The 137,021-nt window shown below is 38.1% G+C and overlaps 1 protein-coding gene across 3 annotated transcripts; it reads right to left on the bottom strand.

Annotated features, from left to right (window-relative positions):
- Positions 1 to 41,977: 41,977 nt before the first annotated feature.
- EIF4E3 (eukaryotic translation initiation factor 4E family member 3) lies at positions 41,978 to 90,519 on the bottom strand. Of its 3 annotated transcripts, none has more exons than XM_072598670.1 (7): positions 90,215 to 90,519; positions 68,726 to 68,798; positions 59,241 to 59,335; positions 57,368 to 57,428; positions 52,295 to 52,361; positions 48,103 to 48,258; positions 41,978 to 43,596 (listed from the first exon to the last, which is right to left on the bottom strand). In XM_072598670.1, the coding sequence occupies exons 1-7, from the start codon at positions 90,373 to 90,375 to the stop codon at positions 43,550 to 43,552; spliced, it is 660 nt and encodes a 219-aa protein (XP_072454771.1). In that variant the 5' UTR covers positions 90,376 to 90,519; the 3' UTR covers positions 41,978 to 43,549. The 3 variants fall into 3 exon arrangements, with proteins under 3 accessions (XP_072454771.1, XP_072454768.1, XP_072454770.1); XM_072598667.1 differs by lacking the exon at positions 41,978 to 43,596 and adding an exon at positions 43,603 to 47,267 and having other exon boundaries at positions 90,215 to 90,500; XM_072598669.1 differs by lacking the exon at positions 41,978 to 43,596 and having other exon boundaries at positions 47,274 to 48,258; positions 90,215 to 90,500.
- Between the last annotated feature and the right edge of the window lie 46,502 nt (positions 90,520 to 137,021).

Here is a 137,021-nt window from a genome sequence, read left to right as displayed (position 1 = left end):
TCTATCAGTTTCTACATTAAGGGACTGAAGGGCTTGGAATGTGATATTCCAGAGGTCCAATGTGCTAGGATTAAAACCAAGAATTGTTTATCCAGCAAAACTGAGTATAATACTTCAGGGGGAAAATTGGTCATTCAATGAAATAGAGGACTTTCAAGCATTCTTGAGAATGCTTGAGAAGATGAAAAGACCAGAGCAGAATAGAAAATTTGTCTTTCAAACACAAGTATCAAGAGAAGCATGAAAAGGTAAACAGGAAAGAGAAATCATAAGGCACTTACAAAAGTTGAACTGTTTACTTTCCAACATGGAAAGATAATATTTGAAACTCTTGAGACTTTTCTCAGTATTATGGTAGTTGGAGAGATTTTGTATATACAGATAGAGCGCACAGTGTGAGTTGAATATGAAGGGATGGTATTTAAAATAATTAAGGGGTAAGAAATGAATATATTAGGAGAAGGAAAAAGAGAGAAATAGAATGGGACAAATTATCTCTCACATAAAAGACCCAAGAAAATTCTTTTCAATGGAGGGAAAGAGGAGATGAGAGGGAAAGAGTGAATTTTACTCTCATTGGATTTGGCTTAAGGAGGGAATAACATGCACACTCAGTTGGGTATGAAAATCTATCTTACACTACAGGAAAGCAGGGGAAGAGGTTAAGTGGGAAATTGGAGCGATGATAGAAGGGAAAGCAAAGGGAAGAAGTGGGTAATTAGAAGTAAACACTTTCAAGGAAGGACAGAGTCAAAAGAGAGAATAGAATAAAGGGGGTAGGATAGGATGGAGGGAAATATAGTTAGTCTTTCATAACATAACTGTTATGGAAATGTTTTACATGGCTACACATGTGTAACCTATATTGAATTGCTTGCCTTCTCAATGGGAGTGGGTGAGGAGGGAGGAAGGGAGAGAAACTGGAACTCAAAATTTTAAAAAAAGAATGTTAGAGAGAGCAGAGCCAAGATGGCAGAGTAGAAAGATGGGCTTGTAGAAGCTCCCCAACATAGCCCATAAAATATCTGCATAAAATGACTTTAAACAAATTCTAGAACAGCAGAAGCCACAAAACAACAGAGTGAAAGTTATTTCCAGCCCAAGACAGCCTGGAAGGCTGACAGGAAAGGTCTATCACACCAGTCACAGAGCAGAGCACTGCCCAGTGTGGGATACTCAGTGCAGCAGGGACAAGACCTAGAACAGGCTTCAGGGTGCCACCAGCAGCAGCAGTTCCCAGATTGTTCAACCCAGAAATGCCAAAGAGAGCTTCAAAGGTCAGTGAGAAAGGTCCTTCATCCAGGAGAAGGGAATGCAGTCTAGACCACCAACAGCAGCCACTGCAGCGGCAGAGTCTATTTTTGGAGTCCTTTGCCTAAATCCCCTGGGGGAATTGAGCCATTGATTTGAATCTCAGCCCCGAGTGGCAGCCCTCAGAGCTCTTCTCCTAAAGCCCGTGGGCAAATTGAGCCAGTGATCTGAATCTCAGCCTTGAGTGAGGCCCTGGGGTGAGGAGGATCACTGGTGTGGTGGAGCTGGAGAAGGTTATGGAGAAGGAATTCTACTTGCAGATTCTGGACAGAAAACTTTTTGGCTGCTCCCAGACTAGTGCGCAGCTCTCCCTTGATTGTGCCACCTGGGAGAAACTGAGAACTTACAAGTCACCAGAGTATACCCTGCTCTTGAAAAAGGACTCAAAAATCAAGTAACTGGCTGAGAAAATGCCCCCAAAAGGGAAAAAGTAAGACTATAGAAGGTTACTTTCTTGGTGAACAGGTATTTTCTTCCATCCTTTCAGATGAGGAAGAACAATGCATACCCATACTATCAGAGTAAATAAAGGCTTCTACATCCAAAACCTCCAAAATAAATATGGATTGGTCTCAGGTCATGGAAGAGCTCAAAAAAGATTTTGAAAATCAAGTAAGAGAGGTAGAGCAAAAATTGGGAAGAGAAATGAAAGTGATGCAAGAAAAGCATGAAAAACAATTCAATAGCTTGCTAAAGGAGACTCAAAAAATGCTGAAGAAAATAACACCTTTAAAAATAGGCTAACTCAATTGGCAAAAGAGGTCCAAAAAGTCGATGAGGAGAAGAATGCTTTAAAAATCAGAGTTAGCCAAATGTAAAAGGAGGTTTGAAAGCTCACTGAAGAAAATAGTTCTTTAAAAATTAGAATGGAGCAGATGGAAGTTAATGACTTTATGAGAAACCAAAAAATTATAAAACAAAAACTAAAATAATGAAAAAATAGAAGATAATGTGAAATATCTCATTGGAAAAACAACTGACCTGGAAAATAGATCCAGGAGAGACAATTAAAAATTATGGGACTACTTGAAAGCCACTATCAAAAAAAGCCTAGACATCATCTCTCATGAAATTATCAAGGAAAACTGCCCTGATATTCTAGAACCAGAGGGTAAAATCAATATTGAAAGAATCCACAGATCACCTCCTGAAAGAGATCCAAAAAGAGAAACTCCTAGGAACATTGTAGCCAAATTCCAGAGTTCCCAAGTCAAGGAGAAAATACTGCAAGCAGCTAGAAAAAAACAATTTGAGTATTGTGGAAATACAATCAGGATAACACAAGATCTAGCAGCTTCTACATTAAGGGATTGAAGGGTTTGGAATATGATATTCCAGAAGTCAAAGGAACTAGGATTAGAATCAAGAATTACCTACCCAGCAAAACTGAGTATAATACTTCAGGGGAAAAATTGGTCATTCAATGAAATAGAGGACTTTCAAGCATTCTTGATGAAAAAACCAGAACTGAATAGAAAATTTGACTTTCAAACACAAGAATCAAGAGAAGCATGAAAAGGTAAACAGGAAAGAAAAATCATAAGGGATTTTCTAAAGTTGAACTGTTTACATTCCTACATGGAAAGATAATATTTGTAACTCTTGAGACTTTTCTCAGTATTTGGGTAGTTGGAGGGATTATACACACACACACACACACACACACACACACACACATGTATATAGACAGAGAGCACAGGGTGAGTTGAATAAGAAGGGATGATATCTAAAAAATAAAATTAAGGGGTGAGAGAAGAATATATTTGGCAAAGAAAGAGAGAAATGGAAAGGGGCAAGTTATCTCTCACAAAAGAGGCAAGAAAAAACTTTTTCAATGGAGGAGAAAAGGGAGGAGGTGAGAGGGAAAATGTGAAACTTACTCTCTTCACATTTGACTTAAGGAGGAAATAACATGCTCACTCAATTTGGTATGAAAATCTATCTTACATTACAGGAAAGTAGGGGAGAAGGGGACAAGTGGGGTGGGGGGATGATAGAAGGGAAGGCAAATAGGAGGAGGGAGTAACTAGAAGTAAACATTTTTGGGGAGGTACAAGGTCAAAAGAGAGAATAGAATAAATGGGGGGCAGGATAGGATGGAGGGAAATATAGTTAGTCTTACACAACATGACTATTAGGGAAGTCATTTGCAAAATTACGCATATATAGTCTATACTGAATTTCTTGCCTTCTCAGTGGGGATAAGTGGGAGGGAGGGAGAGAGAGAAGTTGGAACTCAAAGTTTTAGGAATGAATGTTGAGAATTGTTTTTGTGTACAACTGGGAAATAAGAAATACAGGTAATGGGGTATAGAAATCTATCTTGCCTTACAAGAAAAGAGAGAAAATGGAGATAAAGGAAGGGACAGGTGTGATAGAAAGGAGGGCATATTGAGGAAAGGGGTAATCAGAATGCAAGGTATTATAGGCTGGGGAAAGGGGAGAGATGGGGAGAAAATTTGGAGCTCAAAATTTTGTGGAAATGAATGTTGAAAACTAAAAATAAATAAACATTATATTACTACTAAAATGTAAAAAAAATGAACGTTAAAAATTATTTTTACATGCAGCTGGGAAACAAGACATACAGGCAATGGTGTGTAGAAATCTATCTTGTCCTAGAAGAAAATAGAGAGGAAGGGGATAAGGGAAGGGAGAGGTGTGATAGAAGGGAGGGCAGATTCTTGAGGTAGGTGGAGGGGAGAGATGGGGAGAAAATTTGGAACTCAATCTGGTGGAAGTGAATGTTGAAAACTAAAATTAAATTAATTAATTAATTAATTAATTAATTAATAGTAATTAAAAAAAAGAAAAGGCTAGTTGACTGAGTGATGACTGACTACTTGCTTCTAACCCCTGAACGCTGCTTGAAATTCTACTATTAGAAATTGTCTTTTGGATCAAGTTCTTGTTCCTGCTAAAACTTAGATCATCATTTAATCAATAATCAATAAACTTTGCTGAAGTGCCTGCTATATACCAAGTACTATGATAAGTGCTGGGAATTAAAAAAGAAGAGACAAAAGACAGTCTCTACTCTCAAGGAACTTACAGTCTAATGGAGGAGACAATATGTTAACAAAAATATACAAAGGAAATTATATATAGGATAAATAGGAAATCATTAAAAGAGGCAAAAGAGTTGAAATTAGGAGGGATTAGGAAAGGCTTGCTGTATAAGGTGGAATTTTAGTAGGATTTAAAGGAAACCAAGGAAGTCAGTAGTTGGAATAGAGGAGGACTAGCACTCTAGGCACTGAGGTTAGCCAGAGAGAATGCCCAGAGCCAAGAGATAGAGTGTTTTGTCCTGTGGGACAGCCAGGAGGCCAATGTCACTAGATCAAAGAGGACATGTAGCTGTATAAGGCGTAAGAAGACTGAAGAGGTAGGAGGGGGCCTAACTATGTGTTATTGAAGGTAATAGGAGCCACTGGAATTTAGATAATATTGGAAAAGATTTCCTTTTAAATCATCATCATCATTTATTTTCGGGTTACTATGAATTAGTGTGACTCCTCAGATAGTTGATCATTTTTTATGAGAATAAGATACATAACAAGTAAGTTTTTTGAGTTTTAAGTAAATGTATTGTATGTAGCAAAGATCTACTGAGAGAATTACTGTAAAAACTATGCAAATAAATGATTATCATCACAACTACCAGTTCTCGTAAAAAGAATAATGGTACATTTCTGCCCTTTTTATAATCTGACATTTCTAAATGCTGCCATATTCACATCTAAATATGTCAGAATTGTAGATACCTTAATGGAAATGTCTATATTGACAGTAATATGACTTGGTTGTTCATTCATTTAAAAAAAAAGATTTCACAGAGGAGAGAATAAAGTGTGATCCAGAGATGAGGCCTGCTTGAGGAGAGCAGGACTGGCCACTTGAAGGGAGGCAGATTTAGGCTGTGCAGGCAAGGCCACGAACACTGTACACCTGGGTGCTTCTCCACAGATGGAGCCAGATCCAAAGGGGGAAGAAAGGAGCACAGAGAAAGGAGGAGATTTTTGCCCCTATCCTCATTTTGACAAGGGCTGACCTCACTTGCTCTTATAAGTCACCTCATCTCAATCAGCTGAAAGCAATCTGTTCTCTGGTGATAGCAGGATGTGAGTACAGTTGCATACAGCATGCTAGCCATCTGCATATGAAAAGGAAAGTTTAAAAAAAGGAAGGAAAAACAATTCAGATCTGTAGAATAGTTATGGAAGCTTAGCATTAGGCCAGGTGTTTAACCAGTAAAGCTCTCTTGAAGATCAAAGAAAATTCAGTTGTTTAAAAAAAAGGGAGCATTTTGCCCACCAAGCCTTATGAAGATAGGAAAGCAGCATTGACTAGACCAGATGTGAGTAGGGAAGGATTTTTTCTAGAGTTGAGTAAACACCACTTGGCAGATTTCAAATGGAGTATAAAAATCCCGTTCTAAGGGTACTGGGCACAGCACTCCTGAGTTGCAATCAGAAGCTCTGGAAGCAGATATAGGAGACTTCTCCAGGCATCTTGCTGAGGCAGGAAGAATCCTTTTCCAATGGTAAATGGACAGTAATTAATTATACGGTAGACCTCAAACCCCAAAATGTAAGTTCTCTTGTGCAGATTGCAAGTAAATCCAATTTTAGCAAATAGCAACGTGAGTGCTTCATGTTAACCAGCGTAACCTAGACAGGTGCTGCCTCTGCAGTCTTGCCACAGGATGAAAAGGTTATTTCTGTATAGAGGACTGTTTAGGGCTGTCTGTGAAGTTTGCACTCCCTTCCCCCTTCCCCCACCCCCACTAATTTAGGTCTGATGCCACAACAGCCTCAGTCAACAAGTTACTCCAAGCACTTTGGGATAAATGGGGAGCTATGGCAATTTCATCAGCTTGGGACTTTTCCACAAGTAGGAGCGAGTTTCCTCATAATTGCATTACATAGATTGACATAAATACATTTAAATGGAATAATTATTATTGTCATGTTACTTTGTTCTTATAGGGCACTTTTCTTTCAAGGTGCTCAAAGAGGTATCCCCGAATTATCCAATTAATCTTCATAGCATTCCTGTGAAGAAGGTGGGTGGCAGTTATTCTTTAATTTCCCAGAAGGGAGAGAAGCCTGTTTAGTAACAGGATCACAACAGAACTGGGCACTAAATAAGCTCCCAGAGGCTTCATTTCTGGACTCTATCGTCAGCTTTTAAGGATAGGATTCCCCATGTTCTCGTCATCAATCTCTCAGAGGGCAAGAACTAAGTTTCTGAATTATCTTTCAGTCTTTCCCAGCACTTTCCACACTATGGAAAGGAATAAACATTTAAGTGCCTACTATGTGCCAGGCACTACTCTAAGTGCTTTATAAATATCTCATCTGATCCTCGTATCTTATAGCTTTGATCCAGTAAATTGTTGTTCTGGGCTGAGCCTGACTGAGCTCATCCCTGATAGTTTATACTTGAGATTAGAATAAAATGAGACTCTTACATATTATTCAACAATGAACAAAAGGAAATTTATTTAGCCAAAGCAAAATAGTTGAAGAGGATATTCATGTTGGATACCTCAAGTTACTTTTGAGCAAAAAACTCCACTACCTGTGAATTACCCATTGTGGTCAATGAGTCAAGCATCAGAGCATTTCTGGAGTCTTTCATGGTTGCTTTGTACTTGGGCAATTAGTATGTTCTATCAACAGCCCACGTTTTTAGTCCCCTGAACCAACTGAGTCTTGAGGTTGGTGTCAATACTTTTTCAAGAAGAGTTAGCCCAACTTGCACAGGGGCAGCGGTTAATAAATTGCTCTTGCCACACATGTGCACAACAGATGATCAATAAATGTTGATGAATATACTTTTTTTTATAAAAACTTTGTACTAAAGCCCTATTTCAAAAGTGGTTTCTAAAATGTCCCCAAGCCACCTGAACTCAACCACTAAAGATCCCGAAAAATTGCATTGGAATACTTATGTTTCCTAAATCCAACTCATTGACCACCCTCCCCCCCCAACCGTAATAGCTTCCTACTTCATCTCCTCTCTGCTCTCAAAGGTATTTCATTGCATACTTTACATTGTTACTGGACTAATCCCATAAATACACTGCTCTCCTGGACAAAAGTCTTTAGTAGCTTCTTTTTTACTTCTGGATAAATTCCAGTCTAATCCTTAGATGGACTGTCAAGGTTGTGATCAGAATCCAACCTGCTTTTTCAATCCCATCTCACACCACTCTCCTTCTATTTTCCTATGTTCCAGCCAAACTGGATTATGCACCTTTCCCTGAACACCAATCCACCATTCCCTCCTCTGGGACCTTCCTCTTGGCAGACTCTGCTCCAGTTGCCTTTAATCACTGCTATCTCTACTTTAACCAACCTGTTAAAACCTTCCCCTTTCAAGGCCCAGTTCAAATACCACTTTCTCAAAAAGTCTTCCTTGATCCTCCTGACCAGAAGTGGTTTCTCCCTTCTTGAAACTGCTCCACACTTTGTCTTTTAAATCTTTTAGGATACTTACCACAAAAATGCTTTGTTCATGGTAATTATAGGTATTCATGTCCAATATGTTCTCCAAAATGCCAGTGAAGCATTATCAAAAGAGGACCAGAAGATCTGGAGTCAAGAAGAGTTGGGTTTGATTCCTGCCTTCAGAATTAGGGACTAGTCCCATAACTTCTCAGAGCTTCATTTTCCTCATCTATTAAATAGAATTACAATGAATAATGGATTTGTTCTAATTGACTTAGTTGCTCTGTCACAGGTTTATTACAAGAATTCATTGTAGGTAAAGAAAGCCAGATTTGCAGGATGAAAAAAATGACATAGAAGATATTAAAGAGGGATATGAATAGAAAAGTTTGGATTACTCATGTGTTAGAAATAAGACATAATGAATGGATTATGGGAAGAAACCAATTTTTGAAAAGAAGTAACTGTTATCTAGTTTAATTCATTGCCTTCTCCTCTCCATGAAGTAGTTGGGCTATTGACCCATCTAAGGGCCAATTTCGTCTTCATTATACCCTGATAAGATTAGCTCTGTGACCCACCTTTCTCCCTAGGATAGAAAGGAGGAAGTTGCTTTATTTACACCTACAGAACACTCAAGAGGAGAGGTCCAGGGGGACTGAGTAGCAGCAACTCTGGAGAATTGATTTCAAACTGTATTTTAACCTATGATTTTCCATGTTCAAGAGTCCTATAAATGGTACCTGCAGTCCTATTGGAGTAGAGACACATGATGAATGGCTTGAGAAACCATGCTATTTTGGAATCTCTCTAAGCAAGAAATGGCATGATTTTTAATGTTAAATTAAACAAAATTGTTTCTGGCAATACTTATAACTGACACAAAGTATGATATTAAAACATGTCTCCCCTCACCCCCTACACAGGAGCTACTGTAATCTTTTTTTTTTAAATAGTACATATTCTTATTCATCTGATCAGAATTGTGATGTCATTGGGATAAAGAATACCCAGTTAGTAAATACCCTCTACCAAAGGAGGTCAGAAATTACTTTACAATTTAGAACCTGACAGTTGCCTAGGGCAGCTATGTATGCACGAGTTTCTTTCTAGAAGCTGAGAAGCCCAGCCATGGCAGCAGTAGCAAATGACAATCTATGTTCTAGAGAGACGCAGCAAGAGGCAGCTTCAGTGAATCTAGAGTGCAACCCAGAGGGTTGCTGGGAGATTGAGTTAGCATCTTGGGAGGTGTTCCAGCTGAGAAACAACCCTGGGAACATGTGCTATCCTAGAGAATATTCCACTCCTCTCCTCATTCCCAATGATGTGGGAATCAATAGGAGAGCATAACGTTTATTTCATATGGGATGGCAAATAATTCCTCATTATTTACATTGCCATTCTGGTTTAATTAAATGTTTTTGCTTTAAATTCATGTCTGTCTTAGTCTGATATTTGAAATAATAAGGATTTGAAGAATCTGGGCTTAGTTAAAGAGAGGACCACATCCTAATGAATGAATGAATAAATGAATGATAGTTGTTTGATCAACTGTGAAACTTGGGTGAGGTTCTAAAGTCTGACACTTAATAACAATAGCTACCATTTAAATAGTGCCTACTGTGTGCCAGGCACTATGCTAAGCACTTTACAATGATTGTTTCATTTGATCCTCATAACAACCCTGGGAGGTAGGTGCTATTATTAAACCTATTTTACAAATTAGGAAACTGAGGCAAATAGATGTCAGTGATTTGGGCTACAAAGCTAGTAAGTGTCAGAGGCCAAATGTGAAGTTAGTTCTTCCTAATTCTAGGCTAAGAGCTCTGTCCACTGAACCACCTCATTAAGTAGACTAATTTTATAGGACTTTCATCTAATCATGAGGAATGTTGGCATTTCACAGGAGTAGAGGGGGTGATGCCAGAAAATTCTGCTTGAATTCAATATAAGGTCAGGTGACAGAGGGACAAAATCATCCTTCCCTCTACCCAGGCCAAATTTATCTATATGGCACACCATGCACAATATGTTGAACCATTGCCAAAATTGTGTTGGAGGCAAAGGCAGATTTGGATCACATGGTGTTTTTTTGAAAGAAGTATTGCTTCCCATATATGTGGAAGGCAGATTTGGGGGGTGGAGGTGGGGGAAGGGCCTTTTCCAAGGGTCTTGCAGTTAACAAAGTGATTGATTGCTACAACTTCAGGTTGGTTTTGAAAAGCACATTACCTTGAAGAATTTGGGAATGTGCCAAACAGAAGATCTGTTTCTTTCCATGTCTGGCATACAAAGGAGGAAATTAACCTCCTTTTTTGCTGGTTTCTAAGCAGTATACTGAAAGTGAGAAACACTATTAGCTTTTAAAATAAATAAGTTGAATTTCTTGGATAATTATGTAAGATTCGATGATGATTATATTACACAGGTTCAGGTGAAAATACATATCTGAAATTTTAAAATATGTGATCAATGGGATTTAGATTCCCTTCATTTGAATGGAAAAAGAGACTTCTCTTTTGAGGTGAGAAAAATTAAGATGCTCCCATTTCTGATGAATCCAGCACTTTTGTATTTGGTTTCCACCACCAGCTGCTTTAATATTTAAGAAAAACAATTTAAAGCCCCATAGGTGGATTTTCTCTGTAACTGCTGATTTCCTTTTTGCTGGATTTCCTGTGGATACTTCAAAGACTGGAGATGTTGCAGACGTCCCCATGCCTCCTTCGATTCTACTCCATATGGGAAATGTACTAAAAAAAATGTTAGTATCATGGAAGGGAGTTTGGCAGTGAGAAAGAAAAATTCTAATCACATGAATTTTTAGGCCCAATTAATAATATTAATGAGACTTTTGCAAAACTAAAATAAATCTGAACACCCAAAAGGTTTCAGCATAGCAACTTTCTTCCACAGCAAAATCCTACTATGACTTAGCAGATAAGATCGGAGAAGTTACCCAAGGCACAGAGAGGTCAAATTACTTGTGAAAGGTCGTATAGCTAGAAAAAGTCAGAGACATATTTGAATGCAGGTCTTCATGATTCTCAGCCTAACATTTTATCCACTACATCTCACTGCTTCTATAAAATCTTTTAAACTGATTGAAAAGATTAGGTCTTTGGGTGCTCAGGGAGTATAGAGCAAACAGCTTGTCCACAAAGAGAAGTCATTCTAATAGTCTCTTTCTAGAATGTGTCACCACTTGCTCTTTTCTTCTAAGCAATTTTTTTTTTACTAAATAAATAAGTGGATGAAAGAATGAATCTGACAATCTCTTTAATAAATTTAAAATTCTGTTACAAATTTTGAATTACTTAAAAATAGTTCTCTAATTTTGATTCTCGTGCCTTTCAAAGAATCATAACGTAGTTAGATCTAGCATGAGGGAAATTTCACTTTAGCTCTTTTGATATAGAGTTCCAAAGTACAATTGAACAACCCTTATATTATTATTTTAAAATTAGTTTTGTCTTAAGGAAGGATCTTCTTGGGATAAACTTTCTAAGATAGGTTCGTTTTCTATGTATCTGCAAATATACACAGATTAAAAGATAATGACATAACCCATGCTGTGAGTTAATATTCATGTTGTCCATCTCATGTGACAATGAGGGTGACTCTCTATCAATAGGAAATGGAGTTCCAGTCTTGTTCTGCTTCTTCCCCTCTCATAGAGAATGGAATTTATGCAGATCCAGCAACACTTGTTTGCTCCTTTCCCCCTTTTTTTTGCTACCAACAGCTTTCCTTTGCAACATGGCACTCGTCAAGTCTGCAAAATGGACATCTGCGAAGTTGTCTTAAATGTGACCCCATTGGTCCTAATTAGCCATAGGCAAAACTGTCCAATGTTCACAGAATCACTGAGTTTCAGTGGAAGGGCCTCTATAGCCATATAGTCCAGGCGATATTCCTGAAATTATCCTACCTACAATGTGCCAAACAACTGTTCATCTAATCTTTGCCAAGATTTCCAGTGAGGGGGGGATCCATTATTAGCTGGGATGACCCATTCCACTTTTTTATAGCTGCAATTGCTAAGAAGATTTTTTCCCCAAGATCGAATGTAGATTTGGCTCTTTTTACCTTCTGAATATTATATTTATTCCCAGCAGTTTCACTCTTTGTACTGAACTCCATTCTCCCCTCAACAAACCTCATCATCAGGAAACTCATCATCCTGGAATAAAACATGGGCTTTGGTCCTCACATCTGTACCCTCAATCCCCTTTGTCCCTTTGATGGGAGACCTAGAGAGAGGAGCAAAGAGCCCTCCCAAAGTCTTCATCTAAAGAGGGTTCCCAGGCCAGCCTTCTTTTCCTGCCAGTTGTACTCCTTTGGATTCAACTCCATCATAGCCCTGCTCCCAGAAACCCTCCTCCTCTCTTCCTTTTCAGTTTCCATTTCTGTCTTGTCTTCCCCGCTAGATAATAAACTCCTTGAGGTCAGGACAATCTTACTTTTTCATGTTTGTGTCCCTAGCACTCAGCACAGTGCTTGGAACATAATAGGCACTTAATAAATGTTTATCGACTGACTGACTACTCCTAGTACTGCCTTCTCAAACAAAGTGGAACAAATCAAACTCCTTTTCCATGTGTTAGTCTTTTAATCTTTATAGATGCTAATTACATTCCTAAACTGTGAGTGCTATTTAAGTGCTAGTTCTAATAATATTAATAGTAATAATTATAATTAAATTATTATTATCCAAGTTGTCTTCAAGTGGTTTGAAACCAATTCTTTCAACTGATCTTCATATGATATAGACTTAATGCCTTTCACTATCTTGGTTACTTTCCAGGTTATCAATGTTCTTCTTAAAATTGAGTGCCCTGAACTAAATTCAATACTGTAGTGGTAGGTTGTCGAAGGTAGGGGGACCCCTACAATATTATTCCTGGAAGCTACGCCTCTATTAATATAATTTAATATTAAAAAACTTTCTTGGCTGCACATCATGAACAGTTGGTGCTCAAACATCAAGATATTCTTCAACAAACACCTGTCCACCCCTGCCTTCTATATCTTTACTTATAAAGTTGATTTTTTTTGGAGAGGAGAAGGCAAAGCAATTCTACTCAATTTACAACCTAGCTGCCCCATAAAGTTGATTTTTTGAACCCAAGTGTGAGATTTTATATTTATTCCTGTTCAATTCCACCTTACTTTATCTGTAACATTACCTTGTAATATTGTAGATGCTCAAGTTCTCCTTGGATGCTGATTTTATCATCCATTATGTTAATTGTTCCTCCTAGCTTTGTATCATCTGCAAATTTGATGGGATTGCCATCTATGCCTTTAAGAAAGTCATCCTTAAAGATGGTAAATAGTCCAGGGCCAAGCACAGAGCTTTGTTCACTGCAGACCTCATCCAAGCTGACATCAAACTATTCATGAGTGACTCATTGATTTAATGACGATTCATTGGGTCCAGACACGTAAAGTCATCTTCGGTAGAAATGCCTCCCAGACTTCCTGCTCTGACTCAGAAGGCCACTCTGCTGACCTATTCCAAAAGATTCTTCCTAAATATAGTTGTACTTTATAGTGACATTATTTTATTTTGTACTTAAAGTGGTAAGCTATTGGAAGAGATTTACTATTTTTCTAAATCCTTAAATTTCATTCTAACAATTTAATTGAAGTGATTTAAAACATGCAACTAATAATATCTGCTCTGTAAAGAAAGGATGAGTTCAGGGAATATATTATTTAAACAATCCTGAAATGATGTCAATGCAGTGAAAAAGCAATGAGCTTGTAGTTGGGCTATGTTCTAGTTCTGGTTTTGTCACTAAGTACTTGAGAAGATGCTTGATCTCTGTGTAACCTTTCAGAATGAGGGTACAGAACTAGAAGAAGTCTAAGGTTCTTTCTGGATCAAAAATTCTTATACAATGTCCACTTTCTTCATTATGGTTTACTGGAGAGGGGAATGTTGGAGAGCATCTCTGAGGAATTTAAACTCTAATTTCAAAAAAAAATTCATTTGTTCACTATGCAAATTATAAATCTCTTATAATTATCTACACTAATGGAAGAAATAGTATGTTATTTAAAAGACCAAATAATCCAAAAATGTTTTGTATTTTGCTTGAGAACTCTAAGACATACAGTCAGATACATACACACAATTAGCACCTCTTTCATCCAGGGATCTTACTTTCTAGATGGTCGTATAATTGGTACAATGAGATTTACATAGGTAGAGAACATTTTTTTTTAAGGAAAATTAGGAGTTGACTGAATAACATACATTAGTTTAAAAGGCCTAATCCTAAAACTAAACCCCTCTCCCAAGGAGGCAAATATGCACCATTTTTAAATGGTTTTGTCTTCATTCCAAGAGAATCTATTCTTCCTTACTATCTTGTGAGACCTCACGGCAGCTAGGGCATAGCATTAAGCTTTCTCTTGCTTTTGGCTGTGTTTGACCTCATGGGTTTCTTGGATTTTTATTGATTCCCTCCACTCTAGTTCTGCCAATGACAGATGTTTGGGGAAATAGTAGTTAACACCTTAGCCTTCACCATCAGCCAAAGTTGTTCCACTTCAGAAAGGTTAATTTCATCAACTCTGAAATTCTCCTTTCTAGTAGCGTTGTCCTGATACTTCCACCTTCCCTACTGCCTAGCCACTTCTCTAAATTTCTTGTTTTGACTTGATCCTGAGGTCCTAAATCCCTCGTATTCAAAATCCATATTCTCTGTTCTAACCTTAATTCCCCTGAGCTCATCTAATTCAACAAACTTACTCCACTCCTATTCCTAAGCACATGAAGGTTGCTAGAGGAAAGATAAAGCCCTGTTGACTAGATTTGTCACAAATTCATTTTTTCTAACCTCAGCGAGGTTCTCATCATTCTGCAGCAACTCTTTCATTTATCTAATTGGCCCTTTTCATACTCCCCACAGCAGTTTTGCCAAACCCTCTCTCTTATCAAGTCCCCCCACCCAATACACCCTTGCCCTTCTGCCTCTCAACAGAGAGATGAGAGGAAGAAAAGAAAAATGAGACTACATGTTGGGACTTCCCTCATTGCTCCTCTGTACCTCTAAACTCATGTCTTCACCCATCTTCTTTGTTTCAGTGTCAGGAAATGAAGTAGTCCCATGATTTGAGAAGTCTAATCCCTCAGTTTGGACCTTTAATCCTAGCTTCTCTCCACTGTGCATCTCTCTCTCTCTCTCTCTCTCTCTCTCTCTCTCTGTCTCTCTGTCTCTCTCTCTCTGTCTCTCTGTCTCTGTCTCTCTCTCTCTCTCTCTGTCTCTCTGTCTCTCTCTCTGTCTCTCTCTCTCTCTGTCTCTCTCTCTCTCTCTCTCTCTCTCTCTGTCTTTCACTCTTTCTGCTTCTCTCTCCGTGTCTCTGTCTTTCTCTGTGTCTCTGTCTGTCTCTGTTTCTCTCTCTCTATGAAGATTGATAGGTACAGATATAGATCACTTTTTCCCTGAATGACCTCACCTGTTCCCGTGGATTCATGTTAATGTAAATGACTTGGTTATCTCTTCATCCAACCTAATCTCTCCCCTGAACTTCACACCCATGTTCAACTCCCTGCAAGACATCAATACCTGATTGTCCAGTGGCCCTTTAAACTTAAACCAAACTCAGTATTGCCCTTAAATCTACCTCTTTTTCCCTCTTTGCATATTTCTGTTGATGGCATGCCATCCACTCAATCATTCTTGCTTGGAACATTGTAGTCATTTAAGTCCTGCCAATTCTCCCTCCACAGTCTCTTTAACATCTGCCCCTCCTCTCTACTCACAGTGCCAGTATCCTAATTCAGATTCTAATCATCTATCAGTCAAATCAGCTCCTATCTGATATCTATACCTTCAGTCTGTCCTCTCTCGTCCATCTATCTATGAAAGCACTGCTAACAATGTCTTCCTGATGAACAGGAGAAGGTTGTTGGCTTCCTGTTCTTCAGAGCATAAACTATAAAATGACTAACCTGGCCTTTAAGACCATGTCCTCTCCCCCATGCCTGGAATTATTATCTTCTTAATTTCTGCTATTAAAATGCTTCTCCTGCTTTATGGCACAGCTTAGATGAGACCTTCGCCAGAAAGCCTTCTCTGGTTCTACCAGAAAAAAATTGTCCTTTTCCATCTCCATTTTTTTCTAGAGCATTTTGTGTCTCTCCTTTGCCTCTTCACCATTTTATCTTGGATTATATTGATCTGGCTACATGCCATACTTTTCCTAGTGGACTATAAGATCCTTAAGGGCAAGGAACATATAATAATGTATGTCAGCAACTCATCCATAACTTAAAGTCTTAGATAATTGTCTGAGGGCTGTGAGAACTTAAGTGACCTGGCAGGGCCACTTATGCAGTATGTATCAGGGACAAGTGTTCCTGATTCCGAGGTAGGCCCTCTACCCACCATGCCACTATGCTTCTCATCTTGCACCTTGCAGTAGGGAGGCATTTAATGAATGTTAATTGAAACAAACTGTTGGAATATAGGGGAAAACAACTTTTTCTAGATTTAGGTTTAATAAGCTTAGTCTCAATAATAAAGCAGTTAGGTGGTGCAGTGGATGAAGTGCTGGACCTGGAGTCACAAAGATCTGAGTTTGAATCTGTCCTTAGATACTTTCTAGTCATGTGACAAGTCACAACCATTGTCTCAGTTTCTTTGACTACAAAATGAAGCTAATGACAGCACCAACATCAGAGAGTTGTTATGAAAATTAAGTGAGATAATATGCAAGCGCTGCTACATGGTAGATACTTAACAATAGGAACTGTTCCATTTTTGTCTTTGTATTGTCAGTGCTTAGCATGGTGTCACACATCGGTCCTTACTAAATGTTTGACTTCATAAATTCAGGTGGCCAAGGAAGGCTGTTATATGGCAAGACTGGCAGCTTCATAGGCTCACCTGCCAAATTATTTTGGTAGGACTTCTACTCAGCTTGAAAAAGACTATACTAGCGAGTATGAGTATTGCACTGAATTGAGAACCCATCTTGGGTCAAGAAGACCCGGGTTCAGATCTTGCCTCTGACATATCCTGGCTATGTGACCCTGGGCTAGTGACTGAATCTCTCAGTACCCCAGACAACTCATTAAGACTCTAAAGAGGCAGAAAAAAATGCATTGGTGGAGGTAATTCCATCACTGGAAGTCCCAAACACACAGAGGAATCATAGGATATCCTCCCTGCTTCTCCACTAGGACATCATCTCTGAATTAAAAGAACTCAGAGATGCTTTTTCACAGACAGGGAATTAGCTTGTTTTCCTCTCACCTCCTAGCATAAGAACATGGTGAATAAAGAATATTTTGGGATTCTAATATTCCTGATGATGTCCTAGTAGGAATTTCACTGTGACCATTTTTTTGAGTGGGTTCCAAGGACAAGAAAAACACCTCAATGTTTAGCTAAACAAAGGAGGGCAAAGTGCTGATAATTAACGGCCATTTTAAAAACCCACTGAATATGAGAAATATGCAAACTCTAATAAAACTTCTCTTGTGGAAAATTGTTAACTGTGCACAATTATTCTCCCGATGACTGTAATCTGGTAATAAAATTTTGTTTAAGCTCCCTCATGGCAAACACACAAGACATAAACTGTTGTTGAGGACAGGAAGCAAAAAGGTCAAGGATCTAAAGTTACTAACTTCAACCTCATTTTGTTTGGCTTTTTTTTTTTTTCAAAGTCAGGAAACATTCACTGTGAAGATTTAATGAATGGTAGTTGAAAGCTGTTTGAGGATGTCTTCTGAATGAATTGTTCAAAAGAAGGCTTTTCAAGCTTTGTGATGAGAATGAAGGCCTACCATTTATATATGTCATTTTAAGGCTGGCAAAGCACCTTATATATGTTATCTGATGGGATCCTCACAGGTGCTATTATCATTCCCATTTATAGATCAGGCAACTGAAGCACAATGAGGTTAAATGACTTGCATAGGGTTATATAGCTAGAGAGTGAGGCAGGATTTGAACTTAGGGCTTCCCGATTTCAAGGTTAACAACTTTATCCATTGTATTTATTAAGTAGTTAGCAAATGCCAAACATTGTGCTTCATGAATGTTAGGGATAAAATTAGCAAAGCAAGACAGACTCTCATCTCAAAGACCTTCTAGGCCTCATGTAGCCATTGAGGAAGCTGGTGTCATATGAAGTTACTAGATCAAAATTCTCCTTGGGTTGCTTCCCTGGATGATGGTGATTGGGGCAGGGATGATAGGCAAGTGAGTATTGACACTCATGGATTCTTGGGCATGGGATCCTGGACAGCCACTTCTCTCATGACTTAAAGACCTTCAGGGAGGAGGGCCTCCTGATCATTTGCAACTTGGCCATGAATCCAAGAGTTATTCAGTCCTTGTCCTTTCTACTGCTTCTTGGGAAAGGGTAGACTCTTAAGAACCTTGAATTCTCTCTCCTCAGGCATTGGGACCAAATTCTCCAGAATTATCTCTCTTCTTTGCCATTCTTTCGCTGATCTGAATTCTTTCAGTTCAAGAATTCCTGTGTGACCAATAAGAATGATGAGGATACTGAACCATTAGCAGTTCCAGGATCTGTTCTTTGCTATTAGTTACTTAGCATGGTTTCTGGCATTGGTTCAGTGATTAATAAATGTTTGTTGACTAACTGGTCTCACGTTTAGGAATCCCTCTGGGTGGTTTGTCATACATAACCATGTAGGAGACATAGAATCATACAGCTGGAAGAGAGTCAAGGGGTTCAGTGAAAAGAACATGGGAGTTACAGCCAGGGGACCTGGGTCTTAGTTGTTTTTCTATTATTTAATTCTGGTGTGACCATGGACAGCTTAGTTGCTTAACTTCTCTATAAGATGAAAATGTTGCCCTAGATGGCCTCTGTACACCCACAAATACTGCCTAAGGGTGGTCCCAGCTCTAAGTCTAGAGCCATATGATCCATCTAGTCCAATTCATTGCTGTTCCAGAATTCCCTCTATAATATCCCCAAGACGTCTTTGTTTGAAGATTTGTTGCTTGTCCTTCATTCTCCAAGAGGACCATGACAATAGAGAGGTGATAGATACTATGGTTTGAGAGTGAATTGGATTTAAGTGAGGGAGGGCTGTGTAGTCACCAGCCTCACTTTTTCCTCCAGAGCCTTCTGGGTCCAGTGGCAAGATATAGATCAGGACAACTGGAGATGGCCATGTGCTTGAAAACTGCTGGTACGGGGAAATCCATTACCTTTCATGGCAGCCTGTTCATTCTACTTTCAGAAAGTTCTATTAGGAAGCTTTTTCTTACATGGAACCTAAATTGACTTTAGGCAGACTACATCCACTATTTCCAGGTTTGCCTTGTGGGCAAAAGTCTAATTAGAAGTCTAATTTCTCTTCCAGATACTTGTAGATAGTTATTTCCGTGTAAGCCTTCTGTTCTCCAGTTTGTATTCCCATTTCTTCAACCAATCATCTAGTGATCCTCATCACCTGCCCCGGGATGTGTTTCAGTTTGCCATTTTCAATTCCAAAATGTGGTACCCACAGCTGAACCGCTAACTCTGGATGTTATCTAACCAGGATGTACTGTGGAAGTACTGGTTTCTCATTTGTTCCACACTTCATGGCATGTTATAGGGACAGGAACTACACGTGTTAAGCTAGACACATATTTTATCCTGTACATAATTTGCTTCTTACGTAGTTGTGTACACATTGTCTCTTCCATTAGATTGCAAACTCCTTGAAGCAGGAGCTATATTTCGCCTTTTTTTTTTGTATTCCTCACACTTAGCACAGTTCTTGGCACTCAGTAGACACTATTTGATCTTTTGATTGATTGGAATGCAGCGACTACATGTTTTTAAGGAATATCTAAGATAGGAAGATGTCAGCTGCCATTCAGCAGGTTCTTAGTACTCGTTGCTGCTTTAGATTCCAATGGTGGCAATCATACCCATTATGTGGACCTCTTCTCCCAACCTCTCCTTTTTCTTGTCTTTCTATTCTCTTTCCTTTCTACTTTTTTCCCTGCTCTGGGGCACCACAGGAATTGTTTTGTCATAAGGAAACATTTAATTTCAATTTAGGATCTAATTTGAAAACTACTGGCAAAATAATCTGAGGGCAGGTATATGAAACCATAATGATTGAACCATAACTTCAGAATGGAGTAAGTATATACTCAGAAGGGAAGATGCCTGATCTACATGAACAATCTATCCTTAACATGAGGCCAAAACACTAACCATATCAAAAAATATGCTGAAGACAACTTTTGAAAGTCCAACACAGAGAGACATAGTGTATCCCAAAGGAATTGATGGGTAAGTTCAACTCAGATTTCCGATCTGGACTATCATTAATTGCAATAGAAAAAAATGAAGATACTATTAGAATCCTAGGCAAATAGGTGAAATTTACCATTTCCCCTTTCAATGTAGAGAACCTGCATTTCCTAATCCTGAGTATCTGATTTGGTCAATACTTTCTATACTGACAGTCATTTATTTTAAAATGTATTTCTTGGTTGCCTACTATATGCCAGAACTGTTTTCAGTTTTGTCAGAGCTATAAAGATGAATAAGGCATTGCTCCTATCCTGATGAAGGAATTTATCATTTAGTAAAGAATATAGAGGATCACAGAATTTTAGATTTGGGCATCTAGTCCAACTTATACATAAAGGATTCCCTACAACACCATACCATGTGATTGGATAGCGTTGACTTGAAGATCTTAAATGGGAAGGGAAACCTTTGCCTATCTCGGCAGCCTCTTCCACTTTTAGAAAGTCCTAATTGTTAGGAAATTTTATTCACAGTGAACCTAAATTTGTTCTTTGACCCATCTGCCTATGCACCTGGCTCTACCCACTATGACCAAATGGAACAAGCTTATGTGTCAGCCCTTCAAACATTCACTACATACTACAGCTATCACAAGTCTTCTCTTCTATAGCTATCTTGAGTCTTCTTTTGTCCAGCACAAATATGCCCAGTTCTTTCAACTGATTCTCTGGTGCCATAAAATTAAGGCCCTCCACCATGATTGCCCTTCTGTGGACACTGTCCAGGTCAATGATGACCTTCCTAAACAGCAACCCCCAAAACAGGACAAAATTCTCCACAAGGGATCTGATAAGGATAGAATACAGTGGGACTATTACCTTCCTATTCCTGAAAGCTATGCCCCTCTTAATGAAGTCAAGACTGGGTTAGCATTTTAGGCTTTCAGTGATATCACACTGCAGACTCATATTGAACTTGTGGTCTACTAAAACTCCCATATCTTTTTCAGAACAACTGCTATCCATCTATGCCCCTCTCTAAGTTATTATACTTGTGAACTTAATTTTTTTTGTACAAGATTTTACCTTTATTCCTTTGAATTTCATTTTATTAGATTAAGCCCCAAGCTATGGTCTATCAAGATCAATTTGGATTCTGAGTGTCATCTGGTGTGTTAGGTACCTCTTCAAGCTTTGTGTTTTGTGCAGTTTTGATGAACTTATAATCTATATTTTGTCATTAAGAATAATGGTAAATAGTACAGGACTAGGCAGACATCCCTGGAGACCTCCAGGCATGCTGATATGAAGCCATTAGCAACTATTCTTGGTGTCCAAACACCCAAATAACCCTGAATCCATCTGATTTTATTCTCTGCTTAGTATCTCTCCACCTTCTCCACTAGAATAGTATGAGTATGACTGGAGATGACCCAGGATGAGGCAATTGGGATTAAGTGACTTGCCCAAGGTCACACAGGTAGTGAGTGTCAAGTGTGTGAGGTGAGATTTGAACTCAGGTCCTCCTGACTCCTGCACTGCTGCTCTATCTACTGCACTACCTAGCTGCACCAAGAATATAAGAAAAGGCTTTTAAAAGGTGGTGACATTTGGGGGGCGGAGCCAAGATGGCGGAGTAGAAAGACGCACATACACATAGCTCTGAACACACAACCCATAGAATGGCTACAGGGAAGTAACTCACGGCGAATTCCGCACCCAGAGGCCACGGAACATTGGAGCGAGGGAGATTTCTGTTCCAGAGAGACCTGCAAACCTCTCCCTGGGGGGTCCTTCGCGCTGCGGACTGGGCGCCGGGACTGGGAGCTGAGTGCAGCCCTGCCGCGGCCGCGGCACCAAGAGGAAAAGATCCAAGCAGGCTTCACAGACAGGATCTCCAGCGGCCACACGGGTCCCTCCACCCACAGAGGGATCTGCAAACCTCTCGCAAAAGGTCCGTCGCGCTGCAGACACAAAGCCCAGCCCAGACCTGCTGCGGCCGCGGCCGCGGCACCGAGAGGAAAAGATCCGAGCAGGCTTCAGGGACAGGATCTCCAGAGGCCGCACAAGTCCCTCCACCCACAGGTGACAGGGGTGGGTGAGAGAGTCTATTTGGCGGGTCGAGAGGGGAGTGGGGTGCCCCCATAATTCAGGCCCCCCCCGGGAGGTAGAAGCTGAGAGGCGGCTGCAGACAGGGGCTCCCCAAGCGGGCGGGAGCCTGAATCCATTGCGGAAGGTCTGTGCATAAACCCCCTGAGGGAACTGAGCCTGAGAGGTGGCCCTGCCCCGACCTCAGCACCAGAACATAATCTCATACTGAATAGCAGCCCTGCCCCCGCCAAAAGCCCTGAGGCTGGAAGCAGCATTTGAATCTCAGACCACAAACACGGGCTGGGAGGATCAGGAGGTGAGGTGGGTGTGAGGAAAATATTCAGAGGTCAAGTCACTGGCTGGGAAAATGCCCAGAAAAGGGAAAAGAAATAAGACTATAGAAGGTTACTTTCTTGGTGAACAGGCATTTCCTCCCTTCCTTTCTGATGAGGAAGAACAATGCTTACCATCAGGCAAAGACACAGAAATCAAGGCTTCTGTGTCCCAGCCCACCCAATGGGCTCAGGCCATGGAAGAGCTCAAAAAGAATTTTGAAAATCAAGTTAGAGAGGTGGAGGAAAAGCTGGGAAGAGAAATGAGAGACATGAAGTCAAAGCATGAACAGCAGATCAGCTCCCTGCTAAGGGAGACCCAAAAAAATGTTGAAGAAATTAACACCTTGAAAACTAGCCTAACTCAATTGGCAAAAGAGGTTCAAAAAGCCAATGAGGAGAAGAATGCTTTCAAAATCCGAATTAGCCAGATGGAAAAGGAGATTCAAAAGCTCACTGAAGAAAATAGTTCTTTCAAAATTAGAATGACACAGATGGAGGCTAATGACTTTATGCAAAACCAAGAAATCACAGAACAAAGAGAGAAGAATGGAAAAATGGAAGATAATGTGAAATATCTCATTGGAAAAACAACAGACCTGGAAAATAGATCCAGGAGAGACAATTTAAAAATTATGGGACTACCTGAAAGCCATGATCAAAAGAAGAGCCTAGACATCATCTTTCATGAAATTATCAAGGAAAACTGCCCTGAGATTCTAGAACCAGAGGGCAAAATAAATATTCAAGGAATCCACAGAACACCGCCTGAAAGAGATCCAAAAAGAGAAACTCCTAGGAACATTGTGGCCAAATTCCAGAGTTCCCAGGTCAAGGAGAAAATACTGCAGGCAGCTAGAAAGAAACAATTCAAGTATTGTGGAAATACAATCAGGATAACACAAGATCTAGCAGCCTCTACATTAAGGGATCGAAGGGCATGGAACAGTATATTCCAGAAGTCAAAGGAACTAGGACTAAAACCAAGAATCACCTACCCAGCAAAACTGACTATAATACTTCAGGGGAAAAAATGGTCTTTCAATGAAATAGAGGATTTTCAAGTATTCTTGATGAAAAGACCAGAGCTGAAAAGAAAATTTGACTTTCAAACACAAGAATGAAGAGAACCATGAAAAGGTGAACAGCAAAGTGAAGTCATAAGGGACTTACTAAAGCTGAACTGTTTACATTCCTACATGGAAAGACAATATTTGTAACTCTTGAAACATTTCAGTATCTGGGTACTGGGTGGGATTACACATGCACACACGCTCACATACATAGAGACAGAGTGCACAGAGTGAATTGAATAGGATGGGATCATATCTTTAAAACAAAATGAAATCAAGCAGTGAGAGAGAAATATATTGGGAAGAGAAAGGGAGAAATTGAATGGGGCAAATTATCTCTCATAAAAGAGGCCATCAAAAGACTCATTAGTGGAGGGATAAAGAGGGGAGGTGAGAGAAAAACATGAAGTCTACTCTCATCACATTCCACTAAAGAAAAGAATAAAGTGCACACTCATTTTGGTAGGAAAACCTATCTCACAATACAGGAAAGTGGGGGATAAGGGGATAAGCAGGGTGGGGGGGATGATAGAAGGGAGGGCATGAGGAGGAGAGTGCAATTCGAGGTCGACACTCATGGGGAGGGATAGTATCAAAAGAGAATAGAAGTAATGGGGGACAGGATAGGATGGAGGGAAATATAGTTAGTCCTATACAACACAACTATTATGGAAGTCATTTGCAAAACTACACAGATATGGCCTATATTGAATTGCTTGCCTTCCAAAGGGAAGGGGTGGGGAGGGAGGGAGGAAGAGAAGTTGGAACTCAAAGTGTTAGGATCAACTGTCGAGTAATGTTCTTGCCACTAGGAAATAAGAAAAACAGGTAAAGGGGTATAGAAAGCTATCTGCCCCTACAGGACAAAAGAGAAGATGGAGACAAGGGCAGAGAGGGATGATAGAAGAGAGAGCAGATTGGTCATAGGGGCAATTAGAATGCTTGGTGTTTGGGCGGGGAGGGGATAAAAGGGGAGAAAATTTGTAACCCAAAATTTTGTGAAAATGAATGTTAAAAGTTAAATAAATAAATTTAATAAAAAAAAAAAAAAAGGTGGTGACATTTAAGCTCATCCTTAAAGAATGGAGGAACATAGGGGAAGAGTTTTACAGAAGGCATGGCCTGAGGGCTCAGTCAATATTCCTTCAGAGAATCACTGGATTGGGAGTCAGTTGTGAACTGGGTTCAGAACCCAAGTCCAACATTAACTAGCTGTGTAACCATTAACAAATTACTTAATCTTTCTGAGCCCATTTTCTCCTCTAAACTGTGATAATCTCATACCTCTAGTATCCACCTCCCAAAATGTTTGGGAGGATAGAATGAGATTCATATGTGTAAAGCACTTTGTAAGCCATAAAGTGCTATACAAATGCTAGCTATCATTCCCTTGAATGAACATTTATGCAGGGAGGTAGGAAAGTGCTTGATTGTATTGGAAAGAGCAAAATGTCTGTATTAACTATTTCTTGTTTGTTATTTTTGAGTAAGAAACAGAAGCATTGTTTATTGGAGATGATCACAAAAATGAGCCTCGAGTTGAAATGACCTTTCCCCTACTGCTGCCCATGTTTCTCACTGCGTTCCTCACAGTCTACTCTGGGGGCTCAGGGCCCATACCCAACATGGAGGTGAAAACTTATGCCATCAGGGCCATGGGGTAGTCCTCTCAATCAAATCTGGGCAGTGCTGCCCAGGGCACTTGTGATAGGGCAAATCCAGGGTGAAAGTGGATTTGAATCTAGGTCTCCTGATTGCAAGTCCAGCACTTTATCCACTCACTACACTACAATGGTTCTTCTGTGTTTTAGAGTTTACTCAAGCAGAAGTGAAGATGGCCTTCAAAAATCAACTATTTAAAATACTGGCTATCGAACTTCAGCTGTCGAATAAAAGAGGATGTGGGCTCAAATGTTACATCTGTATCTGTGTATTTGTTGTGCTTCCTTCCCACTCCCAAGAAGAATGTAAATTCCTTGGGGGCAGGCACTATATTATTTTTGTCTTTGATCCTTGGTACCTAGCCTCACACATAATTGAAGCTTAGTAGATTCTTATTAGATTTGGCTGGCTAGCAGGATGGTAAAATTGCCATTTCTCTGGTCAGACCAATGTCACTACATGAATACTCATAACCACACTCCATCTTAACCTTATCTCTCCTTCCTCCCCTCCACCCCCATCACTTAAAGCACAGCTCTAATGGAGTTCCATGGAACATTTGATGGTGAGAGATAAAGGCTGGAAATCTAGGCTTGTGCCAGATGGAGAGAGGTACAAAGCATAGCTTTTCTTATTCATTGCTAGACACACTACTTTAAATTGTTAAGGGGTCTGGCATGCCACAAATATTTTGAAACCTGCTTGACTGGTTGAGAAAGGCAGTCGGAGGAAAGATCTTCAAAACCAAGTGTCTATGAGAGATGAGCCTAGGCATTTGTACTACCAAACTGTTTGCCTGGAGAAAATATCTCTAATTTCTCTTTTGCAAATATTTATCAAGATTCTGTTGTTAAATTTAACCTGTGCTCTTTGAAATATGTGGGGGTTTTTTAATCATTCACTGGAGGCATGGAGGTAAAGTGAGAAATAGATGTTCCAAACTTATAAAAATATGAACCTAGAAAGTTTAGCTTTTGGATTCAGCTTTAATTAAATATTTGTAGGGAAATAATGTCAGGTACCTTGATAAAATATTACCATGTAAAAGGAGGAGCATTTAGCTGTTTAAAAAACTTTCACTGAAATATGTTGCCTTGTTCCAAAAGCATCATGCCACACTTCATCCGGGCCACCGAAAGAGTTCTAAATATAGACCCATGTAGGGATCACAAGAATGGAGCAAAATATACCCTGGGATGTTCTTATGCAAAAAAAGAAAAACAGATACATACAAAACTGTGCAGAAGGTCTTGTGCTATAATACCTCACATCCCCATAGAGTATTGTATACAATTTATTATACGCAACTTATTTGCTAGAGTAGATAGACAAAACTTTTACTCTATTGCTTCACCTTGCACTGGCTTGTCTTAAAAGGAATGCAAATTTTCTGGTCTCAGGGACTTTCTATTCCTCTATTTTTTTAAAACCAGTTGCAATAAAGCAGGCCTGTTTATCTAAACTTGAGATATCCCTAACTTTTTCCAGATACCCCAAGTCTACTTAGTTTTAAAATCATCCTCACAGAAGTAACATAAAAGGGAAGATCAATAAACAGTTCAGTTTCATAATAAACTACTTCCTCAACATCTCCTCAGAGGAAATTTTACACTTGAGAAAAGGTGAGCATCCACAGAAAAGTAATTGACTTTGTCAGGATATCTTCCCATTCACTTGGTTACAGCTGAAATGTGTTTTAATAAGCCCTTTCTCCTTTATAACCCCAGCCCTCTTTCTGCTTGATCCCCTAGCAGAAAGAGGAGGAAGATGGCTCTCAGATATTCCTTTGTTACACTAATCAGAGCCAGAAGAGCAGTATTGACTTTCAGCCCTTGGGGAGTTGTAGTTCTTTTGTATCTATCTCATCTAAGAAATCAAGTTTGATTAATTTGTCATCGAGGAAAATGTGTGATCTCCTCTGTGCCACTCTTTGAAGAAAATGTATGAACTTGAACTGAAAGAAGAGGTCAAGATCAACAGGTGAAACAGGAGGGTTTGAGAATTTAACAAACTCTCTCCTTTAAAAGCTGCCTCATTTCATTTAAAACAATTTGCCCTTTTCAGCCCAGTGATCTAGGGCTAGCTTTGTTTCTGCCCAATGACTTTTTACAAAGTTATCAGAAGTTTGAGGCATTAGGTAACACTCAGAAAAAAGTCACTAAAAGAAGTATGGGGGCAGAATTTTTTAACCTTATTCAGGTCTTAAAAGACCACAAAGTGAGTGGAAGAGCAGAGAGGGCTGAGTCTAATGTCATCATGTGTTTCTGGAATGAATAATCTGGGAAAGGGTCTCCAGATGGGTCACATCACAGATGCACGTTTGTCATGTATTGGACAGGATAACACACCCTTAGTTTGCTTCTTAAATTGCTTAAAACGGATAGTATTGCCCCCCCCCCCCAATTCTGTATATCCTATACTTAGTGCCATATTTCCCTCTGTTATATAATCTTTATAAAGAACTTAAATATATATAGACAACTTTTATAAATCTGACAGTGTAAGAATTCAACTATCCATGTATTTAACATGTTGGCAAGGAGAGCTTTTAATGACAGTTATTCCTTAGGGTATTTCTCTAAAGTTTTATGTGTGTGTGTATCTATGAATATCTATGTATGCATGTGTGTGTATGTGTATGTATATATACATATATGCATGTGTATTTTATTTATTTACTTGTGCACTGTTGTTTGCTCCAACAGCATGTAAATTCTTTGAGGGCAAGGTCTGTTTCGCTTTTCTGTATGTTTGAACTGCCTAATCCAGTGGTCTCTCTGGCTTGTAGAAGGTACTTAAGAAATGTTTGGGGAATAAAAGGTGGGGGAGAGGAAATAAGGATTTGTATAGCAGTATATATGTGTGCTCAGTACTGGGCTAGGTGCCTTTCAAATGTTACATCGTTCAATGAATGAATGGATGGATAGATGGATGGATGGTTGAATGAAGAGTATCTTTACTAAAGTCCCATCTCCAATGCCTCATATTAGTGTAGAGATAACCCGTCTAAGCCAAAGAACACTGGCACTGGCAGGTCTAACCGAGATGGCTTTTCAGTACAGATTGATGATGGACTGTATGTCTCAGTAGAGCAGAGTGTTTCAGCATGAGAAAATATGGACCACCATACGATGCATAACATGTTTCTTCTAAAAAAACAGCAATTCCTAAAATTCCTAAAAACTGTTTCTTTTCTTTTTCTTTTTTTTTGCATATACAGTGCCTATCTAGAACAGTGCTTGGCACATAGTAGGCATTGAATAAATTCTTGCTGATTAATATCTCTTTTCAGTCAGAGCAAGTCAACATATATAATTCAGTAAAGCATAGAGAGATCATGATCTGAATCAGGTGGAGGGTCTACCCTAATCAATGAAATTAAAGACCTTGCAGTATGGAAGGTAACCTCTTGCCCTCATGTAAATATAATAATACAATGAACTCCAGAGGCAATATGGAAGAGCTTGGTTTATGGTGATGTTTGAAAATCTACATCAAATTAACAAACATGTTTATTCCATAATCATATCCATCCTGAGAAGGAAAGAAAGATGTGCACATAATATTACATAGTCATTTTTCTTTTTGCTTATACATGGGTAGGGGACTGTTTCTTTTCTTTCTTTCTTTCTTTTTGATATTCCCAGAGCTACTTAATATTTGTTGAGTTTAGTTTAAGAATTTTCATGATGCAGAGTCACAGAGTTTTTATAGGTAAAGTTTCAGAATGATAATGGCCATTTCAGATATGTAGGCATGTATTGTGTATGTATATATGTATGTATATACACTCATATGTACTTGAAAAATTCAAGCACTTCATAAAATTGGCACTGTTGAGTTACCCACAGTAATGGGAAAGAAGCATGACTCTCAAAATGCTTACTCATGACCCTTTGGTCACTACTTATTGCTTATGTAGTGAGTTCTAAATTCTTAAGGATGGTCTCCCATGACTTCTACAATCTGGCTCCAATCTCCATTCTAATTTTATCTCAAAGTGTGCTTCAACCAAACCAAATTTCTCCTTACTACCTGTCCCTAAGTAGGTCTTTGTTTGTGCTATGGTTTCTACCAGGAATACCCTTCCTACTCATTTCTACCTGGCAAGGTCCAACTCCATCCTTCAAGGTCCAGATCATGTCATCTCTTCCATGAAGGCTTCAGATTGTGCATCACCTTCTACATAAAGACCTTCCTGATTCACACCCTTATCCCCATCCAACTAATAATGTCCTTATGCTCAAAATTACTTTGTAATTATTTTGTATATGTTCTTTACATTCTTGCATTTGTACAAATTATCTTGACTGGTAGAATGAAAATGCCTTCAGGGCAAGTCTTGTTTCATTCTCTGTATTCTCAGCACCTAGAACAGAACCTGGCATGCTGTAGACATTTCATGTTTATACAGTATTGACAATGTTGATTTCCTAATCTCACTCCTTGCTAGAAGCAATTTCTCCCTCCTCTGAATACCCATAGCAGATAACCTGTTGTATTTCTCTCCTCTCTTCTATCAGAATATAAGCACCTTGAAAAGCAGCAGCAATTAGGTTTTATTCATCTTTGTGGCCCCTACTGCAAGTAGGCATAGTGCCTTCCTCTTAGAAAGCACTCAGTGAATATTATTTTTTTGAGCAAGCAAATGATTGAATGGTGTGCCTATCACAATTCTGACTATTAGAAGAGTTTCAAAGAAAAATATTTTCATAGGGCAGATGGCAGGTAAAAAGTGGCTTTTAATATGGTACAGACTTATCAAACATCTAAAGGTGTGCATGAAGGCTACTCAAAGGAATCTGCAGTCTCATCAATGTGAATATTCTTTTTAATAATGCAGAAAACATCTTATTCATGCCAGCCTGCCCTGTGTGATTCTTGTCCTTGTCATTTGTGACCAAGTCTTGGTTATTCTGGCATTGATGGATTACCCTTAGAACAAGCATGTCACCTCAAACATGTTAACATACTGTAAAGAACACTGGAGCCCGTAATTCTAGATCTGATTTTTGCCAATAATCAGGGATACGACTTTGGACAAATCATTTGACTTCAGGTATTTCTAGGTTTCTTCATATATATAATAATGGGGTCTGATTAGATGATCTCTAATGTTTCAACTCTAAAATTCTTTATCAATTTATGTTGAAAATATTATAAACCCATCCTCCACACCCTTAAAATTTCTCAAGATTTTAAGTTTTCAGAGAACAGAAATTATCGTTGTATTTTTTTTTTAAAAGTTTTAAACTAGGTGGAGCCAAGATGGCAGAGTAACAGCATGCACTTTCTGGAGTGTTGCTCCCAAGCCCAGCCAAATATCTGTAAAAAAATAGTTCTAAACAAATTCTGGAGCTGCAGAACCCACAGAATGACAGAATGAAGCAAATCTCCATCCCAAGACAGCCTGGAAGGTCAATGGGAAGTGTCTATCATGCCATACAGGGGACAGGGGACAGGGCTCAGGGCACAGTCCAGTGTGGGCCATGCCAGACAGGCAGGAACTGAGCAGGCCTTGGGGAGACTGAATCTCTCCCAGTTTCCAGACCCAAAAGGCTGAGGACAAATGGGAAGGTCAGTGGAAAAAGCCTGTAGGACCAATGTGGGAGAGTGGAGTGGTCAGCCCCAGTACCAGGGCAGCAGAGGGGGAAGGGGGAGGAGGAACCCACAGCAGCCACGGCAGCAGCAGGGGTAGAGACAGTGACTGTTTCTGGATCTCTAGGCCCACATATTGTGGGGGAATCAAGGGGCTGACCATACACCCTCCAACCCCCACTGGAAGCAGAGATCTACCTTGACAAAGAGCTCAAAAGTGAAGTAAATAGGTGGGGAAATGAGCAAAAACCAAAAAAAGAATCAGACTGTAGAATCTTACTCTGGTGACAAGGAAGACGAAAACATGCAAACAGAAGACAACCAAGTCAAAGCTCCTCCATCCAAAGCCTCCAAGAAAAATATGAATTGATCTCAGGCCATGGAAGAGCTCCAAAAGGATTTTGAAAATCAAGTAAGAGAAGTAGAGCAAAAATTGGGAAGAGAAATGAGAATGATGCAAGAAAATCATGAAAAATGAGACTGCTTACTAAAGGAGACCCCCCCCCCCAAATGTTGAAGAAAATAACATGTAAAAAATAGACTAGCCAAAACAGGAAAAGAGATCCAAAATGCCAATGAAGAGAAGAATGTCCTGAAAAGCAGAATTGGCCAGATGGAAAAGGAGATCCAAAAGCTCACTGAAGAAAATAATTCCTTAAAGATTAGAATGGAGCAGAGGAAAGATAATGACTTTATGAAAAATCAAGAAATTATGAAACAAAACCACAGGAATGAAAAAAATAGCAGATAAAGTGAAATATCTTATTGGAAAAACAAGTGACCTGGAAAACAGATCCAGGAGAGACAATTTAAAAATTATGGGACTTCTTGAAAGCCTTGATCAAAAAAAGAGCCTAGACATCATCTTTCAAAAAGTTATCAAGGAAAACTGTCCTGATATTCAAGAACTAGAGGGTAAAATAAATATTGAAAGAATCCACTGATCACCTCCTGTAAGAGATCCTAAAAGGAAAACTCCTAGGAATATTGTAGCCAAATTCCAGAGCTCCTAGGTCAAGGAGAAAATATTGCAAGCAGCTAGAAAGAAACTATTCCAGTATTGTGGAAATACAATCAGGATGGCACAAGATCTAGTAGCTTCTATATTAAAGGACTGCAGGACTTGGAATATGATATTCCAGAAATGAAAGGAGCTAGGATTAAAACCAAGAATTACCTACTCAGCAAAACTGAGTATAATACTTCAGGGGGAAAAATGGTCATTCAATGTAATAGAGAACTTTCAAGCATTCTTGATGAAAAGACCAGGGTTGAATATAAAATTTGATTTTCAAACACAAGGATCAAGAGAAGCATGAAAAGGTAAACAGGAAAGAGAAATCATAAAGGACTTACTAAAGTCAAATTGTTTATATTCATACATGGAAAATATTAATTAATAACTCATGAGACTTTTCTCAGTACTAGAGTAGTTGGAAGGACTATATACATATAGACAGAGGACACAGGGTGAGTTGAATAGGGAGGGATGATATCTAAAAATTAAAATTGTGGGGTGAGAGGAATATATTAGGAGGAGAAAGGGAAAAATAGAATGGGGAAAATTATCTTTCATATAAAAGAGGCAAGAAAAAGCTTTTTCAATGGAAGGGAAGAGAGGGGAGGTGAGAGGAAAAAAGCGAATTTTACTCTCATCACATTTGGCTTAAGGAGGGAATAACATGCAAACTCAATTTATTATGAAAATTTATCTTATACCATAGGAAAGTAGGGGAGAAGGGGACAAATGGGGTCTGGGGAGGTGATAGAAGGGAGGGCAAATGGGAGGAGGGGGCAATTAGAAGTAAATACTTTTGAGGAGGGATAGGGTCAAAAGAGAGCATAGAATAAATGGTGGACAGAATAGGATGGAGAGAAATATAGTTAGTCTTTCACAACATTACTTTTGTGGAAGTCTTTTGTATAACTACACATGTATAACATATATTGAATTGCTTGCCTTCTCAGTGGGTATGAGTGAGGATGGAGGAAGGGAGAGAAGTTGGAACTCAAAGCTTTAAAAATGAATGTTAAAAATTATTTTTCCATGCAACTGGGAAATAAGATATATAGGCAATGGGGTATAGAAATCTATCTTGCCCTCCAGGAAAATAGAAGGGATAGGGATAAGAGAAGGGAGGCATGTGATAGAAGGGAGGGAAGATTGGGGGGAAGGAGTAATCAGAATGTATGCTGTCTTGGGCTGGGCAAAGGAAAGAGATGGTGGAGAAAATTTGGAACTCAAAATCTTGTGGAAATGAATGTTGAAAACTAAAAATAAATAAATAAATTAGAAAAAAATTTAAACTAATAAGCCATTTGAACTTTTCCATTATTCAAAATCCTTAGCTCTTAGGCATGGAGCTGGAAAAGACCTCATAGGTCATCTTTGGTTTTACAGATGAGGAAACAGAGGACAGAGGTAAGTAGTTATTTGCCCAGGCTCACACAGGGAGGGAATGGACTTGAAGCCAAGAACTCCAACTGTAAATCTAGCATCCTTTCCACAACATAACCTTGTTGGCAAAAGTTGAACATGCCATTTCATATTTTACTGCCCAAAGAATGAAACTTTTCTCTAGTGTCTTATTTTCTCAACAGTCTATTTATGTGGGGCAACAGGAAAGAGGGCAATGATCAGCTTTTGAGATGCAAACATAGCTTATGTGAAAAATTATCCACATCTTTATGGGTGGGAGCAACATGCATTTGGCCAAACCATCTGTATAAATGTTGCCAGATTCCATATACTTATTATTCTAAAGGCTTATGATTTATGATTACTATTTTAATATGCTTGTGATTCAAACTTATTTTTACTGGCATAAAATCAGCTAGTCAGCACAAAACTAAGTCTGGACAGTTATAGAAGGTACATACATATATGTATGTATATGTGCATGTGCATGCTTCTATTTAGATATAAGTAACTTGGTGTATTGTAAATGCTTTTTTTCCCTTAAAAATACTCATTTTTCTAAAATGCTCAAAAATCAATCAATCCTCATTTATTAAACATCTACTATGTGCCACATACTATACTAGTCCCTAGGGATAAAAATACTACGAATGAAACAATCCCTACCGTCAAGGAGCTAACATTTGAATGAGAGATACAAAGATATTTACAAGCATATAGAAAATGACCATAAAGGAGAATAAACACAAATAAATATAAAATAGTTAAGTAGAAGATGGTATAAAAGAAGAGGGCACTGACAGGTTTAGGGACCAAGAAAAGTTTCATGTAGAAGGTGTAGTATGAGCTGTCTGGAAGGGAGAGAGGGATTCTAGGAGTTGAAGATGACCTAGAGTGTACTGCAGACACCGGGTATGGCTGGTGCAAAGAGGTGAGAGATGGAGGGTCACGGATGAGAAATGGAGAGGCCAGTTTGGCTGGATTGCAGAGCGCGAAGAGGAATAATATTTCCATGAAGATAGAAAGATAAATTGAAGGCCAGGCTTGGAAGGGCTTTAAAAGGTAAATAGGAGAGTTTTATTTTATCCTAGAGTTGACTGAGCAGGGGAAAAAACATGGTCAGATTGGGACTTAAGGAAAAATCACTTTGACAGCAGTATGTAGGATGGACTGGAGTGGGGAGAGAATTGAGACAGGGAGAAGAATTTAGATACTGTTGCAATAATCTACTTGGTAAGGGATGAGGGCCTGAATGATTTAATAGTCAATATGTCTAAAACTCCAAAACAGTTATAGAGCTTATTAACTAGCACTTATTGGGCAGGGAATTATCAGGAATGGTGTGCTAGTGAAGGTAACAGAACAACTGGAGTCTGGAAACCCGGGGTTTGAATCTTGATCCTAACATTTAACTAGCTGTTGAACCATGAGTATTCTTTTTCTGTTCATCTGTAAGATGGGGATTCTAATACTTGGAGCAGCCTCATATCTTTGTCGGGAGGCTCAGATGAGAGGATACATATAATGGTAGTGTGGTACAGTGGATGGAGCACAGACTTTGGAGTCAGAGGGCCTGTATTTAGGTCTTACCTAGGATACTACCTGTGTAACTTTTGGCAAGTCACTTCACCTCTTCGGGCTTCAGTTTCTTTGTCTGTTATGTGAACAAATTAAATTAGATGACTTCTGAAATCCCTTCTGTCACTAGCTCTGTGAAGCTACGTGGGGGCTCTGGTGGCTGTGCAGGCTCCAGTTTGCTAAGATGGCATCATCCACACAAAGAATGCTATTTTAGCAAATTGATGGGGGTCTGTATATGTGCTAGATCTATATCACACTCCTATGAACTTAAAGTGCTAGATGTTAGTTTTAAGCATGAGGAAAGGATATCTACAAAGAGGCAAAGTTGCAGCCTGCAAGAAACTTGCAGCCTTGTTGGACAGACAAATATTGGGCCACTTTCCAAAGCATGTGCCAAAAGAGTAAAATAGAGTACCTAATTTCCAGGAGTACAACACTATTTGAGCATAGAAATAAAAACTTTAAAACTAAGAGAATGATGTAGAATTTTTAATGACTTCTTGAGTTTTATGTTTTATTCTACATTTTGAAGATATTTAACAAATTGAATATATTTATTAGCCCTGTCACATAAAAAACATTTCATTTCTAACAAAAGGTGTTGATGAGTACCCAAGGGAGGGTCAAAATGAAATGTGGTTGTATTAAAAAAAAAACCCAAACAGGAATAAATATGAAATAGGCAAAAGGTACTTATTTCATCTACAAAGCCAAAGAAAATGGGAGGCTGTGTCAGAGGTGAGGGAAGATGGCAGCTCAATGGAAACAACTTGACTATCAGGGGAAAAGAAGAAAAACCCCCCACAACAAACAATACAGAAAAATACAAGGTGATGACATATTTGAAAAGAGAGTTGGTTATTCTGAGCATGAATGCCCAGATACCTGTACTGATACTGAGGAACAAACAATATAATAAAGTTATTTATGTTTAAATACCAGGGAAGAAAAGAGTGTTGTTGGGTCAAGAAATGAACATGTACTGTCTAAGGGTTGGATGGGATGGAAGATCTGACAAGGGTCAAGAACTTCTATTTTCTAGGTTTTCTCATGCTTACCTCCCAGGGCTGCTGGGAGGATCAAATGAGCTAATGGTTATAAAGCACTTCGTAAACTTTAAGGAACTATATAAATGTCACTTTGGATTATTTTTCTTTACTGAATAACAAAGGCCATTAAAAATGCATTCAAATGGAAAAGTTGTAGACTGAGGCAGAAGAAGTTCAGTGCCTTTTGTTAGTTGTGAACTATTTAATGGGTTGGCTTCAGAAGAATTAGCTCTTTGGAGTGTTGTGCCTAAGGATGGGACAAAATCTCCATCACTTGTAAGGACTCAATTCTGTAGCAAGCATATACACTGACATTAGATTGTTTATATTAAAAAACAAAAGTCTAGTCTTGCTTTATTGTTGTAAAAATTCTGGAGCAAAAATTAGAAACATCAAACCCCCCACTTTTCACATGTATCTGAACATCAAACAAAACACACAATATAAAATCAAAACTAACTAGAACAGAAAAGTTTTAAGTCTGACCTTAAAAATATCGAGCAAATCACTAGTTGAAGTAAGATCAAAAGGAAGGGCATTACCTCAGCTTGCAGCCAGATGTGAAAAAACCCCAACTGCATGGAGCACAGATGGTATAAAGGGGGGTTAGGGGGAAAGCAGATCCAAAACATAAGGCAAATAAACCTGGTTCAACTTATACAAGTAAGATAGACAGTTCTAAAGAATGAATAATTTTGAATACAACTGATAAGATTTAAAATTTGGGACAAATGGTCCAAGATGTTCCCATCAAAAGTTGGTATGCCCATTTAAGCCCTGAAATTCCTTTCAATAATATTTTAATTACTACAATGAAATGCAAAATAATCAGTATGAGAAAGTTTGAAATGATGTTGATAAAAGAGGGAAAACAATATTTTTCTCAGTTAACCTTGAAGTTATTTCTTAATGTCATACAAAATATCAAGGGACAGGCAATTTCTACTTGCTCAGTTTTTTTTAAAAAAGAAAGGATGCATTATTCTTTTTGGAACAGGAATTCTATGACATAGTTATTATGCTATCCAAGGTCCATTAAATTGATTGTGAATGTTGAAAAATTTTATGTGTTTAAAGGTTTTGAATAGTTAAATTTAAGTTGGTTCATGTTCATTCCTTCTATCAAAATGATAATGAAGTTTTTATCTGCATGTTTATCATTTAATATGGAAAATTCTTCCCCAAACACATATTTGGCTTCATTCATATCTCTACATAAAGTTCCTAATTGTATAATCCAAAATATGTATGTATGTAAAGCAAAATTACAATAAAAATCATCAGGTTTCATTGTTGTGTTTGACAGTGATGTTTTGCATATATAGAGACACATACATATAGGCACTATATATGCATTATATATGTATGTATAATATATAAACATTAAAAATAGAACTTTTTAAAAAAATTAGGTATCAACCAAAAACACATTTGTCATAATAAATTTTCCAATCCTTAAGGTGCAGAAGCAGAAAATATACCAAACAGTATTTCACAAAGTAACCTAATGGCAAATTTCGGAAATATATGAAATATGGCTCTAAACTTCTCTGCCAATAATGAACAAAAATCTTGTTAACAAATTGACTTCCTGACATTTGCTGATCATTCATGCCATCTTGCTCATTCTTTGATTATTTGACAAGTTTCCCTTTTAATAATCCTTTTGATTTAGTAATGACTTTAGTCATTACATAATTTTAGTAAAAATTCTTCCATAGGCAACTTTGATAGTCATTTCAACAGTTCTGTGTTCTTTTACATGCACTTTTATAGCTCTATAACATTCATTTAATCTTGTTCAATGATGCTGAACCCCAGATGCCATATTATAGAAAAGCAGTTACTGCACATATGGAGTAACCACTTTTTCTGAACATTAATTTTCTCCTCTAAAAATACTAATATACAGAAAATAGGACCTACCACTTCATAGTAAAGATATAAATGACTTTATATTGTGGACCTGTAGAAATCTCCTAAATTATTTTTTATTGGAACCCCAGATATAAAGTTATTATTAATGAGTATTACCAGTGCATATCTAAGTAATGGCAGGTTTCCTCAATACTCACAACATCATTGCCAATATATATTTGAACTAAGTCATCTGATGTGGATTGAGGAGTTTCTCTGAAACAGCTCACAACTACAGGCAAACTGGAAATAATAGAAATAGTTGTAAAATAAAAGACTGTGGTTTTTTTCTTTGTTCTTGTAACATTTGAATATTCTTCTCATTCACTCATTCAACAAACACTTTGCTGTGTTTACTCTGATCAGAGCATTGAGTTAGTATTTAGACATCCTGATTGCTTTAGGACCCTCAAAGCAATAAGCACACATATAACGTGTGTGTATACATACACATACGCTACATACGTATAGTAACATATAGTAACATATATAGTAACATAGTCTCTACCCACATGGAACTTAAGGTCTACTAGACAAAACTGAAAACTTTTAAGATACAACAATGTAATGAAAATGCATGATGGAGTTGCAAGGAAACGTAAAAAGCTTTATGGAAAAAAGTCTTTAGGTTAGGTTTTGAAGGATGATGAAGAATTCAAAAGGCTACGAAGGCAAAGGAGGTCATTTCAAGCATAAGGAAAAGTGTAAAAATAACAAAAATAGCCTTTAATGTACAAAGTAACTTAGTTTAGACTTTAGGTGAATAAACATTTAAATTTTGGATGTGTCTCTAAGGAATTTTTTGTCCCAGTTCCACTAGGTTGACCTGACCATGGGAAACAAGGGAGGACAACCAGTCCAACCCTCTCACTTTACAGATGAAGAAACTGAGCCTCGGGGAGATTAAATTGCACTTCTAAAAGCTGCAATTGTCAGAACAGCTTTTGACTGACCTCATGTCATCTAAAGTGTCGGTTATAAATTATGTCTCCATCCAAGTTCCTTTCTGAATATTCCTTAGGAAAAAATGCCAATAAGTAAAGGTTTTGTTTTTTTCACAATTAACCTTTAGGTTTGTTTTATGTGAAAACATATTTTTTCTAGGAAGATTTCAATAATTAACTAAAAATCTTAAGTGTCAGGCCAGAGAGCAGATTTCTATAAATCCAAAGAGAAGGGAGATAGCATGTCATAAGGGTATAGATTTGACCTTACTCATAAGGACCTGGGTCCGGTTTCTCTCCTGACTGTGAGATACTGGCTAAGTCTCTTTCTGTACTCCAGACCATTTTTCAGGAACATACATTACAAGGAAGTTGCTGATTTGATCTTCATTTTTAAAGGGGAAACTGCATCCCTACGAGTTTCCTCTATCTGTGAAATGCCAGGAATGAGGGACTTCGAATCAGGAAGATCTGGGGGTTCAAGTCTCATCTCTGATACTAAGCAGCTGTATGATTCTGGGCAAGTCCTTTCTCTGGGTCTCAGTTTCCTCATCTAAAATGTAAAATGAAGACAGTGAACTAGTTGGGCACAGAGGTCCTTTCTAGCTCTACAGCAATGATCTTATGATTAATTAAGAGAGAGGCATGGGATGGTGTGACTGCAGGAATAATTCTTGTTGATCATTGAGATGTAGCTAGTGACACTGTTTAGGAGTCATGAGACAGATTCAAATCTAGCCTCACACATTTACTGGCTATGCATTCAAAGTCAAGTAAAAACCTTTTAGAACCTTAGTGTCTCCATCTGTAAAATGGGGCTACTAATACTTGCCTGGCTCATTTTAAAATAGCTTGCTAATGTATGCAAAGTACTTTTTTCCCTAACAACTCATGTACCTAGTCAATTCCCAGAATAAGCTCTCACTAATTCTTTCCATGTTTACCCTCATCCCAATTCCAGTTTACAAAATTCCCCTAAGGGACCATGTCCTTAATCCCAATTTTCGCCACTTTGTGATGTTCAATTGCTTAACAGATTTGCGACTGAATATAATATTCCATTTTTTAAAAAATCACACAGAAAACAGTACGTCCAATGACCACATAATTTGGTTGTCACTGAGGCATCTGGAATAATTAGAATATTAGGATAAAAAATGATTATTTTGGTCAAATCCAACCTATGAATCGATCATTTCATTGCTCTTCATGATAAAGAAATTGACCGTTATGGTAGCTCCTCTCCCCTTACCACCAAACAATGAACTCCCCTCCTCTCCAGAAGAAGACTAGGTTAACCTAGACCAACTACTTAATTTTAGAAATCAGGAAACAAAGAGTCAGAAAGATCAGTACCAGTCCTGAGTGAGCTCCTTGAGGGCAGCAGTTTTGGATATTTGCCTTTGTAGCTCCTACTCTCCAGGCACTCAATAGGCCCTTGATAAATGCTTGTTCAATTGACTAGAATAAAGCAGCAGTCAGGATTTGAATCCAGGTCCTTTGTTTCTAACAGCCTATTGCAGAAATGTCAGATTTGCAAAACTCCTTGGAGTTACCGGAACAAGATTAAATGTAATTGGGAAATATATAACAAAACAAATAAAAATTCAATGCAACATAATGTCAATTTGTGGCTTTCTAAGTCAATATGTGACCTTCAAGAATTCATTTCTATTTGAGTTAGACACCACTGGTCTACCATACCAGGCTCCCAACACATTCTAGGTTTATTCAATCAGTCAGTGTACTGTATTGACAAGAAGTAAAACTGAAGGGAAAAGTTTGCTTAACCCAATTTACTGTCTAACTTTAAAAGCAGCCCCAATCCTACTTGTAGGAGAAACATCCAAAATAGCAACAGTAACTGATCTTTATATTGCATTTTAAGGTTTAAAAAACCATATTTCTCACAATAATTTTGTGAGGTGCATAGTGCAAGTATTGCTTATATTTTACCAGTAAGTAACCCATGTGGGGCAGCAAGGTGGCACAGTGGATAGAATACTGGATTTGCAGTCAGGAAGACCTGGGCTCAAATCCTGCCTCTGACACTTACCCTGAGCAAGTCATTTATGCTTATTTGCCTCAGTTTCCTCATTTGTAAAATGAGTTAGAGAAGGAAGTGACAAATCATTCCAGCATCTTTGCCAAGAAAACCCCAAATGAGGTTATGAAGAGCTGAAAATGATTGAGCAACAACAAGCCCAACTGACCTACTCATAGTTATATAGCTAATAAGTGAAGTGAGATCCAAACCCAGGTCTGCCAAGTCCAAATTCATGTTTGTTTCAATGACATTAGTTTGGTGACCTGCCAATGTCTAATAGTTCAACTACATATTATACTTCTTTAGTTCAATAAAGGAGGTGATGGACCCAGGACCTAAAAGATTACTGGTGCAGAAGTACCTAGGGAAAATTGTAAGGAGTAAACAAATCTTGATTGCATTCATAGAGTCTTATTCTGTGAAAAGAAATGCAACTCATGAGCACATAGAGAGCCCAAGACAGCTTGAGCTCACTAGCAAAGCCATTCAGAGGAAGTGAATTTTAGTGCCTGAAGGGTTATGGATTTGGCACCTTCAGTGACTTGGCTACAAATATTAGAATTCTAATGAAAGTCACCATTTCAACTTGGTTGGAGATTAGTAAAATAGGCTGAAAAGAAAGGCAGAAACCACACAAAATGCTTCCTTGCATCTCTATATATCATTTCCTCCTTTAATCTAGGAAGTTAATGAGAGGTTTTAAAACTGATTAAATCAGCTTAGCTCATTCAAAGGATATTATGAACCAAATATTCAATTAAAACAATTTCCAAAGTAAAATTTAACAAAATCCTCTTCTAAGGTAATTAAGATGATAGGTTCTTAATATTACGTAAATTAAAGTCTTTTTAACAGCCACTAATTTAGAAAGGTGCTAAAACAATTGCTAAAGTTCATTTGGCCAAAATGTGCCAAAGTTATATTTTTTCTAACTTAAATGACAGAAACCAGCAAAAATTAAACTAAGTCTAATATTATTATTTTTACTTAGAAAACCTACATGTAATTTATTACACAGATACATACATTTGAAAGTAAAAATACTTAAGATTCGGTTTACTACCAAAGAAAATTATACTGAAGAGAAATTCCTTACTCTTTTGGGAAAAAGGAGTCATTTATAATTGCTTGATGAAAAATTAAGACACAAGTTGAATGTTAGTGAATTTAGAAAATAAGCAGGTCTTTGTCTTCATAAAAACAGATCTAGTAACACTTTATTTCATTGAAATGAATGAAGCAACTCAATTTTAGAAAGATTTTTATTGATAATGTAAATAAACTGCACAATTTATTATTTATAAATACAGCTGACATTCAAAAAATGTTAAATGGAAATCTCATTTATTTATAAACATATATTTCTGATGACTATCTTAAGTCATATCTTTGCTGTTCAACTTTGCAAAGAGGAGTTAGAAATATTGGGCAAAATGGTACTGAACACAAGATTTATAAACTTGCGTTACTTGCTAACAGTCCTGAAATAAAGCAACAAAAAGAAACAACTTAAATAAAAAACACACCAAAAAAATCTTATGCTTTTTCCAGGTAGGTGTAGGCAGAGACTTCCTAGAATAAAGATATGGATATCAGTGCAATATGAACAATTCCCAAGTGAAAATACTAATTTCATTCAGTGAGAGAGAAGGGGATGTACATTTGCTTCTACTCTGCAGTTTCTTATTTTTAAAAATTAAAAAAAAGCTGAAAAATCAATAGTTCTTTGGTAGTATAATAAAATATATCAACAATACCAATAATTAATATGGACAAAATCACTCAGAATTCAATTTTGCAAATATTCACATTCACACTGCAAACGAGAATTAACTTCCTGCTCCTAAATGAAAAAGAGAAGAAAAAACTACCTCCCTTAGAGTACTGTCAATAATGTGAAACTACACAGAACACAAGCTAGAAATGAGAATCCATTTAGCAAAATGCATTAGGATTGATTTGAAAAACCTTAAGTAGGTATGTACATCCCAAATTCAGAAGACAGCAAACTTAATTCTAAGCAATTCCATTATCACCTCCCTTTTAAATAGGAAGCCTCAGGTTTCCTATGAAGTGAAAACCTCCTCTTCCACTCTTAGGTAACGCTTTCAAAAAACCAAAGTGAAGTCCTGGTTAAAAATATTTCCAGAGTGGATCAATGTGAAAATGTGTTCATGGAATTTGTCAAAAATCATTTCTTGATCTTACCTTTTGTGTAAAAACAAACACCCCCCCCCCAACCCCAAAACCTCAACCCAACCTATGTGTGCATTTGTCAGTGCAAAATCAGACCACTTTGTATGGTAGAACGTGTAGTACAGTTTCCCTTTCTCCTGAAAAAAAAGACAATGAGCAAAAGCTTTATTAATAGGAATGTTTCATGACAAATAATTAAAATGCCTGGTTCCCCAAGCCAGTCTCCTCTAATGGACAACATGATCGGGAAAAGCAGCATTGTCAGGGCTTTCTCTACTCGCCCTTTCAAGAGAAACCAGAACCTTGTACCTCAAGGAGACAGGTCTATGTAAAACAATAATTAGACTGAAGAGAAATAAGAGGATGGAGGAAAAAACAACCAGAATGAAAAGAAAAGAGAATCTAAAAGGCCTGAAGCAACTAATATCAAGTTAGAAGTCAACACAAGTCCTCTGCCACCTCCAACTTGGGGAGTACTAATTGCCCAGTTGGAGAGGGTGAAAAACACATCTAAAATGGCCAACATCTTGCTTCAGCAAGTCTTCTCTCCATTTTCCCTCCTGCTTAGATCCTGTCCAAAACCAATCAGCAAAGGACAAAAAATTCTGTACAGAGTGCAATTAATGGTTTCCACGTCCACCTTCAAAAGCATAATGTTCTTCATGGGCTACAATGGCAGGAAAAAAGAAGAAAGGAAAAGAAAATTTTAAATAAAGAATGGGGCAATCTTCTTCTAAGCATCTTATTTTATTTTCTAAATGTCAGTAAAAATTCAAATACCATTTCCCCAGTAACTGTTCACTTGTTTCCTGGGATATGTAATTAAAATAAAAAACAAAGCACAAGGAAACAATACTGATGCTGTCTGATTCTTTTTGCTGTGTCCAAGAAACTAAAACTGGACAGGATGATGAAGAAAATATGTTGCTCCAAGTGAGACCCACAAATTAAAATGTGTCACACGGAACATATCAGAAAAATTACCCAGCTAAGACATGTTGTTTTAAAATACAAACAAAAAAATAACCTAAAAAACAACATGAGATAGTAACAATAGCTATGTTGCTTAGTCAGAATACAATAAAATGGTATTTTGTAAAGTTAATACATTTTCTCACTAAAGTTTTCTTCTACTTCAATCTCTACAGAGCCAAAAAAAATCTGTTGATAGTGGTAATCTTTAGACTTCCTCCTATTTATTAGTCCCAGTGCTGGATATGGGGGATGACTACAATTGTGTTCTACAATGTGAAAAGATGCTAGGCTTCACATTCTTAACTGAAAAAACTTAGAAGTCGAGTTTACAAAACATTTCCTCCTGGGCTAAATTCCTAGTTAGAAAATTTATGTCCAAGAGGATAGCTTCTAAACCCAAAGTCAAATGACAAGGTCAGACAACTAGATTTTTTATTATCTTTTGCACAAGTAGGTAATAACATTTCAGAACTGACTTTGGTTCTCTGGTTTCCACACTTTAAAGGGCCCCTGGAGACTTACAGAGTTGAGTCAAATCAATAGGAATTTATTAAGTGCTCGCAATGTGCCAGACAAGATGCCAAACACAGGGAATACAAAGAAATGCAGAAACAGTCCTTGCCCTCAAGGAGTTTACAATATAAAGAGAAAGTACACATGTAAATAATAATGAACATAAAAGGTATGTAAACTGGAGGTAATCTCAGAGGGAAAGCACCAGCAGTGATGCAGATAAGAAAGTCTCCTAAAGGAAGGTAGGCTTTGAGAGAATTGAAGGAAGCTAGGATTGGTGAGCTGCCAACTGGTCATTTAAAAACTAAAGGTACAGCATCTCATCAGCCCATACCTGTTACACTAGTGCCAAGGCAAAATGATGAGTCTGACCCTCCCCGTCCCACCTTACATATGATATACATTACATCTTCTCATGCCTCTTACTATTTTGACTTCTTTTTCCCTGGAAATTTATTTTAACCTTAAATTCAGTTTAACCATAAAAAACTAGTGTGGAAAAGGATGAGTTGTCCTAAGACCTGTATTCTCTTAAGGGTGACTTTAAGCCACAAAGACCCCGGATACAGAACTCCAACTTTGAACATTTCAATGGTCATATCTATGTACATTCAGTTAAATGACCTACTTTTCTTTTGGTCATTTTACTGAAACATTTTGCTTTGACCCAGCAATTACTCTGTAACAAACAATATCCTACTTTGTAAAGTACACTCTCCTAAATAATTTTTTCAATTAACTGCAAGGAAGGATATGCTCTTTAACTTTGATTATATGGCACAAATAGTGACATTTGTAATTGACTAGAGTTTTGTTGCTTCTATGTTGTCTTCATTACTTGTATTGGTTTTTTTGGTTCTGCATAATTTCTTGCAAATTTTCCCAGGTTTCTATTAACTGTTCATACTCAGCATTCTTTATGAATACTGTACTTAAAAACTGAGCATTTCTCACAGCTTTGTCTATTTAGCCATTTTTTCCCTTCTTTCCTTCCTTCCTTCCACTTTTCTTTAGACCTGTCAAGGCTTCTAATGAAATAGTTTTAACTGAGATCTATACTGTGATAAAAAATATCCTAACTGAAAATTATACATGAACAATACAGATAGTATGTCTAGTATAGAGTCTATCATGTAATAGGGACTTAATTAATGCTTGTTGATTGACTGAAATGTGAACTGCATGGAAAGATAGTACAAAAATGTTCCTCCTACTTTCTGTAGATTTCTCATTCCACTCTACAGAAGAGTTCAGTACAATCTATGATTTCTACCTAACATGAATTTCATGGCTAAAAAACAGATTTAGACCTGGAAATAAAAGTAGCATATTGTCCAAGTTAACAGTAAAGTATCTATCTATATCTATCTATCTATCTGTATGTATGTATGTATGTATCTATATCTATATTCTGACTGACTAGCTCACTTGATTATTAGGTCACTCCTCTGTGTGATTTTTTAACATGCCACCCAGAATCTGTCAATTATTGAGTTCTCGAACCCAGAACAAAAGTTATTAGCATTACAAAGTACATTCACCAAGTCAGCCACCTCTACTCAGTTCACCCTGAAGCTATTTGCCAATGTCAAATCACTCAGTGAACAAAATTTCTCGCAACTTCTTATGTTTCCAAAATAATTATACAGGACTCAAAATACAATCCTGTTGAGCAAAGACTGCCTGTTTTGGAGAGAGTCAGAAGAATTGTTGATGTTTTAATGAGCATTGGGACAATGATAATTTTATCTAAATTAAAATCTGGATAATTTGAAATATTTTAATTTTAATGTATGCCATTAAAATATGATTTTTCCTACTCAGAAATGACACCTGTCACTAATAATGATTTCTAGTAGCATCTACACTCGGTTTGGTCATCCAGCTTGACTAAATTGGCTAAAAATAAACTCAATTCTTCTTTTCCAGCAAGCACAACAATTAGTTGCTAAGCAGCAAATCACGCTGCCACATGGTCAATCTTATTAGTTCACTAATGTGGACCCAAAAATTAGTCTGACCAGTTTGTGATCCAATTATTTAATGAATGTGAACAATTTAAATTTCTCTGATTCTAGATCAACTCAGATTGACTAGAACACTCCAAACTACGGAACCATAGAATTTTAATATTGAAAAGAACCTTAGGGGTTATTTAATGCAACACTTTCCTTCTACAGGAAACTGAATGCCAAGGAAGTTAAATGACTTGTCTCCAGTCACACAGCAGAGCCTGGACTAATACTGAAGTCTCTTGACTCCCAGGCCAGGACTCTATCCCTTTAACTCACTTTACCTCTCTATACTACACTACCAATCTCTTCATATTGTCAAGTTCAATCAAAGTAGCAATATCCAAATGGATGAAAAAGAATAGTCTGCCCCTTCCCATCAAGAAAAACAAAACAACTCTGATCTTAAAAGTGTTATTATAGTAATTTGTCATGAATTTTTTAAAAAAATCCATATTGACAATAACATTTTAAAAAGTAAACTTTCAATTATTTCTCTTTCCTTTTTTTGAGAATGTAGTTTTATAGCATCCAAAGTACAAAATGGGCATGCACAGTTACCATCCCTGCACTCCAAGTCTAAGGAATACTATTTATATGGCTCCCCCCCACACTCCTTTTTGCTTCTCATTTTCATCTAAAGTGAAGAAACATAGCACATTGTATTTAACTGTAGCTAGGAGCTAATGTTACTCTTTAGAACCTGAACAGTTTGACTTTCATGTCTCTTATTTCCACAGAAGGCTCTGTTCAATATTTTCAATCACAGTCAGCCAATCTTGAAATAATAGATGATCCCTTCCCATCTTTAAGTCTCTCTCACCTTTTGTCAATGGTACTAGAAGAGCAGGAAAAAGGACATATTTGTTATGAAAGTTTGTGTATTTGAAACATTTCAAGTATTTCAAAAAACTTAAAATGGTTTGTGCCTTCTACATACTAGGCATTTATGGAATGCTCATTGGATACATAAGGGGCAGTTCCAGTCTCCAATTTTTCATTAAAACCATAACGCAGCATTTGCAGACACCTGCTTAGCAGGATGTAAAAAACTGTTTCCTGTGTAAGAGAGATAACTTTAAAATTACACGTAAGCAATAGATATAAATTAAAATGGAAATTCTGGGTCAATAAGTACATGTGTTATACTCTGGTTGCTAACATTTTACCACTGCAAATGCATAAATATATTTTCAGTTTGTATATTTATAATCATTGATAATGAGGAATGATTAGCATTTCAGTATAATATACAACCATCTTTACATTTAGAACTAGCCTCAGCTTATAATACAGATGTTATATCTTGTAAATTCTTTATAGGAAGAATGACTAAAGATCTACCCCCATCTGCTCTTATAAGAGTCTTTAAAATTTTTGTCTTGAATCCAATACAATCATTCCTGAGTAAGTTATTTATACATACATATATATATATACATACATAAAAGATTAGGCTTAATTTTTTAAAATAACAAATATTTTATCTCTCTTTTTTTTCTGACCCACATAGATAGGAAGGAATAAAATCTGGTCTGAATTATGCAGACTGTTTTTTAAACACATGGGAATTTCAAGTGATTCTGTTTTTCCCACTTTGAAATATATTTTCTATTTTTAAAAGTAAACTATAGATTGACCTAGAAGGGGATAATTGGAACCAAAGTACTTACGTTTATAAAATACTGCTTTGAAAGATATGTGTGGCAAGAGTTCGTAGATCTTTTCTAAGACTGTGGCTTCACTTGCTAAAGAGGCATTCACATTCCAGACTTGAACAACATCTTCTCGATCACGGACACTCACACTAACCCCTATTACATCATCATCTGCAAGGAGGATGGACAGGATCAAGGGGAAAATGAGTTAATTTTTTTGAATCAATCTGCAAGGAGCTTCAGAATGTAACATTTTGCCTCTAAATAATGGATAAGACTAAAAAAAAAGATGCTCTAAGGATTCATTTTATTTTAAGTTGGAAACAAGCAGGAAAAAGCTAGCAAACAAGCAATTTTATAGTAGTAGCACTGTCACGGACTTTGCTGCTCCAAATAACTGAAACGCGTTGTTTTAAGCATCAAAGCTTTAAAAAATATTATCACTAAATTCATTTTCCTGGAAATATTTCTCATATTCATTATATATTTTCCTGGCACCTTAAATGGAATTTGATGAAATGAATGACTTCTTGATGACTATAGATCATCATGGTAGAAAACAGTGGCTCTAATGAAGCTCTCATGAGCTACAGAGATGTGTATACATCTCCTTCACTATATACTATCTCTCTACAAGTTCTGAGTCCTGCTGTACATTTTTACGTTTTTCTGTCACCTTCTTTACTCTCAGGCTATCAACTGTCCCTTCTTACTGATGTCCTTGTGCTTGTTTGTAACCATTTCTACCTACTTCGCCATGTTTAACTTGAGATTTCTGTTGTATGTTGGGAAAACAGATAATCAAACTTGTTAGCATAGTGTCTAAAAAAAGGGTAAATACATTATTACTGTTAACACAAGGGGATTTGGGTTCAAATCTAAATGCCTTATGCTTACTATGTGACCTCAGCAGCCACCTAATCTCCCAGGAAAAATGGGAGTACAGAAATCCATTAGATGACCTTTCAAGTTCCTTCCTGATCTAGATCTATGATCCCATGACCTGTTGGGATATTTTTTGCTTAGTCTTCCCAGTCCTTGACAGTGTTATCGATGGTTGAGGGAGTTAATTCATTAACCACTGGATGAGGTGTTATTGTAATTATTATAATGTTCACTTGTTGCACAGTCGTAGATTCAAACAAAAAATGCTAGAGCTCAAAGGAATGTCTGAGGGTATCTATTCCCATGCAATGGTGGTGGTTTCAAATGATGTCTCTGGTTTCCTACTTTCATTACAGTAAGATAAATAGGATGTACTATAAACAGCATCATACAACTTGACATTCAGTTAGTAAAGTGAAATACACAAGCATCAACAAATTTAGAAAGTGAAGTCATACATTATCTAGCCTGATTTGTTTTGCAAATGTCAAATTTCAGTGAGTTTATCCTGCTTTCTTTTGGAAGTTAAATTCATTTGTATAATCAGATACAATTTAAATCACGATGAGTCTTGTTCTTAAATTTTCATTTTAAAACTCACTAATTGCTTTATTAAAAAAATATTTTGAGCCTAATAAAAGGTGCTTCACTTGTGGACATGAGCAGAATTGGTATAGCAGGAAGAAAGCTAAATTCATGACTAGAAAATTAGATCCTAGTTTTATCCCAGGCTTTTAGCTATATGACCTTGGGAAGGATGTAGGAAAAAAAGATTTACTAATATGCCAGGAAATGTATTAAGTGGCAAAAGCACTTCATTTCCCTGGCCTCAGTGTCTTCATTTGAAAAAAAAAATAAGGTGGTTGGGGTTCAAAAATCTCTAAGTTCCCTTCCAGATTGACTATTTTATTATATGTGTTGAGAATTTTGTAGAACTAGATCAGGCATTTTTAATGTGGAATAGATTTCAGGGTATTGTATTACTTACACAGACACACAGACACACACACATATAATTGGCATACTTTGTAATCATACATGTTTTATTTTACACATGTGAAAGCAATGAAGGGGTCCACAGACTTCACCAGAATGGCAAAGGTGATAGAAAAAAGGTGAAGAAGACTTAGCCTAAATTAGATAAATTCTAAGACCCTTCCAACTCTGAGATTCTGCTATTCTAACAACTTTTATTTAGAGAAATGATTTTTTTAAATCTTGTTTAATAATAAATCAACTCTTGCCTTAGGAAGACAACAATTCTCTTTTTGAGTAATTTGAATAATAAATTTCTTCACAATAGATGAAATTGTTTATGTAAACTGTTCTGATTTTGTTAAAAACGTAAACAATGAGCTGACAGTTTTTCATTTTGCAGTTAAATCTGATTGTCTGGAGAATACACATACACATGTATATATGTGTGTGTGTAGAGAGAAAGAGAGAGGAGAGGAGATGGCGGGAGGGAAGGAGGGAGGGAGAGAGAGACAGAGAATGTGTCTTACTTGCCCACCACATCACTTCCATGAATTTAAGATGTGGGCAACAAAAATTATACATTAAGTAGAAAGTAAATTATATGGAAGGGCACTTCTGGCTATCTAGCAAACCTACATTATATTCATACATGGAATTAGTCAGCATGAACATGACCCTAATAAAATGTGTTATTTCCAGAGACAGTTGTGTAACCATAGATATTATTTTCTCAAACTGGTCAGCTATTTTTACTTAGTTCATCTTTCCTAGTACCTGAAACAGAAATAATTCATACAGAAAACTGCCTCTCAAAGGGATTCACATGTTTGTAATTATGCATGAGTCATATTTTTAGCAACATTTAACCAAGTTACAATTTCCTGCTAATGCAGATTCTTTACTGTTAAAAAGATTCTTTACTGTTAAGCCAATTATTTAATTTTAGCCCAACTCATCTCTAAAGTAGCTAAGTTGAAGTGTAAAAGGTAATTGTACAAATAAAATTAAAAGACCTTAATCATTTATTTGGTTGTAGCTACAAACAGCTTTGACATGGGTGGTTTTGAAACCCCTTATTGAGGTAATGCTTTGCAAAACCCACAAGTTCTTTGCTCTATCAAAATAAATTTTCAAGAGAGTTGTGATTTATTTAAAGGTTAAATGGGGAAAACAGTTGTTGATTTACATTTACCCAGAATCTGTCTGAATGAGACACTTAAGGAAGAATTAAAATAAACTTAAATGCTCTCCTTTTTTTGTGTGTGCTTAGTTGAATAACGATCAGTCATTCTTCAGGACTTTGGGAAATCCATTGAACATTAAAAAAAAATAGACCAGCCCTGAGCTTATCACCGCCTATGGAACAATCAAGATTGGGCCAGATGGGATATGTGCAGAACAGTACACAGCGGGAAGTTGAAGGTAAGCCCTGCTCATTCTGCACCCTCAGTTGTGGCTTGGAAATGAGAGTTTTGTCCTACTGTTTTTCCAGGACAATACAAGAGGGCAAAGAATGTAGGAGACCTAACAGAATGGTCCTCCCTTCCCACACACTTCAGGAGATACCACTGACTCTTATTTTTCACTTACATGTTGAATAAAAGTTGAAACAAGGAAAATGAAAACAATTTTGTTCAGGTTAATAGTTCAGTGGATTTTAACTTCTCTTTCTGTTTTCAATTGATTATAGTCAAATTACCATGGCTGATTTAAAAAACAACAAACTAGGAAATAAATAAAATGAAGCAAATCATCAAGTTCTATATTTTATATTCTAAGAGAGATATTGATTATATAAATATGTACATGTACATATACATACATATATGTATTTTACCTGCCGGGTCTGTTATAGTTTGAAATTTGACAGAGTTTTTTCATATATGTGCATTGCTTACATTTCTGGTTACTTCCTAATTGTGCAGTATGAAAGATATTCATTACATTTTATGAAAAACTTGGATATTTAACCACTAATCTGATTAAAATCTTACTTAACTGTTCAACTGCTGAGGCATCAGACAGCTCATGGAAAGCAATGGGATATCTATGGGGAGTTCCAGAATTTGGACACATAAGAGTTAAAAGACTAAAAAAAAAAAATTCTCTCTTGCTTCTGACCTTTCAGTGGACTACAAAAACAGACAGTACTAAAAACCACTGGTTACATGCAAAACAAAAAAAGTCTAAGCCAACTACATAGTAAAATAAACAGCTTCTATACAGCATCATATTAAAAAGACCCCCACACACACATACAAACAATTTCTGCCAAAGAACAAACACAATAGCCAAGCACTAGGTACATACACATGCAGTTTGAGCCATGATGTTTTGTTTTTACCTGCTGTAGAACAATCTGTAAACTGTTCCCCGATAGTTGCTAACAACAACTCTTTCCAAACTGTGGGCTAACATGGAAGAGAAATACATACACACATTTTCAGATACTGAATTTTGGGACCTCAGGCAAGTTGCTCTTCTATAAGGAAACATTAGTTTTTTAAGCTCACTTGTAAAATTCAGACATCTCCAAATCAGATGGGCAAAAATCTTCAGTAATTTAACAATTCAACAAACATTTAGTAAGTCCCTTCCAATGCTGGGCAAGGGCACTAGGGATACAAAGATGAAGGAAGATACTTCCTACCCTTGGAAGCCAACAATAGACATGACAAAATAAGAGGAGATACATATATATATATATATATGCATAACCACAAGGTAAATTTGGGTTTAAGTGTGAAAGAAGAGTTGAGCAGCATAGTGCGAGAGATTCAAGGAAGGAGCATGTCTAGAAGGCGATACCAAAAAATGCTTCATGGAGCTGGACAATATCTGGACCAACCCTTCAAAAAAGAGCAGTATTTCAATGGGTAGAGATGTAGAGAAGGGTGGATTACAGGAATTAGGATGACAAGTGCAAAGGCATAAAGGAGAGAGAGCGCAAGAAAAGACCTGCAAACAATAAGTATGTTAAGCTACTCAAAGCAGAGGTTATTTGATTTTTGTCTTTATAAACCTATTGACTAGTACAGTGCCTGGCACATAGTAGGTGTTTTATACATGTTTTTCAATTGAGATTTATTTGAGTTCAAGAAGGAGTAGTGGGAGATAAAGGTTTTAGAAGCTTTGAATGCTAAGCTAAAGAGTTTTATTTTGTTCAGTAGGCAATGGGAAAAACAACACTGAATGTTTCTGAGCAGAGGAATCCTTTGATTAGATCTGTGCACTGGAGAGATTACTTTGGTACTTGTATGGAGAATTGTAGAGGGGAAAGCCTGGAGGAGGTTAGTGTATAACACAGGCAATTTTATAGCAGGGAAAATCATAATGAGTTGTGGTAAATTGAGGTAAAGAGATTTGAAGGCTAAAGAAAACACATTTCTAGTAAAGGCATTGGTGATGTTCAGAGTAACTAAAAAAAAAAAACCTTTTAAAGTCAGTGACACTCATAGGAGGAGAGACTAAGTTTCCCTTTTCATTAGCGAGAATGCGTATAGATGTATAAATATATGTGTATTTGTGTATACACATGCATATAAAATGCATACATGTACCCATGTGTACATGTGTGCATATATGTATATGCATATAAATGTATGTGTTAGAAATTTTTTCTATTCTTTCTTAAATAAAAGAACCTCCAAACATAATCTTTCATGTATATAAATAATTTCAGTGCTGGATTAATTTCAAAAGTATCAAAACATTGCTGTAAAAGAAACAAATTAGCTTGTACATTTAAGGTCTGTGAAACTATAAGGATTTTCTTGCAGTGGACAATTTTTAAAAAAATGTTAAATACATTTAAACTCCACAAAAGATCCCAAAAGAACAGAGGGTGTTATTTTAACTTTCTGTGTCTTTATCAAGACTGTCACAGTTTTGAAATATCACAGTAGTAAATAAGTTATTGCTGGGGAGGGGGGGGGAAGTTAAAATTTTTCTGTGAACTGGTAAACTTTGCATTGATTTGCAAAGCTAATCTGCTGGGCTTAATTCTCAGTAATGAAGATTCAGTCATTCAGACAGTCAGTTATAAAACGTTTACTAAGTACTTAACCATGTTTTAGGTGCTGTGCTAATGGTCCCTATTCTTAAGAAGTTCACATTCTAATGGTGGGGTGGTGGTGTCAACATGCAAATAACCATAACTCTAAGATGTATACAAAGTAAATGGAAAGTAATTTCTAAGAAAAAGTATCAGCTCAGGGCTGGGGGAAAGGGAAAAGAGGAAATAAGAAAGGCCTTCTACAGAAGATGAGACATGGTAAGAGGCTTTAAAAAAGCCAGAGAAACTAAGAGTTGGAGGTGAAGAGGGAGAGCATTCTGGGCAGGAGAAACAGCCAATGCAAATGCATGAAATATCTTGTAGGAAGAAAACCAAAAGACCAATGAAGCTGGATCAGAGTACATAGAAGGAAATAAGGTTTATGAAGACTGGGAAGGTAAAATTGGGCCAGTGCTTTAAATGCCAAACAGAGGATTTCATATCGCTTCATGAAACTGATAGGCAGTACCCTTTGAAATTTAAAACTAGAGTCCATTTGTAAATTATCACTGAACAGAAAGGCACCTTCACTATGTTTCTTGACACATGGGTGTTGTAGCATCATAACTGTGCCCCTTGTCCAGAAGACATTGAGGTCTTGGCATTTGTCTAGTAAATACAGTTGAATCTGAATCCCCGTGGAATGATATTATTGACAAATTTGTTTCCTTTTGTTCCTCCAGTTCCCCCCCATGTTTTCACTGTACCTTAAATACTTTTTTCCACCTTGTTCTCTCCCATTCTTGTTCTCCTTTATTTACTACCAAGGATTTTTTTTTCCTTGAAAGACCTTTTGCTCTTTCTAATTTGTCTCTTGGTACTGACTACACAGCACTGTTGATTAGGAAAGGAGAAGTTAAGATCAGTGAAAATTAATTATCCTTTTGATTTCATAGTTTCTGCTACACTTGCCTTCAAGGGAAACTGAGTGTAATGCCATAATCTGTTCATGAAGAATTGTGGAAGGTCTTGGCTACTTGGAGAAAAGGCACTGGTATAATTACAAAGCAAAAATCATTACTGTTGGTGACTGTTGCCAGCTGGGCCCTCTAAAAAGAAGCAACTTGGTGATTTTGGTATTAAGGGGTCAGCAGAATAAATGCGCATGTGAAGTCTGAGGACCAGGTTCAAATATGGGCTCATCTACCTGTTAACTAGGCGAAAGAAGTGAACTTAATGACTGAGTTGTCTTCTAACTCAAACTTTAATATGTAAAAGTCATTATGCACACTCTAAGAATGTTAATGAATGGGAGTTTGGGAGGAGAGAGAAGGAAAGCCATCCAAGTCCCACCCAAAAAAATCACAGCAAATTTGTATATAATAGCAAAAAATAAATGCAAATTATTTGAATGTAGGATGATTAGGTAATGGCAGAAAAAATGGACTATGACCATAACTGAATACTGTTATATCACAGGTAACTGCAAATATAAAGACTATAAGGAAATATGTGAAGATATATAAGAGATTGGGGTGAAGAAGAAAGCTAAATCAGAACAATTGATAAAGTAGCAACAACTGTGTAAACAATGTCAACGCAATTCTAAGAATCCACAGAAGTCAAAAGTCAAAAGGGGAACCAGTGGCAAACAGGACATTTGTTCATACTGTTAAAGTCGGTGAATGCTTTTCAAAAACAAATAATAAACAGTGGACTTCAGATTTTGTACATGATCTCTTAAATTTTTAGTATTTCAGGGTAAAGATAAGGAATGAATAGGAAATTCCTTTCAAATGAGGTTGACATCAGAGTTTCTTTTAAAATTCAATTACTAATAAGATTGAGCAAATAAAAACTGAAACTTGAAAAATAAAAAATAAAGATTTCTCCATTCCCCCATTCTCTCTCTCCTTCCTTCTTCCCCATCTTTCCCCATCTCCATCCCCACTTTCTCTCTCTGCTTACTAAGCCTTACATAGTTTGTTATTTGCTTCCCTAACATTTTTTTCTTTTTAATACATATGCCAAGTAACAGTCAAAACTTGGAAGAATATATCTTGACTAATAGTTTGCACCTTTAACAAATAAATCTGGTTCTACACATCTCAGACATATGGGTCCCTGGAGGGTTTTCAGTTCTTTTGAGCACACATACATGAAAGAAACAATGGAAAGGTGAGACTATGTAGTTTTATTTCTTTTATGCCTTATCAAGGGCTGTTTTTGGTTTGCTTGAGCCTTAAGGTAACATTTTAATGTTCGTTGTCATCCAATATAATGAATACAGTCCCATGTGGGCCTGCTTCTTTTTAACTTTCAAGAATCTATTGGAGACATCTATGGCCATACTTCTGAATGGCTCTACCACAGCAAACAACTGCACATCTCTTAGGTGTCACTTCTCCCTCATTGGATACAGGGATGGTCCTGGCCATCAGCAGCAAGGCCCAGCATCATGCTGGTGCCCCTAAATAGCAATATTTCATGACTTGTGTCCTATTAGCATTCTGAGGTGAGGCCCTTTTATCCTTCTGTAGGTAGCCTAGTGGCTGCTCAGTCTTGAAGGCTCAAATATTAACGACAGACTTCGTGCAGATACCTTGTCAACTTAGCCTACTGCAGCTAAGAAGTCCTGAACTCAAAGGAGACACCATCCAAGACTTCCCCATTAGGAGGCGATTACAGACATGTATGACCACACCAAGTAGAAACCAATTATACTCAAACACAGTTATCAAATTATTAACAAAAATTTTCACTGACCCAAGATTAAGAATCCCTTGACTTAAAGTGATCTGTCTAAGAAGACTGAGTGATGGAGCTGAGACCTGAACATTAATTTTCTGATGTTCAACTAAATCCAAATACAATTCTACTTTACAGGGACATGTGAAAATGTAATCACTATGTAAAAGAAGTGTTCTTTGGGGTTATTCCAAAGTGTTATTTGGAATTATTATTAGTCATTGGAGCTATCCTCCATTAAAAAAAAAGTAACTTGTTAGGGTCTTTAGGCTCCAGTGATATTGAGGATAGAATTTAGTATAATCCTGGTCAATCCAGGAGTAAATCCATCTTAATATTGCCAGTTAAATAAAATATGGAAACTTGAGAAAAGTGAGAGAAATAATTTTCTTAGCAATAATTCCTTTTTATGCCAGCCTGCCTAGCCTTGAGTTTTGCAGGCTGTTTCATAAGTAAGCATTGCTATTGCTGGTTTATAGAGGAAGAGAAATGATTTCCCAAGGTGGGAAAGTAAGGCAGAGAAAGGGCTAAGAGAATAACTCAAGGTTTTTCATCATTATGTCCTACTCAAAGTCAATGACGCTACCCTACTCTGGAAGGCACATATCTGTCTGCTAACACAATAAACAAAGGCCCAGCTGAGTCATTTCCAGAAAGGTTCTGGTACAGACATACTGTGCTTTCCTTGGGGACTTTCATTTTCCACACGCCACCCTTTGCGTTGCTTTCTTCTTCCCTAAGTTGGAGACAAAAAAAAAAAAAAAGGTTGAAATAGTGTATGCATGTAATTGTATGTCTAAGGTGTGCATGTGTGTGTTTGCACATATGTGCACATGCTTCATTACATCAAGCTATCTGTGATTTCTTCAGCATAGACACTCCTCTTATCTCTCTATTCCCTCCACTTGTGCTTATCGCATCCCTCCCTACCAATAGGAAACATCCAAGGAGGGTTTTTTTAAAATTTTCTTTTTTTAATTTTGAACTTTACAGTAATCAAACAAACACTGCAATTGTCAATGAACCACAAAAAAGACAGTATATGAAACCACAAATTTGTCATGTATGTTTTGTTTTTTAAAAGACTACTGGATTTATTTTATTTAAATTTGTATTTTAAGAGACTATGTTCTATATACTAAGGTAATTATTGACTATGACTTTAGTGGAGAGGACAAGACAAAGGCCAAAATAAACATAACAATGGATCTTAGTGGCCCTGGAAAAGAAAACAAAATAAAAGAATCTTCCCTTCAAATCTTTATTTCACTTTCTCCATGGGCAAGAGAAATTGATGGGAATAGTCCAGGGGTTCTCAACTTGGGACATATGAATTTTTTTCAGTAGCTTCACAAGTGAATTTAAAGTAAAACTGTTTTCTTTTGTAATCCTATGTATTTTATTTTATGCCCTTAAAAACATTATTCTGCAAGAAGACTTACAGACACAAAAAGAAGTTAATGACACTTGGAATAGATGGAAGGAAGAGAAAAGAAGAAGGTTCACAGACTCATTTTTTGCCTTCTAACACAGTGCTTGGAACATAGTAGATGCTTAATAAATACTTCCTGAATTGAGAGTGAGAAAAATTCTACTACCATTCAGGACAATGAGGCTGACAGGAAGTTTGGGTATATGATCCTAAAGGTGGCAATAGATGGAAAAAGACACTGAGCTGTGTGGGAGTCTGGTAGTGGATAAAAAGAAGAGGGCAGACACATTGGAAACTATCAGTTTTGGAATCTGAAGACCTGAGGTTGAGGTTTTATTGTGACATTTATTATCTGTGTGATCTCGAGCAACCTTTCTAGGTCTCCGTTTTCTTATCTCTAAAATGGCAGAAGGGTGGGAGAGGACATTTGATGATCTCTGAGGTCCTTCTCAGATCTAAATCTATGATGCTTAATTTTTCCTTTTCTTGGATAACATTAATAATCCTGCAGATATTTACATCATTCTATATTATAAGTTCATCTGAGGTCTATTTTTTTACTTAAACCACATAACCTACCTTGTCTCTCCATGAGATCATAAATTCCTTTAGTCCAGGGACCGTGTCTAAACGAAACTGTCAAAAATAAGGCTTCTTGAAAGCCTTATCTCTGTTCTGGACCACTGGCAGGCTAGGGAGGCCTATGGACCCATTCTCAGAACAATATTTTTTAATGTACAAAATAATAAGATTATAAAGGAAACTCTATTAAAATTATATTAAAATATAGTTATCGATATGAAAATAACAAGGTCACACCTCCCAGGTGAAAACTATAAAAACTATAAAATGGAAGAGCTTAATAATACAAACATTTGTTTTTGATGACAATAAAGCAGAACACTGAGAAGAAAAGGCTGAAAACTACTATACTGTTTGAAGGCCTAAGATGACCTAGGTGGGCATGTTTTTCTTTCACTACCAACTCATAAAAAGAATTATTTTCAGACTTAAGTGGTAGAGAGTCATGGTTATATTCCAAGTCAGTATAAATCTATTTGCTTCACTGTGGTTTCCCTCCCACTTTTAACCTGAAATTACATGAGAGTTACTTACCAGAGTGGTCTTCTCTCTCCCCTCATTAAATGATAACTGCATCTTAGAGGCAGGTTAGTCACAGGAGGAATATTATTGTACACACTCCAGAATATCTTGGAAGGAAAACAACATATTTTACTTTAATTCCAATCTTTTCATTTAACTTACATGCTACCAAATCATCAAAATTAACACATGCAGGAAAATATGATTCTCATTAAGTTATAGCTATTAAAAATAGATTTTTTCTCATTATCACTTTCAACTTTCCACTAGGAACATTAACATTTATAATGATAGAGAATTTTACTTTCTAAAACCATGCCAAGTTCTACGCTTCAGAGTTCTGTGGTTACTGAGCAAATATTCTTATGTAACATGAAACAATATACAACCAGGAACTGATTTGTAACTAATGATTTTTCTGACATCATAGATGATTTCCAATTATTTTCTTAAAAATTATGTTTCAATTTTCTGCCCTGGCACAAGGGAGTCCTAGAAATAAGAGAGAGAGGAAATAACCATACTCCTTGGCTCTCTCCTTTCCCTACTAGATGAAAGGGAGAAGGGATGAATGATACCAAATCACAAAAAAAGGTGATAACGTTCACATAATACTTTACAGTTTACATAGATTCTCATAGATTATCTCACTTGGTCATTATAACAACTGTGAAATAGAACAGATACTGGAGAAACGGAAGCTTAGAGTATCTAAACCATGACTTTGCTTTTTATGTGTCATGGGCACTTCAGACAATCTAGTGAAGCATATGGGGTCTTTTAGCAAAAACATTTTTAAATGCATTAGATAAAATACATAGGAATGCAAAGGAAACCAAATATGTAATATGTATAATTGGCTATGTATATTTTATATCAATATGTTATATGTTAATGTATTACACAGATTATATAAAATATATTGTTTTAATAGAAATTAACATCATATATTAATTTTATATATAGGTTCCTTCCGTAATATATGTGTGTACACACACACACACACACACACACACATATGTATGCGTATGCATAGATAGATAGATAGACAGATAGGTAGATAGATAGTGTTGTTGTTTTGACACTAGATTTCATTTCATCCAGGATGGAAGTTTAGTGTTCTTGGGTCTGACTCTACTGCTGATCAATACAGAAGATATGACTTGTTATTTCCAACCTGGGTCAGTTCATCCTTCTGTAGGCAGCATAGTGACATCCCAGTCTTGGAGGCTCACCACATTAGTGCCAGAAGTAGTGAAAACATCTAGTCAGTCAGCTTAGCCAACTGCATCTGAGAAGTCCCAAACTTAAGCGATCCATTTGAGGTTACCCCATTAGGAAGAAATTACAAGTAAGTACCACCACACCAAATAGAAAACAATTACACTAAAACATAGTTATCAAACTATTTTTAAAAAAGTTCACTGACCCCAAGTAAAGAATCCGTTGGCTTAAAGTTGCATGTCTAAGGCTGTGAACTGAGTGATGGAGTGTGACCTGAACTTTAACCTTCTGATGGCCAACTGCATCAAAACACAATTCTACTATATAGGGGCATGTGAAAACAATCACTATGTTAAAAAAAAAAAAAGTGTTTCTACTTTCCCCTACACCCATTTAGCAGACCACATTTTCGGCTATATGGCCAAAGAGCAGTCACTTAGTAAGCATCTCAAACGGACATCCTCCCTAAAGCCAGAAAAATCCCTTAAGGTATCCTTTGTTCACAACAAATATTCACTGAGCATCGACCATGGACAGTTTTCTAGGTGTTATATGGGATGTTAATAAGAATGACAAAAACCATAAACAATTTACATAGCACTTTAAGGATTTCAAATCAATTTACATATACACTTCCTCTTTTGAGTCACACAATAATCCTATGAGGTGCAAGGGGTATCATCATCTACATTTTAGCAATGAGGAAGCTGAGGCTTAGGAAAGTTAAATGATTGACTCATGGCCACATGTCAGAAGAATTTTAACTCAGTTCTTTCTGATTCTTAGAACTCTAATTGTCAAGGTACCTAATTATAATACATGAACACAAACAACACAATACAAATAAATAAAGAGACTATACTAATATACTAAATATAGAGACTATACTAAAAAGTACAAAACATTATTATTTTGTCTCTTTGACAACTTATCTCCAAACTGGACCACATACTGATATTTGGTTAAATCTCTTTGCTCAGTAATATAACATATTTTAGGAGCAAGATGAACATGAATGAAGAATGTTACCACTACACACAGAGCAAAATGGGAAACACAGAAAAAAAAATTTAAGCCAGCCAAAATAAATTATACTGACTCTCGTGGCATAAGTGCTTTAGAATCTGAGTCTTCTTACATCTAGAAAAAATAAAATAAAATGAATTTTAGGTTCTGAAGGAACAGAACCACCTCCAGATCAATTTCTCTCATCAGTCATAAATTTTCTCAAATAAAAAAAGTGATCAAGTTCTTTACTCTTGGCAGATGGGACAGGTAGAGATTACAGCCCAGGGTGACAAAGCTAAAGACTTAACTTTTACCTAACATATTTTAAATATTTAAATGCTTGGGTGTAGGCATAAAGGTATTGGGGGAAAAAATCTAATGCATTTAAAAACACCTCCATTTAAAAGTACAGTTACTCAATTAATCAACAAGCACTTATTAAGTGCCTACTATGTGCTAGGCACTGGGGATACAAAACCAAAATGGAAAGGAAGATCTCTGACTCCAAAGAGTTTACATTATTATGGGGGTGAATGAAATATGTTCACAGATAAGTAAATATAAGGTATGTACAAAATAAATGCAAGGAAATGGGAAGAGAGATATCAAAAACTGGAGAAAATCATGGAAATCCTCTTGAAAGTGTATTTTGAGCTGAGCCTTGAAGGGAACTAAAGATTATTAAGATGCTTCCTTAAATGGAGCCTCCTCTACATACATTATAAATTCCCTCTAATATTTAGAATTTTTGGATAAGCTTGAAAAGATAATGAAATACTGAAGGAAGTAACATTACATAATTCTTTGGGAATTTACTTTACTGCCACACCTAAGGCACTATAAGGTTGGAAACAAATGAGACGTAGTTCACATTTTCTACAAATTAAAGTCTCTATTGAGGATTCAGAAAACAAAAAGCTATAAATACATCCTTGCAAATGGTTTTCAAAGTTTTTACATCTAAAATAATTGACTTGTAAAATAAATTAATTCAATACTTTTGTTTACACTTATGGCTTATTATCTATTCTATGTCATTGCACATTGAGGAGTTTTCTCATTATTATTAATGTTAAAAATAATAATACCTGACATTTGATAAGCACTTCACAATTTATAAGGTTATGAAATTCAATATCTCATTTTCTTTCCACATTTTCCCAGTGAATTAGATGAAGGCAGAGATGGCATTATTATAAAATCTACAAAGGGCAGGTTGTTGAAATACCTAATGCCTTGGACAGCAGTCCAGATCCCCAAAAGATGTTTTTAAACCAACACCCAATAAGACTGAACCTAGTAAAATCAAATGTAATAAAGATAAGTGTAAAGTCCTTTACTTGGGTTAAAAAAATTAGCTACCAATACAGATAGCCATTCCTATTTAAACAATCTGGGAGTTTTGTGAACTATCTCAATATGAAGAAAAAAGCATTTTCACTCAATAAAAGTCCACAAACTGATAAAACATGCTTGGGAGTGTGTGAGTGTGCATGTGTGTACACACACACACATACACACACACACACACACACACACACACACCAAAAAGAAAATTCAAGGGAGTGCTTATACCTCTGTACTCTGCCTTGGTCAGTTTCTATCTGTAGTGTTTTGTATGCCCAGTGCACAGCACAATATTGGTATAGTAAGTATAGTAAATGTTTGTTAATTGATTGCAAGTTCTGAGAGCCACATTTTAGTAAGATCATTGGCAAGCAGGAACACATCAGAGACCATGATGGTAAGAGGAATACAGCTCATGCTACATGAGGATACACTAGAGGAACAGGAGACAGTTGGCCCAAAGGGAGACATGAGAACTATCCAAGTATTTAAAGAACTTTCATATAGAAGGAAAAATGAGATTCATCTTATCAAGCCCAGAAAACAGAACTAATAGTAGTGGATAGAGATTGCAGAGAGAAAGACAAGTTTGATGTAAGGAAAGACTTCACAAAAGCTAGTCAAAAAATAGAATGACTGGTCTCAGGTGGCAGTAGATTCCCTTCCATTGGTGGTCTTCAATCAAACAAAAGTACGATGACCATTCATCAGGAATGTTATTGTAGATGAGATTCTTGGTCGGTTATGGGTTGGGCTAGACATCCTTTGAGGTCCCTTTCAACTGATTATATAATTCTTACAGCCATCGTAATATTGTAAGATTGACACAGCATGACCAAGCAAACAGGTTAAGCCAAGACTTGAAACTAATGTGACCTGAAATCTATTGCTTTTCCCATGACTACATACTTCCTATAGTCTCAAAAACAATCTTAACAGGAGGGGAAGTAAAGGTAAATGCAGCCAGAACCTACGCAACATTCTGCCAAAATGAAAAATGCTCAAACCTGATTTAGATTATATATTTAATTTTGTATGATCCAGTTCTTCTTGAAGACTTTCATATCATCAAAATGATTTGCATTATATTTTAGTGTTCAAGACATAATGAAATCCCTAAAATGTCTTGAATTCTTCTTAACCTTACATTTTGGCAATCACTTCAACTGGTCAGCTACAAAGATTTTCATGTTTCCCGCATCCTACGAAAATGAAAACAAACAAAACTCACCCAAAACCTGATCCTACCAGCCTTGCTATTGGCAGTCCTGTATTTTCTCCTTTTTTGTCTGCTAAACTCCTTGAACAACTTGTCTATATTCTGTGCCTCCCTTTCTCTCTTCACACTCTCTTCTGAACTCTTTGCAATGTAGCCTCTGACTTCACCCTTCAATTGAAACTAACCTGTCTGTACACCTAACAACTTCTCCTTCTAGACCTCTCTCTTTTCTGGATTTTCAGGACACTACTGCCTTGGTTCTCATCCTACCTATCTGACTATTCTGAGGTCTATTTTCATGGATTTTAATCTGTTTTTGTGACTTCTAACTGTGGGTTTCTCCCTAGGGTATATCACAGACCCTATTCTTCCTCTATACAGTTGGTTCTGTGATAACATAATATGTACATTCCCCAGAAGCATTGTACTATACAATACCACACAATAAAAACCATAGAACTTATGGAGAAAATAGGGTCAGGAGCACAAAGCTCAAAAACTTCATCAGCAACACATAGAAAGATAGGAACCTAATTAAAATACAACAGTTTTGCACATAATTATCAAAATTCATAAATAGTACAATAAATAGTAGTCATATCATCATCTTCAGGATGCTTCTCAGCTTCCATCCCAGCTGAATGAGCATGCTGGGCACTCTACAATACCAGGTCTCCAGAATAAATAGCACAGAAGCAAAATTGAAATTTGTATTATGCTCAAAATGTTCAATTGTGATGAAAGAAATGCACATTTTTGAAACATGTTATAGTAGAATTCACTACATAGTATCTTCCTTGATGATCAGTTATATCAGTGCTAATGGATTCAATTATCCTCTTTACACAGATAATTCAAAAATCTATAGACCTAGTCCTACTCTGACAATACTGTATCTCCAACTGCCATTTGGACATCTTAAATTAGATTGTCTCACAGGCATCTCTACATGTTTAAAACAGAATTTGCTCCCAAACCTTTCCCTCTTCTGAACTTCCCCATTACAGCTGACAGCATCACCAATTTCCAAGTCACCCAATTTCCAAACTCAGCTTCTTCCTTGGCTCATCACTCTCACCTCAGATAGCCAATCAGCTGCTTTAGTTTCAATCTTCTCAACACCCTTCATATATGTTCCCTTTTCTCCAGTCACATAACCAACCTGCCTAGTTCAGGAACTCATCAACTCCAGCTTGGATCGTCACAATAGCCTTCCCGCCTAAGTCTCTTCTATTTCAATCCATTCTTTTTAGCCCACAATTTCTTAACCTTGCCACCTTTTCACTCAACAAACCCAGTTGCCTATTACCTCCAGCATCAACTATAAAGTCACCTGTTTGGAAATGAAGGCTCTTCCTGTCTTTCCAGTCTTCTTACACTTTACTCCATCCCATGTACTTTACAGACAGCAAAAATGACCTCTCATAACCATGCCTTTGTACTTGCTGTCCCTTGAAGCAGGAATGCTCATCCCACTTCTAAGTTTTCTGGGTTTCTTTCAAGACTCACTTCAAAAAACACCTTCTGGAGTAGGCCTTCACAGTCCACATTGCCCCTTGATGCTTCTACTCTGACCCTACACCCTTCTATTCTAAATGGATCTTGTATATGCCTCTTTATTTGCATATTGTTTGCCCCATTAGTATGTAAACTCCTCAAAGGTAGGGACTCTTTTTGTGTTTTTGCCTTTCATTTTTTTATCCACAATTCCTGGCACCTAGTAAATGCTTAATAAATGTGGCTTTTTTTTTGATTGATTGTAAAAGAATAAGGTAATGGGGGGCAAGCCTAAGAAAACTATTTTCATCATTCCGGGAGATAGCAGAGTTCACTATTCAGAATTCTGCTCCTTACATTAAAAAGAAAAGGTAATGGTCTCTGATTTTTTTTTTTGTAGAAGTAGAATGAAATGATCCCACATTTCACAAGAAAATAAGCATGCTTGAATGACAAAACAGCATAGATTGTCAAATCACAGCCAGAAAAAAGTCACCTATAAGAACATTTGGAGAAAAAGAAAGTTTCATATGACCTAATAGCTTTCAACCCATTCTAAATTTATAGCACAGGGAAAGAATACTAACTGTAGAAAAATGATTAAATGTAACTGAAGAATTAACACAGTTTCCATGAAACTGAACATAAGATCATCGCAATGTCTACTTGGCTGGTATAGATCTTTACATTTGCCCAAACTATCCTAACTAAAGCAAGGTGACTGTAATTCAGACATCCTAGGCTTCCTCTTTGACAACATTCAAGCACAGAACTGGAAAGATACTACTTGCTTATGTCATTCCTTTCCTGACATCCTCTCCCTATGGTTCTCAACATCTTCAATGTTCCAGCTCAGGTTTCACTTTTTCTAGCACTTAGTGCCCAGTAACAATACTTAGTTTCATTGTTTAACAATGTTTCTCAACCCTTGTGAAAGCAGCTTCTAACCATGCCATAGTAGCTGCCATTTCTTTCTCCTCTCCTATTTCTCAGTCCCCAGTCCTGTCTTTCCATTTCCCTGGTGTAGGATGTGGTAGGACAACACTAGTAATCTCTCTCTACTTGTAAGAGTAAAGGGAGAGGGACATCAATACCTCAGAATCCACCACCCTACCCCTTTATGGCCTCATATTAAGCAGCATCCTCAGGCCCTGGAAGTCTGTCCTGTTCTCTACCCAAAGGCTGTCATATTACCCAAATAATTTGTTGCCTTAACAGCTATTACAGAAGCACCATGCATAATGGATAGATAGTATTGACCTAAGAGTCAGGAAGGCCTCAGTAAATGATACTGTGTATCACAGAACTTTTCAATGCCTTCAGAAAACTCTAAATTTTACAAAAGTGGCCAATCTACCCTGAGAGAGGGGTTTTGTCACTAAGAATATTCTAAAAGAATGAAATCCCAGATTCAGAGCCCCTCCCCACCTCCATTACCCCTTACAAAACACTAACATAAGACAAGAAACAAATAGGCTTCACAAAAGAAGGCAGTGGTGGAGAAAGGACTGGATTTGGAAGCAGGAGCTGGCTTTGAATTGTAGCTCTGCTCCTGGCCAGTTACTATGACACTGGAGAAGTCATAGCATCTTTCATTGGTAAAAGGAGAGGTTTGGAACAAACCACAAAGGTCTCTTCCAGCTCTATATCTTAGGATCTTATGCTGGAGCTCAAAGCAGATGATCTGTGACTGAGTCTGTGCAAAATAGCCCAGGAAGTGCTAGATAGAGCACTAAGCCTGGAGTCAGGAAGACCTTAGTTCAAATCCAACCTCAGACACTTACTAGCTGTGTGACCTTGGGCAAGTCACTTAATAGATTATTGCCTCAGTTTCCTCAACTGTAAAAAGGGGGGATAATCATAGCATCTACCCCTCAGAGTTGTGAGGATCAAACAAGATAATATTTGTTAAAGCTCTTAGCACAGTGCCTGGCACATAGTAGTTTCCATATAAATGATTATTCCCTTTCCACCAGCCTGCTGTATCTCCTGGCTGGCCCTAGACTTGGGATTCAGGCTCATGTGCCATTCAGCCATCCATGTAGGCCATATCTGCTTCTTCTCCCTAAACTGGCACCTTCCACATCCAATCTGAGACCCAGACCTCTTTGCCTCTGTCTCCCTGAATTCAAACTTCACCCCCTTCCAAATGCCTGAGGCAGATAACCCACTCATATTTGGAGTTTCTGCCCCAGGACTCACCCCAGTGGATTGGTGTCTGAATATGTAGAAACTAATCCACTCAGTTTACTATATCTATAGGCTGGTCATAGGCACCAAATCATATTTTAGCTTTACAACCCATCCAACAAAATAGGTACCAGGTATCTCACCCTCTGCCTGCCAAACAGGCATATACCACTCTCCTCAGGGGGAAAAAAAACCCCTTCTCCCACTCTCTCCCTCACCTCCCCTCTGTTGTCTTCAGGACTATCTCTGTTAAAAAAACCTTTATGCTCCAGAGCTTAGCACTGTGCATGGCACACAGTATACACTTATTTTTTTTCCTCCCTCAATTCTTTTAATCTCAAAAGAAATAGCATTCTAAATTCATAGATGTGAGCAATATATTGAAGTTAGCTAAGTTTGTAGCACATTTTTACTTCTCTCCTGGGGGGCATCTTTTCCATAAAATATATTTTAATGGCAATGCAAGATAAACAATCCTACATTACACTCAGCCACCAGAACTAGGTAAAGGAAACTGAGTCCCCTAGGTTTCAAAATTGGACCACTGTATGTAATTTCCTCTAGAAGCTTCTAGTCTTCATTGTAACACATGTAGCATGTAGCACAAAATACCTACAATACCATGAGGCTATCCATGATCTCTCTAGCTACTAGTACCTACCTGTTTAAATTAAAATTATATCGATTTTGTACATAATTTTGCATTTGTTTCATTATGAACACATTATACAGAGAGAAGGTAAGTTCTCTGGCAACAGAGACAATTTCCTTTTTTGTGTTTGCATTTCCAGTGCCTAGCAGAAGGCCTGGCAGAGAGTAGGCACTTAATACATGAAAATGTTCTAAAGGTGTCTCTCATTGCACAGACACTTACCTCTAGTTTTAGACCTGCACTAGTCTAACCTAGTGTGGCATTTTTTTTTTCATTTATAAGACTTCAGAGAAAAAGGCACTCATTGTAAACATATATTTAATTAACATTGAGCAATTATTGACCTTTTATTTTCATTACCTGCACTGTTTTCACTGTGTAGATTTTCTTCAAGTTTGAGGCACATTCAGCTGCTGTGGTACCAGGCAGTGACCTAAGTAAAATACCACCCCCAACAAAAAGAATGAGAGTTAATAAAAATACTTTACCAATTATAATTAAATTAAAATTAAGAGGTATATTTTAAAGGTACAAAAGTACCCACAAATCATAAATAAAGTAGAGCTTAAAAGTTTTTTTTTAAAGCCTTAAAAGGTAAGAACTTGAACTAAAGAGTTGGAATTGCTGGGTTGCTGTTTATTTTAAAAGGTGCTGAAATATTATTCTTGCTTTTTAAAGTAACATGTTTATTTCCTTAAAGTATAAACATAGCCAAAACTCCTTGGAAGCTTAACAATAGCTAAAAATGAGCTAGGAAAGTTTTACAGTCTAAAGTAGATGAATAAAGTAAAATAAATAATCTATAAATAGCCTTTTGCCATTGGGCCTTACACTTCATAAACTAGTTATACTAGTTTACAGATGAAGATGAGAAACATGAAAGGTTACCTTCCTGATGACTATTATGTGGCAGAAATAGAAATAGCAACCATGGAGTGGAAGGAGAACTAGAGGTGGAAGTAGGAGACCTCAGTCTGAGTCTCAGCTCTACTATTATGTCTGAGGCAGCCAGGAGGCATCACAGGGTCCTAGACCTAGAGGGAGGAAGACCTAAATTCAAATCCTGCCTCAGATACTTACTAGCTCTGTGACCCTAGGCAAGTCACCTAACCTCTCTCTGACTCAGTTTCCTCATTCACAAAATATCACCTCACAGGGTTTTTATGAAGAGAAAATGATGCAATATTGGTAAATCATTTTGTAAACCTCAAAATATTATATAAATGCTGCTACTGAATATCTGTATAATGAGGGTAAATGGGTAAAAAACAAAAGTTTGTAAATGGTCTTGGCTCTCTTTAAGCTCTATCATTCTAGAATTCTATCTACTGCTTTTTCCCCCCTGAGGTAAATAACCTGGCCACCTTTTATCTATGACTATAGATTTAGTTGTGGAAGGGACCTTAGTGGTCATCTAGATTTTATACTTTAAAGATAGGGAAACTGAGACCCAGGAGGTTAAGCAACTTGCCCAAGGCTACACAAGTAATAATAGACAACAGAACCCAGGATCTGAACCAAGGTTCTCTGACTTTGGTGCCAACACTCCTTATACAGTACCACCTGTTTCTTTACTTAAAGAATAAGGTTTAAAATTAAGATTAAACCTTATTTTCAAAAGATCTTTACAATAATTTCATATTTTATAGTTAGAATGAACAGCACCTGGTGATGAAAAACTAAGCATGCTGTACTTTTTTTTTTTATTACAATCAGCTAAGTCAGAATGTTTATAATTAGTTCACTTTCTATTCCACTAGATGGCAGCATACCACAGCATCTCATCTTTGGCACAATACGCAGTGATGGTTAGAAAACGGTATTATCTCATTTATTCTTGCTTGGGGTGAGTGGGAATGGTAGACTAGGGAGAGCAAACTGGTATCTGCAAAATAGACTTCAGGAATATTTGGGGGTTAAGTTTCTTAAATTGTGCAAGTTTGTCTAGTAACATACTACGGCAGAGCTTGCTTTAAGAACGTTGAATGCTTAGGGTGAAGATGAGAATAAGCACATTCACTATCCTACCACCTCCCACTGGTAATTTAGCAAAATTCCAATGTATTACATGTAGTGGGAAGTAAAGTGACTGAAGCAACAGCTTCTCTAAGCAAACTAAAGAGTGACACAGAGATCTATTACCTAGACTATCCCAAGTGACCAAACAGTCTCTTTGCTCACTGGATTACCTGTAAAAACCCTCCAAATGGAACCCAATGGAGCACCTGGAAAATAGTAGGCACTTAAACAGCAGGTGAAAGCACGAACACCCTCTAAGTCATCTAAGAGTCAAATTTCAGGGTCATTCTTAATTTTTCCGTTTTCCCCTCACCATTCATATCTAGACAGTTGCCAAGTCTTACTGATCCAAATAGCCCACATTTATTAAGCATCTACTATGTGCTAAGCATAGAGGACATAAATAGAAAAATAAGATATAGTCCGTAGCCTCAAAGAGCTTGAAGTCATTCTCCTAAAGAGAATGTGGAAAGAACACTGCCTCTGAATATTTATTAACTTTTTGGGTCACATGGAGTAATTTAGCCCCTCTGGGCCTCAGTTTATCTGCAAAATGAGGGGGTTATAAACTGGTCCCTGAGGTCTCTTCTAACTCTGAATCTATAGTCCTAAAATACTTCTGATAGATAAGTAATTGTATAGATGAGCAACATATAATATGTATTAACATTTATGTTTAATAATTCTTAATATATTTAATATAATATATTTTAATATGTAACATTTATGATATTAATATGATATATAAAAATAACTAAAAAGTCATTGAGGTGAGATACAAGTAACAGTTGGAGAAATCAGGAAGGTAGTGGCACTGTAGTTGAGCCTAGAAGACAGAAGCTTCAGGAAGGATATGAGTAGGCAGAACATTCCATACATGGAGAATAGGGGAGTCTCAGGTAGCTCTCCTCTCCTCTCATTAACAATACAGCTTTCACTCTAGTTGGAACCCTTCTCACCTCTTGCCCAGACTATCAAAGTAGTATGTTTGTGTATGTATTTAAAAAGATATAAAAAAGTAGAACATAAAGAGGATTATATATAAAAGCAAGGATATCTATTGGACACCATTTTAAAAATATCTAAAGCATCTCATATATATATTAATATATATAATATATTAAAGCATCTCACTCAAAACTGTCCTATTTGTGCTTCTGTCTGAACTTTCTTCTATTCTGTGTATTCTTAAATGTTTCAGTGACCAACTTTTTTCTTTTTCTTTTTTACATCATTGTTGATACTTTATTCCCTTGAATACAGTCCTTCTCTTCATTCAGAACAGAAAAAAAACCAAGCCTCTTTTTAACAAATAAGCATAGTCAAAGCAAAACATATTTAAACAATGGATATGTCCAAAGTTGTATGTCTTTCTGTGCATTTTGAATCCATCACCTCTGTGGGAAGATGACCAACAGACTTCACCTTGGGTCCTCGGGAGACGTGGTTGGCCATTGCTTTGATTAGAATTCTAAAATCTTTCATTGTTTTTCTTTAAAATACTAATGTATACATTCTTCTGGTTCTGATTACTTTACTCTTTTGAGTTCATACTTCACAGAATTACTCTTCTGTCATTTCTAATGGTAAAACAATAGACCACTAAATTCATATACCTGAATTTGTTCAGTCATTTCCCAATTGGTACCCAATTAGTTTCCAAGTCTTTGCTTTGTTTTCCCCCTTCAGGATCGGCAAGGTTGTTTTGTGTTTGGCTATTTCTTCCCTAGCCCTATTTACTTCCTTGTTCAGTTTGTGTGTACCACCCTTTGTTCATTTCAGATAAGGTTCACATGATGCCCAATCCCTCAAACCCTTCCTCCGTGTTTATATTTTTTTTTGTGCCCTCCAATGTAGTAGATTCCACCGCCTTCTTCCTTCTTTTTAGAAGTGTATTTCTTTTCTCCTTCCTTCAAACTCTCAGAACACTCATTTCACTACTACTGCACCGTGTTTTCTAATTAACTACATCAAAATCCTTTAAAGACATTAAGCTTCTAAAGGGTCAATTGTATGCTTTCTCTCTATCAGCTCTTTATCATGAAATAGTTCAATCCAATTATCCAAATAAATTTATCTTTCTAGGTTTCTCTTGATTCTTGTCAAGAGAAATTTCAGTCTCTACTAAGCTCTGGTCATTTCATCCAGAATTCTTTAAAGTCTTCTATTACATTATTTGTGGTTTACATTATTCTGACTTCTTAGTCTCTATAGTTTGCCTTTTGGAATATTATACTTCCAAGATCTTATTTCAAGTAGAAGTGTCCACATGTCTTAGGATCTTCTCTGTGGTTCATTACTACTTGAAATCTTTCTTTCTGCCTGTTTGCAGTATTTTTTTTCCTTGATGTGAGAATTCTAGATTTGAGATCTATCTCTAGGACTCTTCCTTTTGGGATGATGGTTGAATCATATTTTCACTTTCATGGCTCTAATAGAATCAGTTTTATTCATGATTTCTTGAGATGTAGTGTCTGAGCTTTTTATTTTTTAAAACTGGTTTTCAGAGGACCTAATGATGCTTAAATTATTGCTTCCTGACCTATGTTCCTGGACAGTTGCTGTTGCTTGCAGATACCTTACACGTTTTCCTCTTTTTGTCTTCAATCTTTTGATTTTGTTCTAATAGTCCTTAAAACTGTTTCAGGGAATAATCGATTGGTTCAGCCTATTCTTATTTTAGAGAGTCCATTATCCAAAGGCATGCTGCTTTGTTCTAAAGTTATTTATTCTCCATTTTTTCCTCCAGAAATTTTATTTCATTTATTTTTATCTCAATTTATTTTTTACAAAGTATTCAAAATTCACTTTTTCCTTTGAGCCTCTGATTACACTGGTTATGGAATCACTCTCTCCTTTTGGGTTGGAATTTGGGATATTTATGAATTAATAATGATTCTTCAGAGTGGTCAGTGCATGCTTCTGCTTACTCATCTCCTTAGTCTTAGTTCTTGAATTGAAGTATTGTGACAGGGCCAGTATCCATCCGTCTATTCCTCCCACCCCCACTCTGCTACTGGATGGGGTGGCTGGCCCTACAACCAAGTCTCCACTTGGGTCACTGCAATCAATGGCCATCTATCTTCTGGGGTATGTCTATGCAAAGGTAGGTTTGAGCCATGCCTCTCCCCACCTCATCTCTAGAACTATGGAGTTCAGAACATTGGATCTTCAGGGCCCTGTATGGTATTTTAGGACAGAGTGCTAGGGAATTTGGAGCCCTAGGGTCCGGGATGGCCCAACCTCTGTCCTGCTGCTTCCTGACTGGTAGCTGTAGCTCTCACTGCCATTTGCACTTAAAGTCAACACTGTGGTTTCTGATTGCCACAGAGCTTTTCCATGGGAGCCTGTCCAAGTTTGATACAGCTCTCTATAGCAATGATATCAGACATCTAGTACCAAAAAATATGTACATTAAAATTATGTGCACAAAATTACTTGTCTACATACACATATACATATATCTTCTGTGAAATAGGTTTTATGATTTTATCATGCATTCTGTGAGAATATATATAAAAGGAATGCTTTTATTACATATTTGTACATGTTATAGATCATTTTAACAAACATATATTAAGTGTCTACTCTGTGCAAGTCATTATGCTAAGTACTAGGGATGTATGAAGACAAAAATTTGGGCGCAGGGTAAGAGAGAAGATATTTCTAGAGCTATAAATGCTTGAATTGCAAGGATCATCATAGCTTTATACAGCTCCTTTTGGATGCCACTAAGAAATCAGAAAACTGGGAGACTTCTATGACAAATATCTACTGCCAACAGAGATAAGTGAAAACCAATAAATAAATCTGACCTGTTGAAATTCTGGGTCTATTTTCTAGTTATTTAAAATTTGCCTAGATCGTGTGTATGTGTGTGTGTGCATGTGTGCATGATTACTATTGTGATTACATTTTCTTGTCAAATGCTATGCCTAAAATAATAACTACTTTTAATAGTGGGATGGAAATGATATTACCTTCAATCAATGTGTTGCTAATAAAAGTGCCCTGTGTGATGATTAAATACACTAATTAAAATGGATTGAGTGGACTTATGGTTACTAAATTATCCCAAGCCTCAATGAAACATTATTATTTTATTTTAGTGGGAACTCCTCTCCATCACTTAAATTATTTAAAAGTTGAGAAACATTATTTTTTAATAATAGGTTTCTTTCTGCCTCCTTTTTCTTTCCAATCAAAAGGTTTTTGGTTTTTTTTCTGTACAGGGGATTATTCATTCTTTTATTTGCTAAGCGTTGTAGAACCCTTCCCCCCAAATGCATTCGGGAAACATACACTTGAGTTCTCACAAATCAAACCCAAATCATCAATTAAAGCAATGCCAAAACGGCTAAATCTATGACTGCTTGCTTCAGTCTCTACTTATGTTTACAAGTATGCTGTCTTAGAGAACTGACAGAGTTTGTGAGCCCATGGACCTTTTTGATCTCCCTCCCCCCTCCCCCAACAGACTACTAACTTTTAAACTTCAAAGTCAATCAATAGGAGAAACTGTGATAGTGTTAACTTCAAAACTACATTATGCTCCTTTAAACCAAATGCCATATTAAGATTATGCTAACAAACTGGACTTGGTCATAGTAGGTACTTACAAGTATTTGCAGAATTTTTAAATGGCTATTTGGATAATAGATCTAGAATTGGTTGGGATGCCAGACACCATCAGTCTAGTCTCGTCTTACAGTATAGAAAACTCAAGCCTAGGGAGGTTAAGTGCCTTGCCTGTGGTTATATAGTGGCAGACTCAGGATTTGAACCCAAATTCTCTGATTCAAGATCCATTGTCCTTTCCCTTTTACCTTGCTGTACCACACCAGTGATGCACCAGTGCAGGAGCCAGGAGAACCTGAGTTCAAATCTCACCTCAGACACTTGACACTCACTAGATGAGTGACCTTGGGCAAGTCACTTAACCCCAATTGCCTCATCCTGGGTCATCTCCAGTCATCCTGATGAATATCTGGTCACTGGATTCAGATGTCTCTGGAGGAGAAGGGAGGCTGATGACCTGCACAGCCCTCCCTCACTCACAACAAAGTCCAGTGCAAGTCATGTCATCATTTCTCTAATGGCATGGTCTTCTTTGGCGACAAAGGATGAACATACCACATACAAGTAGTGTTTTATGTAAACAAACTCTGTCCTTTGACCATTGGTTCAAAGTCCAGAATTCTGAAAGAATTCTAAAAGTCTAATAATGATTTTTCTGCTGTTCCTGTGTTTCCCATATATTATCAGTGTTCTATATTTTCTAAAGTGGCTTGGTTTCCATTCCAAGTGAAGGGGGTTACTCATAGAGACAGGTAGTTGTCCTACTCTGTCAGGATTGTCAAATCAGCTCGTAAGACATCAAGCATTTGGGAAATGTACTTGGAGAGTATTTCTAATAATCTGAGGGTCACCTGGCACATAGGTCCCTGAACAGCACCAAGTATGGGTGAGAATGGCCCTATGACAGGTTTCACAGTTGTTGACAGTGAATTGATACCTACATTTCCATATGGCTATTAATCTTTTAAATGATACCAGGATCAATGGCTATGCATTATACATTGCAGCATTTTGATAATTTGCTCATATAAAATTTTAACATCTTTGTGTAAAGCAATTTAATCTATTAAGTAGAGGTATCTTCAAAGAGGACTCCTCCGTGCCCTTTTTTCTAAAGCAATGTGATTAATCAGTGCAGCATTAAAATTAGTATTTAACAAGAATGTCTAACAAAATTATGATTAGCATGATTAAAACAAAATTCAAAATCACAATTGAGAAAGTCTTAATAATAGATAGGATTTATATAGCACTTTGAGGTTTGCAACATGCTTCTCATATTATCTCAACTGATCCTTATGACAACACTGGTGTTATTGTACCCCAGTTTACAGATGAAGAAACTGAAGTACACAGAAGTTAAGTAACTTGCCCAGGGTCACACAGCAAGGAAGTGCCAGAGACAGGATTTGAACTTAGATCCTGTGGACTCCAAATTCAGCACTATCACTACTATACTACCTGGTTGGCTAAAATATTAAAAGAGTTTAAAGTCTTAAATGGCTACTAAATATGATTGAAATCGATGAATAAAAAGCATTTATTACTACATGGAATAAACATCAACAGAATACATAAATGAGAGGATCAGTGCCATAGCAGAGTCACATAGCCAATATATATGACTGAACCTGACTCAGAAGTCAGCTATCTATGGACTATACTATGTTGCCTCTCATCCAGTTAACATATAGCCTCATTCTAACAAAGCTGAGGCAATTATTATTCATTTCATGGGCTTAAAAATCTGATTAATACTAAAGTGTCTTGAGGGAGGAAGAGAATTTGGAACTCAAATTTTTTTAAAATGATTGCTAAAAATTCTTTCACACACAATTGGGAAATATTTAATGAAATTTAAAAAGGGGAAAAAAGACAAATGGATCTCAGTAAAGTTAGAGGAAAAGATGTTTTCTAATAGTATTTAAACAGTATTTAAATAACTGGTCATTAAGTCACAGGGACCTTTTGCTAGCTGTATGACCATAGGCAAATTCCTGAACCTCTCAGTGCCTCCAGGCAACTTGAAAGTTAAATTAAAGAGAAGTGTCTAATCTTCAAGTACAGAAGGTTTACATCTGAAGAGTTCAAGACAACGACCAAGTCAAGATCAAGGTCATAAAAGAAAGTGAGGGAGACCTTGAACAGTGAAACTTCACTAGTCACAATGGGCAGAAGCAATTAAAAAAGAAAAACAGTTTCAATTGTTAAAGGAAACTTTTTCCACAGCCTGTAATCAGGCTCTTAGAAATTTGCTGACAAAAAGTTATAAATAGCCTCATCATTCAATCTTGTCTTTTCTTAAAAGAATAGTATGGTTCTTGGATGAGAACATTTTTCACGCTTGGAAACTGTGGCCTCATCTTTTTTTATATATCAACATGTTTTCTGGAGAGGAATAATTGGGAAGCATTATTCCCATATGAAGATCCCAGAAAAGGATTTGTTTGCTGCTTTAGACTAACGGTACCTTTAGTCAAATCATCACTTTCTTGACCTTTTTTTTCTGAGTTATTAGAATTCTGGGAGATTTCAGGAACTGAAAGCAGTTAGTTAACAAGCATTTATTAAGCTCCTACTCTGCACCAGGCTTAAAGTACTGGATACTCATGATTTCTTCAATCACATGGAATTCATCTACAACCACAAGAAAGATTAAAAATTACATGAAGGATGGAAAGAAAAAGACGGGTTCTTGCTGTTCCCCAAATGACCAGCTCTCAAGCCCATCTGTCTGCTGACATTAATGACTGAGCATTGCTTAATGCTGCCTCCCCTGGGAAGCCTTCCCAAGATAGAAATATTCTCCTGCTTCCTCTGGCCCATAACACTCTGTCCTGCTTAAGTATTTATCATATTCTAATTTCAGATGATGATTAGCAATAGTAATAATAATAACAGAAACTACCCTTTTCATAGCTCTTACTCTAGGCCAGGAGTGGTGCTAAGCATTTTCCAATTATCATCACATTTGATTGTCAGAACTCTGCAAGGCAGGTGTGATTATCTTGTGGATGAGGAATTGAGGCAAACAGAGGGGCCAAATAACTTGTCCACGGTCATGAAGCTAATAGGTATCAGAGGCCAGATTGGAACTCAGGTTTTCCTGACTGCAGGCCCAGAGTTCTATCCACTGTGCCACTTATAGCTGGCCTTATCACTTGCAATAGACTGTAATTCTCTGAAGGGTAAACACTTTACATTCATCTTTGTATCATCCCTAGCTTCTAACACAATGAAATGCATATAATCAGTAGTAATGGAATGAATGAATGAATGATGGTAAATAAAGTACACTTTGCCTATAAGATAGAAAAGAAAATGGAGCATATCAGTTTTAAATGAAAAACTAACAAACAAAAAAACCCAACAACTCAGGGAGGAAGTAGAACCACAACAGCACTGAAAAAGAGAAAGTTACATAGGATATATTCTTTTTAACTCATGTTTTTATTGCCACTACAATGCTTGTTGTAGCAAAAAATTATGCAGAGTTTTACAGACATCCTCATTTCACATTTCTAGTGCTTGACACAAGGGACGTACTTAGCAAAGATTTATTGATGATTGATATATTATCACATTTTATTTTCATAATAACCCAGTAAGTTAGGTAATACAAGATGTTATCAACAGATGGGATAACTGAGGCAGAGAGAAGCTAAGTGAGTTGTCCAAGGTCATCTAGTTTAAGAGAGAGCCGTTACTTGAACCCAGGTGCTTAAGCTTGTTGAGTGACTGATTCCCATCATAACCCAGTTGTCTGTATCTTTCTGCTGAGCATTTGGTCTGGTGGCTTTCGTTGTGCTTGCCAATGTTTATCCCCTGATATACTAGAGAGGACACTCCATCCAGGTAGGGAGATACAGAATTAAGCTCAAAGAAAACACAAGGAAATACCCTCTTCCTCGACTCCCTTTCTTGTCCCTGGACCCCCTTTCCTAGTTTTCTACATCTCCCTCTCATATTATTTTGTCCATCTTTCTCATCATTTCTGTTTGTTGTTCTCCCTATTCTCTTTATTCATATGAATAAGTGGAAAGAATTAAGTCATAACATGGCTAGAAGACACAAGGAGAGAGCAGGAGACATGAACCACAGGGAGGATATCTGACTTCTGTGGACCCAAGCTTTCTTCTCTGTAGAGTGAACATACTGAACTAAATAAACGATCACTAGGTAGTTGGACACATTCTCCATGCCAGTAGGTGCTGGGTATAAAAACAAAAAATGGTCCTTTCTTGTATTTGTGCCCTCCTCCTACACCTAGCAGACTGCTGTGATTTCAGTGGCATAAGAAATTCCCAGTGAGGAAACACCCCTTACCAAACATGTCTGCAGTTGTTCTGTGACTTTACAGATTTAGGCATTGCCTGGGGCTTTTGTGTTTGTCCTTCGTTTTTGAAGAGGACCATGACATCAGAGAAATAATGACATGATTTGTGCAAGGGAGGGCTGTGTAACCCTGTGTCACCACTTTCTCCTCCAGAGCCATCTGGATCCAGTGATAGATATTCATCAGGATGACTGTAGAGGGCCCAGGATATAATGGGAGACCTTGACCTTTTAGGCTAAGGCCTTTTCAGGTACTCTCTTAGGGAGGGAGGGAGGGAGGGAGGAAGGGAGGGAAGGAAAGGAAGGAAGGAAGGAAGGAAGGAAGGAAGGAAGGAAGGAAGGAAGGAAGGAAGGAATCTAGCCAATGTGCCCCAAGTTAAGTAGGTAGCTTCTGGCCATCAAAATTTACCTTCTTTTGGAAAGAAGGAAAGGGAGAGGGCTAGGTTGCAAGAGAGGATGAGCTGAGCTGCCTAGGACACTGAGAAGCTAAATGACTTATCCAGTATGTATTGGGGTCGGATTTGAACCCAGGTTTCTTGTGTCCTGAACTGTCTTTCTACTTACTACACCAGTGTCTCCCATGAATATAACATTGAAAGAGATAAAGTATATAATTTGGGGGGGGGGGGGGGAGAAAACAATATCAATTAGGGAGATTTGGAAAAGCTTTGCATAGAAGACAGAACCTGGACTGATTCTGAAAGGCAGGTAAGGATTTTAAGTGGAAAAAGTGAAGAGGGAAGGCATTCTAAACATCAGGAATAGTTTTGTAAAAGTACAGAGGTGAGAAATAGGGTGTTGAGTTGGAGGAACCGCAAGAAGGCCAGTTTGAATAAAATCTAGAATGAGTAGTAAAATGAAATAAATCAGTAAAGACAAGCTGGATCCAGACTGAAAGGGCTTTAAATGCTAAACTCAGAAGATTGTATCTTTTTCCTAGAAGCAAAAGGAAGCCATTTAATCTTATTAAGTACTGGAGTGATATAGTCAGACCTGACCTTTAAGTAGATTGTTTTAGAAGCTATATACATATGCTAGAGAAGGGAGAATTTGGAAGAAGTGAATTCAATAGAAAGATTGTTGCAGTTATTCAGAAAAGAGAAGTGAATACATGTGATGTGGTGGTTGAATCAACAAGACTTTGCAACTGATTAGATATGAGGGATGAGACAGAGAGAAACAGAAAGGATAATAATGCTAAAATTATGACCCTAAATGATTACAAAGAAAGTGTTGGCCTCAGCAGAAACAAAGACAGAGCACCATACTGGGTAAGGAAGATCTGGGTTCTAATCCTGCCTCACACATTTATCCTGGGATCCCAGGAAAGTCCCTCAACTGCTTCGTGACTCAGTTTCTTATTTGTAAAATGAGCGGGTGGATCTATAATCTCTAAAGATGTTTCCAGTCTATAATGCTATGCCTGGATGACCTTTCAGGTTCCTTCTTTTCTTTGTATGCTATGAAATAAGGGGTGTGGGGTTAGAGGAAGGACAAGCTTAAAACAGAAGATAAGGAATTTTGGAGCTGCTGAATTTGAGTTGACTAAGCATCATCCAAGTGGAAAAGTTCAGTACTCAAAGGGTGATAGTATGCCATATATCACAATAGAATAAAGTTAGATATGTAAGTTTGAATCATTCTACAAAAAGATGACAATGGATTCTGTGGGACTTTAAGAAATCACCAAAATAGAAGATCTGGAGAATGAAGTGAGTCCAGAACAAAGCCTGGGCATATAGTAGAACATAGAGTAGGTGGCACAGATGATGAGCCAGTCAAGGAAAATGAGGAGCAGAGAGTAGTGTTATGAAAACAAAGGGAAGAGAGAAAAGAGAGTAGTCAAAAGCTGTAGCAGAGTCAAGAAGAATCAAGACTAAGAAAAGACCATCTTGTTCTCATTCAGTGGTGTCTTCATGAGTCCATGAACCATACTGTCCATGGGGATTTTCTTGGCATAGCCACTGGGATGATTTGCCATTCCCTTCTCCAGTAGATTAAAGCAAAAAGAAGTGATTTGCCCAGGGTCACACAGCTAGTAAGTGACTGAGGCTGGATTTGAACTCAAGTCTTCTTTACTCCAGGTGCAGTGCTCTATCTACTGAGCCATCTAGCTATCTCCTAAGAAAAAGACCACAGGATCCAGTAGTAAAGAGATTGTTAATAACTTCAGAGAGCAACTTCATTAGAATACTAGGGTTATGATACTGAAAATTTGCAAGATCTTAAATGGTTATAGAAATAGGGATTTTAACTAATTTTCTCATCTGAAAAATAAAAGGATGAAAAAATCCCATGGCAGCTAAACTTCAATCTGCCTCCCAGATTCCCTGAATGTTAGCATCTTCCTTTAACTGATCATCTCCTAAAGCTCCTGCACATACTTTGTTTGTAGTTGAGTGTTTGCAGGCAGTCTCCTCCAACACAGTGAGATGAAAGCAGGGACTTTCTTGGAGCACTGCCAGCACTTAGCACAGTGTTTGGCACCTAGCAAACACTCATAAATGCTTATTGGTTGACTGACTGCCTACTATACCATTCCATCTCCTTTTTTAAAAAAAGCACATTAAATGAAAGAATGATGGCTGCTGGGACTAGTACCAGTCTTATCAGCCACACATAATAAAATAAGACCACAACGATTTGGTTCCTTGAGTCCTATTAGTGGTCTGGTATGCATAATACATCTACTACACTCTGACTGGACAAATATTTAATGGCAATTAGGTGGCACAGTGGAAGGAGAGCTGAACTTCGAGTCAGGAAGACCTGAGTTTGAAACATGCCTCAGATACTTGCTAGCTGTGTGACCCAGGACAAGTCACTTAACCTCCTTTTACTTTAGTTGGCCCACCTGTAAAATGTGGAGTACGTATTAATAAAATCACCTGCCTCCTTGGGTTGTTGTGAGGATAAGAGAATAACTATGAAGTACTTTACAAACCCTAAATAAATACTGCATATCTTCACCCTCTATAGAAGCAACAATTACTTCTCTAAAATGTGGTAATATTTATCCTGAGAAGTACTTTATAAATCTTAGAATATATAAACATTTGCTATTATTAGCCTCCTATATGGAAAATACTGTGCTAGTTGCTAAAGACATAACAATTAGATAAGATTATGATCCTTCCCCTCACTGAATTTATAATTCAGCAAATGATGGGACATGCAAATAACTAAAAATTAAAATAATGCAAAAATGTTTAAAGGAAAGATTCCTGTCAGTGACTTAGGAGGGGAGAAATGTCAACAAAAAGGTGAGTCAAGAAAGGCTTCCGGAAAGAAAAGAACATGAATTTGACTTTGAAAGACTGAAGAACCCATGGCCCAGACTGATGATTTAATCAGTGTAGGGTTCTTCCTTAATTGATGCATATTAGACTTCTTCAATGTTTTCAATGATTTCATGACTTTCTGGGGTAAAAATAAAAAAAAAAAAATCTCACTTGATACCCAACCCAACCCAACTCGATGATGAGCCTTCACAAATTTAGCTAGATTGGTTTAAAATAATAGTCTGCTGTCAAAGTTATATTACAAATTCTCCATCCTAGAGAAATACAGTTAGTCTTACACAATACGACTATTATGGAAGTCATTTGCAAAACTACACAGATATGGCCTATATTGAATTGCTTGCCTTCCCAAAGGGAATGGGTGGGGAGGGAGGGATGAAGAGAAGTTGGAACTCAAAGTTTTAGGAACAACTGTCAAGTACTGTTCATGCTACTCGGAAATAAGAAATATAGGTAATGGGGCATAGAAAGTTATCTTGCCCTACAGGACAAAAGAGAAGATGGGGATAAGGGAAGGGAGGGATGTTAGAAGGGAGGGCAGATTGGTGATAGGGGTAATTAGAATGCTCAGTGTTTTGGGGTAGGGGGAGGGGAGAAATGAGGAGAAAATTTGGAACCCAAAATTTTGTGGAAATGAATGCTGAAAACTTAAATAAATAAATTTAAATACAAAAAAAAAATAAATTCTCCATCCTGATTGGAATCTTACTGAACTTGTGCAAATTTTGTGCACATTGTGCAGAATAGTCTCATAAAACCAGATTTATTCACTTTCAAACCATAATCAGGCAATGGACTAAAATCTTAGTGAAGGAACAATAAACAGAGCTAGAGCTAGAGGCAATTTCAGAGGCCATTTGGTTCAAACTTTTCATTTTATAAATAAGGAAACTGAGGCTCAGAGATTAACTGAGTTTCCCAAGGTCACATAGATAGGAAGTATGAGCAGTAGGATTTGAACCAATGTCCTCTGACACCTGAACATTCAGTGCTCTTTGTTGCCTCCACATTCACTTTTCAATAACAACGCTGATGTTACTTTTTATCCTTACCACTACCTCCCTTCTTTATTCACACAAACTGTCTCAAAAAAATGATGGCAAATATTGATACAGTGTAGACTACATAGTTACTGGTTTAATATTCTGAATCTATTAAACGTCTTCTTTTCACCCTGGCCTATTTCACAATGTTAAAATGTAATGCTCGTGGGATTGTTGGGAAGAAGGTGCTCCTTAGCATTTGTTGTTGTTGAGATTAGTACAAGAGTATCCAGGAGGAGATATCAACAGAGTCACATCATGGAGAGGGGCCAAGAAAGATGAGAAGGGAGAAAAGGCTGCTGAAGATGGGAATTAAGAAATCACTGGTAATGTTAGAGAGGACAGTTTCAGTGTGGTGATGAGATCAGAAGCAAGCTTATAAGGGCTGAGAAGTAAATGGGAAAAGAGAAGATTGAAACAACAAGTGAAGAAAGCTTTTTCTAAAGATTTGGCTATGTCAGGGAGGAGAGGATGATAGCATGGAGGGATTGGTAGATTTAAGGGAAGATGGTATTTTTTAGTGATGAGACACTTGAGTATGTCTGTAGGCAGCAGGGGAGGAGCCAGTAGATAGGAAAAGACTGGAAGTTAGAGAGAGAATCATTATTGGGATCATTTGCTGTAGGAGAGGTAAACATGTGAATGAAAAGTAACCAAAACCACTCTTTTGTTGACTTTCTTTACACATGCCTGTTTCTTGTCATTTAAAATATATACATACATATATACATATGGGTGTATATATGTGCATATAATCAGCTGTATTATTTTAGAATCAAAATGTAAATGCTTTTGATTCTATGGTTTTACTTGGAAGCTGCCTCCACAGCATGCTTTTATTTGTATTGTCTGAACCTCCACTTTTCAGCAGAGAATTTATTAGGATAGGGCCTATCTGCCAACATAAAACTGCCTGGGGTATGAGTAGCCAATCTAGTTAAATTCAGAGGGGTTCCCTTGCATGCATACTGCTCAATTTTTCAATCACAACTTTATCCACTAAAATCCAAGAAAGACTGGGAGCTTCATTGGTGGAGCGAAGCCACAGAATGAGGAGGAGGTGGAGGTTCATGAAGCATTGAAGTGCTGGTTGAGAAGTATTTGTAGAGTGTGCTGTTTACTACATATGTGTGTGTGTATGTATATACCATATATACATATACATATATATGTATATACATATACATATATGTATATATATGTATATACATATATATGTATATACATATATACATATATATATACATATATATATATAAAACAGCAAATCATTTAGTATTTTTTTACTCTTTCACAGAACCACTGATCTAGATTTTAGAGACCATCTAGTCCAAACCCCTCATTATATAGTTGAGAAAACTGAGATCCAGAGAGGTTAAGTAACATGTTAAGAATTACATAGGTAAAAGTGTGAGAGACAGAATTTGAATCCAGGTCTCTTGTTCCCAAAGTTGGTTCTCAGTTAGGTGATACAGTGAAATGAGTAAAGTGCTGGACTTGGAGTCAAGACCGAATATGAATCCTGCCTCAGATACTTACTAGATATCTGACCTTGGACAAGTCACTCTTTACCTCAGTTTCCTCAACTACAAAATAGGAATAGTAATAGTATCTACCTCCAGAGGCTGTTGTGAGAATCAAACAAGATAATATTTGTAAAACACTTAGTGCCTGGCACAAAATAGGTGCATCATTGTCTCAATAGAATTCAACGTGGGTAAACAGAGGTGCAGAAGCCCAAGTTTTTTCAGTTTATTAGCAGAGTGAAAACCTGTTAACAAAGTGGGCCAAATGGCTACCTCATTTAGACCAATGATCCAGAGAAGGAGGTACAGCTCCTTTTTATAAACATAGAACAAAGGACAGAACTGAGTGAGGAAAATAATGTAATTGATTACAGGGCTGGCAGCATTATAGGGGTGAGGACAACATGACTGATTGAATTTGGAAAGGAAGTGCCAGCAATAGCCCTCTCCTTCCCTCCAGTGACTAAGAAATGTTCATTGTTTGAATCCATTTTCAAAATTAGACCAGACTTATTTGGATAACAAAGTAGACATCCTGAAAAGACAGCTAGGTGGTATAAAGATACTAGATCAGACTCCCCACTGTCTACTGGCATCCCTTAAGGATAGCAGATTTCCTTGAAGCAAGAATAGAACGGTGATTAACAGGAGAACTGCTTCTAAACTTGACTTATGGTTAGAGAGACAAAGAAATGTGGCTAGAGCAATCACAGAAAATGGGGCAGTAACACCAAATAGGATCATTTACAAATAGAATCAATTACAAAATGATACAGAATAGATTTAATTTCTTTATAACAAATACTTGTTTCTGCCCTTCCTCTCTTAGCCTCAGTTTCATTTTATATAAAATGGGTAAATTTAACACGTAAAATTATTAAAAGCACCTACTTCACAGGGCTTTTGTGAAGATCAAATAACATGTAAAGGGCTATGTAAATACTAGATGACACAGTAGATGAAGTGCTGGACCGAGAGTGAAGATCTGAGTTCAAATCCAGCCTCAGACACTTAGCTATGTGACCTGAGGCAAGTCACTTAACCCATGTCTGCCTCAGTTTTCTCATCTGTAAAATGAGGGTAATAATTTTGCCTATCTCCCAGGGTTGTTGCGAGCGTCTTTGTAAAGGGTTTAACCAACATGAAAGTATTCTGTCACTGCTAGTTATTATGATGGTGAGATGGTTCGATTACCCAAACTGCCACATGAAAAATTATAAATTAAAAAAAGAAACTACATAAACAAATTTAGAAATACTGCACCTATAGAGAATCAATAAAGGATTATCAATGTTTTAAAAAATGGTACAATGTATCTTCATAATCTATTAGCTCCTCAGTTCTTTTTACAATTTAAAATTCTCTTGACTTACAAACCCTCTCAAATAGACATAGATGGAGCTGTCACTCTTCACCCTCATCTCCACCTCCAGATCCCAGTTTCATTCTCAAGGGACAGAGTACAAATATTTGGCACTTTTAGCCAAATCTGGGGGGTTCAAAGATATGAAAGGAAAGAAACTGGGACAAGCAGAAATAGATTAGAACTGGCCTGCCTCCCGATCCAACAAATTTGCTTTTCTCCCAGGTTCCCCACACACACACCACAATTTAGGATTTTTGTAAGGATCAATTAAGCAGAGAATAAAAATCAATTGTGAGACTGTTTAGCACAATGAGATTTTGGATAGCAAGAAAGGAGAGGGAGGAGGGGAGGAGAATTTTACTAGGATGTGTTCCTCAGTAGGAAACTTGGGGAAGCATGTGGATTGGGGAAAGGAGCCCAGAAAAACTGTTGAGGATACCAAAGACAATTCTGACCATTGGAAAATTTTGCCTATAACCTAGAAAGGGGGGAAGACACTCTTACAGATATGGTACTGAATTTGACCATCAAAGCTATGCAGTCTAAGCCAGTCATTTGACGGATGAGAGAACTCAGTAGCTGAGATTTAAATTGAGGTCTTCTTGACTACAAACATAGAATTCTTTCCACTATATCTGAACTTTAATTCAAAACCACAAGACTCAGATTAGCACTGTAAAATTATCTCTTTGAGGAGATATGTTTTGAACTCCAAACAAACTCTTGAAACACAACTTGTTCACAGATTGGGAACAGTGTATATAATTATGACTGATACTAGGTTGATGGGGTGGGAGGAACTGTTCAATAAAAGCCATTTTAAAAATTGATCTGAGCAAAATAGATTGCTATTATTTGTCATGTTTGAACTAATTATGTTTAATAAATGAATGTAACCATCAATATTAATGATTTCTGCTCTGTGAAGAAAATATATTCAAATTAATTATTGAGTTACTAAAATGAAAAGAATCCCAAACTCTTAAGTGGAAGAATATTATTTATTGAGATTTTCCTTTTCTGCTTATCATAAAATATGTCACATATTTCAAGAAAATGTTAGAAAACACTGAAAGGACACATCATTTTTGTCTGTCTTCTACCTACCTGCAGAAATCAGTGAAAATTACTGTTGTTTCTTGAGGCCCTATGGTACAGTTAAGGTATGGTCATGTAGCTACCTTTGAATCTCATTGAGCTTCCCAGCCAAAGTCTCACTTACTCATTGTTTTGATGGCTTAGATGGGGTATAAATTGCAATTGTATCAGTTCAGACCAGAAAACCTGAGGGTCTTCCTTTCCAAGTTTGGCTTTTTTTTTTGAGTAGGCAAACTAGGCCATTTTTTACCTCATTTCTTATCTAGGCTTAAATCACTGAAGAGGTGTTGTCTCAGATAAACTGAAACCTGGGAAAGACCTTAACTTAAAAAGGATCTCCAGTCATCCTGACCTATGCTTTGCCACTGAACTCAGAGGACCCTGGAGGAGAGAGAGGCTGATATCAGACTTTGCATTGCCTTGCCTCACTTGCAAGGGAAGACATCACCCTCCAGATGCCACAGATCTTCTTTGAGAATGACCAACAAAGAACAATAATAGTACAGTGCAAAAAAAAATTGCTGGTTTTACCTCTCTGGGAATCAATTTGTTCATGTAAAAGGAAGGGATTAAACTAGACAAGGCACCTTCCAGCTTAAATCTGTTATTTCAAAATAAGTTTTTGATAATTAAGTTTTGGACTAGAGGAAAAAAATTTTTCCCCATACCCATAACCACAAATCAGCATGAGTATTCTTTTAGGCAACAAAATTCCACAAAACTTCAGAACTGACTATAACACTTGCCTCCCTAAAGTACTAGGTTATATCATTAAAAACAAGAAGAGGTAGTTAAAAAAGAGTTATGATTGTTTCTATTTAAATTCCCTTTGTGTCTACACCTTTGGAAACAATGAGATACAGGCAATTAATTACCTTTTGGGAAAATTAGTTTAAGGGCTGTAATGACAGTTAAATGTCCTATTAGGATTCTGTATCATACAAAAGCAATCAAACTGAAATGCTTTGGAAAACAGGAGAATGGGTCTATTCCCCCCCTACCCCCTCAATTAACCTATGAATCAGAAAAAGAGAATGGCCTCTGGGACCAAGTATTCCTTCTGAAGAAACTATAACAGAACAGTAATTCAGTAAGGACAGCTTATCCCTTCCAATCTGGAAAATAATAACCTTTGTTGATCCTCAAGTATTTTAGATAATGACTTTGAAATTAAAGACTTGCCTACCCTAAGAGATTTCTTACAGAAGCACTTTCATGTAAGATTTTCTCCTAGCCATTAGTCATAATAGATTGTCTAAACTAAATTTCCATAAATGTGCTTTGGATAGCCTTTAGGGAGGATATCATTTTACTCTTCTATAATGTTAGTGAGCATCAAATTACTGAAGGGCCCTAGGATGAAACTAATGCTTGACACACTCAAGACCAGACACACTAACCCTGCTGCGATGGTAATAAAAACCTTCGGTTGGCATGGTGCTTTTAACTTTTCCAAGAGCTTCCGCATCTATCATTTTACTTTTTCCTCAGTCTTTCAGAGTGGTAGGTAAGATCGCTTTTACTGTGCCCATTTTACGTATGCCAAACATACAGCAGCCAGAACTTCACTGGTGTTAGTTACCTCAATTTTGGTCTGGTACTCTTTGCATTTGTTGCTATTTAAAGGGACCTGAGACTGTAGAAACTTTTACTTGAACTCTCTAATCCTCCCACCCACCTCCATCCACCCAGTCAAGGGCTAAGTAATAACTGAGCAGACCCATCTGCGCCCCCAAAAGTTTCCAAAGGTTTCAAGTTACTACCCGGCTTTGCAAGAACAGAATCGGGCACAGGAGGCCAGAGGGATGGGCTTGGAGAGGTAAGTCAGTCATTCAAGGCTCTGTGCCATTTGCTGCCTCTTTTGCTAGGCTAGGAGGCTGCTCTCCGGTGGTATCCCGTTGCATGAGCTCAATAGCCTTACCTTTTTAAACAGCAAAGTACAGGGAGCATGGGACAGAAGAAGGTGGGGTTGGGAGAGGGAGGAGGAAGGAGGTTCTGGGTGTAGAGTTAGCTTTAGGGAGAAAAAAGAACTGGGGAGATAGTGGAAGGAATCTGGGTGCCCCAGAGAGTCAAAGCGATCGGGCCCTGGGCTGGGAAAGGGATGGCTCTGGGCCCAGGGCAGGAAAGGCAAGAAAGAGGGAGGGGATCAAGAAGGGAGGCGGGTCGGGGTGGGGTAGGATTTCGCCCCACCGACTAGCGGGGCGGGCAGGGTGCAGAGACTTGGAGGAGAGAAGGAGTTGGGGTAGAGAGCCCAGGGAGGTGGTGAAGGAGGCTGGGCTGAAAGAAGAGACCCGAGAGCAAGCTCGGGGTGGGGGGAAGGGGGGGAGAGCGGAGAGGGGCGGGCCAGCCAGAGAGCGAGACAAAGCGAGCCCCGGCAGAGGCAGCTCCGAGGGAGGGGGAGCGGAGGGGGGCCGGGGGGGCGGGCCGGTCCGGCTGGGCTGTGATGGGCTGGGCAGGGCCGGGCCGCCCCGTCGGGGGCGGGGCCGGCGGCGCCTGCTCCCTCTACCCCCACCCCGCTTGGGCCGCCGGGCACTGACCCCGGGCCCCGCCGGCCCGGCCTCCGGCCCCAGACCTGCCCTCACCTGTCGAGCCAGAAGGTCCAGGGGGAGTGCAGGGGGACCCCGCCGGGCTCCGGCCTCAACTCGGCCAGGCGCTGCATGGCCAGCGGCTCCTCGGCGGCCGGCGGCCCGGGCGGCTCCGGAGGGCTCTGTGCCGCTGCCTCGGCGGCCGGGGGAAGCGCCATTTTCTCCCGTCGCCCGGCCACCGGAGCTAGAGGAGGCGAGCACCGGGAAAGCCGCAGACGGCGGAGGCAGCGGCAGCGGCGGAGGCCGCGGCGGCCGAGGCTGAGTCACCCCCGCCCTCCCGCGCCCGCCCCCGCCCGCCCTCTGTCTCCTCCCCGCCCCCCGCCCTCTCCTGCCTGTGGGCGCCCTCGGCTCCGCCCCTCGCGGGGGGCCCGGGGCCCGGCCCGAGGTGGGGTCAGCGCCGCCCCCGCCTGCTCTCCCGCCCCGAGGTCAAGGCCGGCCCAACCCTGGGCGCCGCTGTGCTGGCCCGGCCGGGCGGCCAGGAGGGGGTACCGAGGAAGGGGATGGGCGCGCGCACGGTCCGCGCGAGCCAGACTGGCAGCGGGCCGCGCAGACAGGCAGGCCCGAGGGCCGGATGCTCAGAGAGCTCCCTCCGGCCCAGGGCACACAGGTGCCCAGTTTGGCCGCTGGACAGAGGCAGCGGGACAGCGACTGTACCCCACAAAGTGCTCTGCCAAGGGGGAGGGCAAGTCTGGGGAAGTCTCTGTGTTAGCGCACTTCGTGCCAGCTCTGCTCCATTGCAAACTACACGTGGCTATCCCATAACATCTGACCATTGGTCAATATGCTCAACACCTCCAGATGGGGTCCCGCACTCTCACCTCGACAAGAACGCGCTGAAGCACAGGGATATTGTCCGGTTGTCTCTGTCCCTCTACCTTTTCCAATACCCGTGTTTTCTTCTTTCTCCGTTTTAACAGCCCACTCTTAAATCAGGTAACTTTATAACTACAGAAACATTAACAATGCTGGGGGAGGGGGCAGACAAAGATCAAACTGACCAATACCTTGACACAGATGGTCTTGAACAGTGACAAGATAAGAACTCAGTAATGTTCTAATTTCATATTAGCACCAATGAATCCCAGCTTCTTCAAGTAAGAATACTGTTTTTAGCATCAAAAGATTTTGCAGCCCCCTACCCGAGATCAGTTATATGATAGATAAAATATATGTTGACAAAATAACAATGCTTGCTAATATGGATTCAAGAACTCTTACAGTAAGCTCTCTCATCAGGATTGTGAGTTTAGAATCAGAGATTTAGAGCAGGAGGGAAGCTGAGGAGCTATCTAGTTCAAATACTTCATTTTATAAACGAGGAATTCAGGCCCAGAGATGGGCCCTCCAACTTCAAACCCAGTGCTCTTTCCTTTTCCTCATATGGCTTCCCCATTAACTTTTTTTTTTTTTAAAGCCTCTTGGCTTCCCTTAGAGGCAGCAGTGTCACAGTGATGACCCCTACACATCTACATAGCCCAGGAATACAGGGATCCAGTCTTCTCCTTTTTTTAGGTCTTGAACTTTAGAAAGTAGTCTTACATTTCACCACCACCATAATCTTCCACCTTCCATATGCTTCTGATAGCTCCAGTTGGGTTTAGTGCCAGAAATGGTTGTGAGTCCCAAGAAACCTTAGGAAGTCTTTCCAACAGTGTTGCAAGCTGACTTTTGCTGCTGCTGCTCCTGCTGCTTCCAAGAAGGAAATGTCTTCAACATCTTCAGTTTAATCCTTTGACACTTATGTTACACAGGAGCTAGCTTATGTTCTGATTCCTTTTGGAAAACTGTCAAACTGGACAGATGTTTACATTTTTGAGGTCTGAAGACTCAATACTTTCCTCTGAGTCTTTATAAAAAGGGCAAGGGAAGTGTGATAGTGATGCTTTTTCTAAGCATCATTCATTTTTTCTAAGAACCAAGGAGACTGGGGGAGGAGAAGGGATGGAAGAAAGGACATGGATGGGCAGATGCCAGTGATTTAGATGAGACTTAGGTAAATGAAAGTGCTAATTTAGTATCTGAACCAATAGTTCCTAGTTTCTCCAAGTGCAAGGACACTTTTAATATCAAAACATCCTGAAGATAGCCTCATTATAACAGTTTTACTGTTAATATCCATTGATTAAAAAAATACATAATGGCAAAATGTCAAAGCTTGGTGTTTATTTAGATTCAAAGTCCCTCTTTTCAGTGGTCTAAGACCTGAAGGTTAGGATCATGGGCTCATATATTTAGTGTTGGAAGGGACCTTAGAAGTCATCTACTACAATCTCTTCATTTTATATAGATAAGAAAACAAAAATAGAGAGGTTGAGTGGTGTCCCCAATCATTACACAGCTAGTAAGTAGGCAGTGTCAGAATTTGAAAGCAGATTCCCTGATTATAGATTCAGTACACACTCCACTTTACCATATTTCTTCTTACTGCTCTAGATGTTAGACCTAAGTAGTGAATTAGTTTTGGTATTCAGGAGCTGTACAGGGGGCTATAATTTGCAAGCTATGAAAATGGCACCTTTACATCCACTCATCACCTTTATTAATGAAACTGAATATTGATCAGAAAACTTCTTGGATCAGCTTGATTAGTTTACAAGTAGATGAGCCTCTAAGTAGCTGAGAGCATTTCCCTTTCATAGGATGTAGACATACCTTTTTCACCTATCTGGGCTCAATGGAATCTATAGGGCGTTACTTTGGATGGCTCAGGCTGCTGTGAGCCATACCACTTCTTTGTGCTAGAGGTAGTTTATAAGGGGGAAACTTCTTTCTTGATTGAACCCTTCCCTCATCCCACTTTGCCTTTTTCCCCTTTCTGAGCACAAGCCAGAGACTAAAGACTTCCTTTTTCCAGTTGATCTGGATTCTGAGGTTTTCCATTTTCCCCCCAGGAAGATGGCACGGCCAGAGCACCCACATACATATACATGCTCTCTGTCTAGAAGACTGGGTCCTGGAATGCTCAGATTTGGGGATGCTAGAGAAGCAATCCTGAGTCTGGCACTGCCCAGTAGAAGGCCCACTATTCAGTTATAATACATGTTTCAGAGCTTATGCTTATGCTGCTGCCTTCATGGGGCTCCAGTCATGGTTCTAGTCATGTAGAGGTCAAGAGTTCACTGGTAAACTCCTAATTGTCTAACTCCAGTGGTTTTTCTTCAGTCTTCATCCTCCTTGACCTCTCTACATTACTTGACATAGTCAATCAGCATTTATTAAGCACATAACTCTGAGCCAATCACTGTGCTAAGGGCTAAAGGGACAAAGAAAGGCAGAAGATAGTCCTTGCTCTCAAGGACATCACATTGTAATGGGAGAGCTAGCATGCCAACAACTAGAAACAAACAATGTTTATAGAGAGGGTAGGGGAGAGAGAGAGAGAGGGAGAGAGAGAAAGAGAATGAATGAGAATGAATTAGGGGATAGTCTCAGAGGAAAGGCATTAGTATTATGGGAAACCAGGAAATGCTCCTTTTAGAAGATGGCATTTCTACTGGAACTTGAAGAAAACCAAGGACAGGAAGAGGAGGAAATTAAGACAGAATATTTCAAATGTGGAAAACAACCAGTGAAGATGCAGGGAGTTAAAAGCTGGGATGTCCTGTGCAAGGAACAGTAAGGAGGCCACAGAATGCATGGGAGGGGAAGAGAAAATAAGGTTTAAGAAGACTGGAAAGATACAAGTGTACAGTTTATGAAGGACTTTGAAAGCCAAACAGGTAATTTTATATTTGATCCTGAAAGTGGCAAGGAGCTACTGGAATGTATCAAATGGGTTGAGGGGATAGCATTATACCTGTACTTTAGGAAGACAGATTTGACAGCTGAATCGAGGATAGACTGGGATGTGGAGAGACTTGAGGCAGAGAATCCACTAGAAGGCTATTTCAGTAATCCAGGTGTGAAGCAATAAGGACCTATGTGAGAGTGGTATTGATGCTAGAAGTTAGAATGGAACATATATAAGATGAATTAGAAAGGTTAAATAGAGTTTGGATAGGGGGTGTAGGAGAGAGTGAGGAATTGAGGGTGACACTTAGGTTGTAAACCTGAGTGACTGGGAGGGAGTAGAACCCTCAGTGATTACAGGGAAGTTACAAAAAGGGGAAGGTTTGGGGCAAAACATAATGAGTTCCATTTTGAACAGGTTGAGTTTAAGATGACTATGGGACATGCAGTTTGAAATGTCTAAGTCAGTTGGAGATGTGAGACTGGAAGTCATGAGAGAGGTTAGAGCTAAATAAAATAGATTTGAGACTAATCAACATAGAGATGGTAACTGAATCCATGGAGTCAATGTGAATCAATTAGGGATGAATTGGATGTCCAATGAGATCACCAAATACAGAAGAAGGAGAAAAGAAGCAGGGACCAAGTCACAGTTAGTGGGTATTACTTGGATGAAAATTTAGGAAAGGATACTGAAAAGGAGTGGCAAGATAGGTAGGAGGGGAACCAGGAACAAACTGTCAAGGAGAAGAGGGTAACTGACAGTATCAAAGGCTATAGAAAGATCAAGAAGGATGAGGAATAAAGAAAAGTCTTTAGATTTGTCAATTAAGAGATCAGTGGTAATTTTGAAGAGAGTGGTTTGGGTTGAGAGGAAATTGGAAGTCAGACTGTAGAGACTTAAAAAGAGAATGAAAGGAAAGGAAGTGGATTCACCAATTGTAGATGCCAGATCAAAGAATTTTGCTACGAAAGAGAGGAGACATATGGAATGACAGCTAGCAGCTATTGATGATGGATCGAGTGAAGGCTTTTTGAGGATAGGTGTGATGTAGTTCTGTTTGTATACTTTAGAAAGCTGCTGTAGATGGGAATAGAGTGAAGACAAGTGAGAGAGTGGAGATGATAAAGGAGGAGATCTGCTGGAGAAGATGAGATGGAATGGGATGATCTGTCCATGTAGAGGGGTTAGGCTTGACCAGGGGAAGGGCCATCTCTTCATGTAAGACAGGGGTGAATTTCAGGAGGAGGTAGTAACAGAAGGTGTCTGATTGATATGAGATGAGGGGAGAAATGGATCCTCTGAGTGAATGGCCTCAATTATGTCAGTGAAATATGAAGCAAAGTTGTCTGCTGAGAAGGTTGTCAGCTGAGAAAAAGGAGGAGAGGGAGAGTTATGGGATGTTTGAGAGGGGATGAAATGGTTGACCACTTCCTTCTTATGCATGCTTGCCTCTCCCATGGCTTCTGAGCAAGGTCCTCCACTTATCTTCCAACCACCCCCTTTTCCTGATTTCTGATTGTTGCAACATCTTAACTATTCTGCTCCATTTACTCTGTCTCCAATACACCACTTAGCCCACTGCCAGATGTCTTTCTTGAGAATAAATGTTGTCATGTTATTATTTTCAAAATCTTTCAACAGCTCCCCATTGGCTGCCTCATAAAATTCATAATTTTTGGTCTGTTTTTTTGTAATATATACCCACAGTGTTTATCTTACATTACAACTTTCCACATAGTCATTATTCCTATGAACCCAGCATGATATCCCACCCCTGTGGCATCATCTACCTTGTCTCCCATGCCTGGAATGTACTCAGAATCTTTGGAAGCTGGAAGAGACTCTATCACCCATCTAGTCCAATCTGTGCCCAGAATTGATTTCTACTATGAGGAGAGGAGAGTCTTCCTGCAAGGAGAGGAAAGTTTTTTTGTTTTTTTTTGTTTTTTTGCAAGGCAATAGGGGTTAAGTGACTTGCTCAGGGTCATCCAACTATTAAGTGTCAAGTGTCTGAGGCTAGATTTGAACTCAGGTCTTCCTGACTTTAGGGCCAGTGTGTGTGTGCGTTTGTCCTTCATTGCCTAAGATGATCATGCCATCAGAGAAATGATGACATGACTTGCACTTGACTTTGTTTTGAGTGAGGGAGGGCTGAAAATGAATGCTTCATCTGGCATATTGTGCCTCTCCCTTATTTATCAATGTGGGGTCCTGGCACCTTCCCCAAGTCTTAGTCTGAGAGGATTGCCTAAAGTGATCCTCCCAGCCAGCCAGGCTATGTCAGAAGCCAGCCTGGAACTGGGGTCTTGTTGGCTTTGAGGCCAGGGTCCTTCCACTGCTCTACCCTGGCTGCTCAAGGGCCAGTGCTCTATCCACTGTACCACCTAGATGCCTTGGAAGCCATAATGTTTTAAAGAAGCCCATTTCTCTTTTGTATTGCTCTAATTCTTAAGAAACTTTTCCCTCCTCATTCCCTTTGTCCCTAGGAATCCTTAACTTCCTTTAAAATCCAGCTTAATTAGAACCATCTAGAAAAGTCTCTTCTTGATTTCCTCTAGTTATTAGTACCCTCTCATTTCTTAAACTAATGCTCCCTGGAGACAGACAATATTTTTTGGTTTTGTCTTTGTATCACTAGCACCTGATACATTGTAGGTATTTAATCAGAATTTATCTAATTAAATTGAGTTGCCTGAGATGACAGTTTGTCAGTAGCAGTATATTTAGATCTCCCCATTTAATCACTTCCCTGCTAAAACATTCATAATATCCCCATTCAAAGCCCATATACTGTGAACTCCTTGAAAACAGAGACAGTCATTTGCTTTCTTTGTATCCTCGGTGCTTAGCCCAGTGCTTGATACACAGTAGATGCTTAATAAATCCTTGTTTACTTGATTTGACTTGAGTGTAAAAATTACTAACCACAATCAATGTTTGTCAGAATGATTGTTCCTTTGGGAGAACTGGACTGAGCCCAGTACTATGAAACAAAATATACAAGCTACACCATGACTGTTTGTAGCTGATGGAAAGAGAAAGTAACAACCCACTTACCCCCCATCCCTCATCATACCTCCCCATATGATTCCTGGGCACAATGACTATTTTGGTTTTGTATTCTCAAAGTCTAGCATGGTGTCTTGGACATAGTAGGTATAAGAAAACAAAGACCTGAGGTTTTAATATGTAGGGAGTATGATCTGGTCTTAGTCTCCAAGTGCAAGGCATGTTATATCTCTTCCTCAGTGGGCCATGGGTACCCTGAAGGATTTATGGGGGACTCCTATCTATTACCACTTGTTCAAGTTGCCACTGTTAAATCCCTGTGACTAGCACACTAGTTTTATATAACCATTTAACATCAATTAGCCTTTACAAAGAGATATTTGCTTCAAAGAAATAAGCAAGAACAGGCTACATTTTCCCCAACAACTTAGAGAGACATGTTCCCATGTCCCACCTTGGTATCCAGGGAGAGTGGAATCAAACTTAGCTCAATTCCTACATAGCATTAGTTTCAATAAGTCAATGTCCAGAAATGACATTACTTCTGAATGAGTCCTCATTCTAAGTGCCGCTCCAAAAGGACCTTCTTTTGGTGACCATCTGGGCACCACTGCTGAACTGTCTACAAAACTCTGGGTGCTGGGACGCTGGGATACTGTTCTCCCTGCACCTAAAAGGAAATATCAAAATCCAAAGCAAGCAAAGAACCCAGGCCTAGACTCATAGGATCGTGTGATAAATCTGGTGGGATGGCTCAAAGTCTTTTCTCTTATTGTATTGTCTCTTACCAAATTCCACCAATGAAATCCAAAGACCTATCAACTATTCTGCTAAAGGGAAAATGGTCAAATAGACAGGGCTGTGGCTAACTCAGACAATTTTGAAGATAGTTCCAGTTATAACTATGCAAATTGAAAAAGGCTTCTTTTAACCATGTGGTTAGCAGACTGGAACAGGTTACAGAATGTTTATGCATGCTTAAGTTTTTCCAAGGCCTTTCTATTACATCTTCACAATTCTCCTGGAAGCAGGCTTCCTAGTCTCTTCCACATGGCAATTCTGCATCGGCCAAGCATGCTGAGGCACTTGAACATGTGTCAGTCTTTGTTACACACATGTAATTAGAATAAACATTTAGCGATCTAATACTTTCCCCCATATCTTTACAGGCACAACACCAAAGGTACATGGGTAGAATTGTCATCTGACAATAAGGGTACCCTTCTTCCCCTCTCTCCATTGATTCCCACACAATTATTCCGAAAGGCTATTACTCACTCTATTTATCCAGTCCGCAAGAGTCTCCCTTTTCTACCTCTGTTGAAATTCTCTTAGGCAAGTGTTGGAGAAAAGTTGATTCTTTTTTCCATCTGAAAAATAAATTTGAACTGTTGAATGGAGGTTCTAGCAGTGTGACCTGTAATGACAAACAGTAAAAGAAGGCCACACTTCATTGCAGTTTTATATTGCTACATTCTATACATTTTGTAAAGGTTCTAAGTGTTTCCTGTTACATCATGAATTATTATTAACATAGAAGGTTTTTTTTAGTCTCTTGAGAGTTCTAGTTTTGCTTCCTAATTTTAGACGCTCATGTTAGTAAATCAGCGTCCACTAGATGGCAGACCTAAAGCCTTTACAAAAATCTTCCAGTGAGGCAAATGCCATGATGTAAATACCCAAGCTAAACTTTCTTTATCTGCAAAGGTCAGGCTATATTTAAAGCTTGAACTAGACAATGACTAGACAAGTCATTGGATCCAACTCCCAAATTTTAAAGATTAAGAACCAAGGCTTAGGTAATTGATCTGCCCAAAATCACATAAATAGTACGCAGCAGAGCCATAATTGAACCTAATCCTCTCCCTCCCTCCCTCCCCCTCTCTCTGTCTCTGTCTCTGTCTCTCTCTGTCTCTCTGTCTCTCTCTCTCTCTGTCTCTGTCTCTCTGTCTCTCTCTCTGTCTCTGTCTCTGTCTCTGTCTCTGCCTCTGTCTCTGTCTCTCTCTCTCTCTCTCTCATCATATTTCTTCTGACCCAATTCCAAAATTATGAATGAAAAGAAGCAAGGCCTTGATGGCTTTGGGGAGTGGACAGAGATAGTAAGGAGCTGTAGGACCACAAAGGGAGGCTGGCTAGTCATAGTGAAAGATGGACAACTTGCATACTGCATTGGTACTCATGTAAAGCGAAGGTATATGGAGGAATCCAAGTGGTTGGTTGAAACCCCTGTAGAGGTTTTACAGGAAGATGTGGGGAAAGGTCACATAGGATGGGAAAGAGGACTTGTAACCCACACTGGAGGACTGTGCTAGTGCCTTCCCCTCTTAAGTTACCTTCCAATTACCCTGTATTGTGTATGTATCTGCTACTTTCCCTAGTCCAATGTAAGCTCCTTGAGGTTTCACTTTTGACCTTTGTATTCCCAATGTTAAGTAAAGTACTATGTAGTGCTAAATAAGAAAAAAGAGAAGGAAGGAAAGCAGAAATGAATGAAGGAAAGAAAGAGACAGGAAGGAAGGAAGCAAGTAAGAGAGGGAGGAAGGAGGGGCCCTGTATTAGAGCATAAAACCTCGCAATCAAATGAAAAAATATTAACTGCACCCTTTTCAGAACATAATTCAATAAAATTACATTCAATAAAGGGCTTGGAAGTAGATATTAAAATCTAATTGGAAATTAAGTTATCTAATCCTAAAGAATGAGTGGGTCAAAGGACAAATTATAAAAACAATCAATAAATTCATTAGAGAAAATGGCAATAATGAGACAATATTCCAAAATTTGTGGGATGCATCCAAAACACTACTTAGGGGAAACTATATCCCTAAATATGTACATCAGTTAAGGAGAGAAAGAGCAGATAAATGAATTAGACATAGAACTAAAAAACTAGAAAAACATTTGAAAATCCCAATTAAACACCAAAATGAAATCCTGAAAATGGAAAGAGATTAATAAAGTTGAAAGTAAGAAAATTATTGAATTAATAAACAAAAGTAGGAGCTAGTTTTACGAAAAGCCCAATAAAATAACCTGTTGGTTAATTTAATTGAAAAAAGAAAGAAAACCAAATTACTAGTATCAAAAGGGAAAAGGCTGAATGAAGATTCACTGATGAAGATTAAATTTGAAAAATTGTTAGAATTTATTTTGCCCAATTACATGCCAGCAAAATTGACAATCTCAGTGAAAAGGATGAATATTGCAAAAATATAAACTGCCCAGATTAACAGAAGAGAAAAGAGAATACTTGAATAACAATTTTAGAAAAAAAGTCTCCAGGATCAGATGACTTTACAAGTGAATTCTACCAAACAGTTAAGGAACAATTAATCCCAATATTATGTAAACATTTTGATAAAAATGGATGAAGGACCCCTACCAAATTCCTTTTATGACTTAAATATGGTTTTAGTGCCCAAATCAGGGAGAGCAAAATCAGAGAAAGAAAACAATAGACAAATATCATTAATGAATATTAATGTAAAAATTGTAAATAAAATGCCAGCAAGGAGATTACAACAATATATCACAAAACTCATAGAATACAACCAGGTGGGATTTATACCAGGAGTGAAGATCTAGTTCAATAATAGGAAAATATCAGCATAATGGATCATATCATTAACAATAACAATAAACTAATGAATAGTTGCATTAAAAGTCATTGACAAAAGCAAGTCACCCATTCCTATTAAAAAAAAAAAGAGAAAGCAATCAATGTAATCTTTCTTCCCCCTCCCCCAAAATATTTTATTTTTTCTTATAACATGCAAAAACAATTTGATCATTCATGTAAAAAAATTGAGTTTGAAATTCTCCTCTCCCTCTTTACACCTCACCCCACTGTGAAGCCAAGCAATTTGATATAGATCATATATGTACAGTGATGCAAAGCCTATTTCAATATTAGTTATGTTGTAGAGGGGAAATCACAGACCAGAAAAAAAGGAAAATAAAGTTTTAAAATGTAAATTTTGATCTGCATTCAGACTCCATCAGTTCTTTCTCTGGAGATGAAGAACATTTTCCATCATGATTCCATCAGAATTGTCTTGGATCATTGTATTACTAAGAATAGCTAAATCATTCACAGTTGATTATCATACAATGTTGCTATAACTGAGTATAATGTTGTATAATGCTCACTTTGCATCAGTTCAAGTAAGTCTTCTCAGGTTTTTCTGAAAGCATCCTGTTCATTATTTCTTATAGCACAATGGTATATCACAATCATATATACATCCATTCCCCACTTGATGCACAGCTCTTCAATTTCCAATTCTTTGCTACCATAAAAAGAGCTGGTATAAATATTTTTGTACATATAGGTCCTTTTCCTTTTCCATAATTTCTGGGATACAAGAGCTATGGTCCAAGAAAACTGTGCAATGATCGACTATGATACACTTAGCTCTTCTCAGCAATACAATGATCCAAGACAAGTTCAAAAGACTCATGATGGGAAATGTTATCCACATCTGAATAAAGAATCATGGAGTCTCTGAATGCAGATTGAAGCATACTATTTTCACTTTTTTTGTTTTTTCTTTCTTATGGTTTTTCCCTTTTGTTTTGATTCTTCTTTTACAAGATGACAAATGTGGAAATATGTTTAACATCATTGTATACGTATAACCTATATCAGATTGCTTGCTGCCTTGGGGAGGGAGAAAGAGAATGAATGGAAGAAGAAAAATTTGGAACTCAAAATCATACAAAGTAAATGCTGAAAACTATCTTTACATGTAACTGGAAGAAATAAAATACTATGAAGTGAAAAAATAAATAACATTTTAAAATTGGTAGGAAAACTGGAAAGCAGTTTGGCAGAAACTTGGCATAGACCAATATCTCATACCATAAACCAAGATATGATCAAAGTTGATAAAATACTTATTTCGTTTTTTTGAATATTTTAAAAAATTTGTTTATTTTAAGTTTTCAATTCATTTTCACAAAATTTTGAGTTCCAAATTTTCTCCCCATCTCTCCCCTCCCTCCACTCCAAAGTGCCGAATATTCTAATTACCCCTACCACCCATCTGCCCTCCCTTCTAACATCCCTCCCTTCCCTTATCCCCATCTTCTCTTTTGTCCTATAGGGCAAGATAAATTTCTATACCCCGTTACCTGTATTTCTTGTTTCCTAGTTGCATGCAAGAACAATACTCAACAGTTGTTCCTAAAACTTTGAGTTCCAACTTCTCCTCCTTCCTCCCTCCTCACCCATCCTCAATGGGAAGGCAAGCAATACAATACAGGCTATATATGTGTAGTTTTGCAAATGTCTTCCATAATGGTCAAGTTATATAAGACTAACTATTTTTCCCTCCATTCTATCCTGCCCCCCATTTCTTCCATTCTCTCTCTTGACCTTGACCCTGCCCAAGAGTGTTGACTTCTAATTGCTCCCTCCTCCCATTACCCTCCCTTCCATCATCCCTCCTACCCTGCTTATTCCCTTCTTCCCCACTTTCCTGTATTATAAGATAGGTTTTCATAACAAAATGAGTGTGCATTTTATTCCTTCCTTGAGTCAAATGTGATGAGAGTAAGCTTCACGTTTTCCCTCTCACCTCCTCCCTTTTCTCCTCCATTGAAAAGTCTTTTTCTTGCTTCTTTAATGAGAGATAATTTGTCCCATTCCATTTCTCCCATTCTCCTCCCAATATACTCCTCTCTCACCCCTTAATTTCATTTTTTTAAGATATGATCCCTTCCTATTCAACTCACCCTGTGCTCTCTGTCTCTCTCTCTCTATATATATATGTGTGTGTGTGTTTGTGTGTGTGTGTGTGTGTGTGTGTGTGTGTGTGTGTATAATCCCACCAACTACTCAGATACTGAAAAAAGTTTCAGGAGTTACAAATATTGTCTTTCTATGTAGGAATGTAAACAGGGCAATTTTAGTAAGTCCCTTATGATTTCTCTTTCCTGTTTACCTTTTCATGCTTCTCTTGATTCTTGTGTCTGAAAGTCAAATTTTCTTTTCAGCTCTGGTCTTTTCATCAAGAATGCTTGAAAGTCCTCTATTTCATTGAAAGACCATTTTTCCCTTGAAGTATTATACTCAGTTTTGCTGGGTAGGTGATTCTAATTCCTTTAGTCCTAGTTCCTTTGACTTCTGGAATATCATATTCCATGCCCTTCAATTCCTTAATGTAGAAGCTGCTAGATCTTGTGTTATCCTGATTGTATTTCTGCAATGCTTGATTGTTTCTTTCTAGCTGCTTGCAATATTTTCTCCTTGAGCTGGGAACTCTGGAATTTGGCCACAATGTTCCTAGGAGTTTCTCTTTTTGGATCTCTTTCAGAAGGTGATCAATGGATTCTTACAATATTTATTTTTCCCTCTGGTTCTAGAATGTCAGGGCAGTTTTCCTTGAAAATTTCATGAAAGATGATGTCTAGGCTCTTTTTTTGATCATGGCTTTCAGATAGTCCCATAATTTTTAAATTGTCTCTCCTGGATCTATTTTCCAGGTCAGTTGTTTTTCCAATGAGATATTTGACATTATCTTCCATTTTTTCATTCTTTTGGGGTTTTTTTGTGATTTCTTGGTTTCTCATAAAGTCATTAGCCTCCATCTGCTCCATTCTAATTTTTATTTTTTGTTTTTTTTTTAATTTAACTTTTAACATTCATTTTCACAAAATTTTGGGTTACAAATTTTCTCCCCTTTTGTCCCCTCCCCCCCAAACACCAAGCATTCTAATTGCCCCTGTGACCAATCTACTCTCTCTTCTATCATCCCTCTCTGCCCTTGTCTCCGTCTTCTCTTTTGTCCTGTAGGGCCAGATAGCTTTCTATACCCCTTTACCTGTATTTCTTATTTCCTAGTGGTAAGAACATTACAGTTGATCCTAACACTTTGAGTTCCATCTTCTTTACCTCCCTCCCTCTCCACCCCTTCCCTTTGGAAGGCAAGCAATTCAATATAGGCCAAATCTGTGTAGTTTTGCAAATTACTTCCATAATAGTTGTGTTGTATAGGACTAACTATATTTCCCTCCATCCTATCCTGTCCCCCATTACTTCTATTCTCTTTTGATCCTGTCCCTCCCCATGAGTGTCGACCTCGAATTGCTTTCTCCTCCCCATGCCCTCCCTTCTGTCATCCCCCCCACCCTGCTTGTCCCCTTGTCCCCCACTTTCCTGTATTGTGAGACAGGTTTTCCTACCAAAATGAGTGTGGATTTTATTCTTTCCTTTAGTGGAATGTGATGAGAGTAGACTTCATGTTTTTCTCTCACCTCCCCTCTTTATCCCTCCACTAATGAGTCTTTTGCTTGCCTCTTTTATGAGAGATAATTTGCCCCATTCAATTTCTCCCTTTCTCCTCCCAATATATTTCTCTCTCACTGCTTGATTTCATTTTTTTTTTAAGATATGATCCCATCCTCTTCAATTCACTCTGTGCACTCTGTCTCTATGTATGTGTGCGTGTGTGCATGTGTGTGTGTGTAATCCCACCCAGTACCCAGATACTGAAAAGTTTCAAGAGTTACAAATATTGTCTTTCCATGTAGGAATGTAAACAGTTCAACTTTAGTAAGTCCCTTATGACTTCTCTTTGCTGTTCACCTTTTCCTGGTTCTCTTCATTCTTGTGTTTGAAAGTCAAATTTTCTTTTCAGCTCTGGTCTTTTCATCAAGAATGCTTGAAAATCCTCTATTTCATTGAAAGACCAATTTTTCCCCTGAAGTATTATACTCAGTTTTGCTGGGTAGGTGATTCTTGGTTTTAGTCCTAGTTCCTTTGACTTCTGGAATATCATATTCCATGCCCTTCGATCCCTTAATGTAGAGGCTGCTAGATCTTGTGTTATCCTGATTGTATTTCCACAATACTTGAATTGTTTCTTTCTAGCTGCTTGCAGTATTTTGTCCTTGACCTGGGAACTCTGGAATTTGGCCACAATGTTCCTAGGATTTTCTCTTTTTGGATCTCTTTCAGGCGGTGTTCTGTGGATTCCTTGAATATTTATTTTTCCCTCTGGTTCTAGAATCTCAGGGCAGTTTTCCTTGATAATTTCATGGAAGATGATGTCTAGGCTCTTCTTTTGATCATCGCTTTCAGGGAGTCCCAAAATTTTTAAATTGTCTCTCCTGAATCTATTTTCCAGGTCAGTTGTTTTTCCAATGAGATATTTCACATTATCTTCCATTTTTCCATTCTTCTCTCTTTGTTCTGTGATATCATGCTTTCTCGCAAAGTCCTTAGCCTCCATCTGTGCCATTCTAGTTTTGAAAGAACTATTTTCTTCAGTGAGCTTTTGAATCTCCTTTTCCATTTGGCTAATTCTGCTTTTGAAAGCATTCTTCTCTCCATTGGCTTTTTGAACCTCTTTTGCCAATTGAGTTAGGCTAGTTTTCAAGGTGTTAATTTATTCAACATTTTTTTGGGTCTCCTTTAGCAGGGAGCTGACCTGCTGTTCATGCTTTTCTTTCATTTCTCTCATTTCTCTTCCCAGTTTTTCCTCCACCTTTCTAACTTGATTTTCAAAATTCTTTTTGAGCTCTTCCATGGCCTGAGCCCATTGGGTGGGCTGGGACACAGAAGCCTTGATTTCTGTGTCTTTGCCTGATGGTAAGCATTGTTCTTCCTCATCAGAAAGGCAGGGAGGAAATGCCTGTTCTCCAAGAAAGTAGCCTTCAATAGTCTTATTTCTTTTTCCTTTTCTGGGCATTTTCCCAGCCAGTGACTTGACCTCTGAATATTCTCCTCACACCCACCTTGCCTCCTGATCCTCCCAGCCAGTGTTTGGGGACTGAGATTCAAATGCTGCTTCCAGCCTTAGGGCTTTTGGCGAGGGCAGGGCTGGTATTCAGTATGAGATTATGTTCAGGTGGTCAGGTCGGGGCAGGGCCGCCTCTCAGGCTCAGTTCCCTCAGGGGGTTTATGCACAGACCTTCCACAATGGATTCAGGCTCCCGCCCGCTTAGGGAGCCCCGGTCTGCAGCTGCCTCTCAGCTTCTACCTCCCGGGGGGGCCTGAATCATGGGGGCACCCCACTCCCCTCTCAACCCGCCAAAGAGACTCTCTCACCGACCCCCGTCACCTGTGGGCAGAGGGACTTGTGCAGCCGCTGGAGATCCCATCCCTGAAGCCTGCTCGGGTCTGTTTCTCTTGGTGCTGTGGCCGCAGCAGGGCTGCCCTCAGCTCCCAGTCCTGGCGCCCAGTCTGCAGAGCGAAGGACCCCCTGCGAGAGGTTTGTAGGTCCCTCCGGAACAGAAATCTCCCTCACTCCAATGTTCTGTGGCCTCTGGGTGCAGAATTCGCCGCGAGTTACTTCCCTGTAGCCGTTCTGTGGGTTGTGTGTTCGGAGCTATGTGTATGTGCGTCTTTCTACTCCACCATCTTGGCTCCGCCCCCTCCATTCTAATTTTTAAAGAACTGTTTTTTTTCAGTGAGCTTTTGGACCTCCTTTTCCATTTAGCTAATTCTTCTCTTTAAAGCATTTAAAGATTTTCTTGCATCTCTCTCATTTCTCTTCCCAGTTTTTCCTCCACCTCTCTTAAATGATTTTCAAAATCCTTTTTTGAGTTCTTCCATGGCCTGAGACCATTGAATATTTATTTTGGATGTTTGAGATACAGAAGCCTTGACTTTTATGTCTTTCCTTGATAGTAAGCATTGTTCTTCCTCATCTGAAAGGATGGGAGAAGGTATTTGTTCACCGAGAAAGTAACCTTTTATAGTCTTATTTTTTTCCCCTTTTTTGGACATTTGCCCAACCAGTTACTTGACTTTTGGGTCTTTTGTCAAGAGTAGGGTATATTCTGGGGATTTGTAAGACCTCAGATCCTCCAAGGTTCCACAATCAAGAGTGTACACTGGTCTAGAAGCAACCAGAAACTTTTGTGCCCAGAATCTGTGAGTAGTAGTTTCCTTTCCACAACCACCTGGTCTCCAGTTCCACCAAACCACACTGGGGGCTGAGATTCAGGTAAGCTGCTCGATTCCCCCAGGGGCTTTCAGAAGGGGCAGGGCCACCATTCAGTGTGAGATAAAGATCAGCTGCTCAGTTCCTTCAGGAGCATTAGGTATGGGCAGAGCTTTCACACAGGGCTAATGTAAGGATCAGCTGCTAAGTGCTCCTGGGGTTTTATGATTCCAACAATTGATACTGGGCTGCTGTGGGGGCTGCTATGGGAGCTGCTGCTGCTGTATTCAGCCTCTGCTGCCTCCACCTGAGGCTGGAACTATGGGAAGACCCTGCTCCCTTCTTGGGCAGCTGAAAAAACCCTCTCACTGACCTTTGGTGCCTGTGGGTTGAGGGATCTGCAAACTGAAGCTACTGCTGCTGGGAATTCTGCCCCCAGTGACTGCTCTCAACCTCCAGGCCCCATGCCTCACAGCCAAGGCTGGGCTGGACTCTGCTACACATCCAGTGCAACAGACCTTTCCCGTTGGCCTTTCAGGTCATCCTTGGCTGGAAATCTCCTCCACTCCATTGTTCTGTGGCTTCTTCTGCTCTAGAATTTGTAGAGAGTCTTTCTTTACAGGTATTTTATGGGTTGTGGGGGAAGAGCTAGTGTATGTGTATCTTTCTACTCCACCATCTTGGCTCAGCACCCCCCCCATAAAATATTTAGACAGAAAGGATGATGTCATAAATAAATTAGGAAAGCATGGAAAAATGTACCTGTCAATTGTATGAATAAGGGAAGAATTTATGATCAGACAAGACACAAAGGAGATTATGGGAAGTAGTCTAGATAATTTTGATTATATGAAATTAAAAAACTCTTGCACATCAAAACTAGTGCAGCTAAAATTAGAATAAAAGTAGAAAACTGGGGAAAATTTTTGCAACATTTCCTCTGATAAAGGTCTCATTTTTCAAATATATAGATAAGTGAGCCAAATTTATAAAAATACAAGCCATTCCCCAATTGATAAATGGCCAAAGGTTATGCACAGGCAGTTTTCAGCAGAAGAAATCAAAGTTATCAATAGCTTTAAATAGAACATTAAAAATGTTCCAGATCACTACTGATTAGAAAATCAAAATAACTTTGAGATATCACCTCACAAATGTAAGATTGCCTAACATGACAGAAAAGGAAAATGACAAATGCTGAAGAGGTTGTGGAAGAATGCCCCAAAAGGCTATGCAATTCTTCAAACTCTTTGACTCAGCAATGCCACCGTTCTGTTGTTAATTCTTCACTTCTGAAGAGGACCAATGACATCAGGGATGATGTCCTGACTTGCTAGTTAATTGGATTTATGTGAAGCAAAAGTGCATAGCCTCACTCTTTCTACCTGAGTCATCAAAGTCCAGTATTAGGATAAAAGTTAAGATGACTGGTGATGGCCCAAAATGCAGTGAATGGCTTTGGTGTCTTTAGTGTTGGGCAAAAGTCTAAGTGTTTCACAGCTCCTGCTTCAGTTGCCTTCTTGGTTGTAACAAAGTATCAAGACCATTTACCAGAGTGTGACCACTGAATATGCTACAACTACTTGGAACCACAGGTGAGATTTGAATGACAAGTAGCCTAAGTTTGCATGCTAAAAAGATCATGGAAAAAGGAAAAGTACCCATTTGTACAAAAATATTTATAGCAGCTCTTTTTCTGTTGTGGCAAAGAACTGGAAATCTAGGGGATGCCTGTTAATTAGGAAATGGTAGAACAAGTTGTGGTATATGATTGTGATTGGCTGCTTATTGTGCTATAAGAAATGATAAGCAGGGTAGTTTCAGAAAAAAAATGGGAAGACTTATGTGAACTTATTCAAAGTGAAGTGAGCAGAACAGGGGAACACTGTACACAGAAACTGCCATAGTGTAAGGATGATCAACTGTGAAAGACTTAGCTACTCTGATCAAAATAATGTTCACCCATGATGAAAAATGGTATCAGCCTAGTCTACAGAGACAACTGATGAACTCTGAATGCAGATTGAAACATACATTTAAAAAAAACTTTATTTTTTATCATGTATTGTTTGTGTTTTCTTTCACAATGTGACCCATATAGAAATATGTTTTGCATGACTTCACTTGTATAGTCAAAATCAAAGTGCTTTCCTTCTTAAAGAGTGGGGAAGGATAGGAGTGAGGGAGGGAATTTGGAACTCACAAGTTTAAAAAATAATGTTAATTATTTTACATGTAATTGGGAAATATTTAATGAAATAAAAATAGTTAAAAAAAGAATTATGGATAATTCCATTTCTTACACCTCACTTACTTGTTTTTGAAGTCAAAGAGCTCAATCTTTGTAATAGGTTCAAGGAATAGAGATAGATTAGACTATGGTTATCAGGTGGCATAGGAATAAAAGATTCCTTTAACAAAATGAGATGTAGCTATACTCCTACTTGGAGAGGGACAATTCAGTCTTTCTGAGGATTCCTTCCTATTACTATTTTGAAATTCCTTGTTGCATGTTTTCATGTCTTACTGAAATAAAATATTTCAAAAAAGCAAAACATAAGCTTATCAATAAAGATACAGGGTTGTCCCCATCATATTCTATGAAAAAGCATTTTTAATGACCCAAATAATTCCACAACTCTCATGCAAAAAATAATTCATAATAAAACTACACTCCTTGACAGAAACTGAACATAGCATCAAGAAGGAACGGTAACCATTTCTAAATTAATAATGAAGGAACATGAGCTTAGTTATTATAATGTCCAGATGGAAATAAATAACTGGATCATTCTATGTCAAATCGAATAATATCTTGATAAGTAGTTGCATCATCTCCAGTGATTTAATTCAACCAGAAGACATCAGAAAATGATTGCTTCCAACAAAATATTTTTATTTCCCATGCTCATTTGCATTCTGCCTGTGATTTCCAATCATTTTATTTCAATGGTGAATTTATCCTAAATAACCTCTTTAGCTGCTAGATTTTAAAAAAGAAGCCCATAATTAAAGAAGAAATTAAGATCCCCAAGTTGGAATGTTGGGAGTACGATTTTTGAGCAAATCTTACGTTAAAAAAAAAAAGATTTCAAAGATTTTTCATACTAGGCAAGCTGGTAACATGAGTTGTCATGGTAACAGGATGCATTCCAATGATAGGAGTAATGATGTTCTTTATCTAACTAGGTGTTCATCTTCTAAATGGGGGAGCAATTGTCATAGCTGAAATCCATTACACATTTTGAATTTGCATTGGAAACAATTGTTTTCTTTATTTTCACATAGGATTTGAATGCCCTCAGGGGGGAAAACAGAAATAAATTATGTGAGATAGAACTGATGTGTAAATGAAAAGACAGTAAAATGAAAATGAATATTATGAAATTCATTGACATATACTACAGAGATAGGAGAAAATCAGATAATATAATATAATATGGAACTTTTCAAACTACAAAAGGGATTATTTATATTCACCTGTATGAAGAAATATCTTACAGAAACAGTCCTTGGACTATTTGACAACTTTCTGGTTGTACCACTTAGTAGTAACATGCCACCATTGTTGACTATATGTTAATTCATAGAACTGCAACAAAATGGCAGACAAAACGTCAATTCTCCACACTTCCCCTGAAATAAAGCCCTGAAACACTCTTCTGTGTTCCAAAGTATCCTACTACACTATCTCCCATACCTTACTAACTACTAAATTGAAACCTTTTCTCCCCCATTTTCACTGATTACTGTTATCATTCAAAAGGTAAATTGAGTTTGTTCAGTTTAATACTTAAGGCTATTACCCACACATGTCTTCCTCAAGACGTCTATAAGCCCCATGAAGGCAAGAACAGTTTAATATTTGTATCCTTGGGGCCTAATAGGTGTTTAATAAATGTTTATTGAAATGAATAGATGGTAAATCTAAATGAAAGACCTGTTGGGTCTACAAATGAATTGTTAGCTAATCTTTGAACTTTGCTTGGAAGATGTTTTAATTTACAGATTGGCATTGCTGGAGATTTTGCTTATATTATCAAGATAATATAAAAATGTCAAAAAAGTGCCAGTATTCTCATTTAATCATCTTACAAAACTACTTGATGATAAACTCTTCCATTCTCTGTTTTTCTTGACTGATAAAATCCTGATTATCAATCCACCGCTTTGACTGAAATTGCCTAGCCAATAAGATCAATACCTGAGCTGACTGAATTGACCAATTGCTTTAATTTACAGTGTTTATTTCAACTTTAAAGTAATTCAATCTAATAAACAGATGACATATGAAGGCATGAATCACTTGTGCATCAGGGATAGGAAGACACTCTTTACTTAATCTCTTCAGGAGAGATTGTTTGCTATTCTACAAAATGATGGGATTGGACTAGATGGTTTCTAAGGTTCAATCCTACTCTAAACTCCTAGAATGTATAGTGATCTCACAAGTCTTAGGTCTGGCATTTTCAGGCAAGAGTAACTTTTTTTTCAGGTGACACAGATTATAAGAAACTGGAACTTTGGGTTAACCACAGAAACTGAGTATGTAAAATATTTCACAAATCTTAAAATATAGCAGTGCTGCTGTTGTTTCAAATATCTCTCTCTCATTTGGCTTCCTCCTTGACCCACCCCCATCAATGGTCTTTTGAGAACCTGGAGTAAATTAGAAGAAAAAATACCCAGTATATTTCTATCAAGTTTAATGAAATCTAAATAGGTCCAACTAAAACATGGGGAATAAACCGGCTGGATATGCATAGTTCTACTACTGTGTAGTATCTGATATTGAGCATTCTATTCATTAAGTTACATCCCCAAATCTTCTCATGTCTATGATACTCCTCAAGTATCATTCATTTTTCCTATTGCTACTCAAACATCTTTGTATTACCCCCTCCTAGACTTCCTACCCTGGCTGTAGTTGACTATCATTTGCATCACCGTGCACATGTTCTTCTGAGACCCAGCTCTGTTGTCTTGGTAACCATCCTACTGCTCTTGCATATCAATTACCTTGACTTTCAGTTCACTCTGGGTTCATTCTCTGGCTATAATGTGAGTTCCACTGATGCTGGGTTTGCCTGGTCTTTCTTGCCATTATCTCTCCATTAGCTTCCTTCTTCCTTGTGTCTGGTGTAATTTATGTGATAATTTCTCAGATTTTCTTTTTCTTTTTATTCTTTTTCTTTCTTTCTTTATTTAACTTTTAACATTCATTTTCACAAAATTTTGGGTTCCACATTTTCTTCCCATTTCTCTCCTCCCCCCACCCCAAAACACCGGGCATTCTAATTGTCCCTATCATCAATCTGCTCTCTCTTCTATCATCCCTCTCTGCCCTTGTCTCCATCTTCTCTTTCGTCCTGTAGGGCCAAATAACTTTCTATACCCCTTTACCTGTATTTCTTATTTCCTAGTGGCAAGAACATTACTCAACAGTAATCCTAACACTTGATCCTAACACTTTGAGTTCCAACTTCTTTACCTCCCTCCCTCCCCACCCCTTCCCTTTGGAAGGCAAGCAATTCAATATAGGCCAAATCTGTGTAGGTTTGCAAATGACTTCCATAATAGTCATGTTGTATAAGACTAACTATATTTCCCTCCATCGTATCCTGGCCCCCACTACTTCTATTCTCTCTTTTGATCCTGTCCCTCCCCATGAGTGTTGACCTCAAATTGCTCCCTCCTCCCCATGCCCTCCCTTCCATCATCCCCCCCACCCTGCTTATCCCCTTATCCCCCACTTTCCTGTATTGTAAGATAGGTTTTCATACCAAAATGAGTGTGCATTTTATTCCTTCCTTTACTGGAATGTGATGAGAGTAAACTTCATGTTTTTCTCTCACCTCCCCTCTTTATCCCTCCACTAATAAGTCTTTTGCTTGCCTCTTTTATGAGAGATAGTTTGCCCCATTCCATTTCTCCCTTTCTCCTCCCAATGTATTTCTCTCTCACTGCTTGATTTCATTTTTTTAAGATATGATCCCATCCTCTTCAATTCACTCTGTGCACTCTGTCTCTAAGTGTGTGTGTGTGTGCGTGTGCATGTGTGTGTGTGTAATCCCACCCAGTACCCAGATACTGAATAGTTTCAAGAGTTACAAATATTGTCTTTCCATGTAGGAATGTAAACAGTTCATCTTTTGTAAGTCTCTTATGACTTCTCTTTGCTGTTCACCTTTTCATGCTTCTCTTCATTCTTGTGTTTGAAAGTCAAATTTTCTTTTCAGCTCTGGTCTTTTCATCAAGAATGCTTGAAAGTCCTCTATTTCATTGAAAGACCAGTTTTTCCCCTCAAGTATTATACTCAGTTTTGCTGGGTTTTAGTCCTAGTTCCTTTGACTTCTGGAATATCCTCTTCCACGCCCTTCGATCCCTTAATGTAGAAGCTGCTAGATCTTGTGTTATCCTGATTGTATTTCCACAGTACTTGAATTGTTTCTTTCTAGCTGCTTGCAATATTTTCTCCTTGACCTGGGAACTCTGAAATTTGGCCACAATGTTCCTAGGGGTTTCTCTTTTTGGATCTCTTTCAGGTGGTGATCTGTGGATTCCTTGAATATTTATTTTGCCCTCTGGTTCTAGAATCTCAGGGCAGTTTTCCTTGATAATTTCATGAAAGATGATGTCTAGGCTCTTTTTTTGATCATGGATTTCAGGTAGTCCCATAATTTTTAAAGTGTCTCTCCTGGATCTATTTTCCAGGTTAGTTGTTTTTCCAATGAGATATTTCAATTATCTTCCATTTTTTCATTCTTTTGGTTTTGTTTTGTGATTTCTTGGTTTCTTATAAAGTCATTAGCCTCCATCTGCTCCATTCTAATTTTGAAAGAACTATTTTCTTCAATGAGCTTTTGAATCTCCTTTTCCATTTGGCTAATTCTGCTTTTGAAAGCATTCTTCTCCTCAATGGCTTGTTGAACCTCTTTTGCCAATTGCGTTAGCCTATTTTTCAAGGTGTTATTTTCTTCAGCATTTTTTTGGGTCTCCTTTAGCAGGGTGTTTACTTGTTTTTCATGCTTTGCTTGCATGTCTCATTTGTCTTCCCAGTTTTTCCTCCACCTTTCTAACTGATTTTCAAAATCCTTTTTGAGCTCTTCCATGGTCTGAGCCCATTGAGTGGGCTGGGATACAGAAGGCTTGACTTCTGTGTCTTTCCCTGATGGTAAGCATTGTTCTTCCTCATCAGAAAGGAAGGGAGGAAATACCTGTTCACCAAGAAAGTAACCTTCTATGGTCTTATTTCTTTTCCCTTTTCTGGGCATTTTCCCAGCCAGTGACTTGACTTCTGAATATTCTCTTCACACCCACTTCGCCTCTAGATCCACCCAGCCAGCACTTGGGGTCTGAGATTCAAATGCTGCTTCCCAGCCTCAGGGTTTGGGGTGGGGGCGGGGCTGCTATACAGTGTGAGATCAAGTTCAGGTGCTCGGGTGGGGGCAGGGCTGCCTCATGGGGCTCAGTTCCCTCAGGGGGTTTATGCAGAGACCTTCAACAATGGATCCGGGGTCCTGCCTGCTTGGGGAGCCCTGGTCCGCTGCTGCTTCCGCTGCTGCCTCCCAAGGGGGCCTGAGTTATGGGGGCACCCCACTCCCTTCTCAGCAAGCCTAGAAGACCCTCTCACCAACCTTTGGGGCCCATGGGTGGAGGGACCCGTGCGGCTGCTGGAGATTCCATCCCTGAAGCCTACTCAGATCTGCTCCTCTCGGTGCCACATGACGAATGCAGGGCTGGGCTCGGCTCTGGGTCTGGGGCATGAAGGACCTTTTGCGAGAGGTTTTCAGGCTCTCTGGAACAAAAATCCTGTCTGCTCCATTGTCCCTTGGCCTCTGCTGCTCCAGAATTTGTTGGGAGTTCTTTTTTTACAGATATTTTATGGGCTGAGCTAGTGTACGTGTGTCTTTCTACTCCGCCATCTTAGCTCCGCCCCCCTCAGATTTTCTAAGACCCTATTTCTTTTCATCATCCCATATCCCCTTATATGTCTTTAAGACATCATGTTTTAAAATAACCAGATGAGATAAATGTAAAATGAGGAGACAGAACTAAGTGACTTGTCACAGATGTATCTTTCAACTCTGTAGCTATTATCCAATGTAGTTTGTGTTGAGGGGGAACCTATATAGATTCCTCCATTTCAAGAAAGAACAAAATCCCAAAGCCTTGTCCCATCAGGTTAGACTAAGTTTGTTGTTAATGTTGTTGTTTCCATAAAAGGTGCTGAAACCATCCCAAAGATCTAATTGGCTCAGAGGACTAAAATCTTGGGTCATTCAATGCTTCGTGTTGTCCTTAGTAGTGAGAAAATACAGTCCTTCAGACTTCTGGCCAGCAGACCAACAGCATGGCCAACATGAGCACAGAGAAGCTGAACTCAGCTGAATCAGTGCTGTATTCTTCTGATTGTGCAATTAAATTGTCTTTTAAAATTATCCTGGGGTTATATGATCATAAATGTGGAGCTGGAAGTCTTCTTGGAGATCATCTAGTCTAACTTCTTTATTTTATGCATAAGAACCTGAATGAATTGTAGAGAGTTTAAGGGACTCTCTTGTCCAGGGTCATGCTGGAGTTATAGGTTCTCCCATAGTAACATTGTTGCCTCATGTGTTGCGAGAAGAGTCTACTATCTCCCTCTTCTCTCCTTGTCTTCCCTCCTATTTCTTCAGAGAGATGCTGAAAGACTCCTACTAAAGGGGTAGGAGGAGGTCTCTGCCATTCAGTCCCGTTTCCCAATAGCTTCCTGCATTTCCAGGCTGGGAAGAAACATATATCCAAGGGTCTTTGCAGCCAATACAAGAAACTTGCAAGTACAGTGTACTTTGGAAAGACTGTTTCCTGTGACTACTGAAGAGACTTCAAAACAGAATTAATTTAATTTGTTTCCTAAGAGACTGAAGTTAACTCTATGTAGGGAAAGATTTTTAGTCACTATCTGGAGGAAACTGAATGCAGTGATACCGTGTTTCTAGATAAGCAAATCACCCAGGGCTAACAACAGTCTCATAATAATTAACTCCACTCTAGGTAGGAACTGTATCTTTGACCTTTCTTAAAATATCTGCCCAAGAGGAAGAGAAAGAGAAAATCCCTAACTTACTTAAATACACGTCATGACTTCAGCATTTTAATAATAAGCAAATTAGTCACTGGTTTTTTTTTTTGTTTTCAATTGACTGTCATTTCAAGGAGTTGAAGTGACTCAAAATCAGAATGACCCAAGCCAAAATTATGCGAATAAATATGTCTTTACTTTTAGTTTCATTTGTTAATAAAATGTGACTATTCAGTGATTTAAGTATTTATTTAATTACATAGAAATAATAGTAATTACTATTGAGAATGGAGGTTTCTCTAGTTATTAAATAAGTAATGTTTAATGAACTAGAGTGGGGGATTGAACTAATTAACAAGAAAGAGATGGAAAGTTTATTAATTATAAAGAAACTATTTCATTAAAGCTAAGGTTGCTACAGAGCTCACAATGATCAAATTAAATATATATCAATGAATGAGTGGCAGGTTAAGAGGAGACCTACAAGTGAATTGTGGTAAGATTATCTTGCCCCGTTCACATCTGGCTAGATATAGGTGAGTGGGATAGGTTTAGTGAAGACTCCTCAGACTGTAGTTCTTCTCCCAGGGGTGAGGTAAGACTGAGAGGCTCAAGGTTACTATATTTTTAGAACAGAATAATTCCATATAAGGATATAAAACTGTGTAGTACATTAGGGTCTCAATGATTGGATAAAGTTTACCTAATTCTTCAATGTCTTCATTTCAAAAGGGATTGGTTAGATTTCGTGTCTAGAATGTAAGATCATATTCTCAGCTAATGAGAATAATGGTCAGTGGGGGGGAGGGACTTGCATTAGAGTCTATATAAATCACTGCCTTTTCTTTGTCTTTGTCTTTCGTACTCCTACAGGTGAGCCCCGCTTCTCGAGAACTGAATAAATCTCTTTTCTGTCATCACTTTGAGAGGCCTCTGAGTAATTGATTTATATAGGGACCTGAGCCATCCCACACATAGGGATGCATCTCTATAAACTGTGTTACATCAAGCTTCAATGTACCTCTGTAACTTTCACCCCCACTGCTTCTAGTTCTGGAGTAGTGGAGCAGAATGGTTGTAATGCCTTTCCCCCAAGATAGTTTTTCAAATATTTGATGATAACCCTAATGGGCCTCCTGGATCTTTTCTCCTCTAGGCTAAAAGGGCCCATTTCTTTCAGATAATCTTCATTTGGCATGGATGCTACCATCCCAGTCCTTCTCTGGATGCTCTTCAACTTTATCTTTCTATCTCTCTGTCTGTCTGTTTGTCTGTCTGTCTGTCTGTCTCTCTCTCTCTCTCTTTCTCTCTCTCTCTCTCTATCATCTTTAGAACTAAACACATTACTCCACATGTGATTTAATTAGGACAGAATACACTAGAACTACTGCTTCCTTATTTCTACACTTGTTTAAAAATCAGTAAAATATCACAATTGTTCCTCATTTTTCTTTTTTTCTTTCACATTTATTTAGTGATTTCTTTTATTTTTTAATTATTTTTTTCAATTAACAAGCATTTCTTTTCTCTCCTTCCCACTTCCCTTCTTTTCCCACTAGGGAAAAAAAAGAAAACAAAATATTTGTAAGTAACATGCATAATTTCTTCTGTTTAAGTCCTTGGATGAGATTATTGAAATCACCCAAGGCTCACAGCCTCTCTAATAATAATTAACTCCACTCTAGGTAGGACTTGTGTCTTTGACTTTCCTTAAAGTAAGTATCTGCCCAAGAGGAAGGGGAAGAGAGAGAGAAGATACTAATCCCTAATATATATAAATACATAAATCATGACTTCAGCAGTTTAATAATAAGCAAATTAGTCATTTTTTGGTTCTCAATTTACTGGTTTATTTTGTGCTTGCATTTATCTTCTCAAGGGTAATCAGTGGGTTTTTAAAAAAATTCCATTTTGATAGGCTACAATTTTGATGAAAGTAGTAGTCAGTTAAATTTTTTAAAATGCAGGCAGGTGTATCATACGTACAATCTCTAAATTTTCCACCTATTGGCCCAAAGATGATACATGTTGGCCAGGCCTAATCAAAACAAGTTTTATTAATAATTCAAAAAATATTATCCTGCCTCTGACCTTGACTTACTAGGTGACCCTGGATAATTCACTTAACTCTCTCAAGTTCCTTACCTATAAAATGAAGGAGCTGGAGTCAGTGACATTTTTCAACTGCACACCTGTGATCCTCTGATCTTGACAGTGGAAGAATAGGAAAATTACATAGTCTAACTTGTCACCAAGCAAGTATTTTCCATTCTCATTTATGTTGCCTCATGAAAGACTCGATTGAGTTGCCTTCTAGGCGGTCCTTAGAGGTAAAATCAGGAAAACTTTACTACTTTAACAAATTTATCTACAGAGTTGTTTCATAGTAGAGGTTGTACTAGGATTGTTCTTATTTGCCCATGGAGGAAGAACTAGGAATAAAAAAATAAAATTTTCAAAGAAACACTTCTATTGATCATTTTTATGATCATCATAATTACACAGCAACATTTGGTTGTTTTTGCTTCTTTTTTTCTGGCTCACTCTATTTTCATTTTCTACTTGAATATTTTCTGTTTCTGCTTACTTCACCATGTATGTATACATATAAATCTTTCCATGCTTCTCTGAATTCTGCATGTTCATAATTTCTTATGGTATAGTAATATCTAGTACATATCTAATGTACCTAGATTTTGAGATTGATTCTAGTAGGCAAGAAAAAGTTTTTGGAACTTGTATATATGGTTTTCTAGGATATGTGGTTTTCAGAGATGGGTTTTTCCTCAAACTAGGAAAATCTCATGGTCTGGTGGTAGAAAAAGATGTGGGGTCAGGAACTGTGGTGGTTTACATTCAGAGAGAGAGTGACAAAGTGGAAGAGAGGTTGGAGAAGGAGATAAGAGACTGCGAAGATGAGTCCAGAAGTGTAATGGCTGCTTGTGAGAGCTGGGTGCTGACATAGCTGAGTGCTGGCAGTTCCATTTTCAGCAGCCAGGCTGGATAAAAAGCCACGAAGGGCTAACTTTCCATTTGGGAAAATTGGTGCCAGATGGGAAAATGGCTTTTCCCATTTCCCTTTCTTGTTGCCTGAGACCACTTACTCTAAAGTTGTGTTTTTTCCTCTCCTTAAAAGCTATATTTATATCTTCTGCTTCAGTTAGGACTAAAACCAGCTTTTTATTGTTTGTAGATTAAAGTAAGATTGATCTTCACCATTTTGGATTCATATATCCCTAATAATGATGATGGGACTACAAGGGAAACTATGATGATGATTTATATAACTTTAAAGTTTACAAAGAAACTTAGCATATGCTATCTTATTTGATCTTCACAACAACCCTGAAAAGTAAGTAGTTATTATTCCTGTTTTAAAATAGGTAAACTGAGGCTGAAAATGGCTAAAAAATTTACCACAAGTAAATATCTCAATCAGGATTTAAACTCAGGTTTTCTTGAATCTAAGTCCAACAGAAGAGAATCAGTGCTGTTCTTGGTGAATAAACACACACACACACACACACACACACACACACTCACAAATGTGCATGTGTGTGTGTGTGTGTGCGCGCGTGTGTGTGTGTATAGAGAGACAGACAGACAGACTGACTGAGAACCAATTAATTCCTCTTTCTAAAATACTAAGGTTTTTAGTTACCCTAGTTGGAAACTCCATCCTAAAAATGAGAGAAAATCTTGCAAATTTGGCTGTTATTTTTTTTACAAACTTTTGAATGGGCAGAACTAAACTGGAAGCCAGAATTTTTTTTTAAATCTCAGGCTAATATGAGTCAAATTGCCAATTTTCTGTCTGGGATAAGGCTGGGCAGTTTCCTCATTCACTCCTTTCCCTCTTCTTCGCCCGTGAACAAAAGAATCTCCTTGCAGAAACTGAGTTAAGAGCAGTGATGAGGGAAGAGGAAACATCTGGTGGGAGGAGAAAATGGAGCAGCTGGGAAGTTTCGGACGCACTCACACTCCAATAGTAGGGACCAGTGATGGAAGTGGGTGCCCCTCCTTTTCATTACCATCTTTAGCCTCAAGTCACTACCCAGACAAGCACAGAGACAGCATGAACATTAAAGAAGCAATGCTGGGCCCCCAAAATTTGAACACTGTGCCTGCTCCCTCTCACAAATATATTTCTCTCAGCTCTTGGCCTATGCATATGGTCTGGACCAGGTTCAAACCTGGGGAAAACCGTCCTCTAATGAGAGGGATTATTCTGTCTTTACTCACATTGTTTGGATCATTAAGACCATTCCCCAGTACCTTGGGGAAATTTTACTATAAGATTCTGGCTCATGATCAAGTCCTAACATGTTGCTCCCCTACTCGACAAACTCCAGCAGCATCCCCTGTTACCTGCAGCATGAAATACAAAGTGATATTTCACACGCAAAGCCCTCCATAACCTAATTAGTTCTCTTCTACCTTTTCAGTCTTATTACAATTTATTCCTCTTCATCAACCTTTTGATCCAGTGATGCTGGCCTCCTGGCTATTCCACAAATAAGATACTCCATCTCTCTGCTCCCAGCATTTCTCTGGCTGTCTCTCATGCTCAGAATGCTCTCCATCCTTACCTCTGTCTAGTGACTTCCCTGACTTCCTTTAAGACCCAACTAAAATATCACATGTTTTTTTTTCAGGAAGCCTTTCCTAACCTCCCTTAATACTACTGTCTTCCCTCTTAATTATTTCCTACTTATCAAGTATATAGATCATATTGTATATTTGTGTGTATCTGTTGTCTTCCCCATTAGATTGTAAATTACTTGAGGGAACTGTCTTTTGCCCCTTTTTGTACCCCCAGTGCTCAACATAGCGCCTGGCAGATAGTAGGCACTTCATATGTTTACTGATTGATTATGTCCGGTGTCCTCAAAAGGATAGGAGCAAAAAGTCTTCAGTGTACAATATAAATCAAGTATGAGACAACTATATATTTCCTATATACAAAAGAAATGCTAAAATCACAAAAGGCTCACACATGGACACTAAGATGTATACCAAATAAGTGGTGGTACTAACTACTGTTACAACTTCTTTCATCTAAACATGAAGCATTTTATGCAATCATTCATTAGGCATTCTAGGAATTTCGATTTGACTCTCCATTGGCCCCTTGATGGTGCATGTCTTGAGCAAGCAAGGCCTTAGGTTCATCATCTTGCTTGTGGTCATTTGTTCCAAGAAACCCTGGAGTAGTCACTGGGGATTCTTCCTGTCAATGGTATCATTTCTTACCCAGGGACTACACCCATGATCCATTCATGTACCCTGATTTATTCAGCCACCATCCATGCATGGTCTATCAGAGATGTTTCTGTCTTATCCTTTCTTGCTCACATTTTGAACCCTCCAGTTAATGAAGGCTGGCAACAACAACCTCTTCATGGACAGCCCTAGAAAAATATTATGTCACTATGGGGGGAAATCATCAAGTAGTTAAGCAACTTTATTCTTTGTGGAGAAATTTTGTGTTTAAGATTAGTCTTAGAAGGCTTATTTAGGAAATTTTATGAAAGGGCTTCCCAAACATGATCTCATCTGATCCTCACAGCAACGCAAAGGAAGGTGCTTGTATTATTTCCATTTTACAGATGAGAAAATAAAGGCTGAAAGAGATAAAGTAACTTAACCAGGTTCATACAGTTAGGAAGTGTCTTAGGGGAGAGGTGAACAAAGACCTTTCTAGTAGTCTAGAGCTCTATTATTCCTTGCTGCCTTAATATGTGATCTTGGTTTCAGCTACCTCTGTGGCATCAAAGTTATTATTCATGAAGGCAATAAGTGGATAAGAAAGAGAATATGATGAGGAATCCAGGGATCTAGGTACGAGAACCAGTTCACTCATTAACTTGCTTTATGCTGTTTGCAAGAATACTTTCTCTTTTCTGTAACTCATTTCCCTCATTTATAAAATAAAAAGGTGGAGTTAGATCATCTCTAAAAGCGCTTTCAGACCTAGTCTTCCATGAGCCTATTGAGTGGCACCCAGAAGTCTATGGCAATAGCAGGACTTAAAAATCCCAGTAAGCTGAAAGCAACGCTTGTACTTGCCAGATTGCTTGCTCACGTGTTGCAGGTGATAAGAGTGCTGGACATTCAGTTAGGAAGTCCTGAGTTTAAATCCTTTCTCAGACATGTAGATTGCCATGTGGCCCTGGACAAGTCATCTTCTTTCAGTCTCAGTTCCCTCATCTGCAAAATGGGAATAACAACAGCACTTACCTCTCAGGGTTGTAATGAGTATAAATATAAATCTCCTTGCAGAACTTAAGGTGTTCTATAAATGTTAGCTATTATTATTATTAAGGAAGGAACTTTATTACTAAACCCTAAACTTCCTATTCAAATATGAAGTTGATTCAATCTCAAATTAGACCTTGTCATATAAGTGACAGTCCCCAGTATCCCTTCCACTTTCTGGAACAGTTTTTAGTGGTCTCTGTATCTGAGTTCTTGCCCTGTTCTCTGACACCTGAATCTTGTGAGGTAGAAAAGCTTCAGCTTGTCTGAAACACTGCCACCTGCTGGGTGAAGACCTTGGTATGGCTTTGCACCAATTTGGGGATTGCAGCTCAGTCCTCTTCTGCTCTGGTTACTTGCCTGGAGTTTGTCTAAGAGTTCATCTTCCAGGTCAGAAGAGTGGACAAGGTGATTTGTTTTGTCCTTGAGACTCATTTGGCATTTTGGGGAAGATCTGAAAATTCCATTCCTCTTAACTTTATTGACTAATTCAATCAAACTCATAGGATGGGCAGGTTACTTTGAATTTGAAGGAGGCTTAGAGTCCATCTAATCCAACTACTTCACTTTACATATGAGGAAATTAAGTCTAGAAAAGTTAAGCAACTAACCCAATGTCATACAGTTCCTAGTTTGAAAGTGGAAGAATCAGGATTTGAGTCTAGGCCTTCTGACTCAAAATACTGTGTTCTTTCCTTAACACTGTGTTGCTCAACAAGCATTTTATTAAGCACATACCATGTGCTTGGAGCTGGGAGTAAGGCCAAAAATTTTAAAAAGAGTCTTTAGCTTCATGGAGTTTATATTCTACTACAGGAATCAATATGTACTCAGATAATCACATGCATAATATAGACAAGTAAATAGAAATCATTTTGGCGGGGGAGGGAGGTAAGAACTAACAATTGAAAGAAATCAAGAAAGGCTGGAGGTAAGGTAATATTTAAATTGAGCCTCAAATGCAGCCAGGAATTCCAGGAGGGACAGATATATAAAGAGGGCATTCTAGGCATGGGGGATAGCCTATGCAAAGGTGCAGAGACAGGAGATATAACATCATATGTAGGGAAAAACAATAAAGACTGTTTGCCATGAGAGAAAAGGAAGTCATGAGAATTGTCTGGAAGCAAAGGTTGGAGTCAAACTGTGAAAAATTAAAAAAAACATTTAGAGGAGTTTACATTTAGTCTTGGAGATAAGAGTGGGCCATGCATGTTTCTGGAATTGGGTTAGTGTTCAACTGTGCTTTATGAATGGCAATTTGACAGTAGGCTGGAAGATGAATTGGAAAAGGGAAAGGTTTGAGACAATGAGACCAATCAAGGAGTTATTGCTGTAGTCCAGATGAGAAATCACAGGAGCCTGAATTGGGGAGTGGTCATGTGAGGGAGGCAAGATGAGGGCAATAGCAAAGAGATAGACTTGGGTGGGGAAAAGGGCCAAGTAATGAAGCCTACTTCGGTGCTATTTGAAGCAACAGAGAGTGTGAGGGACAGAGGGGGTCTACTGAGTTCTACTTCAGTATTTCAAAGGAGCAAAAATGTACCAAGTAACCAAAACAGCAACTAGAAGAGGAAAAAGGGAAGAAAATCCCACAGAATCCCCACAGGGAACCAGGGACAACAGCCACAACAGTGTGACCAAGAAAATTAGCAAAGGAAAACTCATTCATGGAAGAATGACCAGGGGATGCCAGTCCAAAAGTCCAAACTAATTCAGGAATATCTCTAAATAGAACCCTGGAGAATAGGAAGAGAATGATTATAAACCTCCAGGGAGTGGCTGAAAGACCTAATAAGAAATAAAATTAAAGCTCAAAGCAAAAAAAACCGGAAAGGAACCCTGCTGCTTAGAACAGAAAATAGAAAATATTCATAAAGCAATGAATACCTTGACAAAAATAATGAAAAGAATGAGATTCATCCAATCCTCCTGAATTTTCAATACTTGAGCATAGGGATAGACACCTGTAGCATGCTTCTTCTCACTGGCACATAAGTACTCCCTAATTTATTCCCATTGGGTACCAGAAACACGAAGGCAATTGATATGGGATTATTTTAGGGTGTGGGTCCAGAAGAGACAGAAATTTTTATTCTTCTTTAAGGGAAAGGCTCTCTGAACTGTAACATCTGCAAAATGGCAAAACAGCTGCACAAGTTAGTACTCACAATGCTTCCCTTAAGAAGGGAGGCAAGACAGTTGATCTGTGGGGACAGATTGCTGCCAATAGTCTGAATGAGGCTGTATACAGGTATCTTAGAAAATCAGAAAAATCCAGAACCTTTGGGTAACTGTTTTGTTGTTTTAAGTTGGCTTATTGCACAACAGTTGCAAAATTGTATGTATTGTATGGAGGAAGGTCGAAAGAACCAAATGAGAATGGTTCTTCTGACAGGGCAGTTAGGCTCCAGGGGCTAAGTAAATCACAGAATCTCAGACTTGGAAGCATGTTAGTTCAACCACCAAACCTATACCTAATGAAGAATCCTCTGTATAATTCCTCCTGACAGGTCGTCTCCCATATTTTACTTGAGATGTTGAAAGAGGGGGAACCCACTTCTTTCAAAAGGTTCTTCTTATCTCTATGTTCGCATTTCTTGTGTTATGTGTGTGCCTGGGGAAGTTTTATGTGCTGGGCTGCACAGTAAGACATGAGGTCTTAGGCACGGGTCTGGGAGAAAACATCTCGGTGTCACAACACCAGAGACAGAACGTAACAAATTTTAAAGTGTTATAAAATTTGAGCTATTATTTCATTCTCATATTTTTGATGGGAATTAAACTACCATCCTGCTATTATTTGTTTATATTCAATATTGTATGGGTCATGGTCCCATGGATAAAATAATTGCCTTTTGTAGTTGAATACCAGCATTTATCCTCTGCAGTCTCACCAAAAACATCCCCAGTACAATTCCATTAGTATATTGGAAAACCGGGATGATTTATACCTCATCCTGTTCCCATAAATTTTGATCTCCTTAGCCAGACCTTTATACTTTGAAAACTTTTCATAGAGCCTGGATTTCATAGAGCCTGATTATTTGGTATGGCTGGTTAGGGATTATCTCACTACCATGGGAAGCTCCCATGTCGGGTATCTCCCTCTACCAAAGCAGGTCAGCACTTTCTCTACAGTTTATAGACATAAAGAGTTGTCTGGTGGCACTCAGGCTCACACAGCCAGTATATGTCAAAAGCAAGGTTTGAATTCAGATGTTCCTGTATCTGATTGTGGGACTAGCTCTCTACTCATTAAGCCACACTGTTTCCCTTGGGATGGTAATGGCTACTACAAAATTTGTTATTAAACTTTTATAAACTAAAATTATATCTGGGCAACTACAGGCAAAAATTTAATGAAAATAGTCTGATTTCAGTACAGTTTATTGATTAAGTTTTCTGGGATATTTTGAGGTCAGTATTTGTAGTGTAGAGATTGATCATCAATCAAGTTAATGAAAGATAGTGAACCTGGCCTTTAAAACAGTAGCTATCAGACTGTGTCTTGTTAGATGTAACAAGAAATAACACATATACTATGTTGTGAGCCATTTCTCCTTCTCAAAGGTGTGCCTTTGTGAGGTATTGCTAGACCCTGATAGAAGGTAATATACTTATTTCTGTTCTTCTTATATTGAAAGTTACTATAATCACTCACCTTTTTTTCCTACACAAGAGTATCTTTATCCTTAGAGCTATATTATATGAACCAAAAAAAAAAAAGAAAAGAAAAGAAAAGTTAATTGGGAAAATCAGCATGAACCAACCACCAGAGGGAGTTTAAACATCTTCTGAATAAAACTGAAAATAAAGAACCGAAGGCTTGGGAGGGTCTTTAAAATCATTCAGTTGATTCCTCTGATTTAAGTCAGGGCCATAAAATAACAAAGTATAAAACTCATTTTAGAGAGTATAGAAATTGAAAAATTTTCAACAGAAAGTGATAGAATATGAAAATGGAGCCCCTCTTTCTTTTGTTCCATAGTAACAAATATGAGAGTGAAAGAATAGGGGATGGAGGACTGGTCTCAGAGTCAGGAAGACCTAGATTCATGTCCTGACACAGAGCCCACACTGGTTGTGTCTATTAGACTGAGCAAGTCACTCAATGTCTCAGAACCTGGTGTCAAACAACTGAAGACCTGCCCTGGCAGAGGGAGTTTCCAACACCACAAAAATCACAGGTCTACATGAGAAGCATAATGTAAAAGCTCATTTTCATTCATTTGTTTAATAAATTAAAAGATGCCGGTGACTGAAAGCTATCAGGGGAAGACGTTTCTTAATTGCTTTTTGCTTTCTTCCTATGCAATCCTGGAGTGAATATCACTCTTGTACTTACAAGCACTAAATAACTTCAACAGATGAAAATAAGAGATGTTGAAACATTCACATGAACACTTAAATACTGGGGGTTTTGATATTACTTGAAATGGGCCAACTACTCTACTTAAGAAAGTGCCATAGAAAAGGCTTTATCACTGGTCTTAATGCTTCCAGTTCAATTCAGGATTCAAAACCCTTAGTTGCTTCACTGACAAGTGGCCTATTTGATTTGCCAATGTTATAAAGGTTTTTTCTTTTTTTTTTCCAAGGAGGAACATTCTCCATCCTTTGGGGTTGCTATTGGCACTTTGATAATATAGTGTCTCTGTTCTCTTCAATTTTTTTTTTTTGCCAGTGTTGCAGATTGCAACCTACTCACTCCTTTTTTATCTGGAACAATTCCTGTCTTCCAAACAATCTCCCTCTAGGTCTTTCAACATCTTTTAGTTATCGTTGCAGCCCTTGGGTTACCCTTCTGGTTCTTATCCTTTACACTCACTATAAGTCAAGTCTACTTGTACTACTTTTCTGATCATGCATTTCTTTGATGATGTCTTAATCATTCTGGATGATCCAATTTAATCTTGGTGATGCTATTTCATCTTTGATGGTGTCTTGATCATTCCTGATGATCCCACTTCATCTTAGATGATGCTATTTCTTCTTTCTAAGACATCACTGGTAATTCTGCAGTCTACTCATGCCCACCATGAATCTTCTCATTGCCCTTTGGGTATTCTGATTCCTCTGAGATGGTGGTATTAAAACCTCCAGAACAATATACTATGTACAGAAGGTGTAACTATTAAGTAATATGCCTGCTCTTAAAAACATACAACAAGAAATCTAGTCTTAGGTGCCATGGTCATATCCATGCATCCCTTAGAATATGTATCTAGATATGGAGACTCATCTTCCTAAGTTCAGATCATAAACTTACTAGCTGTGAGGCATGGGGCAAGTCACTTAACGCTGTTTGGCTCAGGTTCCTCATCTGCAAAATGAATTGGAGAAGGAAATGCAAATCACTCCAGTCTGTCTGCCAAGAAAACCCCAAATGAGGTCATGAAGAGTCAGACATGACTGAAAAAAATGACGAACAACTACATATAAATTGTTATGCTTGTACTTGATCTTCATAGATACCAATATCTGACAAGTACATATTTTGAGCATACGTGTGTGTGTGTGTGTACTGAGCTAGAGTTTAGTGTTAAGAGATCCTTTGGGAGGGTAGAGTGGCAATGCAATGGCCACAAGGTTTTGAGATTTTTAAGTGTTATCACCCACATAAAGACAAAGATGTTTTTCTCCAAGGAAAACAAAGTTCTAATCAGTCATGAATGTAGTCCAGCAATTATTTAATGTTTAATATAAAAATGACTGGAACATGAAGGCTTGCAATGTATTTTTACATATATATGTGTATATATAGAACATATGCATGTATGTATATATATTGTATATGTGTATATTGTATATGTGTGTATATATAATGTATATGTATATGTGTGTGAGGCAAGACCTTCCATCAGCAAAAAGATTACAACTCACTGAAGTCTCAGATAATGGTTAGCAAATTTTTTTAGCAACAAAATATTTTAAAATTAAGATATATCCATTTTTAGACATAATACTATTATACACTTAATAGAATACTCTATAATATAATGATAACTTCAAATGCATTGGGAAACCAAAAACTCATGTGACTTGCTTTATTGCAATATTTGCCTTATTGAGATAGTCTGGCACAAAACCCACAATATCTCCAAGATAATGCCTTTGTTTAATGTAGAAATCACTCAGTTAATCCATTTATTCTCTCACCTGGTCACCTTTATAACTGAGGGTCCACATCTGCAAGAGACCTGACCTTTTTTAGGAGTGTCATGTAAGTAAAGTACGTGGGTCTTCATGGTCATAGAACCTGTGCCATTTGGCATAGTGTTAGAACTAGTTAAGCTCATGAATCATAGAAGGTCCAATACTATTTTAACTGAAAGTAATCCCATACTCAGGCTTCTTGTTTGCACAGCAGAGTCAAGTTAAAAATCATTCAGACAACTTTTCTATCCACTCTTGATGGGAGGAATTTGACCCTAAGGAAAATGGGGGAAAAAAGTTATTACTGGAAAAACTACCATAATATGATGAGACTTTGAGACTTCGAGTCTGTTGACCGAGAGCCTAAGAAAACATTGAAAAACTCTTGCCTTCAACTTTGCAGAGTGAAAGGGAACTAAGTCAATGCAGGCCAAAGAAAACTATAATGGTTTTTCCTTGAACATTTTCAGTTTTAATCTACTCAGCAAAGGGAAAACCTGTAGGAAACAGGAATGTAAGTTCAGTTAGAGACAGGATATATACTTTCCTCTCTTGTTCCTGTTGTTTAAGTCTAGACTTAGAAATCACCAGCCAAAATGTCAAACTCTGAAGAGCCACACATCCCTATGGGTATGCAAGTAAAAATGATGAAAAGACTGAATTCAATTGGAACATTTTTTTCCTTTTTTTAAAAAATGAAGAACTTAAACTGTGGTATGCTTAAAAATTCATAATGGAATCACTGGTAGCCACAATAAGCCTTTTTCATGATCAAGAAATAGAGTGATGTAAGAATGCTGCTTTTAACTTAAACACTTATTACCAGAAGACGACTTGAAGAAGTCTTATTCTCTTTATAGCTACTGTAACTGCAAGGCCACTGATGGTTCACTAGCCACACACACACACACACACACACACACACACACACACACACACACACACACACACACACACACACACACACACCAAAAAACCATATCACTCTACAAAGTAGTTAAGAAATCCAGGCTCAAAATTCACAACTTCTGTCTAGATAACATTAACTCTGTTTAGTTCTTTGGTATTTAACTTTGGGTGACGACTTTGAAGACCCAGACCTTAGAGTATGCTTAATATTTGTCAGCTGCTAATCCACATAGACTCTTGGTGAACCAGATTCCAGCAATGCAAGATGGTGGGGTTCCTTCCCTTCCTATTTCAGAGCATTCTGTTCTTGTCATCACTGTTTATCCTTCATTTTAGAAGAGGTCCAATCACATTACAGGGTGATGACAACTTCAGAGCATGCAGAGGTATCCTGAAGGTGGTAAACTAGCTGTTACAGCAGAAGTTAGGGGGCATATAAGTCCTCCTTACTCTTAGTGACTGCCCTTTGAGATTACCCACAAATTATGTTTTATGTATCATGTTTGTATATAGTTGTTAGCATGTTGTCTTCCTCATCAAACTGGGAGTTCCTTGAGAGCAGGAACTTTTTTTTTTTAATTTTTAAAATTATTTTATTTGTTTTCAGTGTTCTACAATCACTTCCATATATCTTAGATTTTTCCCCTTCCTCCCCCTTCTTCCCCCATATCTCCCTACTCCCTCCCTGAGACAGCATATAATTTTATATAAGTTCTACACATACATTCCTATTAAATACATTTTCACCTTAGTCATGTTGCATAAAAGAATTAAAATGAGTGGGAGAAATCATAAAACAAAACAAAACATAATACAAAAGAAAATGATCTGGTTCATTCTGCGATTGAATTCCATAGTTCTTTCTCTGGATGTGGAAGGCATTTTGCCTCAAGAGACCATTGGGAATTTTTTAAGCCCTTGCATTGCGATGAAGTTCTAAGTCTACCAGAAAAAAATCTTTACCACTGTGGTTGTTGCTGTGTCCAAAGTTCTTCCGCTTCTATTCTTTTTGCTCATCAGATACTATAAGCCTTTCCAGGCCTCTCTGAAGCCTTCCTGTTCATTATTTCTTATAGCACATTACATTCATATACCATAATTTATTCAGCCATTCCCCAATTGATGGGCATCCCCTTGATTTTCAGTTTTTGGCCACCACAAAGAGAGCTGCTATGTATATTTTTGTACATGTGGAACCCTTTCCCATTTTTATGATCTCTGACTTTTCTTTCTGTTTGGGAGATTTTGGAATAAATTTCTTTGTATTCACACTTAGCACAGGGCTTAGTACACAGTAGGCACTTTATAAATGTTAGTTGACTTGGCTGGATACCAAAGTTGGACCAGACAAAATCTTTCTCTCTTCCTTCATTGCTCTTGAATGAGAAGGAAAAGGGAATGCTGTGGGCGTCCAGGTTGAGATAGGGTAGGGAGACAGGGTGGCAGTGGCAGTGGTCGTTGGTTGCAGAGGCTGCCTTTGAACCCACCACCCAATTATCATGTGGCAGTGTACACGGTTTCCTGTTTCTATGTCTCTGTTTCATTTACTTTCCTGGTTTTAGGTGAGTGATACTCAGAATTAATGCCTTCTCGCGATTATTTCTTATTTATAGGAAGTTACTTTGTATATGTTTGTTTGCATTTTGCTGCTCCCATATTAGACTGTAAGCTCTTTGAGATTAGGGACTTTTTTGCCTCTTTTTTTTTATCCCCTTCACTTAACACAGTGCCTTGAACATAGTAGGTGCTTATTAAATATTTATTGAATGGAATGAGCATTGGAGATGGAATGGTCCAGGTTACAATCTTGTGACCTTTGAAACATTGATAGTCACCATAGGTCCAGCAATTGGAGTCCATAGTAGAATTTGGTAATAATTACAACAGCTGAGTCCAGAGAGGAGCCAGCCTTCTGGAACAATCTGCTTGATCCAGGTCAGCAGTCAATGAATTAAGCTGGTAAGAAATTACATTCTTCAAGCAAGGGAGCAACTTGACCATTATTTATTCCATATTAAGAAGTTAGCACAGTAGGGAGAATACTTTTGAGAAACTCCTTAAAGTTTGAACTCACTCTCCCAAGAAATAGAGTGGATACGTAGAGGAGACTATATTCTGATGAGAACATTGTTTTTGTACTTCTAATCTTGTTATACTTTGCAGTAAATATCCCTTTGTAAAAGCTTATTGGTATTAATTAGCTCATTGATATTGGGGAGATCAACTGTCAAATTGATATTGGGGAGATATTAATTAGTTCGTTGATATTGAGAACACACTAGATAGGGGCTTAAGGACAATAATAGTAGAAAACCCCAGCCCCCAATCCCTCAACCATCATTGCTAAATCTAGTACACTAAAGAGAGAGCTAACAGAATTCTGGGGACCCAACCTCACAGTGAATGAAGACTGAGAAAATGAATCTCAGGGTTTATGTGTTACATGTACATTTTAGAATAGCTATTCTTTTTTTCATGTAAGTTTGATTTTAACATGGATATAGAAAGGTAAAGTAAGGTAATAAGTACTTCTAAAGTACCTATTATGTGCCAGACACTGGTACTATGATAGGTTCTGGGGATACAATAACATGTCATTTTATCCATATGTCATTCCATTTTGAAAAATGAAGAAATTTGGATTCAGAGACTGCCTTAACTAAAGTCATAGTGGAAAATGCAGATCTCCTGACTCAGAGCCTACTGCTCTGCATGCTGCACACTACTGCCTCTCCCACAGGCTTTTAGGGATGTTATTCTAGATATTTATTTTTTTTTTCAAATGGGAAAACAGAAATCAAGAAAGGGAAACTGTAGAGGAATGATCTCTGGCTCTGGAGTGAGTAGACCAGGGTTCAAATAATCTCGGAACACTGGAGGGCAGCATATATTCAGATGACATCAAGGATGATTTTATATTGAGTTGGCACCTAAGCTGAGCTTTGATTTTGACAAGTGTAGATGAAGTTTGAGTACATTTCAGGCACTTGGGGTAGCCTGAGTGAATTCATGGAGATAGCAGGTGGCATGCTGCCTCTGAGAAATAGCTGGTAGCCTAGTTTGATTCCAACCCAAAGTAGGTGAAGAAAGGCCATGTGAAGGGGAACTGGAAAGGTATGTTGGGGTCAGATTGTGGAGCAGTTTAAATGTGAGGCTAAGAAGTTTGTATCTCATCTACTAGGCTTTGGGGACCATCTGTATTAGGAAGGGGCAAGAGAGTAAAACATTCAATCCTACTGTTTAGAAAATTGGTTTTGTTGATTAAATGAAGGATGGATTGAAGCAGAAAAAGACAAGTTAGGGAGGCCAGTTAGGAGTCTATTATAATTGTCAAGGTAAAAGGTGAGTGACATTGACATAGTGCTTGCTAATTTAGGAGTGTGATGAGTCTGAATTTATCCAGACTCAGCCTGTGTTACTGTCTGCTTTCTCACCCTTTGTCCTTCATAGAGCATTGGGCCTGGAGCCCAGAAGATCTGAGTTCAAATCCAGGCTCTGATATTTACTGTGTGACCATGGCCAAGTCACTTAACTGATGTCTGTCTCAGTTTCCTCAAGTCTAAAATGGTTATCACAATAGCACCTGCCTTTTAAGATTGTTGTGGGAATAAATTAGATAATATTTATAAATTACTTGGCAAACCTTGAAGCATTATATAAATATTAGTTATTATGACTACAGAAGAAAGGCAGCAAAACCAAATATACATCCACTGGGTAAGCTAGGTAACTGAGGCTCCTCCTAGATTCCTTTTGTCTCAAACCTTTCAGTCTGGGAGTTAAGATCCTTCTCCCTTTGTTTAATGTAGGGAGGAAAAAGTTTTAAATAGTCATGGCGTCCCAAAGCTGGGCTGGCAATCTTGGTCCTTGCTGGCTCTGAAGCTATTCCAATCATTATTCTCTTTTCCATCAGTGAGCATAGGGTGTACAGGTCTCCAGACTGGTCCAAATCTCTTAGTCCTATGCTAGTGGCTGAAGAGGAAAACACACAAGTGTTTCAGGGCCAGTATCTTCATTTTTTCTTCTTTGCCCTTTCTCCTTCTTGGACAGCCAATGCCCTAGGTTTCTTGTTGGGTCAAACTGCTTTAACTCTGAAGCTGAAAGTGGGCTGCCTATCTGATGGTGTGAAATTCATGGCAGAATATACTATCTTGTGATATGAATTAGATGGAGACATGCTCCCAGAAATGAACAAGTCTTATCATTTCACTTCTCTTTCCTAAAACATTGGCTCTCCCTTACTTACTAAATAAGACCCAAACTCTATTGTGACATCCAATACCTCCCACAATTTGGTTCCAACATCCCTTTCCAACATTATTTTATAGTAGTTTCTCTCACATACTCTACGTACTGGTCAAATTGGGTTGTCTACCAGTTTTGTTTTTGCCTTTCCCACCTGTGTTTCTTTTTTTAGGCCACTGCCATGCTTGGAATGGACTGCCACTCCTCCCCAGCTTGTCACCATTTGGATAACATTTCCTGCCTGGAAGACTCACCTCTTCCAAGATGCCTTCCTTGAATCACCAACTAGAAATCATCTCCCTTTTGAAGAACTCTCTGTTTCTTCTTCCATACATTTAGACATTGTTTAACTGGGCAGTAAAATTATTGTTTGCCTCAGGTTGTTGATGTTGCTCAGTCATTTCAGTCATGTCCAACTCTTTGTGACCCCATTTGGGGATTTTCTTGGTTCATTCCCTTACCTAAATTGTAGATTCCTTGAGGGTATTTGAAGGAACTACACTCTAGGAATAAAATGACCTGCCTAAAGTGACTGAGCCAGGATTTACACTCAGGCTACATGATTCCTGTTCTAACTGTATTACATAATTCTTCCTATTGCTATCTGAAGGCAAGAGAATTTATTGAATGTGGGAGGTTTTCTCCATGACCTCTTCCAACCACACTGTCAATTACATGGGTTTACTTTCGGCCTTAGATTACCTTCCTCAGTTTGATACGAAGACACCAGGCTGGAGTTTCTGTCTGAAATGTAAATTACCTCCTGGAGTCTTTTGTGCAAACTATTGACTCACCATTATTAACTGTAAAGTGCTCATTGTTCTATTTTGGGATTCATTCTAATTTCAATTCAACATGCATTTATTTTCTTAAAAAATTGTATTGCTATCTTTTGTTTTCACATCACCTACATTTCTCCCAAACATCCCTCTTCTTTCCCTTTCTCAGTGAACCATCCCTTATGACAAAGAACAAAAAATGAAAAATCCAGCTGGGCCAAATATATCAAGAAAAGTCTAACGTTACAAATAGTGTTCTAGACCCAGCTCTACAAAAAAGATGATAAGGTTCCTTCTGATATCTTCTCTTTTGGGTCTTACTTTGTAATTATAATTTCACAGCATTCAGTTTTGATGCTTTGAACAAATATTTTTAGGTACCTACTGTGTGCCACACATAGTGCTAGCTGTTGACAGAAAAAGACAAAAATAAAACAATCCCTGCCCTCCATGAGTTTATCTCCTATTGGACAAAAACAACACATATGTAGAAAATTAAATACATATATATTATACAAAATAATTCCTGGGAGAGGTAACTAGAAACAGAGGAGGTTTCCCATATGAGGAGTTATTTGAGCTCAGCACCAAATGGAATCTACAGGGTGAAAGCAAAGAGGGAGTCCACTCCAGGAATGGGATACTAAAGGCACAGAAACAGAAGACAGGCTGATCTAGCACCAGGCTTGAGAAATATGCTTTAGAGGGCAGCCTTCATTACTTTAATCTTTCAAAGAAAGAAAAAACAAATGAAAGTAAGTGTTGCTATGTGGCATTCTTCCTGGATAGATGACAGGTCTAAATTACAGGTACAAAGGTCTAATAGAAGGTTCTCCATAGTCCTCTGGAAAGGATAAAAAGGAGAATTTAATGCATTCCTAGGTCATGACCTGTAGGTAGAAGCTATGATGACCATTACCCTACTCCATCCTCCTCCTCACCCTCTTCCCCTATGTTCCCTTGCACGTATTAATATTGGTATTAAGGAAGCAGAAAAGCTTGTGCTCCTACCACTTCTTGGACTGAATGGTGCCCTCCACAAACTTCAGACATACGTATTACAAGTTATAATAGCCTTATCCTAATAAGCATTATCCAAAAGAACCCATTCCTCTTCTGAAGTTCTGAGCAACGATGTGTCAAAAAAAATAAAGTATCGATGAAATTGCTAGACACCTTATTTGGTAAATCCCAGTCCAGGAAGCGTAAGAATCTAAGATGGTATTTCCTCACTAGAGTGGTAGAGACAGATGAAACCATGATGCATCTGTGTTCTATAGTACATATTAAAAACTGATTTTCTACCACATCCACTAATTCCACTTCATTTTTAAAACTGTACTTCATATGTTGATATCTATTGAAAGAACTGAGCCTTCACTGTCACATGGCGCCTAGCTTATCACAAAATAAATGCCTCCATATAATAGATAGCAAATTTCTTTTTAATTTAAAATTGTAGAGGGTAGAGGTAAGATGATGAAATAGAGGAAGCAGTCAGCTGATCTCTCTCACCATTTCCCTCCAAAGAGCTTTAAAATAACACCTTAAATCAAATTCTAGAGCACCAGAGCTAACAAAATTAGGGTGAAACATTCTTCCAGTCCAAGACATTTTAGGAGATTGTAAAAAAAAAAAGGGGGGGGGATCTGTGTCACGGGGGTGAAAGCTAGCCTGCAGCCCATATGGATGAAGTACCAATAGTGAGATTAGATAGTAGCAAAAGAGGCAGTAGCAAGTTTGGGAACTCTCAAGGCAGAGATAATAAATGGACCTGGTAAGTAGTCAGAAAGGGATTAGAGGGGTCCCCCTGTGGTAGTACTGGATGCAGGACTGGACACTGGTTATCAATTGCATTGACTGTACCAACTTCTGAGATAGAGTTCAAGGGCTAAGAGAAGCATTTTTAGTTAAGAGGGAGCAGGGGCCATGAGAAACAGTATCACTTCTGGTCCCAAGGGAGCAAGGACCATTTTTGGGTGAAAACTAGAGCACAGACCAGGAAAGCAGTGACCATAGCTCTCCCTAGATCATACCACCATAAAAGTACTGAAATTTCCAAACCCCCAGAACTACCTCTGAAAATATCAGTGTGAAAAAACCTGAAACTTAAAACAGTGCTTCTCCTCACTTCCACACCAGGAACAGAGCCCAACTTTAACATAAAGTTAACAAAAAAGAAGTAGGATAGAAAAAAATAAGCAAAACCATGAAAAGAAACTTATCAGAGCAGAGTGCAGCCCAGCATAGGTGTGGAGCTGAGCACAGCACAGCATGGGCCGTGCTGTGGCAAGGACAGGACTGGAGCAGGCTTCAAGGTGCCATGCCACTGGCAGCAGCTGTGGGTCCCAGATTCCTCAACTTGCAAAGCCAAAGACATCTTCAAAGTTCAGTGAGAAAGCTCTTTCAGTTGGGTGAGAAGGGAATGCAGCAGTCTAGTCTAGGCCCCAGGCAGTGGCACCTTCCATTGTTGAAGCCCTAGCCTAAAGCCCCTGGGGGGAATTGAGCCGCTGATCTGAATCTCAACCCTGAGTGGCTGCCCTGGGGTGAGGAAGAGTGCTGGCTTGTTGGAGGTAGAGGAGGCTCTGGAGAGGGAATCCTGCTCACAGACCAGACCATAAAATCCTCTCCCTTGAATGTGTCACCTTGGAGGAACTGGAACTTAGAGGTCCCCAGAGTATACCCTCCCCTTGACAAAGAACTTAAAAGTCAAGTAACTAGCTGGGAAAATGCCCCCAAAAGGGAAAAAGAATAAGAC

The sequence above is a fragment of the Notamacropus eugenii genome, chromosome 3 (genome assembly GCF_028372415.1).
Source record: "Notamacropus eugenii isolate mMacEug1 chromosome 3, mMacEug1.pri_v2, whole genome shotgun sequence".
In the NCBI taxonomy this organism is placed as follows: Eukaryota; Metazoa; Chordata; class Mammalia; order Diprotodontia; family Macropodidae; genus Notamacropus; species Notamacropus eugenii.
The sequence above is the reverse complement of the archived record's forward strand: the minus strand, read 5'-3'. Positions and strand labels throughout refer to the sequence as shown.

Bases quoted from the DNA above. Each gene is read 5' to 3' on its own strand.
- EIF4E3 (XM_072598667.1), bottom strand. From the start codon at position 90,375: ATGGCGCTTCCCCCGGCCGCCGAGGCAGCGGCACAGAGCCCTCCGGAG. The intron at 68,799-90,214 runs GTGAGGGCAGGT...TATTTTACTTAG, and splicing joins TGGACCTTCTGGCTCGACAG to GTCACTGCCTGGTACCACAG. The intron at 47,268-48,102 runs GTAAGTACTTTG...CTGCTCTTCTAG, and splicing joins CAAAGCAGTATTTTATAAAC to TACCATTGACAAAAGGTGAG.